Below are 119,130 nucleotides of genomic sequence, written 5' to 3'. Positions count from 1 at the left end.
CTAAAAATGCGGCGTCAAAGAGGGTTTTTGACTTTGATTAATTTTTGCAAGTTTTATTCGTTTTTTTTTATATGTTGTTGGTTGATTCTGGTTCTGTTCTTTTTGTGATATCATTTTATCATAAATTACTTCAAGTTGTGGAAATCGATTTAATAATGTTTACCTTTTAAGTTATTTCACCTAAAATGCAGTGCTTACTGTCGCAAGTAATGTAGGAAGGAAAAAATGGACGGAAGTACATGTATACGGTTTCCATAAATAATGTGCAAAACTTTTATCATAGGATGTTTAACTTTCATGGTGCATATCATCTGTTATTGTAAAATTTCTATATCTTAATTCAACCCCAATACAAATATATCTGACACTCTGCAAGTAAATCGAAACATTTTTAACGTTGATTAATTTGAATAGAATTGTATTTTTCTTGGCACATAATTTGTCGAAATACACCCCTTCAATTTCTTGAATCTTGGCTTGAGAATTATTTTCCAAGTCTTTTAAAGTTGCTTGCTTAAATTGTTTAACTTCTGATATACATTATAAAATAAAGTAATCTACTCTTGAATCGTCCGTAAAAACGGCTAATATAATCCCGGGTTTTATTAATTCAATGAAACGGTTTTCGTCGCTGTTTTGGATTTGTCTTTCAATTACCTCAATTTCATGCACAAGTTAATATTGACGAAAAGTTACGGCTTCGCTAGTACATTTAGTACAGGAATAACTTTCAGTTATAACATGAATAGCAGGACAAATTGCAAGGTAAAACATTCCGTGGACTTGTATTAAGTCTTTTAATATAATTGGTGAATGCACCTTACTGAAGAGACTACTTTAAAAGATCTATTTCGAAGTCCTTCTGCAACATAAATTAAAATTCGCATTTAACATTTAGAGGATTGTCTTTGTGTTTCCAATTTGTCTTTGCAAAAGTTGAACGAAGTTTATGTAATGCGATTTAATTTCCCTTTTCACGATTCTTTTAAATAAATCGATAAAAGCTATAAACGATCAATAAACATTGCAAAATTTAGCCTGTGTCGAATTTATGTCCCGGTCGGAGTCTATACATGTAGCAACATGCACTATTCTTTTTTTCGGCAGCCATCAACATCTTTTTCCAAATTTCACCAAACGATTTGTTTTGATTATCATGAACATTTAATTGAAACTTTAGGACATGTAACGTCGGAAATTAGCGTTTTTTGGATTTTTCGACGTTTTTTGACGTTTGAACAAAATGGCTACCGTTTTGTAATGTGTTGAAAAAATGTATTCCTTAAAGACCAAAATATGTAGTTAATAAGAAAAGAATTTTGGCATTTTGTACTCTTCGTGTATCTAACTTTTGTTTTGATCAATTATGAATAACTTATTGAAATATCAGTTAAAAAATACGCGTTAACTGCTTTGAAAAATGAAATATCAACTTGGACAAAATGGCTACCGCTTGAAAAACGACTGTGTAGAGAAGATTTTATAAAATCTGCAATATTTGAACTCACGAACAATGAGGTAAATATTTGTACTTTTGGTAGATGTTGTTATTGTCTTACTCTTTTTATTCGTTTTCCGCTATATCTACTTATAAAATTCACTTTCCGTCGTTAAGTTACCGAAAAACGTCGTTGGACATTTTTCTTATTCAAGCTTAATATGCGGCCACCGAGTCAAATGAAATTTGGCAAAATAACGGCTTTAACGCCACAAAGAACCGACACATACCGTTGTTCCTGCCAAGTTTCCGGAAGATCAGAGAATAAGAAATATGATCACTATACATAAGAGTCAAAACAGTTTTTCATAAATGTAACGTTGGACATCCGTTTTTTTCACATAGCTTTGTTATTTTAATCCTCAAATATACTAGATATTACTTAGTATATGATCAAGAGCTATAAAAACATAATTTAAAACATATTTTGAATTTGTTTTATAGTGGTTCGTGTTTGCTAACATTTTTATTTTGTTTTGCGGAGGAAATTTCGAAGATTGTGTTACAAATCCTAGGGGTTGTAGGAACAGTGTGCGTAACGTTTTACTTAAAATTGCGTTCTTTTCTCCCCGAATGTTTCGTACCGAATGAAGCCTATTGTTAGCTTCTGTGTCATTTTGGTCTCTTGTGGAGAGTTGTCTCATTGGAAATCATACTACATCTTCTTTTTTTATATTTCCGGTTTATATTTTTATGAGCAACACGAGGGATGCAACAGATCGATCAGAATCTTTTCTCCCAGAGCTCATGATATCAGCCCGGTTATTGTTCGTTTTGCTCAATCTTTAGATTACTATTTTGTGTTTTGCGTACATTGTATGTCTTTATATTTTTCTTTTTTGGCATGGTGTTGTAAGTATTTTTTCGACTTGTGCGTTTGAATGTCCCCTTTTTAAGTCTGTTTATATTCTGACATGCATAATTTGACATTGAGGGTCGGTTGAGAACCAAATTTTAAGACGACAAGGAATTATCACAGCTTTTCAATTGTGAACTTAACTGCATGTCAGTGTTTGTCGTTTGTTGATGTGTTACATATTTGTTTTTCGATATTTTTTTGTGCATAAATTATGCCGTTAGTTTTCTCGTTTGATTTGTTTTACATTTGTTATTTCGGGCCTTTTATAACTGACTATATTGTATGGGTTTTGCTCATTGTTGAAGGCCATAGGATGACATATAGTTGTTAACTTCTGTGTCGTATGTTCTCATGTGGAGAGTTGTCTTATTTGCAATCATACCACATCCCTTTTTTATATTAACAATTTATATGAATCAATATTCAAGCAGCCTCTGCAAATTTGGTACAAATTTCTAAATGCTTATAATATTCCAGAACTTGCTTTTCCTATCACTTTTTTCTTAATTGTTGCTAACTTAGAAGATATTGAATAAAGGGTTCCCAGAGGTAAATTGAAATCGTTGCCTCTAAATTCGTACTTACGACATATTGAGTTGGTTGCCTGTTATTGTATATACATGTAGTACGGCGGCTTTGTGAAAAATTGTGCACATCCTGCTACAAGCATGAAATTTGGTATAGACCTTCCTCATCTATTACTCTTTTATTTCAGATAGGGAGGCATTTGAAAAAAATGTCTCACTTCCGGTAAAATCCAAAATGGCGGACATCCTACTTGAATCAGCCCAATATCGAAGGCTAGTATGATAAAAGGTGTTATTATCATGCTACTATCATAATATTTGGTAAACACCTTTGTTACGTACTACTTTTGGATATATCATATAGTTTGAATATCTTTTAAAAACCCTACTTTCAGTAAAATTCAACATGGCGGACATTATACTCAAATAAGCTTATTTTTTAGGGAGGGTAGTTGAAATGTGTTTTAACGTATTACTACTATCATTACATTGCGCAGGAACCTTTCTTTGATGCTTCTTATGGATACAATGTATAAGACATATGTCTTTAAAACCCTTACTTCCGGTAATATCCAAAATGGCGGACATAGAAATATCAATTTCTGATTTTAATATTCAACTTTTTTCAAAATGTAACGAAAATGTTTTTTTTGTGCTGGTCATTAAATTTTTGGCTTGAAGGTATCCTCAAAACCACTTATTCTATTCTATTGTAAATGTGTAAATACACTCTTAACACTTCCGGTAAAATAAAAACAATATGGCATCAATTTCAAAAATGAGTCCTTAATCCATATCTTCGATGTAGAGATGGATAGATAGATTAAAACAAAATAAAATCACTAAAGCACTAAAACATGTTTAAAATTTCTACTATTCGGCCAAAAATACATGTTCATTCACGGTCCCCACCCCCAGAGAACACAAGGTAGTGCACGGGAGACTCGATTTTCCACATTAACAACAACCGCATCATCCTTTCTTACATCCACAATGTACAAGCTTCTGACAAATTGATGGTGCCTTAGAAAAAGTCTTTCAAAAGGGATCCTCTTTGTCCCTTCGCCATCCATTAGCACCTGGACTGGGTAGCATGAGAGCCAATTCCAAGCTCACCCCTAAACACCTACCTTAGTGTATTGCACATTTTACATGCTTGAAAGTTGAGGGAAAAGCTTTAATTAACCTTCCCTTTTGCGAAAATAGTTATTTTCTTCCTTCGTTAACCATGTTATCCCAATATGTCAAGTTTGTGCGATCTTACGGTAATACCCCGGTGATTTAGGTTGATCAATCATCATTCTTTTTGTTCAAGTCACATCTTCAAATGCCATCAATGTCTCCCACGCAGTCTTTGTTTTTTTTCTTTTCAAGCAAACAGAGAACCCAACCGGTAAAGGCATGGATCTCAAAAAGTGTGTGTGATCACTCATTGTCTAGTGCATTTGAAAGGCCATTGCTAGATATTTATTCAAAGTATTTTGCCTTCCCAAACACAATTAATAGTTCGTCTACCCCTATGTCACAGAATAGCGAAAAAGTAATGACAGCATCATCAGTAACGACTGTTCGAATCATGAATTGTTTAAGTTCGTGTTCCACTGCATCAGACACATGCACCATGATTATAGTTGCTGCCTCTTAAAGTGAACTTGGTGCTAAAGTTGAAATACATCACGTGGTGTTTAAGATAGAATATCCTGAGATTTGTTGCTACGACTAACATACGCATCCAAGACTTCATCCACTCGTGTTTCAGTTTCAACGTATTCTATTAAGGTAAGGACATAATACCCAATCAGCATACTCGTTATGAAACACCTTGAAACTGAAACAATAATGGATGTAGTCTCGGATGCGTACATTAACAATATTTGTAGTTTGGAGGCTGCTAAAAGAAGCAATTAAGAGTTACATTTAGGGGAAAGGGAATACACAGACGAATCCAGGATCAAAGCAAATTCCTCAAAATTGGCAAAATTTTCTGAGAGATGACGACAATAAGAAAGAACCTTTTAGTTTCATTCATATCAGCTTGCTCAATAAAACTTTGAGGAAAAGGTAGTTGTAGCAACAAATGCTCAGGATGTTCCGTGGTATCAACCACTTGATGGTGTTTCAAGTTTAGCACCAAGTTCACATTAAGAGACATACACTATAATCATGCATGGTGCATGTGTCTGATGCAGTGAAACACGAACTTAAACGAGTCATGATTCGAACAGTCGTTACTGATGATGCTGTCATTACTATTTCGTTATTCCGTGACATAGGGGTAGACGAATTATGGATTGTGTTTGGGAAAGCAAAAAACTTCGGATAACTATGTATCAATGGCCATTCAAATGCACTAGACAATGAGTGATCACACACACTTATTGTGATCCATGGCTTTACTGGTTGTAATACGGTTCTCTGTTTGCTTGAAAAGGGAAAAAAGACTGCTTGGGAGACATTGATGGCATTTGAAGATGTGACTTTAACATAAAGAATATTGATTGGTCAACCTAAATCACCGGGGTTTTACTGTAAGATCGCACAAACTTAACAGATTGGGTTAACATTGTTAACGAAGGAAGAAAATAACTATTTGCGCAAAAGGGAAGGTTTATTGATGCTATTCCCTCAACTTGGTCTAGACTTTTCCGGCATGTAAAACGTGCAATATACTAAGGTAGGTGTTTAGTGGGATGAGCTTGGAATTGACTCTCATGCTACCAAGTCCAGACGCTAATGGATTGCGAAGGGACAAAGAGTATGCCTTTAAAAAAAAATCTCTTTCTGCGGCCTCATCATTTCGTCAGAAGCTTGTACATTGTGGATGTAAGAAAGAATGCCGCGGTCGTTGTTAATGGGGAAAATCTAGTCTCTCGTGCTTTGCCTTGTGTGCATGTTGTGGAGACCGTTAATAAACATGTATTTTTGGCTGAATAGTAATAATTTTAAAAATGTTTTAGTACTTTAGTGATTTTATTTTATTCTAATCAATCTATCCAAAACTCTACATCGAAGATATGGATTGAGGACTCATCTTTGAAATTTATGCCATATTATTTTTATTTTACCGGAAGTGTTAAGAGTGTAATTACACATTTACAACAGAATAGAATAAGTGGTTTTGAGGATAACTTCAAGCCAAAAATTTAATGACCAGCAGAAAAAAAACCCCAACATTATCGTTACATTATGAAAAAAGTAGAATATTAAAATAAGAAATCGATATTTCTATGTCCGCCATTTTGAATATTTCCGGAAGTAAGGGTTTTAAAGACATATGTCTTATACATTGTATCCATGAGAAGCATCAAAGAAAGGTTCCTGCGCAATGTAATGATAGTAGCAATACGTTAAAACACATTTCAACTTCCCTCCCTAAAAAAAGGCTTATTTGAGTACAATGTCCGCCATGTTGGATTTTACCGGAAGTAAGGTTTTTGAAGACATCCAATCTATATATTTATCCTAAAGTACTACGTAACAAATGTTTTTACCAAATATTATGACAGTAGCATAATAACACCTTTTCTCATACTAGCCTTCGATATTGGGCTGATTCAAGTAGGATGTCCGCCATTTTGGATTTACCGGAAGTGAGACATTTTTTTCAAATGCCTCCCTATCCAAAATAAAAGAGTAATAGTTGAAGAAGGTCTATGCCAAATTTCATGCTTGTAGCAGGATGTGCACAATTCGTCTGAAATATATTTGTAGCCGCCGGACTAATATCTTAATCACAGGCGAACACGGATATATCTTTAATTGTCGTAGCCACAAATCCTCCGGATTGTTCGTCATTTGTGCCACTCTGAATTTGCAATGACCTTGAATATTATGAAGGGTGTCACTAGAGATTTTCCGGTAATGTTTGCATTGCTCAGTTTATAGTTTCCTACGCAGTGCTTAATGAACTTGTTTGTTTTTTCTTCGTCTTTTGTTTTCCCCAGGACGTTGTCAATTCTTATCGACTAATAACACGGCCGATACTCGGCTAACCGAGAGATTGGTCGGTTAATCTATATTGAGTATGTGGCTATATCGGCGGTGTGTCTGTTAATCGGGTTGGCTAAAGTCTGTTAATCAGGTGTTATCGAGGAAATCATTGGAAATTCTGCATGTTTCATTGTATAACTTTGTAAATATATGTTTATCATAAAAATTATTCATGTCTAACAAAACAATTTAATGTACTGAATCCAGTGGTGTAATTATTATTTTTCTAGCTTCGATGTACGATCTATAAAATGAAAAGGCGTGTTACTCATCAATAAATTTATACACATTTTACACACACAAAATGTACACAAAAAGACACGTTGGTTGAATTTACTTGCATGCGATATTTTGAACATCGAACAAAGACAGGCATTATGTTTGTCAACCAAGTTGATATCATTGTGTGAAAAATCTACACAAAAATCTGTATTTTGGTGACATAAATCAATCTTTATTTAAAACCTGGTCTGTTAATGGGTCGGATGTATAAAACCCGGTCTGTTAATTGGTCTGTTAAGAGTTATGAATGGCAATAAAAGTATAATTTTATTCCTGTATGGGGTGTTATCGGATCAAATGGGTAGGCTCAAGACGAGTGGCTAAAATATACGGAAACAACACATGAGCAACGAAACATAATATATACGGAAACACTGACATGAACAATGAATTTAGGCCATGAATATTGAAAACTGATATAAAAAAGTGTAATATTAAAGTATTATTATACATCATGTTAAAATGCCATATTTTGATTGCCTAATACGAAGGTGTTAATTTACTCTATCACATGGCTGAGCGGGTGACAATTTTTTGGAATGTCACCCTCTCGGCTATACCAATCAAAAATCGGCAGTTTAAACGACAATGAATTGAATCTACATCAAGTTATTTTATAGACAATGCTTAAAGTTCTAATTTACTATACAACGAAGCGTGGAACGACTCAAATCATTGTGTGTTATGCTTATTGTAGATATTAAACGCATTCGTTTACCATCGATGGGTTTCAACTGGTGATGTACATTTCATCATGTTCATTGTGATGTATATTTCTCAGCCAGATATGAGGCCTTTTGAAAGGGGTATTTACACAAAATTTAAATAAAATAAATAACAATAACAAAATAACAACAATTGAAAATATTATTTTTCTTGATAGCAGAGCTTTTTTCCCGTTTCTGGCCTAATCCTTGTATCGTTTATATGTCAAGTCAATGCACTACTATTGTCTATTTACTTCACTTCTGATGATTTTTCAAATACCCGTTACGCTGTCAAGTACGTGACTACATGTACATAGAAAATACTTTATAATAAAACTCATCTGTTAAAGAAAATGATGATAGGAAATTCATTATAATAAATCAAATATCACATAGCTGAGAGGGTGATAGAGCAGATCGGTATCCCTCGAAAAAACATTGTCAACCTTGGCTTCGCCGCGGTTGACAATGTTTTCTCGGGACCCAATCTGCTCTATCACCCTCTCAGCTATGTGTTATTTATATCTTATCACATATTTGTTACAGATACGGATAAATTTTTAAGATTTACCTGTTATGTTTCATTAAATTGTTATAATTGAACTTTTCCCCCCTCTTTTCTGCAACACTTAAATATGTGATAAATAGCTTAAAGATTATAACATGTTTTTCCGTATTTGCCCTGGTATCCTCCCTCGACCCATATCGGCCCTCGGCTAAAGCCTCGAGGCCGATATGGGAGTCTCGGGATGATACCAGGGCTAATAAAGAAAAGGGCATGTTATAATCTATACATATTGATTTCATCCAAGAATGGTCGCATATATCATGTGGATTCTGTTTAGGTTGTCATGAATGACACTAATTTTTAACTAAATTGGTATTATCCAGTATATAAATCAGAGATAGACGTCGTAATGTAACTAAACATCAGTAAGTAAAATATATTGGGATGCTAGAATATATAAAGAATAAAGAAATAAGAATGAGTAAGATAAAATAAAATGTAGAGAAAAGTAACAGACAATTTAAAGAATATAGAAATAAACAACACCCCCAATCCGGACCCTCATTGTATAAACGAGAATCTGGATGGAAACACAGAATATATAGAATAATAGATAAAGACAGTAGGAAGTGATGCATTGATAAAAAAAGATAGAAAAAAATAATAACTGTTTGAGAATAAAACATGAAACACCCATGGGTGTTGAAACAGTAACGGATTGCTATGTACTCATATTGGTAATAAATGCTAAAAGTTTACATGCGGACAACTGCAGTTCTCCTCTGCACTTATGTAGAAAGGAACTAAACGGAATAAAATGAATTAAAACTTAAAATAACCAAATGTAGCTGCATTCGCTCCTTTCCATTTACTTCTTTAGACTGATTTGTAAACAACACATGATTCAGTCATAGAAGAAAAGAACCAATCGGATGATGTTGACGATTTAGAGTTTAACGTCCAGTGACAAATATCATGTGCATATGAGAACGACAACACGTTATATGTACCCTATGTTGTATTAGAAAGACACTTTCGGACGGATTTGAGAACGTGCTACTTTGAACAGACACAAGAATTAAGGCTGAAGAAAACGTTAATAATAGATTCATGCATATTCCAGCAGAAAATCCATATCCATATATTGAAGTGACACACCCCTTAATAAAATGCAAAGGAAGTCAAAATAAAAATGTTCTTACTAGAAGGATACTGTTGCAGCGTATTGTCATTTTTTTTTTTACTCAAGAGCATCTAATTCTTAACTTTTTCAAAGGGAAAATATAAAGGTAGCACAACTATTGTCGTGGCTAAATAACTCTTAACTGACACAATTTCAATTGTCCAACCCATTAACAGACTGTATTCCCATAATGTTCACTAAAACGTGGTATTACTCACGTTAGATTACAATTATGAAATATTTACTAATTTCAATTTCTATTTTAGAACCAAAGTACGATTTTGTGTCCTTTAAATGATATCTAAAATTGTTTTTTTCGCCTTTCATTACAAAAATTGCTATGCGTATAAGCATAAATACTACATACTTGCGCGACGCCTTTTAGTTTTACTGAAAACTGCGCAGACTATGAAATGTTTTTACAGTTGGAAAATGTTCTATGATATATATCATTTTGTCAGACACTTTTCTTTTTTTGATTTGATTCTTATAATGTACCTAAAATCTGTATATTAAATAGATTTTAATATTAAAATTGTGCGTTTTACTCTTAACAGACGTATAACCAACCCGATTAACAGACCAACCGCCGATATAGCCGCATACTCAATATAGATTAACCGACCTATCTCTCGGTTAGCCGAGTGTCGGCCGTGAATAAGTTTTGAAGATTTTTTCTGCATTTATTTAACGTAGTTTAGAGACACTGTTTTTATTGTCACAGACCTTGTGTTATTATATCTAAATGATTTTTTGTGTTTTTATTGTATGCCTACTCTTTTAATAGAGGTATGGTTCAACCCTGCTGTTCATCAATATCATTGCAACTGATGTAATTACAAGGGACTACAATTTATTGTTTATGTCACAACCTTTAAATCATGATTTGCTCTATATACTCAAATACATCCTTTGGTGTATGATTTAAAGGGTTATTAGCTAGGTAATATCTAAAGTATGATTATTTTGGAGTTCAATTTTGTCAAATTCAGCTAAGAAACATTGATGATGAATTATTTATTTGCAAGTAACTAATTCGACCGCATTGAATCCGTTTTCATGTGAGCTTCATATAAACCCCCTTGGCTCGAGATGGATAACGCATGTACTGTGCGTGTTCAATTATTTAAAGGAAAAGAATGTCAACATTGAAAGTGAAAAAAGATAAACCGTTTGATTCCATGATTCGTTCCACAAAGAATAATTTATATACAGGTAAAAACGATGATAAAGTATAATATGAAATTAAACAGACCAAGAGAAATCCAGCTGTACGATTTGCCTGTCTATTTATATCTATGTTGATGTTTATATCGCTTATATGACCATCAAGGGTCTTCGGCGATCAACTCGATAGTTAATTATATGACTCCAAGCCTAAAATATACAAGAAACGAAGCTAAATATTAGAGTACATGCCCTGTACATTGTTTATTTTTTTATTTAGACTTTTCATAATAAAAATAAATATTTTACATGGTTATATATCAAATATAAGAATTTGAATCAAATCTGTGAACATGAATTGACAGCTAGTGCCACATGTCATAATTCCATTTTTTAATTATTAAAATTATATGTTGTTTTCATTTTGTAATAAAATAAAATTTTATATATTTGTTGCAAAACTTTTTTGGCTCAGTATAGTTAATATATTGACAGACTTGATTTAGTAGGGTACTTTTACCTCCCCACAATAACAAAAGACAGAAAGAACAAATCTGAGAATACTAACAGTTACTGGCATCTAGTTTAAAGCCAATAACAATTAAATAAAATCATCTATCTAAGACATAAAACTATGAAAGCTGACAGTAATAGTTGGATGGGTGGTACATCAAAGTCAATACTGTGACATCATGGATTTATGAATATTATAGGGATACAAAATACTGTGGAAAGGGGTTAACTACAAACTTCAGAACTTCAGTATCCAGTACAAATGTTTAGTTACTGTGTAAAGAAATTATTATGTTGAATGCAGAAATAAAGTACCTTTGCAACCTCGTCTTTTTTCTTATGCCTTTCAACAGAATTGAATTAATCTATACTATGTGTCAATGTGGCCACCAAACATTTGTTTATTATTTAGTTGTATTGTAAGATTTCTGTTTCAGATACGTGGAGGTAGATCAAGATATGATACGTATGATTCAGATGACGCTGCCAGTGAAAATTCTAGTGTGTGTTCAGAAAGGTCTTTTGCTTCTCTTGGCAAAACTTCTGAGGTGAGTTCAACTAATTTTGCACAACAATAAATATTTAATGCTTCAAGATATGGCAAGATATAATAATATAGTGAATATTCAATTATTTTGATAATATAATAATCTACAACTGTAATTGATACAATTTTAAATATATGTAATGATAATAGAATCTGTGAACCTGTGAATTACAATTATTTTATTTCACCTTGACAATTGATACGAACAATTATGCGGGACAATAGCACATGATTCATTCAAAATCGTATCTGTTTTCTTAACAATAGAGGAAAACCCCCTTTGATTTTTTTTTATGATATCATTGTCAACGATGAAACGCATATAAACATATCTTCAAAATGTATTGTTCCGATGTTTAACAAGAGTTTATCATTGCATATTGTAATGACGGGTTGCCGTCGCATTGGCATTTTTCCAAACTATGCTTTAAGTCAATTAATATATTGAAATACTCGGTGTAATCGTTGAAGTTCTTCATCAATAAATGAAAAAAAAACCTTCTTGCTTTTCTTGAGTATCTTATTAATTAAGCGCCAACACTATGCAACAAGACACACCACTCTACTAATTTAGCCAATCAACAAATAGAGAAAACAAAGATGATACCAATGCCTTATTCCCAGATAACACACTGACAACCCCTGATGGCGTAATAGACAAACATGCTAGGCTGCGAAATCAGTTAAAATTAACACCCAAACCCTGAATTTTGAATATTTCTTTTTAAAGTGGTTGAACATAATGCAAAGAATTTGTCTCAGAAACGTTTTACAAAAACCATTTATAATTGGATTACGTTGTAAGAAAGTATTGTCTATATTCTTTTCAACATATCCTTGGCCAGTGTTTGTCTTGTCTAGTAATTTAAAGTACGATTATTCTATAAAAGATCAATACTCAACTGATAAAGTACTTGTTATGCTATTTATTTCTACCGGTCTACAAAACGACTTTAATGTTATACCATAAACGTGTGAATATAATGTAGAAAGAGTAATTAAAACCAATCAGAATATGGTGTTAAGAATATTTTTAGGAATAATTGCAATTCCAAAACGACAACTTGCTATTTAACAATAAACCGAAATTACAACACACATATGTTTAACTACAATGAATTATTAAGTGCAAAATTGAATACAAACATGCTCAAATATGGATCATGGATTTTAAATGTATTTTAAAATATATAATTTTACATTGTTCTTTTGGGTTTTTCTATACCTTTAACAAGAACTTTGAATAATTACATTCTTAGAAATGATTTAAACTGGGGTATTTCACTAACAGAAGTATACAAACGCTACATTCTTTTGAAAGAGGTGCATGTGCGTAGAGGTATGGCTGTTAAACGAGAAGACCTATCATGCCTTGAGAAGTTTGACGCAGATTCTGTTCTTGAGGTCTTAAGGTCAAGATATGCAAACGATGAAATTTATGTAAGTACTGATAAAAAAAAAGCATTCCATATTTTTAAAGTTAAGTTATTTACTGAACCTATATTTAAAAATACTCATTATAAAAAAAGCTCATCATAGATACCAGGCTAAAAAGGTTGTAAGCCAGACGTATATGTTTTGGTATACTATTATTATAAGTTTTATCTAAAATAAATCGATGTCAACATCGACAAGTAAAGCATATGAAATGAACGGTTAATTACTGTATCTTTGGTTCTACAATATATTTAAAATTCGATTCAATAAATATTATACAATCAAGTATTTTCATCTTTCCAACTAGTTATGAGCGTTTATTTTTTTTTTAGAAATGTTCATGATGTTTTTTTAAACTATAAAGAGGTGTGACAAATTTTTCGTGCCCTTAAAAATCTATATTTGATATAATTGAAAAGTACATAAAAAGAGGTCATTGGCTACACACATGTATTTTGTTTTCTGAATAATAATACCATTGACAAAAAAGTGATCTAAGAATACACAAGGCATGCTGCTGATGTCGTATGTATACGAGAACAGGTAGTGTGTCCATGAATTTTATTATGTTGTGCCCATAGTTTACATAATCAGTTTTTTAATTTTGACAGAAAAATTGTTGTTCGTAATATTTTACACTTAAACAAATAGTTTGCAATTATTATTTATATATGTGACTTAAATTAAACCTCACGCACCAGGTTGTCCCAGCATTTTGTTTATCCTTTAATCATGTTATGATTTTTTTTTTAATTTTAACTTCAAAAACCAAGGACCAGAAATTCATTCTGTTAGAACATGCTACTGCTATCCGTGGCACAAGTTAAACCTTTAGAAACTTCGTGTGCGTCTGAAACTACTATATATTAAATCAATATATAGGAACTTCCTTTAAGATTATTTCCTCTACTGTTAAACAAATGAATCAAACGGCAAAAACAAAATAAAATCCAAATGAAAGGACATACATATATATATATAATATACATATATGTTTAGTCATCAGACTAAATTGCTGGGTATCATTATCTCGAAAATACTTCTGCTATTCTTTCACGTTGAAATAAGTTAAAAAAGATTTTTTTATCAATGTACGTTAGACGCAAAGACAATAACCCAGCGTGTTTTTCTCATGATAAAATGTTATGCAAATATATATGTACAATAAAAAAATCACCAGACAGTATTTGGTGTCACAAACAGATATTTACACGTAGTCAGTTGAAACAACACAACTCAATGTAAGTTAAGATATGTTACATATCAACTAGTTTAGTTAAAAATTAAAGAATATTCATGCATGGTGATTTGATACTTTGATAACGGGATTGTCTGATATAAAATATTTTTCTAATAAGAAATGTTCTTTTCTCTGTTCGTTACCACTACTCTGTGTTGTTATCCTACTTAAAAACGTGTAAAACGGTGTATTTATTCTTACTGTTTTTCATATTTTGTAATTTTCTCCACTTTTTCTATTTGTAAATGAAATTGTCTGGGATTTGGATTCATTTTTAATGCAAAATTTATGTTACCTTTCATGTTAACTCGATTGGAGGAAAAATCTCCCGTTGATAATTAGCAAAACTAGCTGTTGTTTGGTGATAGACTTTTTCTCAAAGTCGTCTGCAATCAACTCGATATTTTGTTCCGAATTTTCTCGTATTCTGAGTATTTTTTTTACTTGAAACGAAAAATAATTTAATCATTCAATCTATTTGTCGCTGTAATCTATGTGGTGCCTCAACTTAAGGGATGAATGCAAAATGGCTGTTTATCGTGTGTGCAAAATGCATACTTGTTCACCATGTTACTTGTTAGGTGTTGATCTTAATCGATGAAACTAAATCCAGCATGATAAAAAATAAAAATAAAAATTTTTGCCAAAATATCAAACTTAACAACCTCACCTATGGAAGTGTTCTCGTTGATGGTGTCTAATAATCAAAGCCGAATGCGGAGATTTTCATTGTTTTCTCCGCTTTCGGTCCGATATTACTATTCCGACGAAGATATTGTTTTTAAAGGGAAAACGGTACTATTTATTCTGCCATAGGCGACAATGTTAACATTTTCTAAATTTACCACTTTTTAAGATAAAAACCTGGATAAAACAGTTATATGTTGTGTTAGTACTTTACTATTCTGTTTTAAAAATTAAAGCCAAATAGTATCATGACCAACTTCCAACGGAGCTTGTTTATGTTATCCATGCCCACCGTCATTTCGCACCAAATTTATGAAATTTTGCAAGTCTTTTCGAATAATTCTCTAGAAAATATTTCAATAGGTTTTAAAATTTATATTGTAAATATACACACTGCAGTTATTCATAGATAAATAAAAAATATATTGTACCCTTACATCCAATCACAGCGCTCCCAATTTGACTTCCTTCACCTGCCTTGGGTACACAAAAGGCCAACCTAATGCTGGGAAAATTTAATACTACCATTTTCCCTATAAGAGAGTTTTATCGTATACCTTAAACACTTATATCTACTATCTATAGTCTAGTATGAAGGCATAAATGTATAAAAATATACATAAGAAGACACTCGAAGGGGATTTTAGTTTATATATATTTTGTAATCATTAGAGAAACAGGTGTCGGTTTCACCAAAAAACGTATGGTTAAGATTGATCCTAAGTTGTAAACAAATCAGTATACTAAAGCCAAATCTTAGTCGTAAGTTTTTTTTTTAAACCGACTTCAGATTTTCACATAGTTTCACGTGGATTATCGGATATATCAAATCTCGATGGTTAAATTATGACGCTCGGGCGTTAGAATTGATAATTTAACTATCTCGATAGGATGTATTCGATTATCCACTGGTATCACTGTAAGAATCTTTATGTATAAAGTTTTTTTCAGTATATGTTACATTTTAAAAGTATTTATTTATAAGTATATGTTGCATGTTTATATCTTTCAGTATATTTTACAGATATACATTAATATTTTTCTGTATATTCTACAAATGAAAATATGAAAACAACACTTTAAAACTTGACGAGTTCGAAACGCTTCTTATATATATTATCATTTAACAAATTTTATAGAAAAGCTCAAATAACAAATGGGGACTCGTAGAAAAAGAAAATATCAATGCTCTTTCAAATAACTAACTTGTCACGATGGCCTCGTACTCTACGTTGATTGTTTATCAATGTCATGATCCGGTACACTTTTGCAAACATGCCAACAATGCAAAATTCCTGGAAAATTTACTTTGCAATAGTTAATTCATTTATTTTTCAATGCACAATAGGAAATTTCCAAAGCGTTTTTTGTTCTTTTGAAATTTTAAATACCTGTTCATCCTACCTAAACTAAATATAATGGAACACATTACGCGACCATTGTGCTTCTGTGTTATCAGACAGAAAAATCAATACATGTTGTAACACTTCTGAGTAACACTTATATTTATTATAAGTAAAAGATCGGTATTGATTAACTTTATGTAGACTGGCTGTGATAATCGTTGTATATTTGATGAGGTACGAGTAGATGTAAAGCTGGTAATACCAATCCTGTCTGATTGTAGAAAGGAAAAACGTTTATTTGCCGTGAAGAACTATATAACGAAATGTATTTTTATTGCAATTTTTTTCGCATAACAGTCAGTTTTCCTGTTTAATCAGATAAAACATTAAAATGTTAAATACTGCGGCATATGTCTGTCCAAAGCAATGAGTTTGTTATCAAGCGTATCTCGTTGGTTGTTGTCTGTCGTAATTGTTATTCTTTATGTTTAATTTAAGTATTAAAATGAAGATATCAAGGGACCATAGCAAATCCTAAATAAAAAAGGGCTCATAACGACCAAAAACAACTACGATGAAAAGAAACAATACACTAAAACTAGAAGGTTGCATATGTATAAATCAGGTTAATATTTTACTCAAAAGAGGTCTTTTCCCTTCTGAAGGTCAATCTTGAAAAGCATTTATTACGAATGCTTTTTATAACGTGTTGGTTTTTTTTAACGTTTTACAGTATTATGTCGACACCTTTGCTGGTGGACTATCAATCCCTCAGCGATCTCTAGTATAACACACCATTAATACAATATCGTATAGACATTTCTATATGAAAACAATAAAGTTACCATACAAGTATAGTATAGCATTTATTAATGGATTTTAACGAATGTGTAAGACATGTTCTTAGTCTAAACTACTTTCAGCGAATTAAATCATCTTCGGGGTATCTAGTTTACAAATGAAACCGGGTGGAAATAATAGCACTTGGTTGTTAACATTGTAAGGATGTTTTTATTGAAGGTCTTAGGTCTTCAACAAAATAACAGTACTCTCATATAAAGACCCTAAAAAACACAATTTTAAAATACTATAAATACTAGTACAAAGAAAGATAACTCTGACATTTTCTGAACAATAACATTTTAAGGTTCATGTGAACCCTTTGGCTAAAATGGCCGTATTTTCACATTAAAATTTTCTCTGAGTGCAGACAAACCAGTACATCTGGAACAGTTTTAAGGCAAAGCATGCTCTAGATAAATTAATTTCAAATATGTTTTATGTTTAAAAAAATATATATAAACTTAACAGGACTTTGCAGTGCACTTTTTTCATTCCACCAGAAGGTACCAAAATGAACAAAGTTGGGAAACAACTTCCCCGCAGTTAATAATTGAAGTGAGCTGTATTAATTGACATGGACAATAGCCTGACAACAATTGGTGATTTAAACTGTGTACTTGAGTGGACCATATCAAGCGAAACTCAACTGTTAATTTCTTTAAATATAAGCAATGCAATTTCCAATAGGGACCATTTTGCAGCAAAATATGTACCACTTCTACTATGAATATTCGACAAAAATTATATTCTTAAATTGAAAGCTCATATGTACCACTGTTTTTTTCAAAGGTCAAAATAAGGGCTGTGTGGCGTATTTTTGTACGTTAACAAATCAAAATATATATGACTAGTATATGTATCCCTAAAACAATATAACATGGATATTTGATTTTTTATCAGTTTGTTCACACAACGTTATCAATATAAAGGAATGTTTTGCGACTATCATATACGTGAAAAGTTTTGTTAGCTATAAAACTAGGAGTTTCAACTTTGAATTTTCTCGAAATTCGGTATTTTTGTTATTTTACTTTTTACTAGAAAATTATTTACTGGAGTGTTATGTTGGAACTATTTGTTTTCGTTAATCAGATATGATTAAATAAAAAAAAAAAATTATTCAGTTAAATAAGTATGCTCATACAATAAGTAGGAAGTGCGATCTTTTTTATTTATAATATGGTCCTTTGCCCTTTGAAATTTTATTGGGAGGAACATACGTTTGAGAATGTCAATCGTTCTGACATCTTATACAATTGTCTCCTAAATGAATGCGGAAATTAATCATAAAAACGAGGACAGTGATGGACGATTATTCCATATTCTTATTTTTACTTATTTCATAATTCTAATCTATTGGTTATGTTACCAATTTATATCACATGTATTATGTAATATATTTTTTCAGGACATTTATTTATTTATCAGTATATGTTGCATGTTTATGTCACAGATATACATTAATATATTTCTGTATAATCTGCAAATCAATAAATGAAAACTACACTTTATAACTTTTATGCGTCCGAAACGCTTCGTAGATAGTAACTAATTTAACAAAAGAAAAGTTTGATTAACAAATGGGAACTCATAGAAAGTAAAAAAATAAATATCATGGTTCTTTCAAATCATTTACTTGTCACGAGGTCTTCGTGTCATGATCCGGTACACTTTTGCAAATATGCCAACATGCACAATTATTCCTGGAAATTTTATTTTGCAATAGTTAATTCCTTTAATTTTCAATGCACAATAGAAACTTTTCAAAGCGTTTTTTGTTCTTTTGAAAGTTTGAATTCCTGTTCATCCTACCAAAACTAAATATAATGGAACACATGACGCGACCATTGTGCTTCTGTGTTATCAGGCAGGTATTGCCCTTAAATGGATTGTTTTACCCGATTTTGGGTTTTGAACAAAAGCTAAAGAATATAGAGGAAACCTAGACAGATTAAATTATTACTAATACTGAATTCACAAAACTGAGATTTTTTTCATGGAGTCTTTTTTTCAATTCCTTTTTGAAGAATGTACTTTGTTGAATATGCACATAGACAAAGGTTCGCGACACCGGATGATTTGAGCATCTAGTTTAAAGTTAAACAATAATGCAAAGGCAATCGTTATATCTTAGAATTCTATTATACTTTGTTGAACGTTCCAACCCACATTCTTTTCATATTTCTTTTAAATAAGATATATTGAAGTAGTGCATATAAATAGAATATTGGTAGTGTATATAAATATAATCAAGGTGATCAGTGCATATACGTAAACTTAAAAAGGAGTGTTGATTTGTGAAGTACAAATATAGTATTTTATCATCTATAAAGTCATCTTAATTATGGTTGATAGTTGTCTCATTCACATATTCTTAATTTATATTGTATGGTATGAGAACGTTAAAGATTACCTGGAAATGAATCAATAGACATTTCCCTAATAATCACTATGCTGTGTAGTATGTATCCAATGGTAGTAAAACAAAAGTAAAAAAATACGCAAATACGATCAAAAACACACTCTTTATGTACAAATTTGTGAGGAAAAACTGAAAATTATGGTAACATAACTTAAGCAGAACGTAGAGACATGGATACTTGAAAGCAAATTGAAACTTGTTTTTTTCTTTCATTTTTTTACATAAATAAGCCATTAGTTTTCTCGTTTGAATTGTTTTACATTGTCTTATCGGGGCCTATTATAGCTGACTATGCGGTATGGGGTTTGCTCATTGTTGAAGGTCGTACGGTGACCTATAGTTGTTAATGTCTGTGTCATTTTGGGTCTTTTGTGGATAGTTGTCTCATTGGCAATCATACCACATCTTCTTTTTTATATTAACCCTATGATTATATCATAATAGTTTATTTGAGGTCGTTTTTGACAGATATAAATGCTCAAACATTGTTTACAAAAACTCAAATAAACTTTTAATACGATTTCTTAAAATTTGACCAATTAGACACAACATTGGATACCACTTTGTTGTATCTAAATTTCTAATGTCAAAACGAAGTACGTTACTATAGTATATTTATAACAGATGTCAATTGCAGCTTACACTGACTATTTTGTATAAACATATAAATTTCCATAATGGCAAAGTGATTTGAATGGGATCACCCAATGACGCTTTATATAATGAAATATGTCTAAGGATCGACAATTATATGATACCTGAACCCCCTGAAAGGGATTAAATGGAGTAATAAAATATGGCAATTTCGATTTCTTCCATCCATCAGTATAAACTCGAGTTCGAGAAAAAAAAATTCCTGATTTTTTTTTATGCATTTTGCGTAGCTCACGCTCTAATTCTACCTACCTACCTACCTAGTCCTTATTATGCCCGGAAACACATAGGGCAAGGACTAGATCTTTCCACTCATCTCTATTCTTTTCTTTCTTTTCTATTTCACCCCAGCTGATTCCATGTCCTTTCATTTCAGCTTCAACTCTTCTTCCCCAAGCTGTTTTGGGACGTCATTTCTTTCTTTTCCCCTAAGGTGTCCATCTCAGGGCTACTCTGGTCAAGTCCTCTGCTGGTCTTCTAAGAACATGGCCAATCCATCTCCATCTTTTCTGTTTCAATAAAGTCTCTATGTTGTTGGTTCCTGTTGTATCATGGAGGTCTATGTTGGTGATCTTACGCGGCCAGAATATCCCGAAGATCTTTCAAGGCAACCGTTGTGAAAACTGAAGAGCTTTTTGATGTCTTTTTCTGTCATTCTCAAGCATCCCGCCTGCTAGTACACAACTGTTATATAGTCTAATTTTGGTGTTCTTACTGATGTTGCTTGTCTTCCAGATGTGTCTTAGTTTTGAAAATGCACTTCTTGCTTTTCCTATTCTGGCTCTGATGTCTTTGTCTGCTCCTCCTTTAGATGTTACTTTGCTGCCCAAGTAGGTGAAAGATGAAGTGCAATCTAGGGGTGTCCCATTTAAATCTATTGCAGGAGGCTCTGAGGTGTTAAGAGGCATGACTTCTGATTTCTTGATGTCGATATTCAATCCAATCATACTTGCATTCTTTTATAACTTAGTGGTTTTGTTTTGCATGTGTGTTTCTAGATGCGACAATAAGGCCAGATCATCTGCATAGTCCAGATTTTCTAGGTAGGTAAAAAGAGTCCATCTAATGCCTGTGTTGTTACTGTTACTGATGATGGAATTCATTACCCAATCGATAACTATTATGAATAGAAGGGAAGACTTAACATAGCCATGTCTAACTCCTGATTTTAATAGAAAACTGATGTCTGATGAAGTTCCCACAGTGCATCGGAATTCTGTATAGAACATTTTGATAAGTTGTACTATTTTTGCTGGTTTTCCATAGCATCGTAAGATCTTCCATAATCTTTCTCTGTGTATGCTGTCAAAGGCTTTTGAAAGTCTATAAAGTTAATTATCAGTTGTCTCTGCCATTCTGTGCACTGTTCGATGATGTTTCGTAGCACAAATATGTGATCACAACAACTCTTTCCTTTTCTAAAGCCTGCCTGTTCTTTTCTGACTTTGTTGTCAATTGCTGTTTTAATTCTGTCTATTAGTATTTTGGTGAAAATTTTACTTGGGATTGGTAATACGGTGATTCCTCTCCAGTTATTGCAGTTTGTGAGATCGCCATTCTTGGCCAGTCTTATCAGATGTTACCTTTTGACCAGTTTTTGGGTATCTTGATATTTTGCCAAATCTTTTTGAATAATGTGCGAAGCATGTTTGCTGTTAGTTAAGGCTGAATTTGATTTAAATACTTCTGTTGATAGCTTATCGTTTCTTGGGGCTTTATTGTTTTTAAGACTCGTTACTGCTCTGATAGTCTCTGATCTTGATGGAATTTCTATATTTACTTCAAGGTCATGTTCTGCTATGGGTATGTTTGCTGTTGTTTCTCGTTCTGGCCTATTTAATACTTCTTTGAAATGTTCATTCCATCTATTCTCTTGTTCTCTTTCAGATGTTATTACTAGTAGATTACCCTGTTTGTATTTTACTGGCATGTTGGTGTTTCTTTTTTTTACCACAAAGTTTCTTTGTAATTGGATAAAGGTCGCCCGTTCTTTGCTCTGACGCAGCCTTTGCAGCCTCTGGAGCCAATCCTTCGATGAAATATTTGTTTATCTTTTCTTGTGGTTTTCTTTACTTTCTTATTACAGTTGGAGTGTTGACCCATTCATTAATCTTTTGGTCTATCAGAGTGAGTATTGCAGATCCTTTTCTTTAGCTCTTTCCTGTTGTCAATCAGCGTCCATGTCTCTTGTTTGATCCATTGTTTGTGCTTTTGGCGTTTGAAAACCAAGAGTTTTTCACTGGTCTAGTTTCTAGTGGCTTGTTTGTATTTCTTCGGCCAAAGCTTTGTTTGTAAATTCTAAAGTGTGATCAATTTAATGTATGACCATTTCGTTTAAATTTATTATTGTTTTCCCTTTTAAAAAGAAGGGAGGTAGTGGACGACCATACCATAACCATATATGGACGTAAAATATTAAATATTAAAGAAGGACGAAAGACACCAAAGGGACAGTCAAACTCATAAATCGAAAATAAACTGACTACGCCATGGCTAAAAATGAAAAAGACAAACAGACAAACAATGGTACACATGACACAACATAAAAAACTAAAGAATAAGCAACACGAACCCCACCAAAAACTAGGGTTGATCGCAGGTGCTCCGAAAGGGTAAGCAGATCCTGCTCCACATGTGGCACCAGTCGTGTTGCTTATGTGATAACAAATCCGGTAAATAATCTTATTCGGTAGGTCACATTCATGAAAGGGAAGGGGATTGTAGTTACGACGTAAGGAAAAAATCCGACATCATTTGTGAAACGGTTATTTCATGACGGTCAACCAACTCGTGATGGCGTCCGTAAAATTTAAGAAGGGATGATTTCAATTTCCGATTTGGAACTCTTGGTTTAATAGCTTCCTTGTGAGCACTTTCCATCATAACTGGGTCTGCTTAAGTCCTGATGCATATACTACAAGAAATCAATAATGAATGTTAAATACTTTACATCATAATACAGTTAAGTATTTATTCAACTCTTTAGTGGGTTGTGAAAATAATTTTTCAATTCTTAATCAACTGATGATCCCTGTTCGCTCCAAATAAAACAAAAATGAATGTAAAAAGAAATTGTCAACATTGAAATCATATTTTCACGTACATTTTGAAAGTAATGATCAACTTTCTTAATTATTAATTTAATATTGCAATTATTTTAATAATGCTTGATTCACAGTTCACAGATTCGAACTTTAATACAAAAGAGAGGGAAAGAGCAGTTCAGAACTTTTTGGTGTTGTGGATATATTTTAAATGCTTAATCAGAACAATAATGCATCTAATGTACACGAATAACTTTAATTTATCAATATGTTAACGGAAAAACCGAAGACACGATATCAGTCAGTCATACTTGAACGCATTTTCAAATATGCGTTTCAAGTACACAATAAACTTCGCTTTTCAAGTTCGACCATAAGTTTTCACATTAACAGCTTTTCAATTTAGACGCATTGACCATATATTTAAGCGATATACAAATGCTTATTTTAGAAGCATAACTCTAAAGTAGAAAAACAAATCTGAGTGCTGGCAAGTAGATCTGTTTTGATACGTTGAAAACAAGTGATTACAATGTACATTTACTACTGCATTTTACCAGTATTTTTACTTTCTACATTTCAGACAAATTGTGGTGAAATTTTATTGGCTGTAAACCCATACAAAACATTGCCAATATTTGATAATGAAGTGAGTATTATACAATAGTTTAAAAAAAACGAAATAAAAAAAATCTTTTTGATTTTTAAAACTGCATTAATAATATATAAAGACAAAGCTATTATAATTTCCTCTACTAAAGACTCACCAGAGACGCTCGCATAGAAATGTTAAAAAGGCCAAATAAAGTACGAAGTAGAAGAGCATTGATTACCAAATATTCCTTAAATTTTTGACAAATACAGCTAAGGTAATATAATCCTGAGGTAGAATAGCGGTTGTATTTCAAAAATTCAACGTTTTGTCAACAGTTTTTTTTATAATTATGACCATACTAATTATTAGTGATACCATTGGAATAGTGTGGTAGAATATATTTATGTCTCATCCTTATTTACCATACAACTCAAACAGTTACATCACATCTCTGTGCCCAACAAATAAGACCTGGTCGGTTCAAGTTAAATTTATTGCGTAAGGTATAAAATGCTTCATTTATTTGTTTAAGAACCATGAACAATACGACTGGAAAAGATTTGAAGCAAACATGCCACCGCATATTTTCAATGTTGCGGCTCGTGCATACCAAAGAATACAGGAAGCAAAAACTAATCAAGTCATTCTTGTCAGTGGAGAATCCGGAGCCGGTAAAACAGAAAGTACAAAACTCATGGTTAAGCACTTGGTTTACATGAGCCCAAATGGAAACGACGACTTGCACAACAAAATTGTACAGGTAACATGTTTATAATAATGATTCTTTTAAAAAATGTGGTAATTACCTATAGAAAATATGCTGTATTTGAAAATGTTTTACGATGTAATTGTAAGATATATGCGTGTTAATATTTTCGTTTATATGTGTATGCCTGTGTGTATGTGTATGTTTTGAGGAGTTGGTGTAGATTTAACATCATAATAGAAGAGTGTGTGCACCAGGAGTTCAACACAATGGAATCAGAAGCTTGCCCCCTCTCCATGGATGCAGCTTATCGTGTCCGTTTTCTTAAAAATCCAATCATAAATAAAAACAACAGTTGTATACCGCGGTTCGAAAGTCATAAATCGATTGAGAGAAAACAAATCCGGGGTACGAACTAAAACCGACAGAAACACATTAAGTGAAGGAAAAAATAACGGGAACAACAGACACACTGAAGTGCGACACAAACAAATGTCAACATACATAAAAACGGACTTAACAACATAAACAACCGAAAGGAATCGTTTGAATTTAAAAAGGATAAGAACAACGTCAAAGTAAGCGTTTCTTCCTCGAAACAAATCACCAACCATTTGAGAAGACAGTAAAATGTTAAAATTTGGAATAGAGCAAAATCGGTAGAATTACAAATAAATCGAATATTCTTGAATCAAAATATCTAAGACCGCGAAAAAATGTCGCTTGTGACTTCAACAAATTCATTAACGCTTTATAATTTGATGTGTTTAGAAATACCCAATATTAATACGATAACCTAAAATTGTTATCTTGTAAATCTAAGTAGGATTGGACAAGATCTTGAAAATTGTTTTTGGTACGAAATAAACGCATGACAATTGACCCTGCCTCTTTCGATTAAGTAGTTTCCCAACTACTTTTCTCTATCTGCAATTACGGAATTCTCATTAACACATGTGCTATAACGGTGACTTACTGTACTATAAATCTAATATTCGATCTCTGATGGTACATTGGAAAATATATTTGTTTCATTAATTAAAGATATTTTAACACGTTTAAAATCTAGATATGCATTATCAGTTTGTATTGTTTATAAATTGTATCACCTAGTCACGGCGAAAAAGAATTTAATTATACACGAACCTTTGATTTGTTAACGACATCTGCTTGTGTAAATATTCGAATAAGAGCTGGACACGAATTAGTTTTTGTTTTTACCCTTATACGGCGTAATTCAAACAATCATTAAATGGTTATATGCGATGGATGGTACATTAGTAGTTTATATATGCTTCTTATTGTTGTTTTCTAGTCCTAGATGCATGCATGGCGACAAACCCTCAGTTATTATTTTTTTGAATTGGTGTCTTCACCGTGCATGTCTGATATACTATAAATGTAAATACGCTAGGTTTTGACACTTTTGTCGTGTCTCAATATATTGTATAAATTTTGTTTCAGGTTAATCCACTTCTGGAAGCCTTTGGAAATGCACAGACAATAATCAATGATAACTCCAGTCGATTTGCTAAATTTTTAGAACTCAGCTTTGACGAGAGCGGACAGGTTATCGGAGGTATTTGATATTTTATTTTAATAATAGAATAGTTGACTGCACCAACAGTTTTAAAAGGAATTATAATTGTTCAAACTATCGAAAGTAATTGAATTTGCTCAGCCTCTAGGTGTGTCGCTTTTAATATGAAGCACACAGCACCTTTTTAATCTCAACATCTGCTACAGGAAGAGAGAAATCCATTAAAAAGCGACTAAACCAAACGTTAGACTTCTCATACAAACGGAACGAATGGGAACAAATTGTCATATATAACAATTTGCAATCCATAATTGTGAAAACTGATTTACCAAATTCAATCCCTTAATGATATAAAAAGATAATACAAAAGTCGTATCTATAAACATAGAATGAATAAAATTAAAGGAACGTAAAATTAGAATCTGCTAAAAATAAAAGGATGCATAAAATACAAAATAAAAGGCTTCAAGAAATATAGAAATATTTAAATACAGAACTAGATAATAAAAATTCATTGGGTAGCCCCTAAATGTCCCTGCCACAGAAGAAAAAGTTGGGGGGGGGGGGGGGGTGTTAAATTTTTTTTTTTGTCTTTTGATTAGGGACTTTCCGTTTTGAATTTTCCTCGGAGTTAATGTGATTTTACTTTAAACAAGTAACGTACTTAAACATTAATCAATCATGATGACAAATAGCACAAACAAAATCAGTTAGTCCAAAGAATTAAAGAAATGAAGGTGCAATAATAAGTTGATGAATACAAAAGGAAGTCTTTAATAACTTTTTAAATTATCCCTTGTAAGTAGTTTTGACAACCCTATTCGTCTTACATTCTAAGATTATTCGAAACGCGACCATACTGAAAGTGTTATAAAACTCATACCAAATAAGATGTATCCTTTCGAATGATACACGCATATATCAGTACAATGAATTATATGCAGCAGGTAACACAACCATTAATAAAATTTAGAAAAAAGTTTATTTCATATCTTGAGTTTCAGCACATTGCCATTTTACGAAACTTTGTTTAACATTCTTTATTCAGTTGCATAAAGGAACAATAACATTGCCAACTTTATAACACATCTTTTTTAGCTGCAATTCGTGACTACATGTTAGAAAAGGCAAGAGTTGTTACTTGCAATGAAGGTGAAAGAAATTTTCATATTTTCTATTACCTGTTTGCTGGAGCCAGTAAACAACAACTGAGCGACCTTAATTTGTCGGAAAGCAAAAATTATAGGTATGTATAATTATAGATCTAGTATAACAAAAAAATAGAAAAAAATACGAATCAAGTAGATTTGTTGGTTATGAAGACATACTCTCTCAATCAAAATATTTGAAAACTGGAGCTTGCATGTCAGTAAATGCTAGTAGCGCCTTGTTAGTTGGTGTATCATTGTCTTTTTGCTAACTTACTTTAAAATTTATAGCCTTCTCTGACATCGGACTCGGACTTATTCTTAACCGAGCCTTACTGATTTTTTTTTATTGCTGAGTGTTTGTTTATTACACATTAATAAGGGGTAGGGTTGAGCTTTCACAAAACATGTCCAACCTGCCGCATTTTTTCGCCCGTTTGAAGTCAGAAGTCTTTGACCATTGTTAGTCTTGTTTTTTTTTCTTCATATACAGTATTTTCATATATTTTTAAATTTCGTGTGTCGTCAATCATTTTCATTGAATACGTTCACATTTTGTCTCTTTGACAAGTTCACCATTACCATTCTCATTAAACTAATTATACTTTGATTGATTTAGGAACATTAAAATACGACATGATATACGATGGTCTGTTTTGTAGGTTTTTTTAAAATTTTAATTTTTTAACAAGTACAGAGAAATAGATTGTTTTTCAACTTGAAACAAGTTAACAGATGTATAGATACTTTTCGGCATAAGTCACATCGTGAATTTTATCAGACGCGGCTCAGTTATGTTAGAGTATTCTGCATATATATTAACAACTTTGTTTACGGAAGGGGAATGGCGGACAATGAATAAGAGGAATAAAACTGATATGATTTTGATATCCTTGTTTTTGGTAGAAGTTGCAGTTTAAATTTTATTCTTTTAAAAGTAAAGGATCAGAATAAAGAAAATTATATTTTTTTTCAGGATCATGAAGGGTGGACGTCTCAAATTGTTGGAAGAAAAACCGAAATACAGAGAAAAATACACACAACAGATGGATGCCTTGAAAAGGATAGGCTTCGATGATGATGTTTGTAGTGATAAAATGTTCTTCATTTTGAATGACAAATTTCATTTAATTGTTAACTTTGCTATTACTTTCGTAATTTTGATTGGTCAGATCTATTGTGTTCCTAATTTTTAGGAAATATACCTTATCACAGTTGACCAAGTGATTGCGACAAACACCATTCATTAAGGTTTCATTTCTGTGTTTATAGACAATGCACTTTCAAATAGGAATTCCTTTTGCGGCTTAAGCTGTGCCACTATGACGTTTCGTTTAAAATCATATCCCAGAATGGAAAGCTTACATGCACTACTATTATATTCAAAGATCAATACATAAGACTTGGGCGTTATTTATATGCTCGAAACTAACCCTACCTGAACATTGGGCCAAATTCAGGATTTTTCAGGGATGTATAAGTACGCAGTCACGTTCAATTATTTAACCTTAGCAAAAAAATATTATTTTTCTAATCATTATCAAACTGCTATCTATGTTGGATGTTCGAATACGCAGCCATACTTTTAATTACTCTACCATTGTCAAATTTGAAATATAATACCAGCTTAAATCGGTCAATGCTATTCATTGAGAATGTATTTCTGCTTTTTGGTCCGGTTGATGTCTCTTTGAGACATTTCCCATTTTCATTCTCTATTATTTAATATATTTTCAGGACATGAACATTTTACACTGCATGTTAGGAGCGATTATTCATTTGACTGAAGTGAAGTTCAAGGAGGCGGACAAAGTAAATGAGCCTCTAGAAATAGTGAACATTGATCAGGTTGATCTAGGTACTCACATTATTACAAAATTTCTATTAAATTTTTTTTTTATCATTTTTATTTAACAAAAAAGCCCTAAGGCTTTCTTCTTAATGTTTGTGAGTAACACAATACGTCTTTCCACAAACATATACAATTAAACGATTGCAGATATACGATTCAACATACAACACGGAACACTTTAAAATGAGTATATCAACGTCAGTTTTTAATGATAATAATATATGTAAACCGAAATAGATATAGAAGTTTTCTTTATAGTTCGCCTTTCTTTATTATTATTATGAATTAAAAGAAACAACAATAAAAGTTTTCACACAATATGCAGAGGAGATACTCAAACGTAAATTCAAAGAACAAAGTGGCAATGCAATGGGAAAAAAACCAAAAAAATAAGTAATAGTATACAAAATGCAATATAGAATACAATGTACTTAGGATTAGAACACGAACCCCATAAAAACCTGTGTTGATTCTAGGTGCTCCGGAAGGGTGAATCAGCCATGAGTGGTTCCTTTTATGTTGGTTGTTTAATTATAAACCTGTTGATAAGTCTTATTCGGTTAATCATATTCTTAGGAAAGATAACGAGGCTACGACAATTGGGACATATTTATCGTTATCTTTAAAAGAAATATTCCGTAACCATCAACCAACTTGAGAGTGCGTACCAACAAGCAATAACTTCAACTTATTTAGAACCCTTTGCTTAATAGCTTCTTTGTAAGCAACAATTCTCTGAAAAATAAATCATGATTGGAAAATCAATTTTTGGAATATAATATCAACTGAGAGATAAAGATATGCTAGATTTTTGGTTCATAGAAATGGAAAAACAACAATTGGGAAAATGAAATTTCCCGGTTCATCGTTAAGTTATGTTCTCAACCGACCCTCATAGTCAATTTCGAGATTTTAGTCAAGATATGAAATAAACTCAGTTGTATTTTGTTTCCCTTATTTCAATTGCAAGGCTATAGATGCGTTGTGCATAGTCACCAAACTTTGAATTATATTGTTAGAGGTCATCATCTGTAAAACGGAACGTGAAATTAATGAATAATACTAGTTTCTTTTTGTTCTAACAAGCTTATCAGAAGTCAGCTTCATCTAATCAAAATAATAGGTCGGCAAGAAAAAATATCAAGTATCATTTGAATCACTCTTAATTAACTGAAGTTTAATAGTTAAAGCAACAAAGGGAGATGATAGATTTGCCGGCAAAATAACAAAAAACTAAAGACATGACATACAACACTACCGATTAAGTAACTTGGACAGTCGCATTACCTTTTAGTGAGGTTAAAATATTTTTTTCTTAAAATGGACCCTCTCTATGTTGAACAGGAGCTGTTTTCGCTTCAGGAGCACCTGAGATCACCCCAGTTCTGGTGGGGTTCGTGTTGCCATGTCTTTAATTTTATATGTTGTATCTAGTGTGCTATTAATGTGTTTGTCTGTTTGTTCTTTTCTCTTTTAGCCATGGCCGTTTATTTTTAATCTATGAGTTTGATTGTCCCTCTGGTGTCTATTGCCCATATTTTTCTGGATTAACTGAAGTTTAATAGTTAAAGCAACAAAGGGAGATGATAGATTTGCCGGCAAAATAACAAAAAACTAAAGACATGACATACAACACTACCGATTAAGTAACTTGGACAGTCGCATTACCTTTTAGTGAGGTTAAAATATTTTTTTCTTAAAATGGACCCTCTCTATGTTGAACAGGAGCTGTTTTCGCTTCAGGAGCACCTGAGATCACCCCAGTTCTGGTGGGGTTCGTGTTGCCATGTCTTTAATTTTATATGTTGTATCTAGTGTGCTATAAATGTGTTTGTCTGTTTGTTCTTTTCTCTTTTAGCCATGGCCGTTTATTTTTAATCTATGAGTTTGATTGTCCCTCTGGTGTCTATTGCCCATATTTTTCTGGATTAACTGAAGTTTAATAGTTAAAGCAACAAAGGGAGATGATAGATTTGCCGGCAAAATAACAAAAAAACTAAAGACATGACATACAACACTACCGATTAAGTAACTTGGACAGTCGCATTACCTTTTAGTGAGGTTAAAATATTTTTTTCTTAAAATGGACCCTCTCTATGTTGAACAGGAGCTGTTTTCGCTTCAGGAGCACCTGAGATCACCCCAGTTCTGGTGGGGTTCGTGTTGCCATGTCTTTAATTTTATATGTTGTATCTAGTGTGCTATTAATGTGTTTGTCTGTTTGTTCTTTTCTCTTTTAGCCATGGCCGTTTATTTTTAATCTATGAGTTTGATTGTCCCTCTGGTGTCTATTGCCCATATTTTTCTGGAGTTGAGTTACAATATTTCAGGATAATCTATAGTCATATTAATCGGTTTCTTGAAGTTCATATATTTTGTAAAAAAATTAAAAGAAAAACTAACGAAATGTTCCCACATTATAAGGGATTCAGGAATCTAATCTTATATTTATTGTATTTTGATAGCTGCACAACTCCTGAATGTAAAACCATTAGAACTTTGTTTAGCACTTATCAAGACCAAGACAGAATATGGAGGTTTGTTATACAAATTTAATTTAATATAAAACTCGTCAACGACTTTATGCTTATAATCTTATAAACCGGACGAGCTTTTCGGATACATAAATCTCACCAATGCAGCTCAAATCAAAGCAGCAGAAAAGTCCTAATCAAATAGAGATTAGAGAGAAATTATCTAAGGAATGACTGTAATATTTTTTTCTGTCTATGAAGAAATGTGGTGCACACTGAACAACTCGCGTAGCGTGTTATTTTAAATTGTGCACCACATTTTTTATATTATTATGAATAGGCATAAAACAATATTACAACCATTTCTTATAATGTAATTCTTAATTCCATTTTAAACCGGAGTAAATAATGAAAAATCGTTGATGACGTCACGATCACATGACAAAATTATGTCTATGAGCTGATAAACAAAACATCGTCAGCCAATCAGAAGACACGTTACATCCAAAATTCAATTATTAACTGTTAATACTAGCAATTGATTTTCAATACATGATGTTTGGGATCAAATTGTCGCGTTCATGTTTCATTATCCAATACTTCCTATTCACACAGACATAAAACTTGTTTTAGAACTGTCGTTAAATTTCATATTGCCGTAGAATATCAACTATGATTTCGTTGAAATTGAAACTTTTGCATCAAGGCAATACACAATGAGGTTTATATCAAAAATGTTTTCCTAGCTTTCTAAAACATTCTAGTTTACTATGTAGTAGGTTAAATCTACACTATGATGTCAGTTCTATATATATTATTATGGAAGGTATGAAACATGGCATCCATATAACTAAATACACATGTTTTGTGCAAAGATCACAGAGTAGTCTGCTGTTACCGTTGATAAGGAATTTATTTAGTAAATTTTAAGTTTGCATATGCATATGAATGTAATTATACAGGTTTTGATAATAATATTTGATTTAGCTATATGATTTTTTTTCCTGACACGTGCTGCTTCTTAATATTGATTAATTCGTGTTTTGTTTAATTTTGTAGGTAAAGGAGGTAAGCCTTTGTTTCAAGTATAGTTCTCATTAGATAAGTATTATTTGAAAAGAATTTATGAAAATAATGGCATACTTTCCCTCTGACTATCAACTCTGTAAGCACTTAACGCTTTCTTACGATTTAAGTTAAAATCTAAACTTTTAGATCCTCTATCTTAGGTTTTCTGTGTAATGTATTGTGCATAATTTTGGACTGTTCGTTTTACTTCTAATAACGAAGTTCTGATTGATCCTCAATATTTCCTGCTAAAATAATGTTTTTGCAAGTGAAAGGAAAAGTGTGAACCTCCTTATTAATAAATCAATTATATAACCAAGCGTTTCGAAGGTAATACACTTTACTAGTGCTTGCACTTGATGACTGAGTTGTTTTAAAAACACTGGAAAAATACAAAATGTTGAAGATAAATACAAGAGCTAATAAAGCAAGAAATACCATATGTTGGAACATACTATTACTTAAACGAGTTAAACTGTACTGGCGTTTTTTATCTTATTCTAACATATTGAAAATGCTATAAGTTCGAATTGGAATAATTCCTCAAGTAGATTCACAGAACAGACTGTGATGGGACATCGAATATTGTTTCCAAAAACTAAATACTATTGATTTGATATAAAGTAAATGAGAATTAATTCTATTTTAATTAAATCTAATTTAAATCACGCTATTTGAAATCTTATTTGTTATGCTTATTGATTCATTGCTTTGTTCAGGTGAGCCGATTTACTATTTAAAAAATTTAGAACAAGCCCGAGATAGCTGTGATGCTTTAGCAAAAGCTATCTATGAGCGGATGTTTGGATGGGTGATTAGGAGAATTAATGAGGCCTTGAACCCCACTAATCAAAGGTATGAGACATTGAGTTATTATTTTCTTTTTTTTCGTCACCTATGAAGGTTCTGTAGCCATTAAGTTCTTTTTGTAACGATTTTATGAATATGATAAAAAAAAAAAACAGAAATGAGCTTAGATTGAGTTAATTTTGTAGTTCCCTAAGGACAAAGTATACAGGGAATAAAATTGAGAAAGGAAATGGGGAATGGGTCAAAGTGACAACAACTCGACCATAGAGCAGACAACAGCCGAAGGCCACCAATGGGTCTTCAATATAGCGAGAAACTCCCGCAATCGTAGGTGTCCTTAAGCTGGCGCCTTGAAAAATATGTATACTAGTACAGTGATAATGGATGTCATACTAAACTCCAAATTGTACACAAGAAACTAAAATTAAAAATAATACAAGACTAAGAAAGGCCAGAGACTGCTGACTTTGGACAGGCGCACAATTGAGGAAAGACTGCATACCAATTTTAGTGACCGTTTGAATCAGATAGAGAAACTAAAAAAGGTTCCGTCAAAATAAACACACAATATAAGTCCCATTTCATGTACAATTATTATACTTTGCACAAAATATTTACTTTTCTAACCTATGAATGTGTGTTTCTAAAGCCTCGGTCACACCTTACCGGATAGCACGAACGGACGTCTAACGAATGAAAATAAAAGTTGGGAGTCCGTTGATGTACTGACCGAATAAAACGGACGTATTTAACGAATGTATAACGGACACACACCGGATATGCAACATACGAGAAACGAAAGCGTTCCGGACAGAACGGATGTCGAACGTACATCCAACGAACGAGTACCGCATAAAACGGACGCCTAACGGAAGTGTACCGGATAAAACGGATGAACAAAATATATGGAAAAATTAAAGGCGACATTAATAATTATGTAAATCGCATGAATATTCAAAATGTTACGTTTTACCGGTTTTGGTATGTTCTTTAAAATGTCGCCAAAGGGCAGTGTCTAGCATGAATAAGAGCTGCTTGGTTGTGAAGACGTGCCTGTACTCTAAGATCGATTATGAATAATAAGAATTCACGAACCTTAAGAAATCTTACATACCTATTAATGGCATTTCTGACGCGAAATTTTCAATTGACATTTATCCGTTTCAGATCCGTTCATCGTCCGTTTTATCCGTTACACGTCCGGTAGAAGTCCGTTTCTCATTCGTTCAACACCCGTTTTATCCGTTAAACGTCTGGTAGAAGTCCGTTGGTGAATTTATCTCAAGACCACCAACGGATGTATAACGGACACGTAACGGATACAAAACGGAAACGTAACGGGCGAGTACCGTACAAAATGGACGTCTAACTGACGTTCAACGGACAATCTATCCGTTGGACGTCCGTTCAAAGTTTTGAACATGCTCAAAATTTTCCACCTGACAGAACGGACGTCGACGGATAAAACGTACGCTTAACGGATATGCAACGGATATGGACGGACGTCTAACGGATAAGAACGGACGTCTAACGGACATGAACGGATTGAAAAAAAGTTATCCGTTAGGCGTCCGTTCGAGCTATCCGGTTAAGTGTGACCGAGGCTTAAAACGAATTATTAGAAGTATAAAAGGATTACTTAAACATTGTTTCCATAGAAAGAAAGGTTTAGGCAGATACAAATATCGCATGGACAGAAGGAACAATCATTGTATGCCCAATCAATCAAAAATTGTCTTAGCTAATTATATATATATAACAACCGTCTGAAACTCTTATCTTAGTCATATTTAGTCTTTTCTCTTATCAATCAACGATAGCGTTTGGTTGAGAACTAATCTTAACTACAGAGGCTTTTAATTATATTTTCCCAATGTAAAAATTCCTAGTCGAGTAAAAAGAATATGCCCTACATTCTTCATTACTTGTTGCTACTTACATATGAAGAGAAGTATTGTACAATGGGTTCTTAATGGTAAAGAACCGATCGCCAGTTTCATAACCTTGATTGGGTAGATGTTTATGTTAACTGTTCATTTATTCTACCTGCACGTGACAATGATGTTATTTTCCTGTTTTGATTTATGTTTTCGTTAGTTTTGAATATTTTAAAAGTTTTTGCAAGAATTTGATGTTGAGTTTAAACATTATAAAAATGTACAGCTCCTACGTATATTATCAAATGATGGAATTGGGAAACACTGGAGAAGTTTTTTTTGTTGTAGGTTTCAATGAAATTTTGTGAGATTCACAATAAAAAAGAATAACCCAATACTCTGCGCTGTTTATTCGTTTCCGGAGCTGTTAATTATTTTCAAAGTAGCATTTATCACATTAGGGGTCGCTTCATATAATTTTATACATTGTTATCAAGTTGATAATTGTAACGTTTTCAAATAATGGAAGGTTTTTATTTTGTATAGGCAAAAATAATGATTTATGTAAACAGTCCGCCAAAAGTTAAGCACCACCTATTTTTATTGCATCGAAAAAAAAAATCATTTAAAAAATCAGTTATTCGTCGAAAAAGAACAACATTCATGTAGCAATTTTGCTTACATATACCATAAACAACCATGAACTTAAGTTTGGTCACTCATGTAGGTTCTATACATTTACATTTTGCGTTTATAGAAATAGTGTAAATCACACAAATCACAAACGCAATTTAAGTTTCACTGTGATTATTTTTTATAACAATTAATCACCCAATATCATTAAGATTCTCTACAAATAATCTTGGTAACATTTTAATGTTGTGTTTCTGTTGTGTCGTTTTTCTCCTCTTATATTTGATGCGTTTTCCTCACTTTTAGTTTGTAACCCGGTTTTGTTTTTTTCTCAATCGATTTATGAGTGGTATACTACTGTTGCCTTTATTTGGTATGTTCGTTAAATTAAATGTCAATATGATGTGTAACCACCTCTCTTCCGGGACAGTTCCACAACACGGCGTCTCATACTATGAACAAGCCTTCGTAATTTTACTTGAGTAAATCAATTTCATTCATCAACAATTGCCACTCTTAAATCGCCACAATTTGCAGTGGTGGATATCTGTGATGGAGATTTCTGCCAATGACATCCAAGACATGTTAGATAGGGTTTATGTCTGGAGACATTGAAGGCCAAAAATTAGTGTCAATGGCTTCTTGTTCCATTTACTCGGTTACAATCCTCGCCCCGTAAGGTCTATGGTTGACGTCCATGAACCAGGGTCTTGACGCAAGTAAGTGATTGTCAAAATAAGTGACTACACTGTTTGTAGACGAAACGCGCGTCTGGCGTAAATATAAAATGTAAATCCTCTTATCTATGATGAGTACAACCACTGGGTCTATGCCACTGCTGGTGGAGTTTTAATTTCCCGAGTGTATCACCAGTCCAGTAGACAACACTTCTGTGTTGACTTGAGTTATCATTGATATGTTTATAATTATGAATTAACTGTTAACAAAACTTTGAATTTTTGAAATACTAAGGTTTCTACCTCAGCAATAGATTACCTAAGCTGTATTTGGCAAAAACTTTTAGGAATTGTTGGTCTTCAATACTCTTTAACTTCGTACTTAATTTGGCTTTGTTTTACATTTTTAATTCGAGTGTCACTGATGAGTCTTTTGAAGACGAAACGCGCGTCTAGCGTAAATATAAAATTTCAATCCTGGTATCTATGATGAGTCAATTTCTAAGCACAAAATCCTTGTATGTCTGTCCGTTCATGTTACCCTGCAAAATATGCATACTCTGATAACAACGGTATGAGAAGCAACCCCATACTGTAACACCATCAGACCGAATGCAGTCGTTGGGCAAATGTTGTTTTGGGCATAGGTAGTTTTATTTTCTGCCGTCTACTGGTCATAACAGAAACCGATTCTCATCTGACCAATTAATTTTTTGCCAGCTTCTCATGTCGATGGTCATTTACACATTGAAACCTGGTTATATGGTGCTTGGTAGTTAGGATAGGTCTCTTGACAACACTACGTGCTCTGTAGTACTGCAACCAGAGTTCATTTTTTAAAACTTTAATGGTCCGGAAGAACACACACCTAAATTATATATCGATGGAAAGAGGACAACGTGTACAATAAAAAAAGTTGGGTCGTAAAAATCCAGAGTGGTCACAATTTTGTGAAATTGAGGTCAAAGGTCAGACCTAAAAATATCAATATTTCAAACACAAGAACAAAAAGGAGAAATATTCTGATATTTATTCAATAGAATGCTACAAAAACGATTCAATCATAAGCATATGCTATAAACGATGTTAAAACGACAAATTTGACTAATTATATGAAGAGCTGCCATTACAAAATGGCGTTGATTTGGAACCTTCTGATTTTTTTCCATTTAAGACATAGCAAAAGAAGAAGTGGCCTTGACCTTTTCACATCCACAAACTTTCATATTGTGTATAGTATTTCACTATAGTATATTACAGAATTATTTTCTAAAGTATAAAACACCAGTTTATCAAATTATTTCAATATTTTTTCTATCTTTGAAAAAAACTAAATTCAAGCGCTGAAACAGTGTTTTTAATTTTGCATCTTAAAGGTTGTGTATTTTGTGAAAATTAGTATCTAGTTATAGATAAATACATATTGTGCATTTGCAAAGTCTGGACAGAGCAGTAGTAACACAAAATATACTATAGTCACCCGAGGCGAATGCGAGGTTTAAAAAAAAATTGAGTGTAAAACAAAGTCAGTTTGGTGCATGAACATTTTTTTAGTAGGATAATCCTGGTAAAAAAGTTAACTCATTGATTTTTTAAGGGAAGGATAAAAAATTATACAATGCAATGCCAATTTTCTAATGTTGTAATTCAAATTCAGTCATGATCCTTATATAACTTTTAAAAGCGACACACAATAGCTCATGCAAGTATTCATAAAATAGGGACATGAATCAATCTCTTAGTCATCATATGCGGATTAAGTACGCGCATTAGCATTACAAGACACTTCCCTTTTTTATAAGAACAAGTTCGGCGCAGGACAGAGTTTGTTCAAAGCAAACACAGTTTTTTTTAGTACAAATGCTATCTGGAGCGTAAATACCGTCATGATTTGGTAAAACTCGTCAGATATAGTCTTCCCTTTGCATAGGAAACACAAAAGAAATGTGAGTACAAAGTTTCGATCAATGTTCGTGACCCATATTCCCATATGCATGATGTATCTGCACTGCCAGTCGCAAATGTAAAGGGGCGAATGTTGCTACAGAAACGATTGATTTTGTAAATACATTTACGAATTTTTGTTATCTTTAGGGACAATATACGGTTCAGAAGCGCCTTTGTGTTATTTTTCATCGATTAACTATCAACTGAACTTTTGAGCCTAGGTTCTGTGTTGAAGACCGGACCGTGACCTATAATGGTTTACTTTTATAAATTGTGACTTGGATGGTGTGTTGTATCATTGGCACTCATACCACATCTTCCTATATCTATTAACAAGCTATGCGGGTACATTTCCATAGAAATACCAAAACGAGGACATAGCTCATAAGACCACTGGTGACAGGATGAAGTAATTGTTCTTCTTTTAATGTATCCTTGATATTTTCAGACACACCTTGGTGTAATTCTGAAAATCTTAATATAGACTTCAATTTTCTTGCAGCAGATATGGCATCCCCTAAATTGAGTTCAGAGCTAAACTCTATAATTCATATCCATAGGCCCCACTGTGTCTGAATTGCAAGGTGTCACAATATCTAGTTAGTTCTGGAGTTTGGCAGTTTGGTAAGCATCAGAGACAATCTTGGGTAAAATTGATCGGTATATATAGAGGATGTGCTACATGAGAAAGGCTTTTTCTTATGGAAAAACAAATCACAACACTAACAATCGTTATTAATGAACTGACAGCAAGTTCAAATTCTATTTTTTCAGTGACTGTTTTACTTAATTGCACAGGTGTTGACTTCAATAAGTACTTGGTTATGCATGGATAAATGATTACTCACATTAATAAGCACAACTTAAAAGACTGTTAACACGTTTAGAGGACTCAGTTTTGCGTAGTTTTCTGTTTTTTTTTTTTAAGTTTTTCTTTTACACAAAAACCCTGTTTTCATATCCAAACTACAAGGAAGAAACTGAGCGCGAGATCGTATAAAAGTGTCAGGTAGTGAGGTTACATGTCGATCAGTTTGATCACATATATGGATTTCTGTTGTTTCTTATTTAAAGTTCCTCAAGGGTGACGGGGAAACGAAATATGGTCACTTGGTCTTCCCCCGACCGGCAGTAAAACGAAGTTGGTCGTCCGTTTGGCTGTGCGGGATGTATCAAGTTCGTAGTCACGTCCGGTCAGAATGGGGACGTTAAATCCGCTGCCTCGTGTAAAGGGAGTGTCACGTTCTTTGCACGTTAAAAACCTTTGCATCAACTCTTTAAGGGGTCCGTAGGTGGCATGTTGCAATGGAAAATTTCTGTCCCAATCCAATATCCCATCATTTTCCAGTGGCAGTCTAAATTTTCCCGATCATCATCCCGAATGGCCTCTATTATGACAAAACCTACCTATTGTTTTTATTGTTAGCTTGTTCTCGTCCTGAACATGCATGAAATATTTGCCACTGGACTTTAAGCAACCAACAATCAATCAATCAATTTAATTTAAAGACGCACCAATTTTGCCTTCTGGTGCAAGTCTCATAACATCACTGATGATTCGCCCACGGAAAGCAGAATATCAAGAGAAGTTGGTTTTAGCATTACCTTGTCACACACCAAATCTCTGCGAAACTTCAATAGTACTTTTCCCCCGACCACTTGCATGCATATTAATTGCTCTGAGGTTAAACATTGACATACAATGTATTTTCACACAATGTCAACTATAGTCATTATCCGGAAAATCCTCTTATCCGAAGGATTTGGTTAACTTTTATATAAAGTCAAAATTTTATTAACAAAAATATAACTTATTTACAGAAAATACACGAAAGAACTACTATATATATTCAAATCACTCAAACATAAATTAACTTCTCCTACAAAATCTACATAATCACATCGAAACTATCAAATTGATTGTGAATGAAAAAATAAATGGTGGAGCTGATTGACGGATAGGAAATTTCCGTAATTAAAAAAGGTACAAATGATGTTTTTATTTTTGAGTTTTTGACAAAATTGTTTGGAATTTGCCCAACAAAATTTGCATGCAGTATCGCAATAATATGTTGTGTCCTCTCAAATGTCAAATACTGTTTTTGAATCATATGTTTTCTCGTTTTCAAAGAAAAACGCGTTAAATTTCTATCTAAAAAACAGCCAACTTTAAGTTTGAAAGTTTTACTTGGAGATGGTAAAATATTTATGTCTTCATCATTCCGATGATCCTTGATGATATGTGCATAGAAAATATTTACGAAAATAGCGGGAAATTTAACCAAAAAATATATTTTTGGATTTTAAGATAACTACCCAAAACCGTAAATTGAGGGGTACCCCCATTTAAGGGATAAAATACAAAAATGTGACCATAGAAACTTTTTACGACCCGACGGAAATTCAAATATAGATATTATTCTATCATTTAAAACAATTTACAGCCGTGTGTTATTCCGGACCATTAAACTCGTTAACTAAGCGTCTTTTTCGATGTAAGTTGCAGTACTACTGAGGTTGCCTCTATGAAGTCGACGGATCAATATGCAAACACTAACATGACCACCTGGAGGCCAGTGGTGTCTAAGCTGCGAGGGAGGAGTAAATGGGCTGAATTTAGCACGATGCATATGCAGTCTAGCTGTCATCACGATTGATAGTTAAACGGGGTCTTCTGGACATTGGTCTATCATTTACAGTTCCTGTGTCAACATGACATTGTAAAACTCTGACAATGACGGTGCGATTAACATTATAATGGTTACCTAGTATGCTCCTAGAACTACTACTGACATTTGACATGCCAATTGCTTGGGGTGCTATAAACAGTTTCGTATAAAAAAAAAACTAGTGGTTATTCCTTAACTAAAAATAGACATGGAGGGAAGTCCCTTTTTATCAACATAATTGGTGAAAAAGTATCATGCTTTTTGTATTTGGTTGTAAAGATATGTTAATTAACTTCAATTAAAGCAGGTTGAATGATTAAAATAATTAAAAAAAATAGATTAAATATACATGTTTTGAGGGGAGACAACACTGTAAACAGTCTGTTTTTTGGCAGTGAAAATTGAAAACTTATTTGCAGCCACTGTAGCTCTCGGGGGGGGGGGGGGGGGGGGCACTTCAAACTTTTTTTGGTAGGGGTGAGCAGCTGAGACATCAAGTACCCCACCCTTTTCATATATTTTGTTTATCAAAAATATATACCTTGTCATATATTAATTAACAAAAAACAGACCTATAGATATATTTCAATATTTTCCCCGCTCATCATCTTGTTAAGAAGCAAAATAGTCGCAATAATATCACCTTCTTTTCCAATAAATTCGTCACATCTTAAACACTTTTTTCTTATTGCCCATTTTACATCTTTCATTATGAAGATATTTCAATTCCAAAATACAATACATATAAAAGACGTTTGGTCAGATCATAGATGGTATTACATCTGTGGTCAGATAAATGTAATATCACCCCAGAGTGTTACACCTTCACTGATTTTAACATGTTTAAATATTAATCAAAAACTGATAAAAAGTTTCATTGCCGTTCCCTCTTATAGGACGCTGTCACAATGGAATTTTTTTAAATAATTGTTATCATGTTTTATGTATACAAACCCTTGAATGTTAATTAGGTGTAAATGTTTAAATAGTTGGATTTATTGCATCTATCACTGGCATCAGTGGAAATACCACATCAGAATAAATAGAGTATAATTGGTTTGACAAATAACTGATGCATTTGCGACTGTGGTTTAACCGCATCAAGAATAAATACGGACACCTGATTAGTTTCAGATACTTATGATATAATCAAGCAAGTGATAATAGCAACCTACTGATATATTTAATCTGAATTTCTCACCCTTTTCATATATCATAGAGCATGAAAAAGTGACCTATTCCAGCGGCTCATCCCTACCACTAATTATATAGCAAGTGGCCCCCCCGAGCTGTAGCTCTTTTCGGAGCAGGCGAACGTACCCTGAAGCATGAATTTTTTGAAAGACCAGGTAAAAATCTATGAAATTCATACAATTTTGATTATGAAAAATGTGCAGGTATCATGTCTTCAGGGGTGTGCACATGACCTGATTTCAGGTTTTTTAAGCTTAAATTAGGCAATGTTTTTCCCAGTTTCTCTGGATAAAACTTTTTTATACTATTAAAATTACACTTTTTTTTTTATTCCATTATAAACTAGAGAACATTCTGATTCCAGTGATATCTAGTTTTATACAAGTATCTTTATTAATCAGTCCACCACTAAGGGTCACTTATACATGGTCCCTTACCATATGACGTCATAGAAAAAAACTGTTGATTGCACCCTTGCCAACGTTCAGCCACATATAACTTACGCCGGGTCATATTACACAATGACTTGAAGGTCAAAATCTGTACGAGTGACAGTAGGAAGATGATTTAAAGGTATCGAACAGCGTGTTTTTAAAATGGCATTTGACCTTTTATAAAAAGTTGCTTGACGGGTTTATCGGAGTTGATTCCTTTTGGTCGTAATGAATTTTGTTAGTGTATGTTACAGGCAATTCATAAGACCAAAAATTAATAACATTTTAGCAATATTTATAAAAATATTTCCAGTTATATTTATGTAGATTGTATATAATAAATAAATCATTTCCGTACATTATTTTACGAGAACTATACACACTTACTATAGTAACTTTTTATATATTTTTTTTTTAATGTAATGTTTTTTAATCATACAGGAAAAAGGTTGCTGCATCTATAGGGATACTTGATATTGCTGGTTTTGAGAACTTTCCAGTCAACAGTTTTGGACAACTGTGCATCAATTTCGTTAATGAACGTCTTCAGAATTTTATGAACGACCATGTGTTTAAGAATGAGAAAAGGCTATACCGTGATGAAGGCATTCCATTGGAAGATATAGATTTCAAAAATAATGAAGACATTATCGATACGTTCCTAAAGGTATTATACATTTCCTGTTGTTCAAGTCTGCTTATAATCTTATGGATAATGTTACATATTTGAAATCTTTTAAATGAAGGTATTGTACATTAAGAGGCTGTGTCTGTTGCACAATTCTGTTCATATCCTTATGGACAACATTTTTGAAATTAACTATGTCAAAGTATTTCACCCATAATGTCTTCACGGCTTCTTAAAAACTTCGCTTTGCATATGTTTCGTTCGTTTTCCCCCAAAATAATAATATCAAATGTAAGACATAACAAAAGTCTAGTATGCCCTATGTTTATCGCTTCAAAAACATGCGGTTCTTATTAAGAATTTATATATGATATTAAAGTCTGAAATTGTAGCCATATGAAAAGTGTAAGAATATTTGAAATTACTTTTAGTAGAATATAGATTTGGTGAGGCAGAGTTAATGCAGTACAATATTCATATTACGGTAGTGTTCTCCAATATTTGTTCACTAACAGGACTGTTCAATAGATACCATTCAAATATTTTTTCCTTTTCTCAATATTTATCGACCTCCAATTATATTCCTTTTATTATTTAGAAGCCATTTGGGTTACTTAATTTACTGGACGAAGAAACTAAGTTCAGGCAAGGCTCAGATGCAGGTTTTGTTTTTAAAGTTACAACAAACCATGATAAATCAGAAATCATTAAAAAAACACGAAATGACGATCCAGTTTTCACAGTATGCCATTTCGCCGGAAAGGTAAATATCCATATTTATTGACCATATATTTCAATATCAAGAAAATAAGAAATTCATGCTTAACAGACAGTCATGTGGTTTTTTTAAAAATAAATTTACCATGTGTCGAGACAAAAAGTTAACTTATCAAAGATCTATCTGATACTAATATCGAAGATCTAATACGAAAATCAAAGATTTGATACTTAAATCAAAGGTCTGATACCAATATGGAAAATATGATACTAATATCAAAGATCTGTATCAATATTAAAGATAATATTATGACACCAATATCAAAGATCTGATACCAATATAAAAGATCTGATAATAATATCGAAGATCTGTATACCAAAATCAAATATCTTTTTCCAATATCAAAGGTCTAATACCATTAAAGAAAATTTGATAACATTGTCCAGATCTGAAACAAATATCAAAGATCTGATTCCAATATCTAAAATCGGATATCGATATCAAAGGTCTGATATCAATATCAAATATCTGATACCAATGTCGAAGATATGATACCAATATCATAAATTTAATATCTGTATAGAAGATATGATACCAATATCGAAGATTAGATACCAATATCATAGATCTGATACCTATATCGAAGATGTGATCCATTTTTTACCATTATCAAAGATCTAATACCAATATCTAAGATCTGATATCAATATCAAAGGTCTGATACCAAAACATATAACGTATTTTTACTATACATATATATGTAGCCATTGACTTATTTTCTGTCTTTGGACAATCACATGAACATATGGCGGCATAAAACAAGTAGTTTTAGAGCCCTCAATCTTTTTTCTGAGAAATTTGATCATAGGAATGATGAAAGTTGTACAGAAAAATGATTAATAACAAAATTGATTCTAAGGTAAAACAAAATGTACAGTGAAATCAATTCGACTAATATTAATGAGATGTAAACTGTCACATTTACAAGTTTAAATTATATATGCTAATGGAGTTTACTTCAATGTCTGACCCCCTCATGGCTCACTCTGTCCGAAATATTTTCTAAAATAAATATTAAAAGAAGTATAGAAATAAAGAATAAAAATGTTTATAAATACTACACTTTCAAGCTGTTACCTTTTAGGTAGATTATGACTGTCATGGATTTCTTGATAAGAACAAAGACACTCTGAACGACGATTTGTTAGAATGTATGAAAGTCAGTGAAAATGTTTTCATCAGCGATCTTTTTACTATCAAAAAGGGACCAACCGGCACAATATCAGAGTAATTATTATATATTTAAACATTATCCACGTCCACTCTGTGGTTTTTTTAAATGTATTTCTATGCATCTGCTGAGTATAGCATTTTTCAACTGATTTCTATAGTTCGTTCTTATGTTGCACTGTTACACCATTGTCCCAGATTATGGGAGTGTTTGGATCCCGCTATCATGTTAAACCCCGCCACATTCGGTATGTATGTGTCTGTCCCACGTCAGAAGCCTGCAATTCAGTGGTTGTTGTTTGTTGATGTGTTAATAATTGTTTTTCGTTCATTTTTTGTACATAAATTAGGCCATGAGTCTTCTCGTTTGAATTGTTTCATTTGTTCGTTTCGGGGCCTTTTACAGCTGACTATGCGGTACGGGCTTTACTCATTGTTGAAGGCCTTACGATAACCAATCTGTGTCATTTGGTCTCTTGAGGAGATTTGTTTCATTGTCAATCATACCACATTTTTTTTTATTATAGATATCCAGCTGTAAAGTTAGATAAATATAAGAGAATAATTATAGTTATCGAAAAGGATGTTAACAAAATGTAATAATTTAAAAACTTAAACAATCTTTTTGGTCTACGAAACATTATAAATGTGCTAGCTATGTCCACGATTACCACGAATATGTTCTCGTTTCTCTACTGGAACATCACTGAATGAGACTTATTGCCAATTTTTACTTACAAAGGGCAACACGACGAATGCCACTAGTAGTGATCGAATCCCAACATCACCTGATCTCCCAGTTGCTCAGTCTATAGTTCACTATGTAGAGTTTTGTGGATTTTAATTTTTGTCACATTCTTGTTTTGTCATATGTTCTCTGTTATTTGGACTTGTGTTTTGAATAACCTCTTGGTAACTCCCACCTTTTGTTTTACCGTAGAATAACGCGAAAATAAGTACATATGTTAATAACATCTTTATATATTTTGTTGTATGTATATTTGTTTTTTTACCTGATTATTCCATTTATATATACTAAAAAAACAACGTTATATTGAAGAAGAGCAACCACAGTAACAACGTTTTCAATAGACTTGCATGTATATGATGATTTTTCCTAAAAATGTATCACTTTCTTTATTCTTGATTTTAGAGCACAATGTGATTTACGACAGTCAAAGAAAGTTCGGACAATATATACCAGACAACTGTCTCAAGATCTTGGAAAATCTTTGAAAAAGTAAACATTTCTTATATTTTAAAGACATTTTTCGACATGTTTTAAATGTATTAAAAAAAAAGAAGCAAACAAATATTATGTACAACAAAAGCTTATTTTTAAAACGTATAACATAACGAGAAATACATGTAGATATCATTATTTATCATATATTTAGTACAAAATGCAGCAATTTTGTGTATCGTATAAAGGTTCTTTTTTTTCCAATTTGTATCACCTACCCTATACCACATTACCCGTATCACATAGTTAAACCCGTGTCGCATACCGGGCGTTATTTCATAATTATATCGAATGACGTCAAAGTTTGACATACGACATCCAGTTGCTGTATTTCCCGGCATTATACGAATGTAACCTCATGTAGTTAGAATTTCGAAAATATACTTGCAAAAGAAAATGGATCATTTGCCTAAGAAATTTTAGTTTTCGAAATATTCAAATCTAATTAAAACTTATTTACCGCGTACGCTCATTTTTTATGCTTGGTCGCTGTCCCACGCAGGGACCAAACATTAAAAATTAGTGACTGCGGAGATTTAATTTTAATTAGATTGCTAAATATTCACATTTTTGATATAGCAAAATTGCAACCCTGTCCAATATGTGGAGTTCATATGTAAGATATAGTAATCCTTTTGAATATCTCTTAATAATCTTTGAATAGATGATACTTGGTGACATTGTTGCCCACTTTTTTGTAAGCAAATGGGATTAGAGTGAAGTATAGTAGTAAAATTTAACAATATATATTCTAGGTCGTTATGACTATCATAAAAAGAGGTATTAACCCTCTTGCAGCCGGAGAGACAAATATGTCCTCATCAGCAGTACCGGAGGGACACATATGTCCATGGTTAAATTTCAATTATGCAAGTATGGAAGGAAATATCCGCCATAATTATACAATTCTTAATTTGTGAAATGCAATTTCTTAATTCGTAACATGTAATTTCTTGATTTGTAACATGTATTGTTTCCATCCGTTACATCAATTTCTACATTTCTTGATTTGTAAAATGTAAATTCTTAATGTGTAAAGTTTAACACAATTTCTTAATTTGTTCACGTATTATCTTCATTCGTTACATGAATTTCAAAATTCCTGAATTTGTTCACGTATTTTCTTCATTCGTTACATGAATTTTAAAATTTCTTAATTTGTGAAATGTAGTTACTTTGTTTGAGTCACGTTCGGTGAGATCGCGTCTATAAAATTTTTACCGCTGCCAGTCAATGAGAAGTTCCGTTTCTAAAGAAAAACTACAAGTTTCAAACCAACATGTCACAAATCAAGAAATGAAGAAATTCACATGTAACGGATGGAAAAATACATGTTACAAATTAAGAAATAACATTTTACAAATAAATTTTTTTGCATGTTTACGAATTAAGAAATTGCATTTCACAAATTAAGAATTGAATAATTATGGCGGATAATCCCTTCAAGATGCAAGCTTCTCATCAATGTTGTATGCCAACAGTCAGATTTGCTCTAAATGCTTCAGTTTCAGAGATATAAACCAAAAACTGCATTTTACACGATGTACTATTTTTAGCCATGTTTGCCATCTTGGTTCGAGGGCAGGGTCATCGGACATATTTTTTAAACTAGATGCTCTTATGATATGATGATTGTGGACAAGTTTGGTTACATTTTGTCTTAGTAGTTTCAGAGGAGAAGATTTTTGTGAAAAATTACAAAAATTTAAGAAAAATTGGTAAAATTAACTATAAAGGGCATTAACTCCTGAAGGAATCAACTGACTATTTTGATCATTTGACTTATTTGTAGATCTTACTTTGCTTAACATTGTTGCTGTTTACAGTTTATCTATATCTATAATAATATTCAAGATAATAACCAAAAACGGCAAAATATCCTTAAAATTACCAATTTAAAAGTGGTAACAACCCAACAACGGGTTGTCCGATTCATCTGAAAATTTCAGGGCAGATAGATTTTATAACCATGTCAAATTTGCTCTCAATGCTTTGGTTTCGGAGTTATAAGCCAAAATCTATATTTTACCCCTATGTTTTATTTTTAGCCATGGCGGCCATCTTGGTTGGCTGGACGGGTCAATGGACACATTTTTAAAAAACATACCTTAATGATGATTGTGGACAAGTTTGTTTAAATTTGCCATAGTAGTTTCAAAGGAGAAGATTTTTGTTAAAGATTACAAAAATTTACCAAAAATTGTTAAAAATATACTATAGAGGGCAATAACACCTTAATGGGTCAATTGACCATTTTGATCGTGTTGACTCATTTGTAGATCTTACTTTGCTGAACATTATTTCTGTTCAAAGTTTACCTCTATCTATAAAAATATTCAAGATAATAACCAAAAACAGCAAAAATTCCTTAAAATTACCAATTGCAACAACCCAACAAAGGGTTCTCCGATTCATCTGAAAATTTCAGAGCAGATAGATCTTACCCTGATAAATAATTTTATTCTGTCAGATTTGCTCTAAGGTTTCAGAAAAACAATGTAAAAGGCAAAATCTACATTTTAACCCTGTGTTCTATTTTTAGCCATGGCAGCCATCTTGATTGATTGGCCGGGTCACCGGACACATTTTTTCAACTAGGTACCCTTATAATAATTGTGGTTAAGTTTGGTTTATTTTCGCCCAGTTGTTTCAGATGAGAAGATTTTTGTAAAAGTTAACGACGACGGACGACGACGACGACGACAGACGACGGACGCAAAGAAAAGCTCACTTGGCCATTCGAGCCAGGTGAGCTAAAAATGTGGTGCACACTGTTAAATAACCCGCTACGCCGGTTATTGAGTGTGTACCACATTTTTTATGTTCTTTCTTCATAGACAGAAAAAAATATTACAGTCATTCCTTAATCAATTTTACAAATTAAGCTTGCTGTTCGGTGTGAGCCAAGATTGGTGATGAAGGCCGTAATTTGACCTATAATGGATTACTTTTACAAAATGGGACTTGTATGGACAGTTGTCTCATTTGCACTCATACCACAAATATGTAGATATTTTTTCCCCAGATTTTCCTGGAGTGTCCAAGAACCACACAGAGACAACGCAAATACACATAAAACTGTTATTTCATACTTTAAGGTAAGTCAATGTGCAATGTATGGATATATCGGGTATAATATGTATACCAAAAAAAAAACAAAAAAAAAAAAAACAAACCGTAAACACTATAGAATATTACTGTTATATCACTTCATATATTTTTAAATTCTTTTATATACCTCTAAATTAAGGTGCCCATATCGTCAAATTGTCATATTTTCCTGTCACAAATATGTACGTTATTCTTTATGTTTGATATCTTTACTTTACATTGTAGCTGAATATAAATACCTTTAAATGAAAACAACAGTATTATACTGCTGTTCAAAAGTCATAAATCGATTGAGATAAAAACAAATCCGGGTTACAAACTAAAACCGAGGGAAACACATCAAGTATAAGAGGAAAAAACACAGAAGTAACAGAACACAGAAGTGCAACAAACAAAACAAACAACAATGCAACAGTCATAGAAACGAACTATTAAATAAAAACTGCCTTATTCCTGACTTGGTACGGAACATTTTCAGAAAAAAAATATGATGGGTTGAACCTGGTTTTGTGCTAGCCAAACCTCTGCGCGTTATGGCAATTTTAATTATACCGTTAAAATGACAACATAAAGAGACCCTAATGTCTCTCAATGACTTGCCATGATTCCTAAAGACACAAATCTTTACACATGTAAATATTTGTGCATTCTATTCGAATATGTCTTTATTTGTTCGTTCATACAAGTGTGTTGATGCTTTGATTTGTGCTCGTTATAAATTATAAAATTAGTCACTTGAGTTTTTGCAAAAAAAGTTATAGGGACATTTATTTACCATACAACTGCGGCTTGTTGAACTATCTCTAATATTTAAACAATAGAAAATTTATCTCTTTAGTGTCTGAACAGTGTTGATTGAAGTTAGATGACATAAATATAGAAAGCATATAAAATCAGCAAAAACATTTCTTTACTCTCTCCTAAAATAATAAAATGTTAAATTTTAAATATTTAAAAAATATGTATTGTTGATACAAGTTTTGTTTTAATGATATATACACAGCTACTTTGCATAGGTACTATTTCTGTACTAAAAACTTGTAGTATTGGAAATCTACTTTTAATATTCAGTACTATTTTGTTACTCTAAAATTATTGTAATATTTAGGTACCTGTATTTTACAGTACTTTATTTGTACTTGAAATTTAGGTACTACATATTTTTGGTTACTATCGTTATATTTCAGCATTTTGAAAGTTTTTTCTATTTCAAATCTCTCAAAGTTATGATTTTCAAACATGAAATATTGTATTATTCCTGTACCAAAATATTTAGTAAAAATCAAGTACTGTAAAATACAAGTACCTAAATATTGCCATAGTTTTAAGGTAAAGAAATAGTACTAAATATTAAAATTAAATTTCCAGTACTGCATTTTTTTAGTACAGAAATAGTACCTGCGCAAAAGTAGCTGTGTATATGTTCAGCAGTTTTAATGTAAACTATTATGATCAATCTGGTATCTAATTGGTAGTGTAAAACTTCATCAATAGACGTTAAACCACATACAACGCCATGACCACTATTATTACAAAATTTACAAAAAATAAATTGACCAGAAACATCGTCCGCCATCTTTGGATATACGTAACTGCAGTTACGGATATAACATTTACCCAAGTGATGAAGTTACGTTATACGACACAATATTTTTTCAGGAGTCGATGGACAAACTTTTGTCGAAAATGAAACATGCAGAGGCGCATTTTGTCAGGTATTTAAAAATGTTTATTTTATAACGGTTACGAATTAGCTTCTCTTATTGGATAAAAAGGGGCCACATGAAATTCTTTATTCTTCAGTAATAAATTCATCAGTCATAAACAGAACAAAACGGACAAAAAAAAACCTTGTCGTTATCGGTCTTTTACATGTTAATGACCATTTTGTAAACAACTTATTGATAATTATGACCATATCAATGATAATTCGTGTCAACACTGAAGTGCTGACTACTGGGTTGTTGATACCCTCAGGGAATAAAAACTCCACCAGCAGTAACATCGACCCAGTGGTTGTAAATAGATTCATCGTAATCATAGATAACAGGATTGAAATATTTTATCTTCACCAGACTCATTATACATGTTTATGCCATTAATAATGTTACCAATAAACTGCACCAGATTCGCATGTGGACAATAATAGTTTACCAGGATTATAATTTAGGACAGAGTCAATTTGCGCCAATTGCAGTTTTGAAAAGGTATTAATTGCGCCACTCTCTTTTATTTTGATGGTATTAATTTCGCCCACCAGCAGTGGCATCGACCCAGTGGTGTAAATAGTTATCAAAGGTACCAGGATTATAATTTAGAACGCATACATCTACATAAGACTCATATCATCAGTGACGCTCATATCAAAATATTTATAACGCCAAACAAGTACAAAGTTGAAGAGCATTGAATAAATGTCACTTGCTGGCGTCTTTGCTAGATTTAATCAAAACCATGATACTGTAAATTCAGGAATTCTTATGATGATTTTTTTATAATGCAAATATTACTACAGGGTGAACTCCCATTAGGTATATCGGATATTAATAGGGTATTCGCAATTACAAATTTTGCATTTTTTGTCTTCTCTCGGAAAAACGCAATGAAAATAAACGCTACAATTTCTGAATTAAAATTAATGCTTTCAAGTCGTTTCTATGATTAATATACATGTAGTCGAGTATTTGGTTTTGTAAGTTTTTATGGACTACCTTTATTTTCAAAATACAATTCACGAAACTAAGATTAGTATTTTTATATAGATATCTTTTATCAACAAAATTATATATGCCATTCTCATTGTTTGTCTTTACTTATGCTTTAATTTTGTTCTTTTATAAATAATAGATATAAATAAACAGGAAGAGGTTTGTATGTTTTTTTTTAGAACTTGATATCATGGTCAATCGTGGAAACCACTATAAATATCAAAGATATTATTTTGAGATATGAAATGGTTTGGAGTTTTCCGTTCGTTTGATGTAATATGGCGTTGATGTTGCCATTTGATAAGGAACTTTTCGTTTAAAAAAGTTGTTTGCGAGATAAAGACATCCAAAGAGAAATAACCGTTATTCGTGACCGAATGTTCAACTTTCTTGTTTATGCAATGTCATATTATCACTGCGCTTTTCTAGAACTATGTGTATTTTAATTTTGTGAAATGTTTATTTATTTATTTAATTTAAAGGTGTATCAAGCCAAACGAACAGAAGCAAGGGAATAATTTCAATGCCCAATATGTGAAAAAGCAACTGTTATATAATGGTATAACTGAAATAGCTAAAATAAGAAAAAATGGTTATCCAATCAGAAAAACACACATGGACTTTTACAATAGGTAAAACATATTTGCTAATGGCTATTTGTCTTCAAAATATTCAAACAAAACTATTTTTCAATAAAATATTTTTATTTGAGAATGTTAACGAATCGTGCAAGATCAAATGAACAATGATTAAAGAATTCATAAACCGAAATATGGGATAGGATTTGGAATAAACAATCAAACAATTAAATTTTAAATGATACATCATAAACTGCTTGTTTTACTACGAATTCATGATGAATACAAAATACATTTCAGATTTTTTGTTCTTCATTCTGAGTTTTCTAAGAAGCATCCGCAAAATCCAGCCCAGACCAACAAACTGTTATTAGACAAAGTTATACCGGATGACCTGAAAAAAGAGTGCAAAATTGGAAAACATAGAGTAAGTTACTTGACCAAGAATATATTTCATCATAAATTTTAAAAGTTGTTTTTTGATATTTTGACCAAACGCTATCATGTCCTTCTGTATATGCATCGCTGAGAACACATTTTGTTTTGCTTTATCCCGTCAAGATGATCACAATCAATCTGCGAATATTTAATCAATTTTTGTCTATTAAAACTTGTTTGAATGTTCAATATTTCAAATCTTACACATTTCTTGTGAATATTTTACTTAATTATCGTACAAAAATGATATAATTATTACCAAGACATACTTATGTTTAATATACTTCTTTAAAATATATTTTCAACATGTTATTATTGGAGTACTAAATAAATACTTATATTGCAGGTCTTCATGAGAGAACCAGTTCACTTATGTTTAGAAAAACAGTTATACCATCGCGAAAAATTGTCCGGAATTTTGCACACCATGTGGTTAGGTATGAAAGCAAGAAAATTGTTTAGAGAAATGAAAAGTAAAGTAGAGTTTGAAAAAAAGAAAGAGAACGACGAGAAAAAAGAAACAGTAAGTAAATGTATAAGAGGATCAAAACTATTTATTCTGTGTTTTAAATACAAGGAAAAATATCACACTGATTTTTTTTAAAAGGTATAAAACAGGAAGGATAGAACAGGACAGTTTTTTTAATACGTTGTTATCCGTAACTTTTGTTATTAGCTCACCTGGCCCAAAAGACCAAGTCAGCTTTTCTCATCACTTGGCTTCCGTCGTCCGTCGTCATCGTTCGGCGTCGTCTGTTAACTTTTACAAAAATCTTCTCCTCTGAAACTACTGGGCCAAATTTAACTAAACTTGGCCACAATCATCATTGGGGTATCTTGTTGATAAAATGTGCCCAGTGACCCGGCCAGCCATCCAAGATGGCCGCAATGGCTAAAAATAGAACACAGGGGTAAAATGTAGATTTTGGCTAATAACTTTGAAACCAAAGCATTTCGAGCAAATCTGACAGGGTTTAATTGTTAATCAATTGAAGATTTATCTGCCCTGAAATTTTCAGATGAATCGGACAATGGGTTGTTGGGTTGCTGCCCCTGAATTGGTAATTTTAAGGAAATTTTGCCGTTTTCGGTAATTATCTCCAATATAATTATAGATAGAGATAAACTATAAACAGCAATAATGAACAGCAAAGTAAGACCTACAAATAAGTCATGATTATCAAAATGATCAATTGACCCCTTAAGGAGTTATTGCCCTTTATAGTAAATTATTAACAATTTTCATAAATATGTGTAAATATTTACAAAATGCCTTTCTCTGTAACTACTGTGCAGAGTGCATTATATGGGGACGAAGTCCCCAATAACAGAAGAAAAATCAATAAAAAAAATCAAAAAAAATCAATCGGGAAAATCTTCCCGAAATTTTCATTGAACTAATGAACTCAAAATCTTTCATGTTTTGAATTTCCGCATCTGCGCAGATATCTACAATGTACTTCCTTTTTCCGGTCTCGTTCGTATGAAACTTTGAGTATAATATATATTTATCAGTCTAGTATAAAATAGGAAGGAACGCAATACCAATTTCATTTTTAATAATTCCTTGATATAAAAAAATGTCACCTGATGATAGCATAGCGTTTCTTTGTTTACATTGCATATGACGTCATAACTTAAATAACGTCAAAATTAAAATCCCTAAGAACAGAACCAAAATCGGAAACGTTACGGTATTTCCGTTTCTTTTTTTCAACAAATATTTAAGTTACAAAAAAATAATTCATACAGACTTCGTCCCCATTCACAGGTAATGTCTGCCTCATAACAGATAGATATATTGTTAACAGAAAGAGTGATCGGTAAAGTATATCAACAAGCACATCACGATCACCAAAACACAATCTTGTCATGAATCCATCTGTGTCCTTTGTTCAATATGCACATAGACCAATTTTCTTTCTTAACGAGCAAAAAAATAACTGTTCCGAAATAACACAAAATGAGTTCTTATTGTAGAGAACATAGTATACAATAAGATATGAAGATTATATTCCTAATTATCATTCACCTAAATGCTGAAATTAATTACTAAACAAATAAATGTACTGTATAACTGAAAATAAAGTTTGACCCGATAATATATTGCTTTATAGAAGAGGGACGAAAGATACCAAAGGGACAGTCAAACTCATAAATCTAAAACAAACTGACAACGTCATGGCTAAAAATGAAAAAGACAAACAGAAAAACAATAGTACACATGACACAACATAGAAAACTAAAGAATAAACAACACGAACCCCACCAAAAACTAGGGGTGATCTCAGGTGCTCCGTAAGGGTAAGCAGATCCTGCTCCACATGTGGCATCCGTCGTGTTGCTTATGTGATTACAAATCCGGTAAATAGTCTAATTCGGTAGGTCACGTTCATGAAAGGGAAGGGGATTGTAGTTACGACGTAAGGAACATATCCGATATCATTTCTGAAACGGTTATTCCATAACGGTCAACCAACTCGTGATGTCGTCCGTAAAATTTACGAAGGGATGATTTCAACTTCACCATTTGGAACTCTTGGTTTAATAGCTTCCTTGTGAGCAGTAACCCTCTATCAAGAAAATCATGATAGGAAATGCAAGCACGGGAATATCGTATCAATTGGGAGATATATATCCCGTATGCAGGTGCTGCTGGAATGTTGCTACTTAGAAATGGAAAGTTCACAATTGGAAAGCTGAAATCATCTCTTTTGTCGTAAAGTTTTGTTTTCAACCGACCCTCATTGTCAATTTCTAGATGTAAGTCAAGATATGAAGCCGACTTAACTGTATCTGTAGTATCCTTTATCTCCAATTCGATGGGATAGATGCGTTCCACATAGTCACCAAATTTTGAATTGTTTAGTGAAAGAACGTTATCTATATAGCGGAAAGTAAAGTTAAAGGATATTGCTAACTTCTTATCTTTCTTCCAAAGAAGTTCCTGCATGAAGTCAGCCTCATAATAATAAAGAAACAAGTCGGCAAGTAGAGGGGCACAGTTTGTTCACATTGGGATGCCGACAGTCTGTTGAAAAACACGTCCTCAGAACGTTACAAATATGTTGTCTATCAAGAAATCAAGCATCTTGATAATATCGGTTTCAGATAATTTTTTGTTTGAATCAGAGTGATTCTTTACAAAGTATGATGTATCCCTCCCTAAGACAAGATACTTGTATCTACGTTTGCCATTCTTTTTTATGAAGCAAAGTAATACCAACTCTTTCATACTTGTATAAAGAGTAGAAAAGTCAAATGTTTTAATACTGTTACAAGATGAAAGAGAGTTAGATTGTATGTACTCTAAAAGATCTTTAGAATTTTTAAGTATCCACATCTGATTCACGCCACCTCTAGAATAGGCAGTTTCACAATAACTTTGAAGCCCGTCTTTGATTGCTGATAAAATAGATGTTAATAATTTAGAAAGAGGTTTCGTGGAGCACTTGGAAGACCCAGCAATATACCGTTGTTTGTAAGGACACTTATGTAGTTTAGGTATCCAATACAGTGATGGAAGATCCAGTTCTTCATCTTTGGTTGAAATACCAAAGGAACAAAGAACAGACCTATGATTATCCAGAATTTCCTCTTTGGTAAGTGTCGTGAGGGTATATGTTGAGTTTCCCAGTGAATTGTCTATACCTAATTCGTTTATCAAGCAATTAATGTAGTGACTTTTACAGACAAAAACGATGTTATTTGGGGCTTTGTCTGCGGGGACAACAACATATTTATCATGGAGGTCGGATAAGTGTTTAGCAACATTTGGGTCTTTAAAGATTGACGTAGCATGGGCATTGATGAACCCATTCAGTTTTTTTATTCTGATTTGTATTAACGACTTCACTGCCTTAATCCATTCGGATAGAGTGTCTACGTCTTCCTTTTCACGTTTAGCCCATTGCCTGGCATAATCCTCGACTGAGTCCATCAAAATTTTAAAGTTGTATTTCCAATTGATGGAATTAGGCTCATGATATTTCGGACCTTTCGATAACACATTTCGTAGAGAAGTGTTATTAACAATGTTAAGGTCACCGGTAATAACGTGGCCAGCAGGATAATATATGAATTGGGAACTAGCACAAGTGCCATCAGGAGGTTTAGACTTGAAGTCGTCAATATCGAGATTCTACAAAACGCGTTTGTAATTGAAAATTTTAGTTGCAATAGGTTTGGTATATGTATAAGAAATTATTGGTACAGACTGGTCTTTGAAATAAGGAGGTATTTTCGATTGAACTAATTGATGAAGGATATTGCCTAGGTTGACGCCATCGAGACCTTTGATGGCAAAGGAAAGATTTAGAAAAGATCTTTTCTCTTTTTCATCTTTTCCAATGCGAACTGGCTTGAAAAGTCTGTGACTTGCAATATCTGAAATTATAGCTTGAAGTTTGTATTGGTTTGAATGAGGGTTTGTAACAGTGGATTCCAAACATAAATTGAACAGAGAATGAAGTTTAAAGGGGTAATGAATAAAGTTTCGTGCGAATGTGATGAATACCTAACGGCTTTTGTATGAATGACAGCAAGTCATTAATAGAGACATCATGCAGAGAAGGTGATGTATAATGACGATGACCATGACTGCGTCTACGTCGAGGAGTCGAGTTGAAAATATTCATCACATTCACCGAGTTACACGAAGGACTAGATAGAATACCTAAGTCATAAATTTTGTCATTGCAGCCATACGGTGTTGCAGTTCCCAATTGTCTAATCCAGTAGTCTTCTTTTTGTCTACGGAGAGTCGTTGAAAGATTAGGATGGTTAGAGCTATGGTATATCTCTTCGATAATGCGAACTGTCATAGAAACGATGGAATGATCGGGCTAATTGAAATGCTGGTATAGAATGTCGTTCGCATTGAGGTTAATGTCTGGTCTATGACCGCACATATGTTTGTTAAGCCTTCCTTTCGTTTCACCGACGTATACCAATCCGCAAAGGTTGCAATCTAATCCGTAGACGACATTTATCGATTTACAATTCAGATCATCGTAACTTCTGGTAAAATATGACTTCTTGGTCAAATTGCTAGTGAATTCAGCATCTGTAATTAAAATAGCACATGTTTTGCAGCCTTTGGTCTCACATTTTGAAATGCGACAGTGTTGTACTGTGTCATCAAAAACCAAAATGTCTTTAAGGAGAACTGAACATGGCTGTATATGTGTAATATTGCTATTGTCACTAGGACGATGATCTGAATGAGTCGTGTTTGAGATATTTGTCATGTCTGGTGATGAGGGGACACCTGCCATATCAAACGACACCGTGTCCATGGGGACGTCTGTCTCGGACCTTTTTATACTGGGCGACGTCCGAGCCAGTTTCCTGGTTCCTACTGTCTCTGTAGTGCTATGCTCAGCTTTTCATTAAACAGAATGTTGACGACTTTGTCATCTCAATGAATGATCCGATGTTAATGAGTTTGACCCGAACTTATTATAGTCATCTTCCTGATCGCTGGTGAAATAAAGAAACCTTGTTCCTATCATGCAAATACACAAAAACTATCTGATGAATTAATTATCTGGTTGTCTGTTTTATCAATTTAATAATAATCATTGTTTGGTATTTATAAGGTACTGCAGACAATATTTGAAGACCAACCCTCTGACACTCAAACTCAAAAAGATGGACACACTTCTAAAAATATCTGGCACAATGTGGTGTCCAGTCAAACGAACCACCATGGTGAAACTGACCCCCCACAATTACGTCAACGTATAAGAGAAGACAACAAATTCCCTTCGAAAACAAGACAAGACATTGGTACAGGATCAATTTACCCTGATCATCATATCGATGTAAATACTGTTGATACAGAGGAACAGAAGAAAAAAGAGTCTAAAGGAAAAGAAAAACCGTACGTTCTGATGTGAATAGAAAAAGACGTCTTTCGTCCTCAATTGAAATTATTATCTTTCTTTTAAGGATGTGCTCATGTGAAAGAAAGATTAATACATTAAGTCAGAAGATTATTAGTTAAGGAACAAAATTAGCTACGAATTGTCATTTAATAGATTATTATGGTTATGGGGCTCCTTTTTTTAGATATTTAATTTAAAAACAAAAGCGGGAAAAGGCTGTCTCAGATTTTTACACTATATTTGCATTTGTATTATGAGCTATTTAAGTCTTATGAGAAAAAACATTGATGTAATAGGGCTGATTAGTCTACCCTGTATCATAGAAATAAAACAAAAAACTCCAAAACATAACATACTAGTAGATAAAAACAAAGACTGAACAAAACAAAAACATAAAAAAACTGGGTGTGATATCGGATGATCCGAAAGAGTTGGCAACCAAATAATCGTACTATTAGTTCCATATAATTTGAGGGTTGATACACAAAACAAAAACTTTTGGAGATGGAAAATGAGAAAGTGTATTCCATTATAATATGATTGTTTTAGGTTTTGGGATATATTCAACAACATACCGAGAGAAATGAAATCTAAAGATGTTCATGAGAGAAGTAGCCTGAGAGTCATAAAAGTGTTTATTTATGGGCTTTTATTTCTTCTTGTGTTTTGCTCTCTTGTGGTCCAAAAGATTAGTTTGATGTTGTTAGTGAATTACGAGAACGAGGAGAGGAATAACATTACCATTTCTGAAAATGGAACAGAGTATACCACACAGGTATTAACGATTATGCATATGACTATCAGTTATAGCTATTGGTCTTTGATACATACTATAAAAGAACATAAACTGTAATGTTTATAAATAATTACTTAATAACTAATGACTAAATTCTATGTTGATTTAAGTATATAATAGGGAAAGATAATGTTTTCTTCAAAACAGAAGGGATACCAACTGGTTGTTTGTCAGGAAGACAGAGAAAAATATTGTTACAAAAATTTAAAAAAGCTTAAATAATTAAAACATGTTTTATGAATAATCTGCTGGTCCAACATTAACAACATTTAATTGCACTATTAAACCATTTTCATCCAACACTAAAAGAAAGAAATCAACAAGGCATGATAAAATTGAAGAAAATAAAATAAAACTGATTTAAATAAGTTGAATTTTACACCGGTAGCATAAAGAGTTTGCGAGTGAACAAATAAATAGATTGCATATACGAAAAGGTACTGGATATGACAAAATGTCACCAAAATATTATAAAAATGTCAAAACCACTTATATCTTATCATATTAAAATTGTAGTTAATAAAACAATTGAAAGTTGACTTTTTTCCAGATAATCTTTAAGCTTATCGGGCAGCCAAAGAATTATTCTCTAAAGAAATAACTAGCTAGATACGTGTGTTCCATGTATTTCCAATATCTCGAAAGAGTTACATATGATCAGTTAATTGACTTTTTTTAGTAAACTTTTCAATTGTTGCTTTCGGCAGTTAGGTCATGTTTTGGTTGACAAACAACACTTAATAATATAATAGAAGAATAGAAAAATTCAGAATAAAATGGACAATGGAAATGGGGAATGTGTCAAAGAGACAACAACCCGACCATAGAACAGACAACAGCCGAAGGCCACCAGTGGGTCTTCAACGCAGCGAGAAACTATCGCACCCGGCAGTGTGCTTCACCGCTAAACAAATATGTATACAAGTTCAGTGATAATGGACGTCATACTAAACTCCGAATTATACACAAGAAACTAAAATTAAAAATCATTCAACTAACAAAGGCCAGACGCTCCTGACTTGGGATAGGTGCAAAAATGCTGTGGGGTTAAACATGTTTATTTGTTATATTTTAAGATTCCAGTAAACAGCAGTCAGAACTACCAGGTATGTTTTAAGATCGTTTCGCTTTAATGCTGAAAAAAATCTGGAATGAGCTCCCTAGCAATTGTCGATTGGAAATATCTTTTGGACCAATTATAAAAAAATGGTATAAAGATGGGATCAAAATAACAGCTCATGCCAGTGCAATGCATGCATATAATGCATTTATGTCTGTGCTTTATTTTTCATTTGACTTTTTGATTAGTTAAGTTATTTTAAGTCGCTTTATCTGCTGTGCTTACATTTATCATTCTAACTTAAGCTATGTTTTTAGATATACTTTATTTTTATGCCATGCTTATAACTTTCAAATGTCATCTATGGTGTCTTACCATGCACTGTACGTTTATAAAAGTGTTCTGTTTTATGAATTTTGTATGTTTGTTTATATTTTGTTACTAGTATTCAATCGTTTGGAAAAGCTCACTATAGCTTGTGATTTGGTAGTAATTGAATGTCGACTTTAAATAAATCATTGGACAATGAATACATAATCATGAATTGGTTTCATTTCAAGTGCAATGTTTATCATAAGGCACAACTTCCTTTTCATGTATTTCACTAACGGATTTTGGCCGGGAATTTCTCGCTACATTGAAGACCTGTTGGTGACCCTCTGCTGTTGTTTTTTATTTGGTCGGGTTGTTGTCTCTTTGACACATTCCCCATTTCCATTCTCAATTTTACTTATTATACTGTCATGAGGAATGTCTTCTTATTGAATGAAATGAATGAAAAACAATTAAGAAACACAGCAACAAACGACAGTTACTGAATTACAGACTCCTGACCTAAGGCAGGCACATACACATGGTTTATAAGTGATAAAACATTTTTAATTGAGTTCCATTGATATATACATCCACCAGAAATAGAGATTTAAAATATAACACACCGCATCTTCTGCCTCATGTTGCACTTATACATCAAATTTAAGATAAGCAGTCACCTCGGTATCAAAATTCCATGACAAACAAGACGACATAAATTTTTAAATCATAAATTCCCTTCACCTTAGTAGCAATATACCAACTTCACCTGCATATTGAAGATATATTTCCCAATTCATTCGGTTTTTAAGAGCTCACAGCTGCTTCACAGACATTATAAAAAGTTACCAGTTTCTGAGCAAAAGGTGGAGGAACCAGAGTTATGTCCTTGTATTGATCAAATCATTAAAAGATACCAAGTCCTTGTTCGTTACTTTACTATACAGGATCTACTTTACAAATAAAAAAATATGGTTTTGAAGTATATTTAAAGGTCCTTACGTTGTTGGTCATCTTAATTCCGTGTTGTTTTCATTTATCCTTTACTGATACATGTAAGTGTATAATTAGTAATATCCTTTTGACACAGCTCGATATTTAGACATATCCATCATTGTGTTATTGTGCTTGGTTTATTATTTCTATTCTTGTCTATCTGTTTTACTCACACACTGATGTCAATTTATTTCATGCGACTGTCGTGCAAGTTACATGTTTAGCTAGCTATGAAATCAGGTTCACTATTCTCCACATTAAGGAAATGCCTGTGTGACTGTTGCTTTTCATTCTTTTGATGTGTTCCGGCTTTTGATTTTGCCATTTGGTAAAAAGACATTCCGTTTTTATTTTCCTTTGAATTCGGTATTTTTGTTATTTCTTTTCAATTTTTATAATATCGGAATATCTAAAATAGTTTTTCTTACAAATCGCACAGCAGTGCCAGTGAAACAGTAATCTGTGTTTTGGAAATCGTATATTATATAAAAATTAGGTTAAATAGAATCTTTGTTTCTCTTCTTTTATCGTGTTCCTTTGAAGTTGATTATTTTTTTAGGTAATTTTATAGATATCTAGAGTCACAAAGTAACATTATAAATTTTACTGTAACAGTTTTGTTAAATATAGTTAATTTAATCGGTTAAACTGTTAATTACTATTAATCGGTACGATGTTAAGAAAGTCCGGCTTTTACAGGAAATACAAAAGCTTGGTGTCATTACACAAACTTTAATACAAAACTGTACAGTTGTAAACTAGTTTACATAACAAATTTCTGTAATAAATCATTCAGTTCAAATATATCAATTATACATACTGATGAATTTGATTTAAATAAAAAAAAATTGTATCGCTGAAAACATCATTCGCAATGTTGCTCTTCAACTTTGTATTTGTTTGGCTTTTTAACTATTTTGATCTGAGCGTCACTGATGAGTCTTATGTAGACGAAACGTGCGTCTGGCGTATAAAATTATAATCCTGGTACTTTTGATAACTATTTACACCACTGGGTCGATGCCTCTGCTGGTGGACGTTTCGTCCCCGAGGGTATCACCAGCCCAGTAGTCAGCACTTCGGTGTTGACATGAATATCAATTATATAGTCATTTTTATAAATTATCTGTTAACAAAACTTTTGAATTTTTCGAAAAAACTCAGGATTTTCTTACCCCAGGAGTAGATTACCTTAGCCGTATTTGACACAACTTTTGGAAATTTTGGGTCCTCAATGCTCTTCAACTTTGTATTTGTTTGGCTTTTTAACTATTTTGATCTGAGCGTCACTGATGAGTCTTATGTAGACGAAACGTGCGTCTGGCGTATAAAATTATAATCCTGGTACTTTTGATAACTATTTACACCACTGGGTCGATGCCTCTGCTGGTGGACGTTTCGTCCCCGAGGGTATCACCAGCCCAGTAGTCAGCACTTCGGTGTTGACATGAATATCAATTATATAGTCATTTTTATAAATTATCTGTTTACAAAACTTTTGAATTTTTCGAAAAAACTAAGGATTTTCTTACCCCAGGAGTAGATTACCTTAGCCGTATTTGACACAACTTTTGGAAATTTTGGGTCCTCAATGCTCTTCAACTTTGTATTTGTTTGGCTTTTTAACTATTTTGATCTGAGCGTCACTGATGAGTCTTATGTAGACGAAACGTGCGTCTGGCGTATAAAATTATAATCCTGGTACTTTTGATAACTATTTGAGGACGTATTTATATATTAAAAAGTGTCCATAACTGGCATTTGTTTTGATCTTTTTTTTGTAGGTTGAAGGCGTTGATCTTCCGCATGTTAAACATTTTCTCTTGGTCCTTGCAATATGTATACCATATACACTGACAGTGGTTTTTGGACTTCTGAGAGTATTATTTGGAAACATCAAGTCACCAGCCATGCAAACAATGCTTGTGGTAATATATGTATAACATTATGTGTAGCTTTGATTCACTTCAGTATCTTTCTGTTGCAGTTTTTAAGTGTACAAGAAATGAGAAATAAGGACAAAATATGATTTAAATGTCTGTATAAAATACATAAGTATAAAGCATTTGGCAAGTTCGTTAACTACATTTACAGAAATCTATAAAAAACGCAGATTGTTTTTATAACTGTTAACGTATTTTCTTCATTCTTAATATACTACATAATTTAATTTTTTGAAATGATATTTCTCCATTTTTGAATTAGATTTCTTCATTATAAATCATAGCTTATAAAATATAAATTTTATCAGTATCATTTCGAGTGATTGCATTATCAATTTCAATTTTAAAAGGTTTTTTATCATGATTTAATGTGGATGAAAGCAGTTTAAGAAAATATCACTGGAACACTTTTCACTTGATATTTGGTATATGGGCTGGGAATAAAAATTGTCCCCTTAAATAAAGGTAACAGTAGTATATCGCTGTTCGAAAGTCACAAATCGATTGAGAAAAAACAAATCGGGGTTACAAACTAAAATCGAGGGAAACACATCAACTATAAGAAGAAAACAACGAAACAACAGAAACACTTAACAGCAACAAGAAACCAAACGATAATGTAACACACACAACATGTTAAAATGTATTATTGTATTGTTTATTTGTGCATTTCTCTATCCTGAATGTTCTTGCATTTATTTGTACTGTAGACCTCTCATGTAATGTGGTCCTCTTAGTGTTATATTTAACATTGCCATATAAACGAACGGTTTGGCTAGCCTTAAAATGAGGAACATCCCACTATTTGTTCTTAAGATGTACTGAAACAAGTCAGGAATATGAAAGTTGTTATCAAATTGTTCGTTTCTATATATGTAAGATTTTTTTTTTGTTGCACTTCAATGATTCCGTGGTTATGTTGTTTTCCTTTTATATTTGATGTGTATCCCTCGGTTTTAGTTTGTAACCTGGATTTGATTTTCTCAATAGATGTTTGACTTTTAAACAGCGGTATATTACTGTTGTCCTTATTAATAAACAATGAACATAAAATCATGAAGCACTTGGGATGTATGCGAGAAATATGCGTGAAATACAGCGATGTGCTTTTTAAACACATTTTTCATTGATTTCTATTTGTTAATCAATCTTTGTGGTAGCTGTTCTTTTATGATTGAGTGTATCAAAATTTAGAATCAATTCACACTATTTAGTTTCTAATTATTTAGACCTTTTATTCTTAATGGTTTTTCCCCTCGTACTTGCGCTTGGTGGTATCCAGATTCCTTATAGGAAAATGTCATGGTTAAGATCACTGCATACGGAAAAGCTTTAGCGAAATAAGTGAAGACAACATTTCAAAAGCAGCTCATTTCTGAGGATTTTGAAAAAGAAAAGGGATTTTCTTTTACTAAAAGAGTCAATGTACACGTAATACTTAGCAATTCAAGTACTAGTATTACATAAATAATTCATTAATGTGAAGTATCATAATTATAACGTTAAAAATAAATGTTAGTATTGGAATTCTGAACCAAAACAAAACCTCATTGAAAATAAAAACATCTTGGTATTTCATTTCATTTAGTATAGTCATTTAAACAAGTGTTGACGTTTAATCTCATCAATGATACCAAGCTTATAATAAAGAATTTCAGACGCGCCTTTCGTCGAAATATAACTCGACTGTCATTCTCGTATAAACACAAATTGAAGCAAGGAATTCGTATTTAATAGCTTGAATCACAATGTTTTACACCACCGTAAAAATATCTTTATATCCAAAACCTCGTAAATTGTCTCAATTTCCAAAGGCATTTTTGGGTGTAAAATCCTTTAATTTACATATGTAGTAAACAGACATTGTTTTTTAAGGTACTCACCATTGAGTGTATGCATTCCGTTGGAATAGGATTCCTTGTGTTTAAGGTATTGGGAGAACTGCATGCAGCATATGGTATTATGGCATTGAATACCACTTGTTTTGTTCCTAGCGTTCTTAATTTGTTTCCTTCAAGAGCAACAGCTAATGGCGATTCTGTAAAGAAATGTCTGAAGGCTTGCAGGAAAGTCACTGACACAATTATCAACATACTTGCATTCGCGGCTCAAATATCAGTTATACCACTTGTTATTTACTTCGGTGTTTATAAAATGGATGTTTCAACAGAAGAAACCATTTATAGTATATGTTGCTTTTTACTTTGTTCCTTATCATGGTGGGAAAATTTTCTTCCTGATGGATCAAAGAAGAAAAACACTTTACCCGATGGAACGGAGATGAATAAGACTTTAACTGATAGATCGAAAAAGAATAACACTTCAACTGATGGAACGGAAAAGAATAACACTTCAACACACAAGTTTGATCAAACAATTTTAAGCATACAATTCGATCTACAAGAAAGTCGGCCATTCATTACAGCAATATCGTCATTGCTCAAAATTGGGGTTACAATTTTAACTGGTGTCTTCTTACCAGAACCAGATCTCAATTTAGTCACAGGGTGGAAGGATCTAACATCAGATGAAATATTCAAATTTACACCAATAATTTGTATAACAACATGCTCCTTTGTGGCTTTCTTCATGGCATATATAGCATGCAGGTTGAAATTACAAGTGTTTTCTTTTTCATTGGCTTGCTTCCTGTCGACCCCTTTTGCTGTTGGAATTGCCATGATTGACTGTGAATACAATATTTTATCAGCATTCACCAAAGACAGTTTAAATTGCCAGGTAGAAGGTTCGATCGATTTGTACATGTATTTCATTTGGGGTTTCATATTATTTGTTTCAATATATTGGATTGCACGGCACATCTGGAGTCCAAATCAAGAGAGACTAGCAAAGATGGACAAGTAAGTTTTATTATAAAGTACACAATGTAGGTCATACTCTATTTTTTCCACTAACATTTTAACATCGATATTGCTGTGCGTTGTCAATTATTACTTTTACAAAATATGTAGTTATGTATTTATTATATCAAAACTTTATTCTGACCCACAAAATTATTCTTATTTTATTTTTGCTAAATGTTTTTCTTTGGGAGGGGAATCTACATTACAACATTATTAATTTTAAATGCATATTTACTACTTGAGTCACAGAAACGTTCAATATAAATTTAAATACACATGCTTCATAATAAATTTTAAAAAATAAAATTAGGAGAACATATGATGTCGTCAATAAACTAAGCCTGCACAGATATCACTCATGGCAGACAATTGTTCTTTGAATGTATCCATAGTGTTTTGAATGTTTTCTACAGATTCAATTCTTCAATCAAATGATAAAATACATCAAACGAATGGACAACAACTGTCATATTCCTAACTTGGTACAGGCATTCTCAAATGTAGAAAATGGTGTATTATACCTGGTTTTATAGCGCCAAACCTCTCACTTGTATGACAGTCACATCAAGTTCCATTATATTTTCAACAATGCGTCAACACAACACTGGACAATTAAAAAACTCAAATATGTAATATCACAATCATTCCTTAAACAGATCCAAACCTAGTGAAAGCATTTGGTGCTTCTATCTCCGATTCTAATTCAAAAATAATTTAAAAAAATGCAGAATATATTTTTAACTCTGCAACCATATTTTTACGAGGATGTCCAATATGAAAGTATTTAAATCTACTGTAATTTACAATACGCGGTTTGAGTCCATTTTGCAACAACTTTTTCATTTTTCTAGACTGTTTGTGAATCCTCTATACTGCAGCATTCTCTTAGAACAACACTTATTGATGAATAGACGAAGATATGTCAGACGGATCAGAAAAGAAGTAGAAAATGGGGTTGAACTATTTAGGTGACTGAATAATATTATTATATTACTTATTAAGACTATCAAAAAATGTTTGTAAATTAATACTGTAAGCAACCTAACTATCGCGAACTATTTGATAATGAATCTATTGCGAGAAGATTAACATCGGGAATACAATTAGTCGTCAATATATAAAATGCACTTCTAATTTGAGTACACCAACGAAGTTAACAAATTGCCGGGAGTAAATACGGATACAATATCCGTATGCGCTATAGTAAGTTGATTTACATTATTAGCCAGGGGCTGTTTACGGATCTGAAAAAGAAAATAGTAATAGAAAAGATGACAAAATATCAGTTTTATAAAGAGTTCACTATTGTTGATAATAATATGTGTGTAATAGTTTTGAACAAAAACAAAATTATACATCTTCAAAGCTGTATATGTACGATGCATGTTTCACTCATTGTTTACTGTTGTACGGTGATCTATATTTACTTACGTTGATACAACTTGGTCGGTATCTGTGGTGTTGGACTGTTGTATCATGTTCAAACAATGGCATTTTCTTGAAATTAAACCCGGGAAAACTAATCCGAATTATTTACCAAAGTTAACACTGTAGGATGTTCACGCTGAATAAAACTAGAAACGTATGCAACAAAACTGTAACCCACATCTGTCCAATGTACTTGGTTATATTCGTTGCATCACAGTTGCATTATTTCAAAGTCTGATATTCTTTTCCACATTCATGACCCTTTCTGAGGAAATCCACATCAACCCCTTTTCTTATCGTGTTTGTGAATATTGTCACATTACCTAAACTGCATAAACTTTTCAGATTCTCGAAGCCTAAGATTGATGAGTTCGTATTTTCTTAATTTTTCATTTGCAAGGGGTTTCAACATAGCTAAATACTCTTTAAGATACAAAAATGGTTACAAATTAAATCAGCAGATGAAGTCGCCAGTGATGAAGAGAACCTTTCAGAAAATTGCTAGTGACGTTCTCTAATAGTCCAATTGAAAAAAAAGGCAATTTAAGCTTTCGTTTTTTTCTTTTAAAAAAGAGGAAAAAGCTTCGTTTGTTTTCAAATTGTTCTAAAGTTTTGAATAAGTTTAAAAAATTAGGCATTAGCAAAGTCGAAGTTTAGTATACTAGTATGTAAACATTAAGCATATATGATTTTTTATTCTTGAATTCATAAGATTAAAATTAAAACTTTTTTCAATGATTCTGTATAAATTCATTATGAAAGTTGAATTTATTTTGCTATCATGCATATTGGAAAGAAATTCTTTCAAACATTGTTAAAGGTAAGTCTGTCAAAAGATTCAAGTATGGTACCAACGTGTAACAGGTAGTTGATATTGAAGACAAAAGTTAATTATGTACCATGTTTTCAACAGCAACATAGATATCTATATTATGTTCTTTTTTCTTAATTAGACCGCAGTTTTTATGCTAAATATTGATTTATATGTTTTTCTCGTGATATGACTGCTGTAATTTCGAAAGCAGCGTTTCGAATCACCATAGCAACAACATTGCATCAACTCCACTTAACATTCACATATAAAAGGCAAGGTAATAAACTCAGATTCGCAATACAGTAACACTGCATAAAATGCGGGATAATTTGTAACCAGGGTTCGCTGCATCAATTTCAATCTATTTATCTAATTCGGAACCGGATTAAAAAGACACAGTGCGAAAGGGATAACTACTCAAATAGGTATCAACAGATGAGTAATTTGGTACTGTCATTTGTGTTATTAAGATGTGATGGTAAAAAAATTTGGAAACTATTTAAATTATGGAAAATGTCTCCGAGGAGATCGGTCATGATCCCCCTTTTTACTGATTTAGCACTAATAATGATATTATTTATACCATATGAGGAAAAAATCTTCGTCTACAAAATACACTTCGTCTGAAAGTTAACCCAACAATGTTAGATCTTCAAAAATCTTTCAAATGTTTCACAACTTTGCGTTTGAAAGTTAACCAATAAAATGTTTACATCTTATTTACCTTATTTACCTGTGTACAAACTTCAGTAACCATATAACGTCAAGTTTCCAAAACATTCTATAGAAACACAAAACAAAAATATAATGGTGCTTTGAAACACCCAAGATATATGTTTAAACTCTTGAATTTTGAAAGCGTCGAAATAGGATGAACGTATCATAAACCCAGAGGCAAATATAATCAAGCCTAAATTCAACGTTAAAACCAATGATTGTGTTGGATACAAACCGCAATGTTTATCCGTGTGCATGCAAACATCTTAGAATGTCTAAGAAGAGGGGTCTAATATATAGGAGAAACAACATTTTCCAAAACACTAAAAAAGTGAAAAAGTATATCTTTTACTAAACGCATTAGTGCTGACATGAATTATCATTGATATGATTATATTTATAAATTAGCTGTTTACAAAATTTTGAATTTTTTGAAATACTAAGGCTTTTCTACCTCAGGCATACATTACCTTAGCTGTATTTGGAAAAACTTTTAGGAATTTTGGTCCTCAATGCTCTTTAACTTCGTACTTTATTTGGTCTTTTTAACTTTTTTGGATTCGAGCGTCACTGATGAGTCTTTTGTAGACGAAACGCATGTCTGGCGTATATACAAAATTTAGTCCTGGCATCTTTGATGAGTTTATTTACTACCACTGGGTCGATGCCACTGCTGGTGGAGATTAATTTCCCCTAGGGTATCACCAGCCCAGTAGTCAGCACTTTTTGTGCTGACATGAATTATCATTGATATTGTTAAATTTATAAATTAACTGTTTACAAAATTTTGAATTTTGATGCCCCACCTATGATAGTAGAGGGGCATTATGTTTTCTGGTCTGTGCCTCCGTTCGTCTTTTCGTTCTTTCGTCCGTTCGTTCGTTCGTCCGTCTGTGCGTCCGTTCGCTTCAGGTTAAAGTTTTTGGTCAAGGTAGTTTTTGAAGAAGTTGAAGTCCAATCAACTTGAAACTTAGTACACATGTTCCCCATGATATGATCTTTCTAATTTTAATGCCAAATTATAGTTTTGACCCCAATTTCATGGTCCACTGAACATAGAAAATAATAGTGTGAAGTTCAGGTTAAAGTTTTTGGTCAAGGTAGTTTTTGATAAAGTTAAAGTTACATCAACTTGAAACTTAGTACACATGTTCACTATGATATGATCTTTCTGATTTTAATTCCAAATTAAAGTTTTTACCCCAATTTCACGGTCCTTAACACAGAAAATGATAGTGCGAGTGGGGCATCCGTGTACTATGGACACATTCTTGTTAACAATACTAAGACTTTTCTACCTCAGGCATAGATTACCTTAGCTGTATTTGGAAAAACTTTTAGGAATTTTGGTCCTCAATGCTCTTCAACTTCGTACTTTATTTGGCCTTTTTAACTTTTTTGGATTCGCGCGTCACTGATGAGTCTTTTGTAGACGAAACGTGCGTCTGGCGTATATACAAAATTTAATCCTGGTATCTATGATGAGTTTATGCACTACCACTGGTTCGATGCCACTGCTGGTGGATATTTATTTCCCCGAGGGTATCACCAGCCCAGTAGTCTGCACTTTTTGTGCTGACATGAATTATCATTGAAATGGTTATGTTTATAAATCAACTGATTACAAAATTTTGAATTTTTTGAAATACTAAGGCTTTTCTACCTCAGGCATACATTACCTTAGCTGTATTTGGAAAAACTTTTAGGAATTTTGGTCCTCAATGCTCTTTAACTTCGTACTTTATTTGGCCTTTTTAACTTTTTTGGATTCGAGCGTCACTGATGAGTCTTTTGTAGACGAAACGCGCGTCTGACGTGTATATAAAATTTAGTCCTGGTATCTATGATGAGTTTATTGACTAGCAGGTCGAACAACTGATGGTCTTTAATAAATACTGATATATATATATATATATATATATATGTATATATATATACATATATATATGCATATATAGACGAACTTTTCAACTGGTATCTCAAAGGTTATTCAGATTATAAGAATAACAATAATAGCGTTAAATCAATTAAACGGAAAAACGACCGAAAATCACAAATAATGAATTTGGGAGTTGTATTTTTTATTTATTCATTTTTTAAATATCAATAAACAATTTTTATTGCATATATGCTATTTAGAGCTTGCTTGTTATTAAATACTGAATTTTTAATGAAAAAGCTCAGTAAAAAGTACTGAAATTGTCATCTATTATAAGTCATAACATTTACATTCTTTTGTATACACTTTATACATCAATTTGCCTACCGAATTGTGGACAATTTCAGATGGAAGAGCAAATTACAAAATCTGAGATTAATTTTTCATTTATATTCCAATTACTGAATCCTCGTCTTCCCTATCTATACATCCAAACATGTTAGATGTTTCTGTCAAAAGTAATCTTACTGGCGAGAAACTCTTATTCTAAGCGATATTACGCTTTAAATTTTGAATTTTAATATACTAAATATTTTTTTTCTAGAATTACTGTAGAAGAAAATAAAACACCTTTAAAAAAGATACCTCCAATGATATATGCTTGTGCAACCATGTGGCATGAAAATCGACAGGAAATGGTGCAGTTATTAAAGTCATTATATAGGTAGGATAAATAATATTTGATCGTGGAAAATTTTGGAAAGACTTGTACAGTGTTCTTTATTCTGTTTTATCTAATGTTAAATGTTATGTACACATGTGTATAAGGCGATGTGGACGTTAAGTCTAAAGACATATAGAGATCATCATTCAGTCGTTTGCAATAGGCAACTGATTAGAAATATGTAGTCACCGAAGTGTCAATATATTTAACAGAGGTTTGCCCAATTCACCATCAAAACATAATGCTCCAGGAGATTTAAAAGATTACTAAAAAAAATCACTGGCTTACTTCAAGCCAGTGGATGTTGGATGAATACTGATATTTTAGACTTAGAAACATGATTTGTTTTATTATTTGTTATTGACATTAAACTTTCAGTAACTGCAAATTTTCTTAGATCTGTGCTTCGTGCCATTTTTGTTTGTATGTTAAACCACATCTCCCCATTTTCATACTTTAGGACATACGATACGATTACATGGGGAAGTAACGACGTTGCTAACGTAACCTGTTATTTTCGCGACGTCAATCTATGACATATCGGGAAAAGATGCATTTTTGTTTGATTTTTATCATTTAAGGGCAAATCCAATAGTTTATTTTTTACGGTGAGAATTTTTTCTCGTAAAGATATTTCATTCTTCAATTGACAGAGAATAAAATTTTGCCAAAAAAAATATTTGTTGTCGATTTCGTTTTTGCAAAAAATACTACTGAAAATTGAACATTTTTGCAATTTTGAAGAAACAAACGTTTTTTATTTAAAAAAAAATAAATATGATTTTTTAATCAACATATACTTATATAAGGGAGCTCAAATTGAAGCAAAATAGTTCAAGATGGTTAGAAAAATCTAACTCTACCATTTAAAGAATTAATTCTTACTCAAATAAAGCCAAAAACGTTATGGTTACTCCCCAAAACGGCAAGAAATGAACATTTGAAATGCACATTTTAGATTTTTTTTAAATATTTCTAACGGTGTCGATTTGACCAAAGTAAGATATGTTATTCTTTGAAAAAAATGGAACGTCATAACGTTTTGAAAAGTATTTGTCACCATACTCGTTTTTGAGAAAAATCGAGTAATATAATATTGTTTACTCAATCCCTTCCGTAAGCCTCACAAATTGCGCCAAAAATTAAGACGTTTCGGGACGTAACGTTATATTTCCCCGCTAATTTTTCTTTAGGCAGTGCGACGGTGTGGAAGACAAATGTATTTTTACACTGTGACTTTGTTGGATAGTTGTCTCGATAGCATATCGCATCTTCTTATTTATAATGGACAAGTATCTGTACGAGCTAATAATTCAGTTAGCTTTACTATTGTGTTCGTCAAAATTGTGAAACCTGGGTGTGAAACATGCAAACCATTAACCCGAATAACTCAGTCGTTATATTCCGCTGATCTACGATTACTACCTCGCAAGTAGGAGAGATCGATTACGGGGAGGGACTGAATTATTCGGGTTAGCAAACCATGGAATTACAAACTACTAAAATAGTCCCCGGCTCTGGTATACGGTATTTCATCCCTCTCTTAAAACAAACGAATTACGCGTTAGAAATCCGTTTCTGTGTGTCGGTCTATAGTACAAAGCAGGGTTAATTTTCATATTATATTTACATTTGATGTTTTTGTTCTGATTATTAATTTAATATGCCACTTGACGTCCGTCATCCATAATCATTATTTATTTTACCGTTACTTTACAAAGACGTGTTTTTCTTACACTGATTTATATTGCACTGTCTATATAATTTCACATATTGAAATCAATAAAGAGCACTTGAAATTTTGAAACCAAACACTTGACTGTCTAAAATCTCACCGACTCCGTATTTTATATTCATGTTGCAGTTTTGGTTTTTTTTCTTTACAGGCTTCTACCTATAGCAAAAATCTGTATGTTGATTCTTAGTGTTTTGAATTATATGTGTCGTTGGGTTGCTGTCGTATTAATGTATACCTTAAACATTTTTTTTTCGTAAAAAAAGGATTGATTGGGTATAGAAATATTCACATCTCTGGACTGCTCCCGTCCGACAGTTACGTATATATATTTGCTAAAATTGGGTGCAGCCGTTTAGCTGCTCGGATGTATAAATTTGCAGCCTCGTTTAGTCGAAATAAAAATGTCGTAATATCAGATGCATAGAGTAAGGAAGGAGAGTTTTGCGCTATCTATACGTTAAAATACCATCTAAATAAATGGTTGAAGGGATATAGAACTTCGAATAAAATATCTAAACGACAACAAAGGTCACATGAATCTTCAAATAAGTCGTATCTGTTGCGCCTTTTGCAGTTGTAGATGAAAAAAATACGTTGATTAACAAAGCAGATCAGTAAGACATTAACTTGAGAATAAACGAAACGACCGAAAAATGTTGAATGTTATTATAAATTGTGGCCATTTTTGTCGTGTGTTTTTGCTTTTATGACATATTCACAATATATAAGTAAATGAAATTGACACAGTAATTTTTCCACCTAAACGAGCCTGACTGCCCTGGTTTTACGCTTCAATATATGAGTTATTGCATATATACACAATGGAAATTGTTTTCTGTTCTACTGCCCTCTACATAGTTTGGCTGCATACAATGTAACCACTGATGTAGACTACTATATTATTATTGATTATTCAAACAAATGAATTCAAAGAGAAAGATGCGGAAAGAAATTCTAAAATTTAGAAATAAGATATAAAATAAAAATAAAATACCAAAACTGGAATACTCTTTGAGACAATTATAAGTTGAGAACTAATGATTATGCATCACTATATGAAACTGATGAATTGATTTGTCCCGTGCTCCAGTGGCAAATATATCACGCATATTTACGACGAGGCGAGAGAAGATCTGAAGTAAATGATTGATACATTATCAAGATATAAAGAGTGTAATAGCGGTAAAACGTATGCCGTACTAGATAAAGTTGAATAATGATCAAAATCTTGAGTTAAGCTATTAGCCCCTTTTTTTCCCCATCCTGTTATGGACCCGCTGACTTAAGAGGGCGTGTCTAATTAGTCAAGACCTACACTGGTTTTTTTTTGTGTTAAATTATATTTGTTTCCTCATACATAAGTAAACACCAGCATCGTCAGATATTTTCTACTTGTATGTCAGTGTATATTATATTACAATGTTTTCTTATTTCAATATTTTTTTATTACTGTGTCATCTTTTGTTTTACATTGTTTATCGGTTAAAGGTCGTATGCATTTAAAGAGCTACTATATAAATATATATTAGCACTTAGCTAGATGCATGATCTTTCTCAAGTAAGTAAGTAAGTAAGTAATGTTTATTGGTTTAAAATCCAAAATTACAGGATTGATACTAAGACAATACAAATTTGTTATACACAAACATTGCATTATACTGCAATAATAAATCATTACGCATTTGCTGTCGTTGTTTTCTACTGTATTGAAGATAATTTTAATAAAACGGAAACTTAAGTGAGTATGGTCTAGTAAAGATTAAGATAATTGCAGTTCTTTTATAATAGACCAAAAGGACAAAGATAACCATTAAGTTTTGAGTTCTAGTTCTGTTAATATTCTGTATGAGTTTTTTGCCGATTCCCGCCGTGCCCAAGAAACCGCCCTTTCCAGACGGCCACTATGACGTCGTTGAAACACCGTGAGATTACGGGAAACAATAGACGACGGTTACGTTTGTTATTACCTCCCCTGAAACTGTTGGATATGCCCTTCAAGTGATTCGTCCCCAAAGGCTATCACCAGCCCAGTAGTCAACACTTCGGTGTTACATGAATATCAATAATGTGGTCATTTTTATAAATTTTCTGTTTACAAAACTTTTTCGAAAAACTAAGGATTTTCTTTCCCGGCATAGATTACCTAAGCCGTATTTGGCACAACTTTTTGGAATTTTGGATCCTCAATGCTCTTCAACTTTGTACTTGTTTGGCTTCATAAATATTTTCATATGAGCGTCACTGGTAAGTTTTATGTAGACGAAACGCGCGTCTGCCGTACAAAATTATAATCCTGGTACCTTTGATAACTCTTTACACCACTTGGTCGATACCACTGCTGTTGGAAGTTTCGTCCCCGAGGGTATCACCAGCCTAGAAGTCAACACTTCGTTTTTGACATGAATATCAATAATGTGGTCATTTTTATAAATTTCTTGTTTACAAAACTTTGAATTTTTCGCAAAACTACGGATTTTCTTATCCTAGTCATTATTTACTTTTGCCGTATTTGGCACAACGTTTCGGAATTTTGGATCCTCAATGCTCTTCAACTTTGTACTTGTTTGGCTTTATAAATATTATGATATGAGCGTCACTGATGAGTCTTATGTAGACAAACGCGCGTCTGGCGTACTAGATTATAATCCTGGTACCTTTGATAACTATTTACACCACTGGGTCGATGCCACTGCTGGTGGACCTTTCGTCCCCAAGGGTATCACCAGCCCAGTAGTCAACACTTCAGTGTTGACATGAATTTCAAAAATGTGGTCATTTGTATAAATTTCCTGTTTACAAAACTACGAATATTTCGAAAAACTAAGGATGTTCTTATCCAAGGCTTAGATTACTTTACCCGTATTTGGCACAACTTTTGGGAATTTTGATCCTCAATGCTGTTCACCTTTGTACTTATTTGGCTTCATAAATATTTTGATATGAGCGTCACTGATGAGTCTTATGTAGACGAAACGCGCTTCTGGCGTACTAAATTATAATCATGGTACCTTTGATAACTACTAACTTACTTAAATGGATCCCTCTTTTTTAAAATGCCGTTTGGTATGATTACGTTTTAAGATTTCCTGTACCAATCATGAAAAAGCCAACAATTTATTTTTAGCTCACGTCCGTCGTCGTCATCCGTCGTTAACTTTTACAAAAATCTTCTCCTCTGAAACAACTAGGCCAAATCTAACCAAAATGGGCCACACTCATCAATGGGGTATCTAGTTTAAAATATGTGTCCAACGACCCAGAAAACTAATCAAGATGGCCGCCATGGCTAAAAAAGAACAAAAGGGTAAAATGTAGATTTTTGCTTATATCTCTGAAACCAAAGCATTAAGAGCAAATCTGACATGACGTAAAATTAATTATCTATCTGCCCTGAAAAGGTTGCTGCCCCTGAATTGGTAATTTTAAGGAAATTTTGCTGTTTTTGGTTATTATCTTCAATATTGTTATAGATAGAGATAAACTGTAAACAGCAATAATGTTCAGTAAAGAAAGATCTGCAAATAAGTCAGCATGACCCTTATGGTTAGTTGACACCTTAATGAGTTATTGCCCATTTATAGTCAATTTTTTTTTTAACAATTTGCATAAATTTTGTAAATTTTTACAAAATATTTTCCATTGTTACTACTGGGCCAAGTTCATTATTGATAGGGATAGTTTGACGGGGTTTGACTTATAGATTGGTGATCTTCTGCTGTTGTCTGTTATATGATCGGGTTGTTGTCTCTTGGACACATTCCCCATTTCCATCCTCAATTTTATTTCAGAGATTATGTTGCCTAACATAATTTATTTGATAGAAGGTTGCTGCTAACCAGGAAGATTTTAAACCATGTTTCCATGTGTTAAATTCAAAGACATCTCATCGAGACAATCCCGATTTGAAATTTGCTAACCGTTATAGAAGATCTGATTCACAGATAAGGAGGGATATATTCCAATTGTGGTAACTACAATTCTGTCCTCTTTTTCCTCAAATCTAAAACATTAAATAGATTTATTACCGAATTTGTACCTAAATAATCGGATACAACAGGAAAAGCAGGGTCAGAATACCAATTCTGATCACCAGATATCGCCAATGGTTTTGGAGACGCTCTTTTTGCTGTCTATGTTTTGTTTTGTATACTATAATTGGTCTTTTTTTCGTTTTTCGTTTTTGGCCTTGGTGCTGTGCGTTTGTCTTCATCGAAAGAATAGCACTAAGATATTCCGCCTTGAGGTTCAAATTTCATTTCAGAACTAGAAAAATTGAAAATCGTAAAGCATATTTACGTTACGATTAAAAAATGTAGTCAATGACAAATAATTTATATGTACTTTTCAGAGTTGACACAGATCAGTATATTAGACAGAAGGCATTAGAAACTTATATTTCACTGAATAAAGGTGAAGAAGTAAACACGGAAGCATTTGAATACTACGAATTCGAAGGTAATATTTTGTCTTTAGAATCTTGTCATTAATACCAAGACACAGATATACTTCTATTTTTATGATTATATATTTATATATATATATATATATATCTGCAATCAATTTCATCTTCATACCTTATATATCATGTACTATGTTTCAAATCTAGATTCTTCTGACGAGGAAAGGTGATACTAGGCCACCGATAGCTGCATTAATAATTCAGTCTAGATGAGCGAGTGGTCTAGAGTGATAGACACAGTGCAGAAGGTGTTGTATGGTGTTGATTATACCAAAAAAAATGCTGAAAACGCAATTTATTCTGTCCTATAAAAAAGCAGGCTGTCAATTATCCGTTGATATGCTGGTAACATAGTTGGACATTAATAATTTAAATCACCTTCAAAAAATCATGATTTTATATCATTAAAATGGCTCTTTATGAAATGTATAAATGTATAATGTACCTATTTGATTGTGGTTGTATTAATATATCGATTCCGAATTAAGATCACATATAAATTGATCATGTAGAAATTATTGCTAGTTGCCTAATAACTTAATATAACTTATCAGCGTACTTTTTTGATTAAAGGATTCGTATTGCTCAGTTTTTTTATGTAGTATTATGTAGACTATTGTTTGACTTTATTTCGCTTTTCGTCGTTGTCAGTTTGTCTTCGAAGAATAAGTTCAAATCTCATTTTGGTCTCTCGTTGTGGAATTAGTGAAACTTTTTAAGAAATTAGCCACTGTACAAATGCTTTCTAGATATAACAACGATTAACATTAATATATATTAACAGTATTGTACATTTAGATTTGATTTTCTTATGTAACGAAAAAATAAGATTTGTAATTTGTATGTTTATCTATTTACGGGATCACTGATCTCTGTTTTACAGCTCACATTCTATTTGATGATGCTTATGAATTGGATGATAATGAAGAAGAAATGGTGCCTAACAAATTTGTAAGAGATTTTACAGATGTCATGCAGGAAGCTGCAAAGTATGTTAGACATTGAAACTTAAACTTTTGGTTTTGATATTCATTTATCTTAGTTTTTATTTAAATACCATTGAAAACAAATTTCAAAAATTTGAAACAGTTACAGGGGCACTAGCTGTCAAATTCATGTTCTCCGATTTGACTCAAAGTCTCATATCTGATTTATAACTATTTAAAACATTTATCCAAATTATCAAGTCTAAATTAACAATTTACATGGCATCGGCTCGACACTATGAAGCTTCGTTTCGTGTGCATTTTAAAAATTAGTATAGACGCAATCTAACTAACAATCCAGCGATATAAAAATAAATATAGATATAGACAGAAAGCCAACTCGTGCAATTGGTTTTGTCCATGTCTGTTTAATTTCATATCATAGATTAAAAACATATATGTTAATCATCGTTTTTAACTGTATAAGAATAATGTTTTGTGGATCGAATCAGTCAATCAAATGAGTTACCTTTGTTTTACTTTCAATTTAGACACTCTTTTCCTTTAAATAACACAACACGCACACTTCATGCATTATCTATCTATAGGTTAGGGTTTAATTGAAGTTCACATGAATACGGATTCAATGAGGCAAGTGAATAATTCATCATCATTGTTTCGTAGCCTAATTTGACGAAATTGAACCATACTGGCTGCTATTAAAGAATTATTACTTCACTATTTCACTTTCAATACTGATTGAAATAAAACATCATTCTTTTGATTATTTTAATATATATCTCTCGTAGCTAATGTCCCGTTAAACAAATATAAATCGAGTTTATCTTTATTTGGAATTTCAATTTTAATAGCATTATTAATCCTACATTAGGAATAACTTTTTTTAATTGTACAAATCAGAGCCATCTTTGTATAAACATAATGAAAATTTTAAATACTTTATATTTCATAGAAGTTAACAATCGCTTTTACCATAGTGTATTATACTTTATGCTGTAGTGCTATTCTTAAGAAACACATAGAGCTCCGAAAGCCGAGAATAATTTCATCGCCTTATGGAGCACAGTTAGTGTTTCTCCTTCCTGGAAACAACTTAATGTATGTTCATCTCAAAGACAAGAACAAAATACGACACAGGAAAAGGTGGTCCCAGGTATGATAATCGCAAAAAAAAAAGATGTAGCAAAGTTAACCCTTAAAAATGATACTTTTAGTCAATGGTCATAGATTGATTTTATTTGTAAAAAAAGAATTTTTTCCAATATAAGAATTAGATATAGAATTTATATTAAATATTGTTACACAGATGTTGGCGTAAACGTCAATGAAACAACAAAACAGGAAATAAAATAACCAAATGACATTTAATTTGCAACATATGTATACAGCCATGTATCCAGTATTTTTAGATGTGATTTGTAATGGCTGATGAATCATATTTCAAATTGGATTATCCCTCATTTATCCGAAAACAAATGGCAAAAAAAAGAAATTCTTCGAACTGGCAAATATGTTCCATCGCTTATTACAAATACATTTGTTTACGTTTGTATGATGTGTTCTATACGTTTGTATGATGTGTTCTATACGTTTGTATGATTCGTCTATATGTTTGTATGATGTGTTCTATACGTTTGTATGATGTGTTTTATACGTTTGTATGAAGTGTTCTATACTGCAGTAAAGTTTAACGAATAATGCAGATTTAAAAGTCAATCTAGCCTAAGTTGACTTTTATGACTGATTTTATAAAAAAAAAAAAAAAACTACATGATGATGGTGATAGTGCTAGAAGCGCCAAGTTCTAACAAATCGAAAAGTATTCACCAACAAACCAACACGTTATCAATCTACAGCAATTTTCGATACATTGTATTATAAAACTGCTATTAATATTATAATAAACACATATTGTCATGAAGATGAAGTTTAAAGGAAATTTTAAGAGTAAAATTGGTGTATACTGTATTTAATTAAATGTGAATTCGCGTTATTTTTTGTTTCCTTGTATTTTATGACTGATTTATTGTTGATCGCATAACGCTCAGTGACAATATTTCAACCATGTGAGGGACGATAGTGCTTTATACCTTAATGATTTCAAAATTGAAAAATATATATGATTTGATAAATTCACTTAGTAGAAAAGAAAACATAAAGACCTTTTATGTGTTTGATTATACTTCAGGTAATGTACATGTACTACCTGCTTGGCTATCGTTTAACGAATGCATCTAAGGAAAAAACAAAGATATCCATAAAAGAAGACACATTTGGTGACTACATCACATGGAATACAAAACCGAACGGTGGCATATTTGAAAAAAGCCAAATTTTTAATATACTGGATGATGAAATTGTAAATCGGGTGAGCTGATCCTATTGAAATAGCATGTACAGAAAAAGATGATAACATGTCGGTTTTTCTTTTTTATCTTGTAAATGCATGTAGAATAGTGTACGATGTAAGATAAATTCTATGTTATACTTATATGAGACAATACAAATGTGTGTATCCTGCTTGAGCTCTTTTTAAAAAAATGTTTATGGACATTTTTTCGTTTTTCTATATTTTATTCGTGTCTATTTTACATAAACTGAATATTCCTTCGGAAAATAAATGCGTCTTTGCCAATGCTACGTTTATAACAGTATCCACTTACAACTATATTCACGTATTTTTTATTAAACATGTCTTCACTATTTATATCTACACTGTTTAATCTGTAAACAACTTCAAATAAATGTTGTGTTAAAAGACATAACACAACTGTTCTCTTAATATCTTTAATGCAACACATATAGAACATTTTGAATTAAAACAACTACTCTATTTATTGAAGGCTGAAAATACGTTCATATTAGCTTTAGATGGAGATGTTGATTTTACTCCGAAAGCTGTACGATTGCTTGTTGATAGAATGGTAACGAATGAACAATTAGGTGCTGCATGTGGTCGTATACATCCTATTGGTAAAGGTGGGTATATATGAAGCACACTGACTTTCAGCAACTGCTTGTGTTTAACAAAATGTCCATATTTAGGAGAGTGAGCATTAGTTTATGACGTTGATACAATGACCTATCATACGGCTATATAGTAAATATTTTCTGTTTTACTCGGTCGTCAATCATTCGTACGGTGCAATACGTCTTAAATCTAGGTCCAACCTTAAGGTGAAAAATGAAAATTCCTAAAAATCCAATGAATATGATAGAAAAAAGTAAAATCACAAAATTACTGAACTTATAGGAAAATCGATTCGGAAAGTCCATAATCACATGGCAAAATCAAATAACAAAACGCATAAAAAACGAATGGAAAAGAACTGTCATATTCCTGACTTGGTACAGGCATTTTCAAATGTAGAAAATTGTGGATTAAATCTGGTTTTATAGCGGTAACCCTCTCACTTTGATGACAGTCTCATCAATTTCCGTTATATTTACATTGATGCGTTAACTAAACAGACACAATAAATAAAATAGTCAGAATAGGGGTACATCAGTCATCATCGTATAACAAATTTTATACGTCACGTAGATTTGTCGTTCAATGTGCATAAAAACAATTTTAAAATTTACCTAGGTAATGTTAGATTACAGGGTTAAAAATCAAAAGTATGTAAGAATAAATTTCAGAAATAGACCGAGATTTAAACTAGTCCAAAAGTTATATATAGAAGAGCGTTAAACCGTAATCCAAAAACATATACACATTTTAATGGTAATTGCGCAGTCGTAACAGGTATTTGATAGTCTAACAAATCTTTTAGAATTAACAAAATTAGGTTAAAAACCAAATATTTCCTTAGGTACCAGCTTCTACGTGCCAAAAAGTAAAATCAAATCATCTTTTATAAGTGAAATGGTTTATTTCGTTATTCTAATCTGCAATAACTGTAATAGTGGTCAGGAATCGGACGTCAAGTGAATTTTAAGGCAGTTACCACTACCATCTTGCTTTTAAGTGTTAAAATACCACATTCATTGTTATCATATCAATAGAAAATAATATACCATATTTCAAAAAAGGGTCATAACATATGGAACGCCACAGCTGTCGTAAGTGGAACTCTGATATTACGTTATGTTGTTTTAGTATAACTTGAAAACTCTAAACAACAACTCGTACAGTTACTTTAATTTGAACTATAAGTCAATGCATAGCGGTACTCATCCAAAGCGCGTCTATTACACAAACGACATATGAAATCAGTCTAAAAATAGAACATATTTTTTCCGAAATGGTCACGTGATTTTACCGCATCATAATGAGATGACCACATAAAAAAATAACAGGACCACATCAAATACTGTAATTTACACATCCTGTAGTGTAAAATCGTCAAATTTCGAAACATCTTTACGTAATGCTAAAGCCATATAAAGAATTGGCAAATCATCATTACGACATAACAAAACCACATCATGTAATGAAACAACTACATTACGTTAAGTCACATACACATCAAGTAGTGTTAAAACCACTTTGCCTAACCACATTAAATAATGGTGAAACCACATCGAGTAATGACAAAAACATATCAAGTAATGACAAATTTATAGCAAGTTAATACGACAGTATCATGTAATATCGAAATATCATTAAGTAATGACTATTCTGTATTGAGTTATATCAAAACATCTTTACGAACTGCCAAAAACATATTATGTAAAGACAAACTGTCTTCAAGTGATACTAAAACAACATAGCGTAATATATGAGCTCCACATAAGACATCTGTGTCGTTCCATAGTAACAGGTAACAGTGCTTAAGAAGTATACAAGGTATATATACTCAAAACATGTTTTTTTCTCCATGTCGAAAGTTAACGAAATATTAAGTAGTTTATTTTTGTTCAATATTAAAATGAATATAATACTGTTTTCATCACGTCCTTAACAATCACAAACCCGCCTATTATTTTTAGCTCACCTGGCCCAAAGGGCCAAGTGAGCTTTTCTCATCACATGGCGTCCGTCGTCCATCGTCGTTAACTTTTACCAAAATCTTCTCCTCTGAAACTACTGGGCCAAATTTTACCAAACTTAGCCAAAATCATCATTGGGGTATCTAGTTTAAAAAATGTGTCCGGTGACCAGACAAACCAACAAAAATGGCCGCCATGGCTAAAAAAGAACATAGGGGTAAAATGTAGATTTTGGCTTATAAATCTGAAACCAAAGCATTAAGAACAAATCTTACATGGGTTAAATTGTTTATTTAGTGAAGATATATCTGCTCTGAAATTTTCAGATGAATCGGACAACCAGTTGATGAGTTGCTGCACCTAATTTTAAAGAAATGTTGTCGTTTTTGGTTATTATCTTGAATACTATTATAGATAGAGATAAACTGTAAACAGAAATAATGTTCATCAAGTACGATCTACAAATAAGTACCCCTTAAGGAGTTATTGCCATTCATAGTCATTTTTTTACCAATTTTTCTTATTTTTTTGTAATCTTTTACATTAATCTTCTTCTCTGAAACTACAAGGCCAAATTCAACCAAACTTGGCCACAATCATCATTGGGGTATCTTGTTCAAAAAATGTGTGCGGTGACCCAGCCAACCAACCAAGATGGCCGCCATTGCTAAAAATAGAACATAGGGGTCAAATGTAGATTTTGGCTAATAACTCTGAAACCAAAGCATTAAGGGCAAACCTGGCAAAGGGTTAAATTGTTTATCAAGTCTATATCTATCTGCCCTGAAATTTCAGATGAATTGGACAATAGGTTGTTGGGTTACTACTCCCCGATTGATAATTTTAAAAGAAATTTTGACGTTTTTGGTTATTATCTTGAATACTATTATAGATAGAGATAAACTGTAATCAGCAATAATGTTCAGCAAAGTAAGATCTATAAATAAGTCAACATGACCGAAATAGTCAGTTGACTCCTTAACGAATTATTGCCCTTTATAGTCAATTTTTAACAATTTTCATTAATTTGGTAAATTTTTGTAAAATTTTACAAAATAATTTCCTCTGTTACTAATGGGCAAAGTTCATTATAGATAGAGATAATTGTAATTAGCAAAAACGTTCAGTAAAGTAAGAACTTCAAACACATCACCATCACCAAAACACAATTTTGTCATGAATCCATCTGTGTCCTTTGTTTAATACGCACATAGACCAAGTGTCCTCTGAATATCATATGTCATCGACAGCCAACCGACAGCTTCGAGAGCCGTTTCTCATTCTCATATATACCCGTGGTCGAATACATTATTTCCTTGATAGGAGTGTTCTCTAAATGTTCCCGATACTGAACACAAAAACCCCTCTCAAACACCCCATTCCCTTGAACTCAACCACTGATTTTCCCGCCAAACGTCTTAATCAACACTACGCTTCGTTCAAAGTGAAACATGCATTGATACAACAAGATTCTTCTGATTTGTAACCATAAAACCAATAAACATTACATTAGTAATATAAAACCATTCAAACGGGAAAACCAACGGTCTAATCTATAAAGAAACGAAAAAACGAGAAACACGTATGAACTACATAAACAGACGACAACTACTGTACATCAGATTCCTGACTTAGGACAGGTGCAAACATTTGCAGCGGGATTAAAATGTATGAATAATAAATATTCTTGTCCTTATGTCCATTTGGTTTTGTTCTTTACATCTGGCCATTCATTAGCCTAAAATATTTATGTTGAACAAACATCTGACATCGCTTGAAAAAAATAAGTGAATTTCAATGTTCTAGGAGTACATAAGGAGATTGTTCACATTAGAATAGATTTAAATAGCAAGCAATTCGAATTTGCATTATAGATCTGATTTTAAGTTATCTCATGTTTAACGATTATTTTTCTCACATTTAAATATACGTTTTTGTAGGTTTTTTTTATGTCAACTTATGAATTAAAAATACAATTAGAAAACTAAAAGAACAAACTTTAATAATAGCATGCAAAAATTTGAAATGTAAAAAAAAGATTGTTGATAATTTTCACATTTTTAGTGTTTTTCTTCATTATAAATTAAAAAAAAAAAACCAATACTTCAAACCAATTTCGGCATCCAATTTATTTACGTAACTTATGTGATTAGAAAATTAAATTAAATACGTCGATTAAGTTTAAACAAAGTAGTCTAAGCCTCTTCAAATCACACAATGGAATTTTTATCCATATCAAAATCAATTTTTCTGACGAAAAATGATAAAAATATTACATTTTTATTTATCACGTGGTTTTCCAGATTCCCGCCTTTACTTTACTGACATAAGATCACGTATTAGCACAAGTATTCTATACATATCATACCTACGATTTTGTTATGGTTTTGATTATGATAATTGTTTTTCAATAAACTTGGCAAATGAACGCCTTTTATCTATCTTTTTATTAATTTTTTGCGAGGAAAATGTTTAGAAGAATTTCAGAAATACCGAAAGCCGAATTTTTCAGAATCTGCCTCTTTATAAAGGTTGAAAATTCAGATAAAACTATCGCTTCCATTTAATTTATAAACAAAGGTTAAAAACAAAAAGTATTTTTCATTTATTAAAAAAAGTACTGATAAGGAAATCCCTGTATATGTTGTTCGTTTTTTAGAATTGAGGTGTGTTCGATAAGGGATTGTTCTGTATTGATTTATTTAACGGGAATGCTATTGAAGTCCAAATACAAAAGATATTTCCCTTGAAGTGAACTTACTAAGAGTATTTTATCCATTGTATAGATCCGAATCATTTTAATGAGTTTATCATTAACGGAAATATGTGAGTTACGCAACATTGAACACCATAATAAAATAAGATTTCGTTACCAGATTCGGATCCAAGATGCATACTAAAATTAACAAGGTAGATACATATATCTTTTTAACAGACAAAGTATAACTCGACAAAAAACTGACCAAATCAAAATGTCCTAACTGTATAACTGATATGATGCTTGGGTTTTTGTTTTGACAACAAATTTTTAATTTTAGTGGGGAAAAGACACTTGTCATTCCTACATTTTATTACTCTTCTACCTTGTTTCATATACGCAAACTTAATAGTTTTCGAAGTTATAATTAAGAAATGAATGCTTTTTTTTAAAACTTATTGAGGTGTAAAAGCGTTGACCGAAGTACATTTTGTATGAAGCGCGGAAGCATCTCTTATTGTTGCTTGTCTTTGGTAGTTTTCTGGGGGTTGTTTAGCCACAGCATTGTCAATCTATTGCTGACTTATGAGTTTTATCATCCCTGTATTATACTGCGAGTCCCTTTTTCAAAACTTATAATTATTTTTGAGAGAGATTTTGATTTACAACAATCTATCTCATAAACAACCTTCGTCCAACAGTAATACTGAAAAAAAACTCTCTCAAAAATAGTTATAAGTTTAGTAAAATAACACGTTATAAATTTGGTGTATACAACCATTTATGTATTGAAAATGGAAATGTATGATTTTCATGAGTAGTTAGGCTTAAATGGTAATGATTTATTGATTTTCTTTTACAGGAAAACACCTCAAATTACTTTAGAAATGCATTAGCTTTGAATTTCAACAGTAATAGTTTTAACATTCATTTATACATGTTACATTTTAATCTGGTACATATTTAACAATGATTGCATTTTAGAACTGGTTGTTCTATAAGATAATATACCTCAATGCCCGACAAGATATTCACTAGGACTTGTGAAAATTTTCGACAAATCTATGCATTGCACCAACTGCTAGCATCAGTAATGAAATAATGAAAATTCATCTGATGATATAAAATCTGTTATGATTATTTTTTACTGTTTAAGGTCCAATGGTATGGTATCAAAAGTTTGAGTACGCCGTGGCCCACTGGTTACAGAAATCGACAGAACATGTTCTTGGATGTGTATTATGCAGCCCGGGATGTTTCAGTCTCTTTCGTGGGTCAGCTTTAATGGATGATAATGTCATGAGAAAGTATACTATCAAACCTACAGAAGCCTCACATCACCTTATGTATGACCAAGGTAACATCATATAAATAATACAAAGCTGAGATGGTGTTAGAGCAGGTTATTACCCCAAGAAAACATTGTTAACCGCGAGGAAGCTAAGGTTGCCAATGTTTTTTCGAAGGGTTATAATCTGCTATATCACCCTCTTATCTATGTGTTATCTAATTTATTATACTGAATGCCCTACCATAATTTTCTTTTTAACTTAAACTAAAAGTAGTGATATATGAAGTCGTTCACAAAACAACGTTACAGTTGTACAAAAATAACAAAAGAAGTTTTTTTTATTAAGTCAAAGTGACGATACATAAAATCGTAAAGCTGTAGCTTTGTTGTAAAATCATTAATGTTAATGCAATGCATTGTCTTTTTAATTATTGACTTTTTTATTGGTTCCCACAAGAGGGTGACATTAAAATAAATCTCCCGCTGAGCCATTTGATAGAGTAAATTGTCTCCCTCGTACATATATGAACCAATCAATTTTAACGTAAAGTAAAATAATAATAAATGTCCTAAATGAAGGTTAATTATTACATTTTTCTATGTTTAAAACCCAATATGAAATACTGTTAGTTAACTCTTTGATCCTTGAATAATTACTTTGCATGTATGTTTCATTATGATACGTTATTTGAATTGGCTTACAGCAATCCCGCATCCTTCTGAAATTAACATTCATTTAAGGATTGAATGCTTCTTTTTGTAAATTCATTCGGGTGTAGAAGAGTTGACCGAAGTACATTTAGTATGAGCGCGAAAGCTCTTCATTCTTAAAATGTGCGCATGGTCAACGCTTTTACAACCCTATGAAATTACTAACAAAAGCATTCAATACTAATAATTACATTATGTTCGCTATGATCATGAAACACGATTACTATCAAGTTTTGTTTAGATCACCTGGCCCAAAGGGCCAAGTGAGCTTTTCACATCACTTGGCGTCCGTCGTCCGTCGTCCGTCGTCGTCGTCGTCGTCGTCCATCGTAAGCTTTTACAAAAATCTTCTCCTCTGCAACTACTGGGCCAAATTTAACCAAACTTGGCCACAATCATCATTGGGGTATCTAGTTTAAAAAATGTGTCCGGTGACCCGGTCAACCAACCAAGATGGCCACCAGGGCTAAAAATAGAACATAGAGGTAAGATGCGGTTTTTGGCTTTTAACTCAAAAACCAAAGCATCAGGTCAAGATCTATCTGCCCTGAAATTTTCAGATGAATCGGACAACCCGTTGTTGATTTGCTGCCCCTGAATTGGTAATTTTATGGAAATTTTACTGTTTTTGGTTATTATCTTGAATATTATTGTAGATAGAGATAAACTGTAAACAGCAAAAATGTTCAGCAAAGTAAGATTTACAAATAAGTCAACATGATCGAAATGGTCAGTTGACCCCTTTAGGAGTTATTGCCCTTTATAGTCAATTTTGAACCATTTTTCGTAAATCTTAGTAATCTTTTAAGAAAATCTTCTCCTCTGAAACTACTGGGCTAAATTAATCCAAACTTGTCCACAATCATTATTGGGGTATCTAGTTTAAAAAATGTGTCCGATGACCTGGCCAATCAACCAAGATGGCCGCCATGGCTTAAAATAGAACATAGGAGTAAAATGCAGTTTTTGGCTTATAACTCTAAAACCAAAGCATTTATAGCAAATCTAACGGAGTTAAATCGTTCATCAGGTCAAAATCGATCTGCCCTGAAATTTTCAGATGAATCGGACAACCCGTTGTTGGGTTGCTGCCCCTGAATTGGTAATTTTATGGAAATTTTACTGTTTTTGGTTATTATCTTGAATATTATTATAGATAGAGATAAACTGTAAACAGCAAACATGTTCAGCAAAGTAAGATTTACAAATAAGTCTACATGACCGAAATGGTCAGTTGACCCCTTTAGGAGTTATTGCCCTTTATAGTCAATTTTAACCATTTTTCTTAAAGCTTAGTAATCTTTTACAAAAATCTTCTCCTCTGAAACTACTGGGCCAAATTAATCCAAACTTGTTCACAATCATCATTGGGGTATCTAGTTTGAAAAATATGTCCGATGACCCGGCCATTTAACCAAGATGGCCGCCACAGCTAAAAATAGAACATAGGGGTAAAATGCAGTATTGGCTTATAACTCAAAAACCAAAGCATTTAGAACAAATCTGAAGAGAGTAAAATTGTTTATTAGGTCAAGATCTATCTGGCCGTAAATTTTCAGATAAATCGGACAACCCGTTGTTGGGTTGCTGCCCCTAAATTGGTAATTTTAAGGAAATTTTGCTGTATTTGGTTATTATCTTGAATACTATTATAGATAGAGATAACCTGCAAAAAGCAACAATGTTCAGCAAAGTAAGATTTATAAATAAGTCAACATGACCGAAATGGTCAATTGACCCCCTAAGGAGTTAGTTAATGTCCTTTATAGTCAATTTTTAACAATTTTCGTTGGGCCAAGTTCATTATAGATAGAGATAATTGAAAGCGGCAAGAATGTTCAGTAAAGTAAGATGTACAAACACATCACTATCAACAAAACACAATTTTGTCATGAATCCATCTGTTTCTTTTGTTTAATATTCACATATACCAAGGTGAGCGACACAGGCTCTTTAGAGCCTCTAGTTTTTTCTTTATTTATTTGTGCACTTTATCGTAGAAGCACGTGTCAACATGAATGTTACAATTCATTTTGAAAAGAGTTGATCAAGGAATAACGCGATATTGCAGTTAGCTAATCAGAATAACGTATTATAATGAAACATACAGCTAATGTATGATGAGCTTCCACAATAAAGTGAACAGGTGAATTAAAGAAAAACTTAATTAAGAAATCATGTTTTCATGATCCTATCTAAAAAATGTAATCAAAAGTATTCCGCGCTTTATACAAAATGTACGTTTGCCAACGCTTTTACACCCAACTGAATTTACAAAAGAAGCCTTCAATTCTTAAATAGATTATCAAAATGATTAATACTGATAAAAAAATCCGAAATAAAGAGTTCTTTCATCACAAATAAATAATAATTGTAATTTTCATTATTATCAAGGTGAGGATCGCTGGTTGTGTACATTACTGCTTCAGCAAGGATATAGAGTAGATTATGCCGCTGCCTCAGATGCCTATACTTATGCACCCGAAGGATTCGGAGAATTCTTCAACCAAAGAAGGCGTTGGATGCCATCAACTATTGCTAATATTATGGATTTACTGACAGATGCAAGGAACACCGTGTCTATAAATAACAACATCAGTTGGTTGTTCATGATTTATCAAGGTAACTTTTTATTCACCCGGCCGCATACCGGAGGAGGCATTATAGTTGACTGTTGTCCTCCTGTACGTCCGTGTGTCTGTTAGTAGAAAATGTGTTTCCTAACCCGTTATTTGCCTCAATCGAATATTATCGAAACTTTCACATAAGACTTATGACAACAAAACTCATATAATGTTTGAATTAGGTGTAGCGTCACTTTTACCGTTCTGGAGTTATGCCGTTCATGAAAGGAGAAGCCTAAATATGAGAGTAAGGTCCTTTCATAAATGGAAAAAATGCTGAATATTACCTTCCCTTTCCGATATCTTTCTTAAGTTTGTATCAATCACAAGTCATGAAGCTTATACACAATGCGTATTACCACAAAACACTCATCAAGTTGGATTTTGGATGTGGTCAATTAATCAATTCCCTAGTTGTGTTTTTATAACGTTATATGAAATTGGGGCATATTCTATGTCCCATCGACACATTATAGTGTATTGTTGATAAACATTCAGCTTCACTATCGGAAGGTTTAGACTGGTTATCATTTGCTGTCTGACGAAAAGATTCGTCTCATGTATTAATTGAATTCCGTTTTTCTAAACTTTTGTTGTATGTAATGAATTCATACTAGAAAACGGAGCAATGCGTTTTAGAATTTTAAGCCGTCATCAAACTTGTTTACGATCCGCAATTCGATTAAAGATATTTTATAAGTAAAGATTAGTAAAATAGATATAAATTGTACAAATACATTTCAAGATTTTTATTTTGAGTTTCCGTACAAAGTTAAAGTCAGTATCTTGAAATGTTGGATTATAGATTAATTATTTTACTAACATAGTTATGTGTTTCGGTGTATTAATTTGTTAACCACAATTTTTTAGGAGCTTTGATGTTGTCGACCTTGATTGGACCTTCCACAGTAATCATGATGATAGCTGGAGCGTATCTAACTGTTTTTCAAATGAATCTTCTAACATCTTATGCAATAGCTCTTTCACCAGCTATTTTATACACGATCTTATGCTTTACTGTGAAGCCTAAATATCAGATAATCACAGCAGAAATTTTCAGCGCCATTTATTCATTTATAATGATGGTGGTATTTGTTGGTTGCATTATAACAGCCGTTAAGCAGAGTCCTTTTCATCCGAGTGTAATTTTCCTATGCTCAATGGTGTTTATTTTCCTTTTCGCTGCCGTTATTCACCCATGGGAATTTAGCTGCATTTTTTACGGGCTATTATACTTTTTGTGTGTTCCTAGTGGATTTTTATTATTGATCATTTATTCCCTATGTAATATGAACTCTGTATCATGGGGAACACGCGAAGTAGCGAAGAAAAAAACGCAAAAAGAAAAGGATGAGGAAGAAATAAATAAAAAAGAAAATGAAAAAAAGAAGAAACAAAAAAGCTGGTTAAAACGCTTAATGCCAGTTATTCAGCTAAAAGATTTAAGAAGTATATTAGAGCTCACAAAAAATGAAACAAAAACGAAAGAAGACAGAGGTATACAGACTGAAGATTTAAATGAAGTTGTTGTCGAAACGAATAAAAGGAAAACAGTCAGTTGGTTAGACAAAACACCAGACGAACCAACTCACGAACAAACTGGTATAACACCAACGACCGATAAACCTTTTGATGTTCGACACAAGCCAAAATGGACGGAAGATAAAGATTTTAAAGACGGAAAAATTATGTCCATGACACCAAAGGAAACAATTTTTTGGGAAGAATTTATAAAAAGGCAAGTCACTTTATAGTTTGACGTCCAGTTTCAACTATTTCTTTAAAACAGATGATGGTTGTCTTGAAAGTATTGATCCATCAGTTCCTATAATGGTAAATAAAGAAGGAGAATATCAAAGACATACCACCGAAGAAAAAAACACAAAAATAACAGCTCACAAAACACCACACAGAAAAAAAAACCACCAGGAACAAGATGGATCTCAATTGCGTGGAAACGAAACTTGGGTATTTTTTGTATCCATTCGTCTGTTCATATTGTAAACGTTGTAAGATGGCTTGTTTCTAAGCTAAGATTTTTTCACAGATGTGGTTGAATTGTCGGGACTAAGAAGTCTGATAAAATATTTACAAATTAAGAAACCCACAAAGGCCCCATTGGATGTGTTTCCATGGAGTAAAAGGTTATAATTCTGAAAAATAATTTCTTAAAGCCTCGGTCACACCTTAAACGGATAGCTCGAACGGATGCCTTAAGCCTCGGTCACACCTTACCATATAGCACGAACGGACGACTAACGGATGAAAATAAAAGTTGTCCGTTGACAAAATTGTTATCCATTGGGAGTCCGGTGATGTACTGAACGAATAAAACGGACGCGTAACGAATGCATAACGGACACACAACGGATATGCAACGTACGAGAAACGGAAAAGTAACGTACAGAACGGATGTCGAACGTACATTCACCGGACGAGTACCGCATAAAACGGACACCTAACGGAAGCGTACCGGATAAAACGGATGAACAGGATATACGGAAAAATTAAAGGCAACAATTATAATACATGTAAATCGCAAAAATATTCAAAATGTTTTTGTGTAACTGGTTTTGGGTTTTTTCTTCAAAATGTCGTCAAAGGGCAGTTTCTGGCCTGAATAAGAGCTGCTTGATTGTGAAGACGTGCCCTTACTCTAAAATCGATTATGAATAATAAGAATTCATGAACTTTAAAAAATCTAAGTGGCATTCTGACGCGAAAATTTTTATTGGCATTTGTCCGTTTCAGATCCGTTCATCATCCATTTTATCCGTTATACGTCCGGTAGAAGTCCGTTTCATATTCGGACAGCGTCCGTTACAAGTCCGTTGGTGAATTTATCTGCCAGACCTCCAACGGATGTATAACGGACACGTAACGGATACAAAACGGAAACGAAACGGACGAGTACCGTACAAAACGGACGCTTACCGGACGTTCAACGGACATTTCATCCATTGGACGTCCGTTCAAAATTTTGAACATGCTCAAAATTTTCTACCTGACAAAATGGACGTCGACGGATAAAACGTACACTAAACGGACATGCAACGGATATAGACGGACGTCTAACGGATAAGAACGGACGTCTTACGGACGGATTGAAAAAAAGTTATCCGTTTTTGACGGTACTCGTCCGTTTCGTTTCCGTTTTGTTTCCGTTACTTGTCCGTTATACATTCGTTGGAGGTCTGGCAGATAAATTCACCAACGTACTTCTACCGGTCGTTTAACGGATAAAATGGATGATGAACGGATCTGAAACGCATAAATGCCAATTGAAAATTTCGCGTCAAAAATGTCTATTATTGGCATGTCAGATTTCTTAAGGTTCTTGAATTCTTATTATTCATAATCGATCTTAGAGTAAGGGCACGTCTACCCAATCAAGCAGCTCTTATTCAGGCCAGACACTGTCATTTGGTGGCATTTTGAAGAACAAGCCAAACACAGAAACATAAAATTGAGAATGGAAACAATTTGAATATGTTTGCGATTTTCATGTATTATTATTGTCGAATTAATTTTTTCCGTATATCTTGTTCATCCGTTTAATCCGGTACGCTTCCGTTAGGTGTTTGTTTTATGCGATACTCGTCCGTTGGATGTACGTTCAACATCCGTTCTGTCTTGTACGTTTCCGTTTCTCGTACGTCGCATATCCGGTGTGTGTCCGTTACGCATTCGTTACGTGTACGTTTCATTTGGTCAGTACATCAACGGACTCTCAATGGATAACAATTTTTTCAACGGACAACTTTTATTTTATGTGCGCCTTTCTCTGCCAGTCAATAAGATATTTTTTTTTGGAGAACGAAACTATGGTAAGCAACATTACGGTTTTTGAAAATTGATACAACAAGAGTAGTTATAGCTCTGTTACGTTAATACATTCTGTGAAGTGATTTGATTCTTTAAAAAAACGTACCCACAGCCTATACTTTACGACGTTGTTGCATCCGAAGCGGTCTTCTTGATTTTTCGTCATCGGGAAGACTCGTACATAAAACATAAAGAAAATGAAATTCATTGATGTAAATTGACAAAATGCAAACTAGCACCCTGAAGATCATAAAAACATTTTATTTGTACAACTTGTACGATTCGCTCCTGTATGTGACAACGTATTAGATTTTAGCGAAAGAAGTCTATGTATTACTGAAAAATTATTACACAAACTAGTCAAAACATTCACTAAATGTTATCATCGATTCAAGGTCATCTTTCGCTAACATATATTAACATGCAGACGTCTTATACGTTCAGGTATTTCACACCCAATCTGTTATCAAGTATTCTTTAAAAAGCACACAAATGTTGGCATTCACTTCAAAAGCTAACAAAACCTTTAAACAGATTTATTAAGAAGTGGAATACAACTGAGAATGGAAAAAAGTGAATGTGTCAAAGAGCAGTTTGTTACGATAATATTGTCAGGTCATTAAAGATGGCATATTTTGGCGTGCATATTGATTCACTTTTAGGGTCTTTGAATCGGAAATAAACTTTCTTTTGTTACCTATTCTGACTTCGGACTTGGGCTTTTTTCAAACTGAGTTTTACTGTGCGTATTGCTCTGTGTGTTTTTTATTTTACATTTGGTTCAGAGGGAGGGCTGAGATCTCAAAAACAGATTCAACCCGGCTATGTTATTGCGTCTGTCCCACGTCACTCAAAAAACATGTACCGAATCACTCGAAAAACCTCGATCTTAGCCTGACACTATACCTACCGTGATTATTGTATGTACTATGACTTTCAAGCTTATAAAGACAACAAATCTTTATTTTACAGGTATTTAAAACCGTTAGATGCAAACAAGAAAGAACAAGAAACGATGAAACAGGCTCTTGCTCAATTACGTAATGAAGTTGTGGCAGGCTTTGCGTTTATCAACCTTATTTGGATATCTATCAACTTTATGTTTCAACTTAGAAAACCTGCAGTTATTGAGTTTCCGACAGCAGTATGTGTATTTAGATATTGATCATAAAATATTGCTTCCTTCCTTTAAAGCTATAGTTTTTTTTCTAATTTATGTTGAAAGCCCAACCGTTTGTTATAATTCCATAAACCCACTTCATTTAAACTCTGGTTTGTTTTGTTAGATTAAATAAATGAATGTGAACGTTGATTTATAGATAAATAAAATTGAGAATGGCATTGGGATGTGTGTCAAAGAGACGACAACCCGACCATAGAAAAAACAACAGCAGAAGGTCACCAACAGGTGTCATTAAGAAAAAATTCACACACCTAATTAAATGGGCATTCAAAAAATCAGAATGTGAATATATATGTTCAAACTCTTTTAGGTCATTTTTTAGTAGCAATAAACAAAAAAACTATGTTAATTGGACATGCTTTGATACTATATATGCCCTTGAATTTTTACTAGATAACATTTTTGTTCGCTTTGGGGATTCCGTATATCGTCAGATTATCGGAATTCCAATGGGGACTAACTGTGCACCACTTATTGCGGACCTGTTTTTGTATTGTTATGAGTTACAATTTATGACAAAAATAAGCAAAGACCCATCGAAACAACATCTGATAAACAAATTTAATAATACTTTTAGATATTTGGATGATATTTTGGCTCTCAATAATGACGACTTCAGTATGTATATTACTGAAATTTATCCTGTTGAACTTACTTTAAATAAAGCTAATACTAACAATGACCACTGCCCTTTTCTCGATCTTGATATCTATATCACTAATGGAAAGCTAAATACTAAAATTTATGATAAAAGGGATGATTTTTCATTTCCTATCGTTAATTATCCGTTTTTAGATGGTGACGTTCCCTTGTCACCATCTTACGGTGTTTATATATCTCAACGATACTGTTGTCAAGTCATTAAAGATTGCATATTTTGGCGTTAATATTGAGTCACTGATAAGGTCTTTGCATCGGAACTAAACACATTATTTTTTTTAAAAACAGTTGTTGGCATGACACGGGTTATGTTCTTCTCATATATGTTATGATGGTATGATACTAAACCCCTAACGGGAAGGATTGTGCCTGATGTTCATATGATGAAATCATAATCTTTCAGTCAGTTTAATTGAAGTCTGGAGCTGGCATGTCAGTTAACTGCTAGTAGTCTGTTGTTATTTATGTATTTTTGTCATTTTGTTTATTTTCTTTGGTTACATCTTCTGACATCAGACTCGGATTTCTCTTGAACTGAATTTTAATGTGCGTATTGTTATGCGTTTACTTCATTGGTTAGAGGTATAGGGGGAGGGTTGAGATCTCACAAACATGTTTAACCCCGCCGCATTTTTGCGCCTGTCCCAAGTCAGGAGCCTCTGGCCTTTGTTAGTCTTGTATTATTTTAATTTTAGTTTCTTGTGTACAATTTGGAAATTAGTATGGCGTTCATTATCACTGGACTAGTATATATTTGTTTAGGGGCCAGCTGAAGGACGCCTCCGGGTGCGGGAATTTCTCGCTACATTGAAGACCTGTTGGTGACCCTCTGCTGTTGTTTTTTATTTGGTCGGGTTGTTGTCTCTTTGACACATTCCCCATTTCCATTCTCAATTTTATTCAATGTAGCGAGAAATTCCCGCACCCGGAAGCGTCCTTCAGCTGGCCCCTAAACAAATATAAAGCATAACAATACATTGTAATATATTGTTTTTTATTGGTACAATTTATTCATCAATTTATATATCAAAATAATGTTGCAATATTGCCAATGAGAAAAATACCACCCAGGGTTCAAATAAGGTGGAAAAAAGAAATCACTGCATGGGTTGAACAGGTTTTTGACAGTTCGACCTTACCCGAGCACAAAGCAAATGGCTAAAATCATTAGATTGGAACCGAATACCCCTCTCTCCAAAAGGAAAAATAAAACAGATTTAAGAGTTTACGCAGTTTAATTAAAATTTGTTGTCATAAAATTTCGATATTTTAATTGAATGAAAATCTCCATCAACCATAGCTCTGGGTTTTTGGGTTTAGCTGTACAAATAGCAGTGTGTTAGTTTTGTCAGCTTTTCGACGTTTGTATTTGGTTCTATATTTTCAAATATTTTGGCCTCAGGCATAACTAAAGCAAAAAAGATTTGCATATGGTCTAATAATTTAGTACTGCTTACATTTATACCAAAAATCAAGGCTTAGAATAAGGCGTAGGTACTATAATTTAGTTAAAGGATCCGCGATATCGCGGGTGTTTTCTATTAATTACTACTATTTAAAGTATTTAAATATGTGATCGTTCCTCTCTTTTTCAGTCAGGAGCAGAGAATGTAGATGACGATGTGATAAAGATCGACGCACTTGGTTTAATGTTTATAATATTTTTTGTTCTGATTCTCCTGCTCCAGTTTATTGGAATGATTTTTCATAGATTGGGAACGCTCATGCATCTTATAGCCATTACGGAGATACCTAATCCATTCAAATGCGGAAAAAAACAAAGCTATGGAAATATGGAGGAAGAAAATACAGAAAAGCTTAATGCCAAAGAGTTGGTACGGTTTTATACAGATGTAGTTGGAGAACCAATGCCAGACTATTCAGGTGATGAAGATGATGATGACGATGAAAAAGACGCCAAAATAGAAAAAGAACTATCTGACACAATTGTCAATAACGCTGTCATAGGCGTAAAGGGAAATATTGGTGGAACAAGGAAACCTGGCCTTGGAATGTCGTTCAGAGAAACAATGGCCAACAAGGATAGTATTCCCAATAATTTGAGGAGCACTACGTCTAAGCCTAATTTCAGACAGACAGTACGAAATATGATAGCTATTTCCAGGCGAAAATATGATGAAGGGACGAAACCTTTTCCAAAGGGCAACGTGCTGCGGTACCGTAAAAATCATCCACCAATGTCACGGACTGATTGGGAACAAGCAAAAAAGTTTGGATCAAATAAACCTGTTTTCCACGATATGATAAACGAAATTCAGAATGATCGAGACCTTAAACACAAAGTTAGAGGCTTAGAAAATCAAACGACAGGTGTTAATCTTAGGAGAACATATCGCCGTGAGGCGTCCGCAACAGATTTGGATGAACCCATTAATGACAATTTAAGTGGTGCAGTCGGTACCTTAGATCGTACGTTATACAAAAATCTCAATAAAAAAATTAAAGTTCAAACTCGACAAAATCCAGTTTCCATCGCAAGTAATTCTGGCAGCAGATTGTGTTTAAGAGAAACAACCGAAACCATCACATCACTTTAATGGACAAACAACACAAAGGCACAACACATTTCCTTCTGTGTAAACTTTTGTGTAAACTATTGTGTATGTATAAACATTTTGGTTGTCTTGGGTTTTTTTTTTTAAATGGTTATTTATTTACGTGTGACGTTTTTGTATAATTTGTTTTACAAATTCAACATAATAACACTAGTAATAAAAATTCAAATAATTGATCAAACGGATAAAAATTGATAATGTCTATATATTCAGTACCCATATTTAGAGCATAACATTCAGTCGAAGCTTCTTATGAATAAATGGACTGTTGATGTTTTTTTTATCTTTGATTCATAAGGAAGTACAAGTGTTACAATCCATTTAGATATGTATTTAGAAGTATAATATGCAATACTGGCTGTCGCTTTAGCATACTTACAAAAAATGAGAAGCTGATCAAATCGCTTTTTAACGCATCAGAACCAAAGACGAACTGCATACAATTATTTAGATTATACAAATCTCACAAATGCACATAAGTGTTATAAAATTTTCTTAGAAACATATTCCCACTCATTTTATAATGTACTATTAAATGCAAGAATTGCTAAATTGAATTTTTTTAACGGCATTTGCTATTGGCCGTTTCAGAATCTAAAGCATCATCATGGGTAATTTCATTGTTCGTACCCCAAAATGAAAATAACGTCACGTCATTGGTTAAATTTCCATTGTTTATGGCATTTTTAACCAATCAGGACGTTTTGGTGTACACTTTTGAAAATATTACCCAGAATGCATTAGATTCTAAAACGGCGAATTATGACCTCTTATTTTTTTCAAATATAAACACAATCCACGATTAATAATACTGATTACAGTTGTAAACAGATCGTGTACTGTGGATTTAATTATTATTAGATTATTAGAAAAATCAAGAATTGAAATATTCAACAAAGTCCTAATTTTCTATAGGTAAATATACAATACCACGAAATCAAATCCACAAAAATAAATGAATCAACTTTGTTTCATTTCAAACTAAAAAATGTGTCTCAATTATTCAATGAAATTTGGTCACTTACCATTAAGTTAACATTTAGCAATCTATAACAAACAAAATAAAGAAATATCTTGTCAAGACATACTATAGCAGGGAGAAAAAACGATAACGCCAAGTTTCCTTTTCAGTACATATATATTTGTACTCCATATATGTACAGAGTTATGACAATCCTTCAAGCTAATCCGGAATAAACTTCCCATGTCGACGTTTCTGTATGTCGGAAGTAAAACAATATAAGCATTGCCCGTTTGTCTCACTTCTACCTACATTTTTACAACCATCACGAACACAAACACTTCCATGTCGAATCAGGGGCCGATTAAAAGTATTATCAGTACATGAGCGTTTAATTCTCATAATACACAAATCGTCGTCGTCCTCTTCTTTGGCCACTGTAGTTACTTGAATAACATTAAGTTTTGTCGGTATAATCACTGATTTGGTCTTATTCGAACAACGTTCTTTGTCAAATTGTTTATGTTCATCTGTAAAATAAAAAAATACATATATAAAGCTTGGAAGTTATTTACTAATTCACTGATATGTTGTTACTTAAAATAAATGGTAAATGAGTTATTTTGAAAGCTTGACTTGGAAATACAATCTTAAAATACTTAAAGGATTCTGTGTCGACAATGAGCTAAACGCGTAAATAAAGATGCATGTGAACACGCGTTCAAATAGGGCTATTGCTGTGAACTTTTTTATACACAGTACTGTTCATTGTTCCTATGATATTTGAACTACAATGAAGCTTTTCCTTAATAGTTATCCCATAAGGACGCGGTGTGTCAGTGTAAGATCATCCCGATGGCCGGAGGCCAGAGGGTTATCTTACAGTGACACACCAAGTCCGAATGGGATAACTATTTTACATCCCAGCTGTTTTAGATTAGACGAAAAACCATTCACAATTCATAAAATCTAGTTTAGAACGCCACACAACCATTATAATATACTTTATATATTACTATATGATGTATACCCTTTATGACCCCCTAACACGATGAGTAGATATCAAACAATGTCAACTCGCCCCACTGGTCAATCGGCCCACACTATATCGCCACATCGCCACTTTATGAAAAAATCGCTCCACTCTTGTAACCGACTCGCCCAACTTTAAAAAAAAGTGTAAACTCAAATTGAACAATCAGTCTGACAACTCATTTATTTAACGAAAAGGATTTAAACCCCACTGAGTAAAGGTCCGCCAACTCGCCCCAGTTATAAAAATATCTTGCTTCCTTTAAGTATGTTAAATTTCTGTTAGTTCGTATCCAGTCGTCCTGGTGAAGTGGTATGTGTCGTGGCTTGATATGCTAAAGGTCTTGAGTTCGAATCCCAGCATATACACTGGATTTTTTCTACGTGAATTTTGATAGATAGTCTTCTCCTTCTTCTTATAAGTTTTATACTGGATTTGACATTCCCGCGAAAATGTTACAGAACAAAGGAAAGCATGCATAACAAAGAAACTTAAACTGGGGTGATCTGGTAGGGGTGATCCGGCTAATGTTAGAACAAAGGAGCTGGGATGTAAGAAAGAAAAAATAATTACAAACACCTTTCTTACATTATATACCAAAGGATTTATGTGTGTAAAGATTACAAATTGATTGATTAATTGATATACAGGATGTGACTTGCACAACACCTTTTATTCCCTTATAAATATATCAGTTTCTATAGTATTGAATAACACCAGGGTCCACTCATACATCAGTTAAGATAATAAGAAAACAACGAAGACATAAAAACACATGAAGATTGTAACACTAAAATAAAATGTATGTTAAATAGATGCAAACGATACATTCAAAACTTGTAAGTCGAGAGAAAATGACAACCCATCGGGAAAACAAAAGTCAAACAAGTTCATAAAGCACTTAATAGAACAATTAAACCTGAGCAACATGATCACTACCGAAAAATCGCTTACGTTCCTGAAGAATATATAAATCCTGTTCAACTTTTGGCACCCGTCATGTTGCTCTAGTTTATTGCAAATTCAATGATGTGACAATTGAAGCCAAATAGGTCGGAATTTAGACTACGACAGTTGGAAACATATCCGTGGTCAACTATAATATAATTATTTAATTTCAGTCAACCAACTCATTATTGCGTCCGTAAAAAATTGAAAATAATTGACTTCAATTTTACCTCTTGGAACCCTTAACTCAATATCTTAGATGTTAGCAAAATCATGATAAGAAAAGCAAGCAGTAGAATATTGTATGAATTTGGAAATGTATACTCAATTTCCTGTTGTTGCTTGAATGTTGCTTCATAGAAATTAAAGGTTCACAATTGGAAAGCTGTAATAATTAATTGTTGTCGTAAAAGTTGGTTCTCAACCGACCTTTGATATGAAAATCTAGATGTAAGCCAGAATATGCGCAGCAACAAGTCAAAAGATACTAAAAGGACATTCAATATCGTAGAATAAACTGACAACGTCATGGCAAAAAAATAAAAAGATCAAAAGACAAACAACGCGCACTAACACAACATCGAAAACTACAGACTATGCAACACGAACCCCTCCAAAAACTGGGTGTGATCTCAAGTGCTCTGAAATTGTAAACAGATCCTGCTCCGCATGTGACATCCGTACACATTCAGAGAAAAGAGAACAGGATTGTAGTTACGACAATGGGAACATATACGTCGGCATCTGTGAAACAGATATTCAATAACGGTAAACAAACGCGTGATTGCTTCGGCAAAATGTACCTACGGGTGATTACAGCTTAATCACTTGAGGTGTAATACCACCATTGATTTTCCCCTATTAGTCTTTGTTAAATTTTCACTTTTCAAAAAAATGTGCAGAATTTATCTTTTTTTCAAATAAAGAAATACTTGGCATGAGTAAAATTTTATCCTGTCCAGTACTATAGAGAAAAATTCACATAACATTTCATTGCATATAAGAAAATAACCATCATTGGAAGTTAACCAATCAAATGTCTCCCCTTATTTTATCTGTGTACAAGGTTTAGTCACCATGTAACCTCAAGATTACAAAATTTTCTATAGAAATCCCAAATAAAAAATAATGGTGTTTTGAAAAACCCAAGACACATGTTTATGACACAGAAATGTTTTTACTGCAATAAAATGTAGGAATAATTACCTACAACTGTCAAATTCAAGGGAATATTTTTTTAGACCTACTTTCGTATACAACCGGATGTGACGTACCATGATTTGGTAGTATTACACCTTGAAACACTTTGTTTAAGCACTTAGTTGTAAGCAGCACCCTCTATCAAGAAAATCAAGATGAGAAATACATGCCCTGGACATCGGAGTGAAACACTCTATATACATGCGCTAATGGAGTATTGCTACAAAGAAATGGAAAGATCACATTAGAAAAGTGAAATCATCTCTTTTGTCTTTAAGTTTTATTTCCAACCAAACCGTATTGTCAATATCTAGATGTAAGTCGAAATATGAAGCAGACTCGATCAACTGTATTTGTAGTATTTATTATTCCGATTGAATAGATGCATTTGATATAGTAACAACACTTATAATTATTTTTGCGACCGTGCAAGGGCTCAGCCTGTATAGCCAGTCAAGGTCGTTAACGACTTCCATTTGTTGTAATTTTTTGTGAGAGGAAATAATCTACAGACGGCAACGTGAAGTCAAAAGATAATGATGTCTGCGCATTCTTCCTGGTTAGCTCCTGTATGAAGCATATCTAATAGATCGAAAAGAAAGGGGGTCACAGTTGTGTCTATTTTATTACCGATTTTTTTATTCAAGAGGAAGTTTCGAAAATAACACAAATTGAGTCAGTACAAAAATCCATTATCCTGTTGATGTCCATTTCAGAGAATGTTTTGTTAGAATAGGATTTTGTTAACAAAGTATTACATATCCTACATAAAACAAGATATGTTTATCTGTGATGGAAATAACATTTCATGAAACAAGAATTCGTCTTTCAGTTTAGAATGGGGGATACTAGGGTAAAGGATAGAGAAATTAATTGTTATGTACTGTTATCAAAACACTTATGTAATTTTTGTATCAAGTACAGTAATTACATCCCAGCTCCTTTGTTCTAACAGGGGTGATCTGAGCCGGATCACCCCTACCAGATCACCCCAGTTTAAGTTTCTTTGTTATGCATGCTTTCCTTTGTTCTGTAACATTTTCGCGGGAATGTCAAATCCAGTATAAAACTTATAAGAAGAAGGAGAAGACTATCTATCAAAATTCACGTAGAAAAAATCCAGTGTATATGCTGGGATTCGAACTCAAGACCTTTAGCATATCAAGCCACGACACATACCACTTCACCAGGACGACTGGATACGAACTAACAGAAATTTAACATACTTAAAGGAAGCAAGATATTTTTATAACTGGGGCGAGTTGGCGGACCTTTACTCAGTGGGGTTTAAATCCTTTTCGTTAAATAAATGAGTTGTCAGACTGATTGTTCAATTTGAGTTTACACTTTTTTTTAAAGTTGGGCGAGTCGGTTACAAGAGTGGAGCGATTTTTTCATAAAGTGGCGATGTGGCGATATAGTGTGGGCCGATTGACCAGTGGGGCGAGTTGACATTGTTTGATATCTACTCATCGTGTTAGGGGGTCATAAAGGGTATACATCATATAGTAATATATAAAGTATATTATAATGGTTGTGTGGCGTTCTAAACTAGATTTTATGAATTGTGAATGGTTTTTCGTCTAATCTAAAACAGCTGGGATGTAAAATAGTTATCCCATTCGGACTTGGTGTGTCACTGTAAGATAACCCTCTGGCCTCCGGCCATCGGGATGATCTTACACTGACACACCGCGTCCTTATGGGATAACTATTAATTATTTCTATACAATATATTACCTCTGATACACTCAGGCTTTTTATCTTTTGCTTTAGATGGAACATCACCAATTTTGTCAGTCGTTTTTGATGTCATATTACAGTACTCAATTGTCTCCGACAGTGGACATGTCTGAAATTAATTTAAAAGAAAAACCCGACTTGATCAAAACCACAAAAGAATGAAGAAAAATACGTGTATTTTATAAATATTTACTAGTTATTTGTCCTGCAGGCGTTACGGGTAGTATATTAATGTTTGAACCATGGCAATGAGTATTTAATTAGCCGCCCAGTAATGTTGTAGTATATTTCCAATTTACGCCATTCTGTATATACAAAACTTGAGCTGATATATATTCAACACTTTGGGCCATTTTCTGTTAAAAATGTCAACAAGATTATTGTAACAAGTAAAGACGATTACAACTGTATATATATATCTTTCATCTTACCTGAGGAAGTTTTAGAATCCATTAAAATAATAAATCATACACACTTTATCAGTTCAATATGTTTCACAGGTAATTTTATCCGGTATATGTAGATAATTTTGATGTGGAATGCAACGAATTATGTTCATTTTTTAATGCAAAACCTAGTATGACGAAGAATAAAATATGGAGTCGATTTTTCTGATACCCATAACCCATGTAAAGGGTGTAGACCCGGGTTCTCAAACATGTTCTAAAATAAATATGAGATGTGGTATTTGTTGCCAATGGGAGAACTATCCACCACGTTCAAATGAAGTGGAAATAAGCAACAAGAGTCAACTGTTACGAAAAACAAATATGACAGACATTAACCAGCGACAACCACTTGACTTCTAGCTCCTGACTTAGGACACTCAGGCACATAAGAATGTGGCGGGGTTTAACATATATGTGATCGCTTTACCCTACCCTAACCTGGGACAATGCAGTAGAAGCACAACATAGAACAAATTATAAAAATTAGTTAAAAAAAGATTCAATTCATCAGATCGATACAAAGGAACATCAAAGAAAAACACAGACATGACATAGCAGGGTATATATCCATTCATAAACCCTAACAACTAAACAGACAGTAAGTACAAATATGAGAGTACTGACAGTTATTGACAGCTAGTTCAAAGTCCACAACAGCTTATAGAATAAATCTTATATCTAAGACTAAAATATCAATCAGTACATATCCAACATTCAATGGATTTAGTGTAAAGACGTCATTAACAGCTAGATAAAATGCTAAAATTAGGTATCAACAGATTGTAGTACAGCGGAAGAACATATTTAACTATCATTATACCTTTAGTTATATATATTTAAAAAAAATTCACGTGACATGGAATATTTCAGTTAATTTACATTCAATTGTAGGGACTGACGAATATCCCTTGAAATTTACAGCGGCGGTGAATAACCGCAAATGACCTTTTGAGTTTTTTGATTGGTATTCGAGTTATCTCCCGTGAAAATAAAAGTCGCAGGCCTAAAGTAAACAAAATGGCAATGTTCACGTTACAGGAAGTCCATAGAGTGACGTGCAAACAAGTTACAAGGCTTTATCAATTGGACATGCACCTTGTACCGATGAAATCTCTTATAGATGGTTCTTACCAGGCCATCAATGTTTTAAAAAGTTTTATATATATATACGAGATATACTAAGACACAAATTTATTTTCAAACGTTATCTTGTGTTTGTTTCTGTACAGTAAGGTAAGTGCTTTTGTAATGGTCCAAACGGCCCTTTCTCAGTAGCTAATTTGTTAGTTCAGCATGATAAAAACAATTGTGGTCCCTTAGAAGCGATGAATATCCAAAATTGCCAACCTTAAAAAAAAAGTCATCTCGTGTTGACAATTTCGGATATTCATTTTTCTATGGGCCATAATTGCATGTGGTTATAATTTTTACTGATAACAAAATCAATATTTAAACAAATAAATCTAAATCTTACAGCTTGAATAGGTATCCTTGTATATAAAGTTCATTTAAGGATTGATAAGTTTATCCGGGTGGTATCTAAATTTCAGTGCTAACTTAACAACATTATCGTATTATTTAGGATGTGCTATTCCCTTGATATATGTTTTACAGGTACAGCACAACTTGCAAACCAATTACGTATATCTGTGGAAAGTAATCCGCGGTAACCAATTCCCTGACCTGATAATTTACTATTTATACATAGATTATGCTAATTAAAAACCAAAACGGTACTGTAGAAACAAGCATATTGAACGATTTGGGATAGATAAACACCGTACGACGGTGTCAAAGAAACGCCACCGTCCTAAAAAGGAAAACTAACAATAATGGATAGAAAAATCAACTCTTTTGACGTGAATTGTTGTGTAGAGTTTCTGATGTAATACTGAAATATCTTAATCTAGGAAAGAACAGTTACTGCTGTTGATATTTTATTTATTTAAAGCAAGTTCCTTTGAATAAAGTTTCTCCAGTATGATTTGAATATTTTTTGAACGAAAAACAGTAAGTGTTCTTGAATTAGTCAAATAAATGAAATTAAGACGGTTCTTTACTGAGTTTGGCCATACTAGTATAGAAACACATCTGATTTTGAAGGGGCAGAATTGGTGTTCATAGGAATACCTACAACATGTCGATTATCTTTATTGCCGAAACGTACATAAATGTTGTCAAGCAGACAATGTGAGCCTTTACCATCTCATCACTCCTAACGTTAATATATATAAACTCGTATAAATATCTATTCAGGAATGCTTGAGGCCAACATTTTTTAAAATCGAAAACTCATTAAAACCAATGAACAGCGTGTAAGGACAAAACGAATAACAAAGGCTGGACAAACTGAAGACTGTACTTAGACAATGACATATTGTCTGTTTGATTTAGGAGAAATTGTATTAGAAATTTAAACTAAATATATTTCTACTATTTTACTGTATTTGGCAAAACTTTTTGGAATCTTAAGTCATCAATATTCTTCACCACAGCGGTCACTGATATATCATTGTATCAGTGACCGCTAGGAATTGATAGCAAATAGCAAATTCAAGTTATTTGTAGTATATTTATGTTCTTATGATACGAAGAACGATTTAAAATTTTGAAAAATTAAAAGGCTAAGAGGCGAAATGATAGAAACCTACAAATAACAACAGGGGTATATGACTCGAAAGTAACAAAAGGTTTATTTATTCGAAACACCCGCTCGACAACAAGAGGCAAATCGACGAAATTGGTAAAAAACAGAAGCGGACTAGACATAAGATAATATTACTTTACTAACAGAGTAGTGGAAGTATGGAATAGCCTTTCAAACATCGTAGTGACTGCAAAGAATGTAAAAAAAATCAGAAATCTTCTAGGAAAGCATAGGAAAGAATATGGCACGCCGTTATTATATTAATTCAATTTCGAGATATCTTATTTAGTTAAATAAGATATCTTATAAACTAATTGAGATATCTTAATAACAAAATGAGATATCTTATATATTAATTGAGATATCTGATTTATTAAATAAGATATCTTATATATTAAATAAGATATCTTATTAAAATGTTTATAAAGATATCTTATTAAATATATAAGATATCTTATTTAAAATATAAGATATCTCTATTAATTTATAAGATATCTTATTAACTATATAAGATATCTTTTATATAGTTAATAATAGAGTATCTTATTTACTTAATAAGATATCTCCATAAGTTAATAAGATATCTCTATCAGTTTATAAGATATCTCTATTAATTAATAAGATATCTCTATTAGTTTATAAGATATCTCTATTAATTAATAAGATATCTTATAAAGATATCTTATAAACAGCAGCAGTTGTCCTTTTCTAGATTTAGACATTTCAATTTCAAACGGGAAACTTAAAATTTACGACAAAAGAGACGATTTTTCATTTCCTATTGTTAATTTTCCTTTTTTAGACGGCGATGTGCCTTTGGCTCCATCATACGGTGTTTATATATCGCAACTCGTTCGGTTTGCCCGTGTGTGTTCTGATGTCATAGATTTTAACGAACGTAATCAATGCATCACTGGTAAATTGTTGTGTCAGGGATTTCGATACCATACATTACTTAAAACTTTTACTAAATTCTTTCACAGATACAAAGATTTGATTAGTAAATTTGGCTATACCTGTAGAAAGCTTATTAAAAATGGTATTTCACATCCTAAATTTTATGGTAATATTGTACTTAAAGCGAGGAAATCACTATGTGATCCTTGTAAACTCATCGAACCTTTAAACAAACTTATAAGTAAGGGTTATCGTACCAATATTGTAATAAGATCTCTGAATATAGTTCACATTGACACTAATATTGATATTGTCATTAGCAAATTAAAACATAACTAAATTTCATTATCTTTTGAGGCGAGATGTATAGAGACACAGACACGTTAACTTTTATTTCTATAGAAGTCGCTCTTCACTATACTACTACCTGTCGATACATTTATTTTTGGCATTGCACAAGTCATGTCTTCTTTGACTATTTTAACATGACGTTAAAATACTAAATCCCTGTGATGTGTTTTAGTCGATTTTAGTCTCTGATGCATGATTTTTTATTATTAATTGGTTTTGGCTTTTAACTAGCTGTCAGTAACTGCGAGTACTCTCAAATCGTATTTTCTTGTTAATTCGACCTGTTGATACTGTTTATAATGCTTTTTTGTTATTTTTTATTTATATGGATCTTGTCTGTACACCAGCTTTGATTATTTGTAATATCTTCAATTTTTCACTTATTCTTACAACATTTGTATAAACTTCAAGATTATAAAAAAACCGTTTTTTTTTCTAAAGTGAACATTGATTGGTTAAATATTTCTCAGTCATGTCCTGTTTTTGAATTTGTTTGTTAGCTTTTTGGTCATGAATGTTTGTCTCTAATATTTATTTAACTGTGCATTTGTATTCAGATATCGCAGATCAAATTTATTCGTTCATTGTTTAATCATACGTTTTTTGATTGAGTTAAGTCTGCCAATTGATATTTTATCGTATGTTTTTCTTTGTTGTGATGTTATGCTATTGTTTCAGAAAAAGGGAGAAGGTTTGGATCCATTAAAACGTTTAATCCCGCTGCAAATGTTTGCACCTGTCCTAAGTCAGGAATCTGATGTACAGTAGTTGTCGTTTGTTTATGTAATATATACGTGTTTCTCGTTTCTCGTTTTGTTTATATAGATTAGACCGTTGGTTTTCCCGTTTGAATGGTTTTACACTAGTAATTTTGGGGCCCTTTATAGCTTGTTGTTCGGTGTGAGATAAGGCTCCGTGTTGAAGGCCGTACTTTAACCTATAATGGTTTACTTTTTAAATTGTTATTTGTATGGAGAGTTGTCTCATTGGCACTCACACCACATCTTCCTATATCTATGTATTTAAAAGATATCTTTATAAAGAAGTAAGATATCTTATATACTTTATAAGATATCTTATTAATTAATAGAGATATCTTATTAACTTAAAGAGATATCTTATAAACTAATATAATAGAGATATCTTATAAACTTTTAGAGATATCTTATTAACTTATAGAGATATCTTATTAACTTATAGAGATATCTTATAAACTAATAGAGATATCTTATAAACTTTTAGAGATATCTTATTAACTTATAGAGATATCTTATAAACTAATAGAGATATCTTATAAACTAATAAAGATATCTTATTTACTTTCAAATTAAATAAGATATCTTATAAAAATTAAAGATATCTTAATACTTAATAAGATATCTTGTTAAATAAATAAGATATCTTCAAATTTGAATAAATATAAAAACGGCATGCCATAAAAGAACACCTAATGATACATAACTTTGATACTGAATACACATATAACACCGTAGGTAGCACAAGAGTAGTTTGTGATGATGAAACAGAGCAAACTGATCTCCTGTGTTTGAAAACATTTAGTTGACTTAGATACAGAAAAACACAAAAATAATTGTTATTGATAGAAAACGAAAAAATAACGGATTTTGGAAAAAGGGGGAGGATACAAAAATACTGTTCTGTCCCCAATTATGTTAAATAGAAGAAAAGCAGAACGGTAATACAAAGTCAAGGCACATAACATGTATTGTCAACACTGTAGTTAAGGACAGAAAGTTTTCATGCACGAAATTTATTTAAATCGAATTCTTTACCGAATATTTTTTGTAAATTAATGTTGATGATTAAGTGTTTGATATTTAAAGTGTGTATACATTTTCAACATAATTGTTAATTCTCGCATGAGGTAGTAAAGTGTATTTACAGTATAAATGTAAATTGCATTTTCCGTACAAATCTTTTTTTTTTTTTTTTAAATTCAAGTACATTTATGCAGAATACTTTTTATTTTCTTATCATTGAACTGACAAATAAACATTTTCTCTTTCGATCTGCATGTCGAAACAATTTTCCAGTTCATAACATGCAATATTTCCTGTAAAGTCATCAAAATATTTGTGTGTGTTGATGGTTGCGTGTATTTTCGTTTTATTTTATCGTATTTGACAATGAAATTTTCGTGTAGAACATAACAGTACTTGTGAGGTTTTGTCCGTCATATACAGAATTTCATGATATTACCTCGAATCCGTATACATTATGTGCCTGTCCCACGTCATGAGCCTGTAATTTTGGTTGTCCTTTGTTTATGTGTAACATATTTGTTTTTCGTTCATTTGTTTTTTTTTTATATAAATAAGGCCGTTAGTTTTTTTTGTTTGAATTGTTTTCCATTGTCAATTCGGAGCCTTTTATAGCTGACTATGCAGTATGGGATTTGCTCATTGTTGAAGGCCATACGGTGACCTATAGTGGTTAATGTCTGTGTCATTTTGGTCTCTTGTGGACATTTGTCTCATTGGCATTCATACCACATCTTCTTTTTTTTTATATATAAGTTATTTCATTCAGAATTCAACCAAAAAAGACATCTTTTTATCATATAACTATACACGTTGACTAACGCATAAGGAATCCTCTTTTGTAAAACTTTATAATTAACGCGGGATAATTAATGTTTTACTTAAGATTCTGATCAGCCGAAATGTACCTTATATAAATTTGGATCAATTTGTATTATCAAATGTGTTTTATTTCATAATGAAAAAAATATCAACAAAATGAAATTATAACAAAATACAAAAAAACATGGTAGTACTATATATATTTATTTTTTTGATAAAAGTTAGTTACCTACTAAAGTAAATGATTTGTCATGTTTATTATTTTAGGGAAATAGAAGAACATTAGTCATAGATCAAAAAGTAAAATAATAAAACAAAAGATTGTTTAATTTTGATATCAACCGATACAAAAATTGCAACCCCGGCGATGTCAAGCTATCATCCTCGGTAAATGCTATATCTCAGCGATGGATTGCTCATTGTATCAACCTCATCAATTCAATAATTGTATAATATAATTGGTAATCATACCACATCTCCTTATATTTATATATATATATGTATATTTTGTAAAATACGAATAATCACAGCCGAGAAGAATGTATTTCATCCGGAAATGTTATAGTGTTTGCGGTTTCTGTTGATGAAGCTTCAGTTTTCACTGTAAACTCCTTAGTAGATAAGGAATTTGTATTCTGAAGACAACAGCAAAATATCTCTTTGAAAATTTTGCGAAACTGCACACTGAAAAAACACAAAATTGCAAAATTAATCGGACAAGTAACTTGAAATATAATATGACCAACGCCGACTAATTCCTCGTGTGTATCTGTAAATCGTATGCCATTATTCCTGCTTATCATAAATGCTGTTTGCAAAATTGCTTCAGTAACTACTATAAATATCATCATTAAAATGACAGCAAAGTCGAGGCGTTCTAAATCAGCAGTCTGCGATAGAGAGGAGTGTAACTTCCTCCAATGTTGAATTTCCTTGGACTTTTTGAGAAGTAGTGCGGTGAAAACAAGTGTCATACAAGGTACAAATACTAGCATCCCTATTCTTAGTGCATATTCCCAGTCGGTTCTTACTTTTGTTGACCTAATACAACCAATAACTGTCTTATTAGTCCGTTTTCGATATTCACAAAATTGTTCATAACTAAGTTGAGTAAATAAGTCCATTTGAGAGCTAATACTTACGACAAAAATAAGAACACTAAAGATAACTCCATTTCGAAAACGACATATCCTTTGTGCTTTGAAAGGAAATGCTACTACAAAAAAACGTTCAATTCCAAGGCCTACTGTCAAATGTAGGGAGGTTATGTGTAGAATTTCTGGAATAAATTTCTGTGTGTATTCAAACACATAGCACCATGACAAAGTTAGGTAGCCATCATCTTTCTTCAGACCAAATACATATAAGTTGAATGGTATCGGAATGAAACCAGTCAATGCATCTGCTATCGCTATGGCAATCATGATAACATGAGTGGACTTTCTACACTTCCCTTTGATTAAAGTTGTAATCAGAAGAATGTTTAATATAATGACGATGGTACTTATAAATGGTGACACAATCCCATAATAAATGTACATATTACTATCGATATATTTGTCTAATGTAACCAATCGAACACCAGCTACTTTAAGAGTTCTTGGTGTGTTAGTGAGGTTATCTTGTTGCCTCGTTCCATTAAATGTTGTTGGTCGAGTTGTTTGTGGTGAAAATATTGACATACTGCGAGTGCCTTTCTACAATTAACTTTAATAGTTCAAAGGACAAGCTTGATAATTCAACAGTATCTTTTCTTTACAATAAAACTTCAGCAGTGTCATTTTATGTTAATCTTCAATTTATATAAGAAATTGCATTTTCGTTCCGGATCTGTTTAATTTGATACCGTCTTTACCTACATAAATCTGAAAAAAAAAAGAAAAATATTAAATTAATTTAGATAAAATAAAATTTATGCATTTTATTAAAACAATATTGGTTGTTGCAGGAAATCTTGGTACAACTTGAATCACTGTTTTTAAAAACGGAATACAACTTGCATATATATAATGTATCATGTAATGTATCAATAAAACTCATACTAGATACCAGGACTAAATTTAGTATATACGCCAGACGCGCGTTTTGTCTACAAAAGACTCATCAGTGACGCTCGAATCCAAAAAAGTTAAAAAGGCCAAATAAAGTACGAAGTTGAAGAGCATTGAGGACCAAAATTCCTAAATGTTTTGCCGAATACAGCTAAGGTAATCTATGCCTGAGGTAGAAAAGCCTTAGTATTTCGAAAAATTCAAAAATTTGTAAATAGTAATAAAACCATTAATCACTGAAAACATCTGTTACATATACATGTATACATGTATATGAAGCCCAGGTGGTCGTGTGGTCTAGCGGGACGGCTACAGTGCAGGTGATTTGGTGTCACGATATCTCAGTAGCATGGGCTCGAATCCCGGCGAGGGAAGAACAAAAAATTTGCGAAAGCAAATTTACAGATCTTACATTGTTGGGTTGATGTTTAGACGAGTTGTATATACATAATGTACACAGCCATGTATCACCATTATTGCTGGTGATCCGATGGATAAATTTGTTGTAGAGTTGTCACTGACTCAGACGTATATATATACACACGAGTCTAAATTGAAAACAACGTCAAACCTATGATTGCGTTGGATAAAAACCGCAATTTTTATAAGTATGCATGTAAAACAAATTTCGTTGTGAAAGGGTCTAAATACAGCACAAACAACATTTTCCAAAAGACCAAAAAAGTGAAAAAGTATATTTAAACAAAACGCATTTGACTAACAGGTTGAACAACTGATGTTCTTTAACCCTGCTGACTGCCATTGGCGATTGCCAAATAAAATTGATCACAAGATGTAACAAAATGGATCTTAATATAAATTTAATACTTAACTACTAAACAGAAAACAATTAACTTGTGGCCACGATGTTATGCCACAAACATAAGGTGTCAATATGTATTTTTTTTGTACACCAGATCCGGATTTCGACAATAAATGTCTCTTCAGTGATGTTAAGGATCGAAACGGTATTTGGAAGGCCATATAAAATGTATCCTCATTTTTAGATAGACTCTTGAATTTTAAGAGTCAATATAGGATGAACGGATCATATAAACCGAAGGGAAAATATGATACAATATATATATATATATACATATATATACAACTCGTCTAAACATCAACCCAACAATGTTAGAACTGTAAATTTGCTTTAGCACTGCACTGTAGCCGTCCCGCTAGTCCACACGACCACCTGAGCTTCAATAATAAAGCTTTCGGTGGCCGTGTGTTACCTTTCCTCGTCAGTTTTAATCTAGCGGCGTACTACAGTACATGATATATAAGGCATGCAGATGTTATTGTTACAGATCAGCTCAATTATCTATAGTAAAGGATCCTACAAATTAATGTAAGATACAGTCACAGAAAATAATTATATTTATAAGTACGTCTGAGTCAGTGTATATCATGTTTGTTGTTCGTTTATTGATTTTTAAATAATTGAGGTGGCATGTTTTCTTGTTTGAACTGTTTTACGTGTGCCGTTTCGGGGGCCTTTAATAGCTTACTATGCTGTATTATATGGGTTTCGTAGAAGGCCGTACAGTGACTTATAGTTGTTTTGGTTTCTGGCGCTTATTCTGCATCTTCACATTGTATATTTTAAAATAAACATGTAGTGAATGATTCTAAATGCCTCTGCAGTTCTGTGGATGCCATCGATTACTTTCTAGAATGCCAATTTTAATATAAATCTGATCTTAAACATATGAACAGGCTGTTGTCTGACCTTTTGGCATATTCTCTATTTCCATTCTCAATTTTACATTGAAACATAAGAAAAATATGTTTGATCAAGTTTGTTGTTTAATTATTCAGTCAAGACGATATTAATATTCCAAGTCGGTAGTTTTGTCTATCATGTCTTTTTCGTTTTATCTTTTCTGTCCCGTTTTCTTTTTAAAAAGTATTGCTGCAACGCAAATGTGTGCCACCTTCCTTTATTTTCTATAACTGAAGATGTATTATGTATGTGTTTACTGTCAACATATGATGCGTATTACATGTATATGGGTAAGGAGACCTTATAAGTTGCAATAACTTGTGTCCAATCATACTGTCTAATTATTGCAATAAAATATTAGTTCAATTTTTGAAAACAAAACACCGGCTGAATGACTTTTGTTGTACCGATATTTTATATTTTATAAAACCAGATTCAATCCACCATTTTCTACATTTGGAAACACCTGTACCAAGTCAGGAATATCACAGTTGTTGTCCATTCGTTTAATGTGTTTTATCATTTGATTTTGCCATTTGATTTTTAAAGCACTTTGCGTTTTGAATTTTCCTCGGAGTTCAGTATTCTTGTGATTTTACTTTTTGCAACCAATGCAAAGGCCACTCCCAGCGAAATATATATTATTATTACCTCAAATCATCTTAACATATTATCTAAATGGTAAAAAAAATAGTATATTTAAATTGGTCCAAACTTTGACCGCCATTAAGCAATAAACCGACAAATGATTACAAATTATTTAGAGGATTAAACGCACTGTTGTTTTCTTACTTTGCTTTTCAAGCTCCACAAACTTGATCAATCTGTTTGTCACTAAGAACCAACTCTTCTGAATACAGAACAAAAGGGACAAGGACCAACAATGAAGAACAAATAGAAGTGGAAGTGAATATTTATAACTTGGTAAAAAAAAACTAACGGCTTACCTCAAATGATGATCACTTATTAAAGCCTGGACAAGAGTTTAAAATTTATATTTGCCATTATCGATACTGGTTGTCATTTTTATATCAAATTTTTATATGTTTAAGTGAGTGATTAGTTTGATATTAAGTATCAGTGTGTTTCTTTAAATTTTAAATCCTATTAAATCTAAATTCAAATTATTTCGCATGAATAACACTGAAACTAATACACCAATTGTAGGTGTTAAACTTTTAAAACCACCCTCTACAATATAAAGGTAACAAAAACCACTATTTACAATATATAGTTAACAATAACTTACCCACCGTCTTATTTGATAGGTATAACAGTAGACATTCATCTTCTATGTTTCAGTTGATACATTTGTGTCACCGGTATGATGATGCACATATCCTTAATTGGTGCTATGTTTTAAGTCATTATTTACCAAACATTGATGATTTTTGTGATTACAAATGGTATTTAAGAGATATAAATCATGTGTTCCTTTAAGTAGTTTGTCACTAATTCCTCATTTGTGTACTCTTGTGAAAATATATTTTGATGATGTCCGCTTAAATTTTTAAATGGATTCTGTCAGAATTTGTATTAAATTAACATCTATCAAAGAATTTAAATACTAACAGATTAATAGATATTTGAAAAAGGAAAATTCGTAACGTTAGATATTTATCAATTTTAAAAAAGAGTAGTGAGACAAACGTCAATGAAACAGAAACCAAACGATAAAAATACCCCATAAGCATCAATACGGCAACAGTTTTCAACACGAG

General features: G+C 32.6%; 2 protein-coding genes and 1 long non-coding RNA gene across 4 annotated transcripts; 1 reads left to right on the top strand and 2 right to left on the bottom strand.

Annotated features, from left to right (window-relative positions):
* The first annotated feature begins 13,122 nt into the window (after positions 1–13,122).
* On the top strand, positions 13,123–100,868 carry LOC143062549 (chitin synthase chs-2-like). Its single transcript, XM_076234213.1, has 36 exons — positions 13,123–13,221; positions 24,038–24,103; positions 24,582–24,809; positions 26,220–26,334; positions 27,394–27,541; positions 28,420–28,525; positions 29,181–29,301; positions 31,761–31,838; positions 32,829–32,837; positions 33,557–33,692; positions 43,520–43,745; positions 44,305–44,469; positions 45,569–45,711; positions 46,808–46,894; positions 49,923–49,995; positions 51,668–51,723; positions 53,199–53,348; positions 53,595–53,721; positions 54,079–54,255; positions 59,333–59,616; positions 60,170–60,395; positions 64,569–64,712; positions 66,603–67,588; positions 68,443–68,553; positions 71,772–71,804; positions 73,034–73,153; positions 79,240–79,346; positions 80,234–80,339; positions 81,297–81,450; positions 82,486–82,665; positions 83,141–83,276; positions 89,087–89,287; positions 92,327–92,554; positions 93,427–94,294; positions 97,354–97,525; positions 99,820–100,868. Exons 1-36 carry the CDS (start codon positions 13,123–13,125, stop codon positions 100,780–100,782), a joined length of 7,329 nt encoding a protein of 2,442 aa, XP_076090328.1. The 3' UTR covers positions 100,783–100,868.
* An 884-nt stretch (positions 100,869–101,752) lies between these two features.
* On the bottom strand, positions 101,753–107,250 carry LOC143064465 (uncharacterized). The gene is made up of 3 exons (XR_012975257.1): positions 107,117–107,250; positions 106,683–106,794; positions 101,753–102,291 (listed from the first exon to the last, which is right to left on the bottom strand). It is a non-coding gene; the product is annotated as an uncharacterized LOC143064465 (long non-coding RNA).
* Positions 107,251–113,815: 6,565 nt separating this feature from the next.
* LOC143062421 (sex peptide receptor-related protein 2-like) lies at positions 113,816–118,847 on the bottom strand. Of its 2 annotated transcripts, none has more exons than XM_076234118.1 (2): positions 118,659–118,847; positions 113,816–115,497 (listed from the first exon to the last, which is right to left on the bottom strand). In XM_076234118.1, exon 2 carries the CDS (start codon positions 115,312–115,314, stop codon positions 114,157–114,159), a length of 1,158 nt encoding a protein of 385 aa, XP_076090233.1. In that variant the 5' UTR covers positions 115,315–115,497; positions 118,659–118,847; the 3' UTR covers positions 113,816–114,156. The 2 variants fall into 2 exon arrangements, with proteins under 2 accessions (XP_076090233.1, XP_076090231.1); XM_076234116.1 differs by lacking the exon at positions 118,659–118,847 and adding an exon at positions 118,357–118,470.
* Positions 118,848–119,130: the final 283 nt, after the last annotated feature.

This window comes from Mytilus galloprovincialis, chromosome 2, assembly GCF_965363235.1.
Source record: "Mytilus galloprovincialis chromosome 2, xbMytGall1.hap1.1, whole genome shotgun sequence".
Lineage (NCBI taxonomy): Eukaryota > Metazoa > Mollusca > Bivalvia > Mytilida > Mytilidae > Mytilus > Mytilus galloprovincialis.
Note: the sequence above shows the minus strand (reverse complement) of the source record. Positions and strands in the feature narration are given on the sequence as shown.

Bases quoted from the DNA above. Each gene is read 5' to 3' on its own strand.
- LOC143062549 (XM_076234213.1), top strand. From the start codon at position 13,123: ATGGCTGTTAAACGAGAAGACCTATCATGCCTTGAGAAGTTTGACGCA. The intron at 49,996-51,667 runs GTAAGTCAATGT...ATATTTTTTCAG, and splicing joins CTGTTATTTCATACTTTAAG to GAGTCGATGGACAAACTTTT. The intron at 53,349-53,594 runs GTAAAACATATT...AATACATTTCAG, and splicing joins CACATGGACTTTTACAATAG to ATTTTTTGTTCTTCATTCTG.
- LOC143062421 (XM_076234118.1), bottom strand. From the start codon at position 115,314: ATGTCAATATTTTCACCACAAACAACTCGACCAACAACATTTAATGGA.